The sequence below is a fragment of the Diabrotica virgifera genome, chromosome 4, assembly GCF_917563875.1.
Source record: "Diabrotica virgifera virgifera chromosome 4, PGI_DIABVI_V3a".
Taxonomy (NCBI): domain Eukaryota; kingdom Metazoa; phylum Arthropoda; class Insecta; order Coleoptera; family Chrysomelidae; genus Diabrotica; species Diabrotica virgifera.
The window spans coordinates 242,802,587-242,922,969 of NC_065446.1; the positions used below are offsets into that span (position 1 = coordinate 242,802,587).

At 32.5% G+C, this 120,383-nt stretch overlaps 3 protein-coding genes across 4 annotated transcripts; 2 read left to right on the plus strand and 1 right to left on the minus strand.

The window, feature by feature from the left end:
- Nucleotides 1–17,797: 17,797 nt before the first annotated feature.
- Nucleotides 17,798–49,307, plus strand: LOC114347151 (UDP-glycosyltransferase UGT5). The gene is made up of 5 exons (XM_028297891.2): nucleotides 17,798–17,979; nucleotides 32,724–32,904; nucleotides 37,401–38,222; nucleotides 45,901–46,120; nucleotides 48,989–49,307. Exons 1-5 carry the CDS (start codon nucleotides 17,902–17,904, stop codon nucleotides 49,278–49,280), a joined length of 1,593 nt encoding a protein of 530 aa, XP_028153692.2. The 5' UTR covers nucleotides 17,798–17,901; the 3' UTR covers nucleotides 49,281–49,307.
- Nucleotides 49,308–57,086: 7,779 nt separating this feature from the next.
- LOC126884112 (UDP-glycosyltransferase UGT5-like) lies at nucleotides 57,087–107,550 on the plus strand. Its single transcript, XM_050649917.1, has 6 exons — nucleotides 57,087–57,505; nucleotides 78,910–79,283; nucleotides 86,109–86,169; nucleotides 96,691–97,071; nucleotides 103,476–103,695; nucleotides 107,206–107,550. The coding sequence occupies exons 1-6, from the start codon at nucleotides 57,253–57,255 to the stop codon at nucleotides 107,510–107,512; spliced, it is 1,596 nt and encodes a 531-aa protein (XP_050505874.1). The 5' UTR covers nucleotides 57,087–57,252; the 3' UTR covers nucleotides 107,513–107,550.
- On the minus strand, nucleotides 86,185–96,675 carry LOC126884113 (uncharacterized). Of its 2 annotated transcripts, none has more exons than XR_007697859.1 (2): nucleotides 95,303–96,675; nucleotides 86,185–86,500 (listed from the first exon to the last, which is right to left on the minus strand). XR_007697859.1 is itself a non-coding variant. In XM_050649918.1 (2 exons), exon 2 carries the CDS (start codon nucleotides 93,565–93,567, stop codon nucleotides 92,035–92,037), a length of 1,533 nt encoding a protein of 510 aa, XP_050505875.1. In that variant the 5' UTR covers nucleotides 93,568–95,170; nucleotides 95,303–96,641; the 3' UTR covers nucleotides 91,687–92,034. The 2 variants fall into 2 exon arrangements, 1 of the variants encoding a protein (XP_050505875.1); XM_050649918.1 differs by lacking the exon at nucleotides 86,185–86,500 and adding an exon at nucleotides 91,687–95,170 and having other exon boundaries at nucleotides 95,303–96,641.
- Nucleotides 107,551–120,383: the final 12,833 nt, after the last annotated feature.

The window sequence follows — 120,383 nt, forward strand, 5'->3', positions numbered from 1 at the left end:
GCAGCATTCTTCTCCAGCACCACATCTCAAAGGCATCAATTTTTTGGCGCTCGCATGCACTAAGAGTCCAAGTCTCTGCTCCGTATAGAAATATTGAGAATACAAGGGCATTCACCAGTCTCATCTTGATATTTTAGTCTCTCCCTCTTATAATCTAGCTCAAAAGCTAGATAAGAATGAGCTTACAAGTAACATCAAACCGGTCAATTGTGATTATATTATGTAGTAGATTGTTGTGTTGCCTATCCACCAAAAATCCACGATCATGAGTTCTGTATTTAATGGACTTCCTAAGTCTTGACGTCACAAAATTGGGATGAGCTTATATTTGGCTCCAAACAATTTTGTTTATAATGTTAAACACTCATAAGGAATTTTTAATTTATTGTTTACGTGGTTTGTGTGACAAAATAAGACTTTTCATTTAGGTAGTTAGTTAAAGAAACGTGCCAATTAAGAGATTTTTATTCGTTTTTGCCCAGGTGAGTTAATTTAATGCAATGATTAGAACGTAAACAGTTTTGAGGTTATATTTATTTTCAATCACTAAGGAATAAAAACCACCTGAGCAAAAACGAATAAAAATCTCTTAATTAACACGTTTCTTTAACGAAAGACCTAAATGAAGTCTTATTTTGCCACACAAAGCACATAAATGAAAAATTCCTTATGACCATTTAACCTTACAAACAAAATTGTTTGGAGCTTGGAGCCAATATAAGCTCCTCCCAATTTTGTGACATTTGTGACGTCAGACAGGCAGTCCATTCCAGACCTTAGCCTTAGAGTAGGGAGAATTTTACACATCCCGGAAAAGGTAACGCGCTATCTATCCTTCAAGCAAAAGTGAAGCCGATTCCGATTTTGACCAGTCCGCCATTCGTTTGGCGCTCATCTGAGGTTTAACACTAGCAATTTTTTTAACTTTCTAAAATGGTGATGTGTTCGACTTACGGTTGTAAAAACAACAACAGAAGGAATAAAGTGGGAGTTACATTTCACAGGTAAATAAATAGTTCTGTTATGTGTGCGTAGATGAAAATTCAATAAATACTCCTTTATTCTTAGATATTGCCTCTTAAACGGTTAATAATCTGAAAATCAACATTTCAATGGACCTTATTACATAATTAAAATTACATGTTTAAGTTATACGCCAGTCAATGGGAACAAGAATAGGATATTACCTCCGAATTCTATCCCACTGAATGGATTTTAATGAAATTTTGGGCCTAGCCTCTTCTTATCTTCTAATTCAAAGTCTACCCTATGCTTATGTGTGCTTTTATCTTGGGGGTGGTTCCCACCCCTTCTTAGGGGTGGAAAATTTTTTGGTTAAAATTACCACGGAATTCGCTAGAGAACCTAATTCTAAGCAAAAACTGCTCTATAATTTTTTTTTTGAAAACTCGATACTTTTTGAGATATTGATGGTTGAAAATTGGCCATTTTTATTGAAACATAATACCTTTCCGAATGGTTTTATGCGAATACCTTAAAAACTATGCTCCAGGGAGCAAGGGTCGGAGCGAGGATACAATCCATTGCTTTCCGTAGTGAGCAAACCCTAAGGGTTGAAACGAATAGAATGGGTGATTTTGAATCCAAGGCAGTCCATAAATAAATCAAAAACAAAGATTATGACTGATGAATTAATAATTTTACTTTAATTTTTAAAAAATCTTTTATTTAAAAATTAATTTCCAAATTAAACAGACACAGTTTTCCCATTAGGTCTAAAATAGTTCTACTACATTGTCATGTTTTGACGTTTATTTTTGTCACGCGAAATTAATTGTCAATTTTGAGGTTAATGCCCCTTAATGCTAACAACTATATTATCATTGAGAGAGCGAAGTTGCCACAATTATCTTAATATAATATAATGTATGTATTTATGTATCTAAATTTATACAATGTCTGAACGATTTACGCACTGTATACAGTTGAGTCCGCGAATCTTTACCCGTGCGTCATCATTTAAAGCATACGAAATAAGTCGATTTTATTTTACTCTCATTTTCAACGCCGCATGAGATTAATCAGCTCTTCTTGGCTGTCGGTAAAGCGTAGATTGTTTATTTTTCTGTCATTTATTGAGATGCTTTTTACCATTCATCAAGCGCTCTCCTTATAATATGTGCTCCATAGATATTAAACAGTTGTAGAGATAGTTTACATCCTTGCCTGACACGTTATTCTGGCTGTTATAAGCAGAACACCAGCACAGTTATAAGGAAAATCGCGTGATTTGGCATGCTCACTTCTTTAAATATCAGCCATAAATCCATGACATATGACTTCAGCCTGCTTGTTTTAAACAGAAGTATAACTGGATAATAATTATCTTGACTTCTCGATTCATCATCATCATCAAGGCTTTCCATTCCGGGTGGAATGTTTGCCGCTCTTACTTAAAGCTCTCTGATTCGCTCATTGCGGTGAATCACTCCGCATTCCTCTTATGTTTTGTTAAAGATTGTTGTATGACTTGGCATAAGTTACAATTTTCTTCCACTCATTTCGATATGTGCATAGTCCCCTTCAGTTTCTCACTTTCAGCATTTTGATATCTCTCATGACCTGGTCATGCGCCAACTGCTGACAAAAATGAAGAAGAAATAGAAAAATTTAGCTATAGGTATTTATCAAACGAGGAAATAGTGAAGATGAAATACAACACAGAATCAATAAAGGTAGAAGCATCACTAGATTCCTCAATTCAATTTTATGGGACAAGGATATCAGGAAGGAAACAAAGAGAAGAATATATGAAAGTATAATGAAGACCGCTACAATCTACGGTGCAGAAGTTTGGGACATAAGTGCAAGAAATTAAAAGAAGCTACTTAGTACAGAAATGGACTTTTTGAGGAGAAGTTGTCAAGTCTCAAGATTAGAACATGTACAGTTGAGTCCGCGAGTCTTTACCCGTGCGTCATTAATACCTGGTGAGATAAAACACATACTTTTTATTTAGCATCATTCTCTTTCACGCATGAAATTAATGACAAACCAGCTGCCGCCTGTCATTTAAGTAAAAACACATGTTATTTTTATGAACGATTTAGACTCAGTGTATTGAAAAGAGATAGCTACAAAGAAAGACGATTCTGGAAATGAAACAATTAGAGAACATATGAAGGTGGAAAAAACTATAATAGACGATATTGAAAGGAGACAGCTGACATGGTTCGGTCACGTTAAAAGAATGAATGAGAATCGCTGGCCGAGAAAAATATTAGAGTGGGTCCCACCGGAGAGAAGAAAAAGAGGACGACCACGGAGAAGCTGGAGGGACAATATTCAGGAGGCAATGGATTCGAGGCAATTATATGAAGATATGTGTTACGATAAAAAAGTTGGAAGCTGGGTATGGAGAGGCGGCGACAGCCGTCTATGTGTCCCAGTAATCTCAGTCTCTTCGCTTTAATAAATCTAACTATATTTGAACAGCGGATATATATTTATAACGGGCCAAGTGACAAAAATCAATATTTCTGTTTTTTCCATTATAATGGTCTATGCAGCAATGCCGTTAACCTGTATTATGGGCCAAGTGACAGTTGCATTGGAAACAGCTCTAAATAAATTCAACAGATAGCGTCTGCCGTATAGTGCTCCGTTTCCTGATAAAAACTCATTTATCTCGATTGTGTATTTTTGTCACTTGGCACGTTATATATCTCCACTCTCTATTTTCTCCCTTCATTATGTCTCTTAGTTTATGGTTCATTCTTCTTCTCATTTCTCCGTTGTTCATTCTTATCGGACCCATAATCCGTCTGAGGATTTTCCTTTCGGATATTCTTAATTTTTCTTCATCTGTTTCTGTGAGGCACATTGTCTCAGCTACAGGGCCGTAACTACCATTGGCGCAACCGGGGCAGTGCCCCGGGGCCCCCGTTTGGTTGGCCGTGCATAGATTGTAACGAGGTCAAATAAACTTTTTAAAGTGCTTTCTTTTAGTCTAAAGTCTTTTAGATGGCTTCTTAAAATTTCTTTACAGTTTTCAAAGTTCTGCATATGTTGGAATTTGTTTTTTAAGATTTTAATGAAAGGTACCGGAAGTCGTTTTCTAATATCCCCGCCAAATTGGATTCTGCTCGCATTACAGTTGTAAACAATTACTTCCCGATGGTCTCCTCCTTTTTGACATTTTCCTATCTCCTTCAATTTTTCTTCCACTTTTTCCATATCGAATTTTAACGCATTCTCGAATTTTTCTTTTCAATTTTCTGTATCTTCTCAGCAATCTGGTTTACCTCTTCCTGCATTTTCTTAAATAAACCTTTATATTTTCATATTTTTCCAACTCCCAAGGAACAGTATCGTTCGATGGGAGGCACTGAAGTCCTCATACCAATCTCAAAGATATTCCTCAAAAGTGACTCTAAAACCTCTCCATCCAGCACGCTGGGCTGGAAGATTTGATGCAGTCAATACATTGAAATACAGATTTCGCGATGTTTTGAAGTACCTTTCAAGTCTAGTTCTGACAAGCAACAAAAGAAATGAAAGAGACGAAGCACAACTGAAAAAAAGATACAAGAATCATTCAAATTTGTTTTGTTACTAGTTGTGCAAAATGAAGTCCTTGAATCCCTTAACATAGTCTCGAAAACACTACAGTCAAAATCTTTGGACCTTTTAACAGTTTACAGTTTACTTGAAGAGAGCCGCTTAAAACTAACTGAAATGAGAGGACAATCTGAAACCTTATTTGAAGTGGCTTCAAATAAGTGTCAACGTTGGGGAATACCAGTAGGGTTTGCTCCAAAAAGAATGCAGAAGACCAAAAAACATTTCGATGAACTGTGCGAAGATGAAAGACTTCAAGATCCCAAGTCATGATTTAGAGTAACTCAATGATCGACTCATTATGCCATCAGCTAGCTACTCGCTTTCAAGGAATGAAAGCAGCGTTAGGTTCGTACCGAATTGTTCAACGTGATTTTATTTTGAATGCAAACGAACAAGACCTTCAAAACGAAGCAATCAACTTCGTAAAACGTTTTCCAGATGAGAAATGGTGGGTTTATCCTCCCCTTCCTCTGGGGAGTAAACCACCCGAGAGCCAACGGTAGGGGGCCCCCAGATCACGTTTGCCCCGGGGCCCCCAACATCGTACTTACTGCCCTGCTCAGCTACGTATGTAACTACTGGTCTGATTGCAACTCTTAATATTTTCAGTTTTGTATTTCTGGGTAAGTTCTTGTCCTTCATTAGCATATGGTATATCTAGTATGTTTTGTTGCCTGCTAGTATTCGCTCCGTTACTTCTTCACTTCACTCTTATTTTTACCATTCACAATTATCTCAAATATTTAAATTGTTGAACTCTTTCAAAAGTGTAGTTTTCTATCTTGATTTCTCTCGTCCTGATATCTTCTTTTCTAGAGCAGGGTTAATATCTTATGTTCCTTTCCTTTGATTTCTAGACCTCTTTTCCATGCTTACTTTGCCAGGATTGTTACTGCTTCTTTTAATCTTTCCGATAATTCATAAATTCTTCTTCTGCTATTCCCTTATTTTCCAGTGTAACGATTTCCCGTTCGATGTTTATTCTTCTTGAAACTTTAGTAATGTCTATTAGCGTTTTCGCTGCCTCAAAAAGGTCTTCCATTGGTTTTCTGATGGATGTAAATTTCTCATCAACGCTTGGAATACCTATTTTTTTTCCTGTAATAATAATAACCATTTCCCTGAAACTTTCATCTTCATGTGTACCTAGTTCTTTATTCATTTGTTAAATATTTGTCTTCCACGTTGGTCCTACGAGTTGGGAAGTTCTTATGTCCGGCTAGGTAGTACTCTTTTACCTAGCTAAGGCTATTCTCTCTCCGTGAGTTCGACTTATTCACAAGAGCATCATTCATGATTACTGCCGCGTAGCCATTCATCCTTTGGTTACGGTGGCTCAAGAACTGATCTGCCACGGTTTTCTCCGGTAGCAGTGACAGTAACGCTCATACTGTCATACACTGCCTGGCGTAACTGCTTACCCTACACTATTGGGAGATGAGAGATAGAAAGAATTAAGCATGGGTAAAGAGTGGTTTCTGATTGTACTTGGGGTTCAGGTCTGATGTATGCTCGTTGACCATTTGGTGACTGTGAGTTACGCTTCAAACTTAGAAGTTAGTAGTAGGGGCTTCAGGATCTTCCAGTATGGTCATGGATTGGTATAATCAGATGATTTTTATTTTGTTTTTTGTTTTTAATCTAAATTTTATTATTGTTGTTACAACTGGCTCACTCTAAAGGAACGCATAATATTACCCATTAGGCGAGGAACGAAACATTACACCTAGGAATTTTGTGCAGTAAGATGAATCGTCATGCAACTTTTTGTATTCGATTCAGGAGAGTGTCATGAAAGTTTGTGAACTAAATTGATTTCCGGCAGATGAAAATTTCCATAAAAAAGAATGCATTCAAAATGCATCTCGAAGAGATGGAAAATGAAAATTTTAAGACTCGGGAAATACTGACGGAAATGAGTTCAATTTTTAAACTCGGGGTTTTGGAGGTCGTTGAACCCGAATTTCATCTCTGCGATGGTCTCCGAGGTACCTGGTGCCCAGGGTGGAACTCGTCGCCTGGGGTTTTAGGTTATAATAAGCATTCAAAATCAGTCAATAACTATTACTCAGGGGTTTTAGATGTCGTTGAAAACGAATTTCATCTGGGCAATAGACTCCAAGGTACCTGGTGCCCAGAGTGGAATTCGTCGCATGGAGATTTATGTTATAATTAAATTCAGTCAAAAGTCATTACTCGGGCGTTTTGGTGGTCGCTGAGCACGAATTCCATGACGGCGATTGTCTACGAGGTACCTAGTGCCCATAGTGGAACTAATCGCTTGGAATTTTATGTTATAATAATTAAAAATTAGTCAATAATCTTCATGTACCTCAAAGGTTCAATATTTTTGACTATAATATTGCATGTAACTTTTTTGGTATTGTAATATAATTCAAATCCTTCTCACCACTTAAAGTCCTATGTTTTGTCTATCTGTGGGCAAATTTTCAGCCAAATCGATTATGATGTATTTTGGGAATGGAGAAAAATATAAAAAACGGTATTTTAACGTTTTCTACACTATAAAATTTGATCAAAAGCTTGTTTTGAGTCAAAGTAACTTGTTATAATGCCATATAATGACATTTTTGAGTCCCTTCTATTTATAAAAAATATAAAAAACGGTATTTTAACGTTTTCTACACTATAAAATTTGATCAAAAGCTTGTTTTGAGTCAAAGTAACTTGTTATAATGCCATATAATGACATTTTTGAGTCCCTTCTATTAAAATATTATGTTTTCCATTGATACTTTACGATAGAAAATGCAAATTTGTATAAATAAACACCAAATCACTGTAAAATCGCATAAAATAACATTTTGAGAAAAAAAGATGAAGAAAATTTTTGACCTTAAATATCTTATTTTTACGTCCCGTAGAAGCTATATACCAATTTTCAGACAAATCGGAGGTCCAAAATTTTTTTTTCCAAAATTGAGTGATTTGAGATGGAATGGCCCAAAGTTAAAGTTAAAATAATAAAAGTTAAAATAATAAAACAATACAACATTGATACATATATGAAACTGACAGGTACAAAATCATTAGTTACACGTTATTACAATATTGCTACACCATCACATTGAAAAATTTATACATATCACAATTTGCTTTAACAGCTTTCATTAGAAAAATGCAAACTATCAGCATAACAGTTGTTAGCCATTCGTGACACTCTAGGTATATAAGAACTAAGGCCAACATTGGTTCTCCTAAATGGCTGATGAAATACGTTAACTGATCTGGTGTTTCTAATTAAAACTGCTAACAACATTGTGAAAATCAGTGAAGGACAGTCAATCATGCTATTAATGAGTTTAAAAAATATTTTGAGATCTGCCTGATCCCTCTCCACTCTCAAAGTAGGCAGGGAAAATGTATCTTGTAATAATGCAAAATCATATGAAAACTCATTTACACGAGGTATATTGGATTTATGTGCTAGGTACCTAAGGAACTTCCTCTGCACCTGCTCAATTCTGTGAATGTGTGAAGTATAATGGGGGCTCCAAACTGAAGAACAATATTCCAACAAAGGCCTGACAAGACTACAGTACAGCAATCTAATAGCATTAATACTCCTAAAGTCATGTGTGCTTCTCTTAATGAATTCAAACACCCTAAGTGCTCTAGGAACTATGATGTCAATGTGATTGACAAAAGAGAGTGTGGAGTCCATTGTGACTCCAAGGTCCCTAATAGATGAGACTTGGGACAATGGTGTCCCTTTAATACTGTATTCAAAATTGATTTTATTAAGTTTTTTTAGTAAAAGTTATGGAGTTGCACTTAGTGATGTTTATATCCATGGCGTTGATCTCACACCACTCATCAAGCCTGGCCAGATCTGATAGAAGTTAAAGACAGTCCTCTGGGAAGGAAATTTTAAGGTAGCATTTCAGGTCATCTGCAAAACACAAGAATTCAGCAAATCTAAAACAGTCCGAAATATCATTGACAAATAATACAAATAATAAGGGTCCCAAGTGGGACTGTTGCGGTACTCCAGAGGGGTTGTGAATATTTTTGGGAATGGTTATATTGACTGATTTTAAATAATTATAATATAAAACTCTAGGTGACGAGTTCCATCCTGGGCATCAGGTAACTTGAAGACCATCACCGATATGAAATTCGTGCTCAGCGACCCCAAAACCCCCCGAGTAATGGATATTGACTGATTTTGAATGATTATAATATAAAACTCCAGGCGACGACTTCCACGCTGGGCATCAGGTACCTCGGAGACCATCGCCGTCATGGAATTCGTGCTCAGCGACCACCAAAACCCCCGGAGTAATGATTATTGACTGATTTTGAATGATTATAACAAGAAACTCTCGGCGACGAGTTCCACCATGGGAGACTATCGCCGTCATGAAATTCGTGCTCAGTGACCACCAAAACCCCCCGAATAATGGCTTTTGACTGATTTTGAATATAACATAAAACTTCAGGCGACGAGTTTGTAACGGTTCACGTTACGAAATTAGCTCTTTAATTATTTTTATAATTATTTTCCCTTTATCTCATTTAAATTCTCTAATTTTCTCGTAAAGGACTACTTACGTGACGTCCTACTTCGGTGATGGAACATACTATATACGCCACCTATCGAGCAATAGTCTTTCGTGTTCTGAGGTCGTCCTTGTGACAGACGAAAAGAACCTCAGCTTTGACTTTTGGTTGAAGATTCGGAGTGAGTGGCATGGGAAAAATTTAAGTCCAGTTTCGAGGTTAACGGTACCTCGTGGCAGTTAAAAATGTGAATTCCGAAATATGGATCACCAAACCCATTGAGGATTATTTGGGAGAAATAATTCTTCCAATGAGGTTTTCTGCATAAAATCATCGAGTCTCATGCAACTCACGGGAAAACTTAAAAATATCTCACAACACCGAGAGCCAACCATAAGTCACTGGAAGTATGTCATTGGGAACAAGCTTTTGAAGTGTTCCAGCTCCATTTTCATCTGGACACTTGGGCCTACAGGAGGCATCATTTGGCACCATCCTAGTGCTCATTTCCGAGGATGCAGCAGCAACCTCTTTAGGAGTCGTTTGGGTTTGTTTGGGAACAATCAGTGTGCTTTGAATAACGATTGGTTTTACATTTCAGACATTTGGTTTAATGCACTACGTTATTAATTTTTTTTTCAGATTTAGTTTAGCTTTGTTTTTTATATGACATATTTGTATATTAATATTTGGTTCCCAAACTATAGTATCTATGGTAAGTTACTTGTGTGCAGCAGGTAATCAGGCCTAGAGAATTAGGGTTTTATACTTTACTATTGGTTTGATATTTATTTTGTAATATTACTTGCTTGTTTCCCAAATATTTTATTGTTATTCACTTTATTCCATTTGTTCGGTTAATTTAGGTCATCGTTTCGGTATTTATCTTAATTCATTTCTATAACTTTTAGTCATTAATTTTGCTTAATTCATCATTGTATTTTCTCTTCAGCAGGCTTGTGCCTATTTATTTATATTAGTCATATTTTTCGGGTTTTAATTTAGTTGTACGTAGCAAGCGTACTATAACCATTTGGTAGAAATCTCATGTGAGTTGTACCCTATATGTAAGTAAGAGGTATGTAATTTTGTAACAGGTTACCTTATTGTAGTTATCTCAAATATAACTTTTGTATAACTTCTGTCATTTTAGAGTCACATGATATGCACTTTGTGTAACTCAGAGATTGTCAAAAATCTAGTAGTTATTTTTTTAATAAATTTTTATTTATTTTGCATATCATTTCTTATTTATTCCTTACATATTCCTTATATTTACATTTACTTACATATTTAATATATTTAATATTTGACAGCAGTGTAAGATACCTGGGAGAGTGATCGAAGATCATTTTCTTGGCGCCCATGATTTGTTAGTTTTATTTAATTGGTTCTTCTTTAGCAATTATTCATCTTCATTCATTTTCAGTACATTATTCTTATTTTATTATTTTACCTTTTAGTCATCATTACTATCTACTTAGAGCTACTCTTCTTCGACAGGCATGCAAACGAGCCGTATCCATCTTTGAGTGTCAAGTTGTTCTCTTGCATCTCTTGCTAGCCAACTCTATTTAGTTTGCTTCTGTTTCTTCATACTTCTACTTCTATCCCTTTTAATTCCCCTTTCCTTAACTTCATTATCATTATCATTATTCCTCCCATACAAGTACTACCACTGAAAAGTAGTATTTTCTATCTATCCTTAGTATTTTAGTTACTTCGGCTTCTCCAATGAGAAGCTTTTTCTATTCCCTTCATTTTTGTTCCAATAGGTCCCATCTAGTTAGTATCTTTTCCTTACTTCTGTTGGAGTTTATCACTCTCTTTACTTACACTCCAACAGAAGTTCTTCTATTTGTTACATTGGTCCACCCTGTGCACCAGGTACGTTGGAGTCCATTACCGAAATAAAATTCGTGTTCAACGGCCTCCAAAACCCTCGAGTATAAAAGTTGAACTCATTTCCGTCAGTATTTCCTGAGTTATAAATTTTTCATTTTTCATCTTTTCGAGATGCACTTTGAATGCATTTTTCTTATGGAAATTTTCATCTGCCGGAGGTCAATTTAGTTAACAAACTTTCCTGACACTATCCCGAATCCAATGCAAAAAGTTACACGACGATTCATCTTACTGCACAAAATTCCTATGTTTTGGGCTTTTTAGTGCTTCGTTGAATCGCCTATGTATATTAAAATATACGGAAAGCTATGAAAATGTCAACCGATATTATTTTGATTTTCTTGTAATTTAGTTTCTTGTGTTGGTAATTCATGTGTTGTACGCTAGGAGCGCTATATTGAAATGTACCTACTCTACTGTATCAACAGTCATCATTTCAGCTCCAAATGAAAAACGTTTTTGAAAATTTTGTTTTTTGGCCTATAATACATAGTAAAATTTGGCCTCATATTACATATGTATTACATATAGTAAAAATGAGTGTACTTATAATATATCTGTTACTACACCAGTTAATAGGGAAAAAAATCATCGATTTCACGTAAAAATGTTAAGCAGGGTTTTGAAGGTTTTAAGCGATAGATGAGGTATAAATGATGATAATTCCGTGAAGACGTACAGCTAATTTTTCTTCTTCTTTTTTTAAAACAGTTATGGAGAATGAAAAACTAAGTTTTTTTACTATAAAACGTTTCTTATCCATTTTAGAGAAAAATGTTTCAAATAAATATTGTAGACCTTAAAAAGTTCTTCAATTTGGTGTGACACATATTGCAATATATAAACAATTGAGCGAGATAATTGTAAAAAACTCTCATTTTTGCACTAATTGTTAAATATTAATAACTGTATTTTTTGCACAACGATATTTAATTTAACTACTTTAAATTATGCCAATTAATGGGTTATTTTAGTGAGCTAAATTTCAACCAGATCGACCAAATAGTTTATAAGTTATTCAATTTGTTTATCCCAGACAGCAATTGTTTAAACAACTGTTCTTGCCCTAACAGTGACTCTAGAGATATTTTACAAATCGCAATCGATTATTTGAGACTGTAGTTTTAAGATTTATTGAAAATGTTTTAAGATTTTATCAAAATTGTTGTTAAAAAAACCGCCTAAAAAAGACCCTACTTTTTAGGTTATAAACAATTAGAATAACTTTGACAATTTTTACGTTACACGCTCGTATGTAGGCTCACTGAAAAGCTGGTGAAAATATACACATTAAAATAATAAAGTGGATTTTATATGACTAATAGAAATCGAGTTAGAATTTTTTTTTTCAATAAATCATATTTCCATTTTTTATAAACATTAAGAGCTGAAAATTGAATAAGTTGTTTAAGAAAGTCTATATTTTACGATCCAGTTTATAGATTGCATATGAAGTAAAAAAAATAAAAAGTCATGACTCATTAAACTGATGGTACTCGTGAAACACCGCCAACAAATGTGAAGGTGAGAATAGCTTCGTTTTATTTTTTAGAATGGAATCCCAATTTGAAACATGTTGAAAAAATTTGCAGTTTAATTGCTATTACTTGCTTTAATTTTACAATAATTTCTCGTAAGGATTACTTATATTTTACTAATTAAAGAATATTATTTATATAAATATACAATAATAATTAGCTCAGGCCCAGAACATAAATTTGTTGAAAACACGATCTTATCCATAAAACAAAAAATATTTTTAGCAGTTAGTAAAAATAAAAAGCAATTGATTCAACTTTTATGTGCAGAGCTCAACAAATCTGGGTACCGAACTAAAGTAGCAGATGAAGATGCAGACGTATTAATAGTGCAGACAGCTCTTCACGAACATACATATGAAACTAACAAGACCATTGTAATAATTGGTAATGATACTGATATACTCATAATATTGACGCAACTCTCTGCTCCGGACAATAACATATATTTTGAAAAAAAAGGCGCAAAAGGAAAATCTATCTATTATAGTTGTAATAGTTTTAAACATTTTCATCTAAGAAAATACGTTCGGTTCTTATATATTTTTACTGAGTGTGATACAACTTCCTCTTTTTTAATCAAGGAAGATTCAAATTATTAACTGCATCGTCAGAAATTGTAGATCTGATAAATATTTTTTATGACGAGAATGCTAACAAGGAGGACATCATGAAAAACGGATGTGATATCATTGTTGCTTTGTATTCTGCTGCAATTGATGTTACATATAAAAAAATAATAACATATTGGCATTAAATTAGTTACGTTTTTTACAATTTATAAGAAATACAGGGAAAAAATCTTTTAAATTGGAAAATTTGCCCCCAACAGAAGGTGCAGGTTATCAGCATGTACTTCGCGTTTAACACTGGTTAGGTAAAAAACTGGATGCTACCCAGTATGGATGGAAAAAAACTGATACGGGTTTTGAACCTATTTACACCTTAGATTGTTTGATACCTAAAGAGATATTAAAACAAATTACATGTAAATGTTCAACGGGTTGCAAAAGTACAAGATGTGGCTGTAAAAAATATGGTATAAATTGTACGGATCTTTTTACAAACTGTGCAGTGGAAGAAGAGGAGAAAAAATGTTGTAATCGCGCTGCAGTGGTTCTTGACGATGTCGAGTCAGACTTTGTAGAGGATAAACTGTATCTTGCCGAGAAGCGATTTAGAAGTTATAGACGTTCACTACAATAATCAAATTAAAATTCATAAACAATGTTTTACTTTTTTATTTTTATAATTAATTATATGAATTTATTAAAATATATATATTACTATCAAAACAAATATACGAATTTTATTCTAATTATTGAACTTAACATACATCATTAAATAATAGTGCAAACATATTACATATTTATACTTATTAGATGCCTATCTAAACAAATATTAATATTCAATTCAAAAACAAAATAAAACAAAAATTAGTTTTTTAAAAACTATTAAGGACTTTTAAATACTTTTTAATTATTTCAAATAAAAAAAAATAAATAATGTATTGTACTAATTTATAATTATTTTATATTTATATAAAAAATATACTTTAATTAATAATTTAAATAATTTTTAAGGAACACTTGTAGAGTTCAATAACTTTTATAATAAAATTCAATTAATTGATTTTCACGGGATTTTCCAATTGTGCAAGGTGAAATTTACACAATTTTTAGTATTTTCTTGAGCTACTCCAGTTAAAAAAGAAGGTTGTGCATGCTATGGAAGGTGATAATATATTGCAGTTTTTTCCCAAAAAAGGAAGCGAAGCTTGAACAATTCCCACCTTCACTTTCGTTGGAGGTGTTTCACGAGTACCATCAGTTTAACAGGTCATAAGTTTTTATTATTTCACTGCATATGCAATCTATAAACTGGATCGTAAAATACAGATGTTTATAAACAATGCAAAATTTGATTTATAAAAAAAATACTGACTTGATTCCTATTTGTCATATAAAATTATTTTTTCTTTTTTAATATGTATTTTTTCACCAGCTTTTCAGTGAGCCTACATGCAAGCGTGTGACATAAAAACTGTCAAAGTTATTCAAATTGTTTATAACCTAGAAAGTAGGGTCTTTTTCAAACGAGTTTTTTAATAACAATTTTAATAAAATGTTAATTTTTTCTTAATGCATCTTAAAAGTAGACTCTCGGATAATTGATTGCGATTTGCTAAATATCTCTAGATTCACTGTTAGGGCAAGAACAGTTGTATAAACAATTGCTCTCTGGGATAAACAAATTGAATAACTTATAAACTATTTGGTCAATCTGGTTGAAATTTAGTGCACTTAAAGAAACCATTAAATGGCATAATTTAAAGTAGTTAAATTATATATCATTATGTAAAAAGTAAAGTTATTAATATTTAAAAATTAGTGCAAAAATGAGAGTTGTTTGCAATTATCTAGGTCAATTGTTTATGTATATTAATATGAGTACTATCAAATTCAAGAACTTTTTAAGATCTACAACACTTATTTAAAACATTTTTCTCTAAAATTTACAAGAAACGCTTTATAGTCAAAAAACTGAGATTGTCATTATTTGTACCTGTTTAAAAAAAAGAAGAAGAAAAATTAGCTGTACGTCTTCACGGAATTATCATCATTTATCTCTTATGTACCGTTTAGCACCTTCAAAACCCTGCTTAACATTTTTTCATGTTTTTTTCCCTATTAACTGGGGTATACGGTAAGTATCATTAATTGGAAATTATTAATTACCGGTTACTATTAATACAAACCGAATAGCTAGGTGAAAGTAATAAATATGCCAGAATTAATCACATCGTCCGGTCATTATTAATAAATCCCGGATTAAAACGGTAAATGTGATAAATTGCAATACAGTTAAGTGCGTAGAAGCTTGCGGAGTGTAGGGAGGTTTATTAGTCACTGTAACATACCCAAGTTAAATACTTCGCATAGCGCATACCACAGTGTTAGCCGTTAGCCAATCTGTAGTCGGAAAGCGGTCACTGTGTAATACACTATTTAATGTATTAAATACGGAAGGCTAAAGTAGGATTAAAGACATCCTTACCTCCTGGTAATTTATCCGAAATCAGAAGAACACAATAGCAGATCAATCTGATGACGCTGATGATGGAGCAAAGCACCCTGGTGATATGGAACTCAACAGTTCAACCGAGGATTCCCAGATATGCGAATATTGAAGATACAGGTAACACTAACAGTCTAATCGAACGTAATGCGTGTGTGATAATTGCTGTCAATGAGGAAGACAATGCCACTATTGGCGTTAAAGAAAATGAGGGAAACGAAGAACATAGCACTGCAATTGACAAAACTTCAAAAGAAAATTCAGAAGACTCGGCATCTTGCTAAACAATCACTTTTAAAAGAATCTGACAGAATGTTAAAGCATTCTAATAATAGTTGATAGAGCTAAAGCCGATAGCCGAAACATTATTGCCAATATTATTTCTGTTATAGATGAAAAGCTATACAAGCTAGGCAATAAGAATGGTATTTTAAACCAACTTCATGCAAGAAACTAATTTACCACCTGCAAGGAAACACTCATTTCAGTCAATGAAGCGCCTGATACTAGGGAGTTTTTGTGCACACAAATACGTAAACGTAACGCATCTTTTTGACATATACGCTTGCGCATTAATGGTTGAACTCCCGTATCGCGATACGTATTACCTAAGGTTACGGGCTGGTACGTTAGGTTCATACGCATCCCTATCGAGCCGAAAGTCACCGAATGCACACGAGGATCTTGCCCGATTACCTACCAAATGAACATTTCATCAGCGTACTATCCGTTTATAAACATTTTAAGGTTATATTGGTTATTTAGTCTATTTGAGTAAAATTATTATGTTTGTAATTGGAAATTGGAACTTCATAATAGATTTAAAATTTTATTGTTTTTAAGTTGTCTATTAATAAAGCAAAACAAACAAATCTTGTATTAATTTAAGAAATACAGTGATCACCACAATTAATAACTAGATAAACAAATGACCTAGTTTCAGTAAAATTTTCAAATAAATATTACCACACTATTTACATTATACCTACTGGAATTCTGATGTAGGTATACAATAATTTACAACTAAAAAGTAGGTATAAACAAAAATAAAAAAATTTTAACCTAAGGAAAAATAATATTTTTATATTTAAATAGAAGCAATTAAAACCATACAATTTCATTATTCATTTATCTTTTTTTACATTTGTATATTAATTGTATATTGTGTGAACATTGTTTTATTTTTTTGAATGTCAACGGAATTTAGAAGTGACTTTACGATTTGCTTTACGTTACGTTAAGGCAGTTACAAAAACTACCTATTTTAATATTCATCCTCTACGACACGTTAGTTGCTTTACGTATACGGAGATGCGTACGTTACGTAGCAACAAAAACTCCCTACTGTCTCATTGGATGCGTTCGTAGAGATTCGAATTTAGGCAGTCAAGGATTCCGCCACTGCAATTAGTGGTCAATGCAATTAAAAATGCTGCAAACGCAAAAAATTAAGCGTTTTTTGTAATTCTAAGGGCCACAACAGCCTTAAATATAAAAACAAGTAATTATAGTATAGTATCTTTAAGTGTAATGCGTGTGTATGAGTTTGTTTTTACTTATAAGGTGTCTAGTTGAGTTTTTTTTATTGATAAATTCTGTTTAAGTGTTTAACCTTATTATTAAATTTCATAAATAAACAATAGTCAACGCTCAAAATGCGTTTTTATTACATTAACCATTAACCAGAATTGTTAGGAAAGTCTTAATAATAACCGGTAAATCTAATTATAAAGGCATTATTAATCACATTAACCAGCTGCTACGGTTATTATTAATATTTACCGGTAATTATTAATACAGACCGGATTTATCACATCAACCGTAACATATCTACTATAATTATAGTTTGGTAACCTTGTCTTGAGGGGTTTTCAACCCACAGGTCGAAAAATATCGCTGTAAGGACCACATATCGGCGGTAAATTTAATTTTCGAACATGACCTACATTTAAATTGTCTTTAAATGCAAAAATTAAAATTTTAAGTAAAAAAGTGTATCAGGGTTTTGACTTAATATATTTTGATTAATAACAATAACATATTTTTTTAACCTTTATTATATTGGAAATATTATATTGTGATAATATTGACTGATAATATTATAATATATAATATATTTGGAAATTTCTTGGTCAACCATGGATGCGACGACAAATTTAACCTTGAGGTATAATCATCAAGCTTCGCACTCTTTATTTCGTATTATAACGGTATTATAAAGCAGACGATACTCATGTGCAGTTAGTTTTCAAGACAGTTAAAATTTTTAAAAATGCTTGTGCACAAACTAAGATTGATAACAGTGATTTTTGGTTTTCTAACAGTTACTAAGGATGCTGATGCATACAAGGTTGGTATATATTGGTATTTATTTCATTGAGAATTTCAATGTTAATTCAGGGTCAATAACATCTGATTGTTAGATATAGGAGTTATTAATATCAGAGCCGTGCGGTACATCTTTTCAATATGATGCAAGTCTTCGAAATGCCGCCCTTTAAGTGTTATTGAAATTTAACTTTTATTTTTATTAAAAATGAAACGACACAAACAAAATGAACGAAAACTTTTATTAAACAAAAATACCTTAAATTAAATGAAATATGTATTAACATTAAATAACATTTACAAAAATTACAATTTTGCCCGTCAGACTTTAATTTTGGCAAACTGTCAATCCGATTGGTGTAGTCTAAAGTAGCAGCTAGAGCTAGTGAGGACTCTTGAAATGAATGCTAATTTTTTTAGTTTTGTTTGTCTTATGGAGCTTCGTAAAGAGTATTTAATAATTTTTAATTTTAAAAAACTTCTTTCCCCACCAGCTACCGAGACAGGCAGTGTTAATAAAAATTTTTTATTGAATTAATATTTTTATTAACTTTTCTAAATAAAAATTAATATTTTTCTAGTGTTTTATCATATATTTCCCTCCATTTAAAAATATGTAAAAATTTATAGAAGCGAAAATCGGCCAATCAAAGAATTAATGGCAATTGGCAATGTCTAAAATATAGATGAAACCATTTATTTTAAATTTATCTTCCTCTGTTAAGAACTCATCTACAGATTTTTCGTAATCAAATTGGAGCATTTTTCTCGTGGCTCGAATTTCATTTTCAGCTGGAAATTCGAAGTTATATCAAGATTTTCTGCAATTTCATTAGCAGTCAATTTTCATTTGGTCATAGCCAGATTGTCTGTAACTTTTCATTTTTTCTCTAGTTGCTGACAGCAATTTTACACAATCTGACAAATTTATACACCGAGAGAACAGTTTCTTTTCTCCTAAAACACTGATTTCTTTGAGCTATCTTTCTTAAAAGTTACCATATCATATTAACTTAAACATACCGCTTCACATATAAAGAAACGAGTTTTTTAAACACATCTCAATAATTTCTTACAGATAATTTCTTCAATAGGTACTAAGTAATGCATTAAAAGTTACATTTTAATTTTCTTATTCCTAAAGTTTCTGTTTCTTAAATTGAAAACTACACATATTTTGCAGTATAAGAAATATATGTTAAGTTAATCCATATTTATATTTGTGAACAAGAAATTTTCTTGCAATCAAATAAATATTTTAGACCACAAGAAATAATTCTTCAGAAATACCCTCTGTAGTAACTGTGGTTATTAAATAAAAACTTTATCATTAATGCTGAAATGCTACTTGCAAAGAGATTTTCTTCCACAAAAGAATTGCGCAGTAACCATTATTCAGTATTTGTGATTTAATCTCAGTGTTTGGCAAGATAAGATGGCGTGCATGGCATTAGTTCATTTTCATACATGGATTTTGAATTTGTTATTTGTTGGTTTTCTTTAAACTCTAAGGGATAGTTTGAAGGTACGTACATAGGTATATAAACGTAAATTGATTAATTTAAGATGTAATAATAATATTGTTGCATATCTGAATATGTAGTTCTAAAAGAAACATAATAGTATATTTTTATGCATTTTAGATATCTATAATGATGGACAACTCTGAAATAAAGGATCTTATTCTAACTGGGAAATAAGCCACAATTTAACTTAAAAAATGATTTCATTGACGTCTCGACTTCCACCTCGGAGAGAATAATATAATATAAAGCTTCAGAACAATATTGAAAGGAGCTATTAACCAACTAGGGGCTTCCATATATGGTAGAACTGTATACAGGTAAGTTCTTTTATAAAGATGTGTATACTTATGTATAAACTATAATATGTTTCTTGAATGTATCGTCTTCTATGTACAATCCTACAATTCAAGGTTATATCAAACATGGCGTGTGCTTTATTTGTCATAAAGAAATATTAGTTAGTCTAAAAGAAACATCTTAACGGTTAAGCACTTTTATTGCCGAAAACCGTGAATTAGTTATTATGTATTAAATGACTTAAGATATAACCTAATAATACTTTCCCGTAATAAAATTTCTTAATGATTAGGTTTGCTGTATCTTTTGGATTATATAAATAAATAAAATTACAATATATGTCTGCTTCAATGTTTTACATTGGTTGTATTTTTCTTCTTGTTTTAGCTAAACAATGTCTATTGTGTGTTGTGTGACTTAATATTATACAGATAAATAATTAGTATTTCATATACAAAAAGAAAAAAATTAACAAAGATGTTAGGATAAATAAAGCCATGTTTGAACTAAATATGATCGATTATTATTTATTGAAATGCCAAGAAATGGTTTTGGATTGTAGACTGTTTTAATGATACCTACCGTTCTTATACCAAAAATTAATAATTTTTATATGGGTCCGTGTATTTTTTTGGATTTCCTTTTGTCAAAATAAGTATGTATTTATATCCTTATAAATTTTTTTTATTAAAATAAGTTTACTCTTTCTACATAACGGTTTTTTTAGGTAATTACTGATATACAAAGTGCTATTAACCAAAAGAAGGAAAAATTAAGGAAGTTGGATTTGCATCACCATCCTTTTATTATTGTATAGAAGGCAGTGGCTTAAGAGTGGATAAATTATTTGTATGTATTAATATCTAACGTTTTATATACTGTTTTTATTATCTAATAAAGAATAATTTTACCTTAACATAATGATTTATTTCGCCGTATGTAATATCACTTTATTTTTAAGAAATGTAACTTAATTCTAAATATACAATTATATCTGCGAAATATATTTCTTAACATTAAATACATTAATTAATAATGGTAAGATAACAATATTCCTTACTAAGAAATATTATTGCTCAGAAATAAGAGTTTTGTAATCCCAAGAAAATATATTCTTATGACAAGTATAATTTCTTTCTGACAAATGGTTTGCCGTTTGCAAGAAAGTGATAGTTCAATCATGTTTAAGATATATTTCTTTGGGTATATTAAAATTTATTGGAAATATTTTAGAAAATTATATCTTACATACAAAGATATATTTCTTAGGCAATATGTTAAGTCGATCTTTCTTGAATATTAATATAGTTTCTTTATGTCAAGAATTTTTTTCTCTCGGTGTAGTTACATGTTGCAACATCTTTATACTACATCGCTTTTCCATGACTTTTCTTCCAAATTTGCCAAAATAAATCCTGTTAAACCTTAACCGGTTGAATTACTAGCTTCCAATAAAAAACAGTAAAAAATTCCTCGATCATTTATTCTTACTAGAATTAAAAGCGACAACTCTTATCGTCAATGAGAGCTGTTTAATATGACTTACGTCTGGGGTACAATCGGCGATTATCGAAAAATATTTAGCGATGTTTGCTATTTCGACAATTTTGTTTATAATAACATTACCCAATATCAATTCATCTTGCCTACTGTTGCTTAAATAAGTCACAAACCACTTATCAGACTGTCGTTAAACTCTACTGATATGTTCTAACTTTAAAAAGTTTCCATTATTAGGTTGACACAAATGATCAGTTTTTTGTTCCACGAAAAGCTAAATATTGTGAGGCCAAAAGTCTAATTATTTTCACAACTTCTTTCCAATCTTGAATTATCCATTATTAAATTAAATTTTACTGATTATGCCGCCCCCTTGTGATGCCGCCTGATGCGACTGCCTCACCGGCACCGCATCATAACCCGGCACGGCCCTGATTAATATCTTTTCGAGTTGTTAGGTCAGTGTATAGAATTGAAATAATTGTAACATACCAAACAACAATTTTTTTTCAAAATTGCGAATAATCGTGTCGGCTATGATTAGGGGTGCCCTCGACGGAACGGGTGTTTAAATAATAACGGTTATTTTATAAATTTAGGATGTACTAAAAATTTAGATAATTTATAACGCTCATTACACTACTAGGACAGATTTTATTTTAAACAATACTTTTATACAATGTGGCACAGCCTACTAACAACTAGGTATATTTAAGTAGGTATATACTATATACCTCAGTCAAGGAAGAACAACTACAGTAAAACCTCGATATAACGGACTAATTAGGGGGACGGAGTGTCGGTTAAAGCTGAAAGTCAGTTATATAAAAATAATTTTAAAACAAATCAAAAATCTTTTTTTTTAATATGTACCTACACTATATTGATATAAATAAAAAATACAAAACAAAAATGTCTTCTACGCTAGACTTCACTTCCATTCATCTTTATTTTTAGGTTCAGTCATTAATGATATACCCAGCGTCACATTTATCATTGGAAAACATCTTCCTTAGCTACTTTTTCTTCGATATTATAATATGTATTGTCCTATAGAAATCAGGAACTTCCAATCTTTTTAAATCCATGTTTGCTCTTGCCCATCAAACAAATTCTTCCAACCATTTTTTAATGCTCGAGCCGTTTGTAGTAGCTGTGCAGTGTTTTGTGGATTTATCCTGGTGAGCTCTGGTTCTTCGTTTAAGCAATTCTCACAAATGCTCTATAGCAGCGTTTCCAAACCGGTGGGTCGCGACCCACTAGTGGGTCGCGACCCACTAGTGGGTCGCGGACAGATTTCAGGTGGGTCGGGGCGTGGCTCTTACAGTAGCTGAGTGACGTACAGAGTACAGAATAACGTATCATCATGGGTGAGGGATGGGTCGCGAATATGAAAAACATCAGAAGGTGGGTCGCCAGACATAAAAGGTTGGGAACCACTGCTCTATAGGGTTAAGGTCGGCTGAGCAAGCAGGCCACCCAAAACTAATGATATATTCTGTTTAACGAAGTCTCTAGGCACTCTGCTGGTATGTAAAGGTTCATTACCACGTTCCTCTGTTTGAGACATTCCTTGCTCCAGAGCAATAATATTTCCTCTTGTCAAGTCTGTTAACCCTACATAATAAATGTGTATTTTGTTTTTTAAATCAAACGTTATTTTATTTATTTTCGTTTAATTTACAAATAAAGTAAATAATATATAACGGATCTAGCTGTGTTATCTGATTGTTTTATGGGCTTGTTTATTTTGAATAAAAATCTTTATTCTCTGCAACAATAACAAGTTTTTCCAAAAGAAATAAATATTGGTTTTAAATACAAGGTAATTGCGTATAAGTTTCGTTTTGTGCATACAGTATACAGATTGACTGAAGTGACGTTGCGAAGTATAGCTTCACAAGAGGAGAATCAAACATCATCATCATTCAGCCTTATGCATCCAAAGTTGAACATAGCCCTCCTCTAATTTCTTCCAGTTATGTCGATCTTTGGCTTCCTGCAATTAATTCCCAGCAATCTTTTTGACGTCGTCTGTCCATCTTGTGGGTGGTCTACCTCTACTACTTCTGTCTGCTCTTGGTCTCCACAGTGTAATTTTTTGGGTCCACCTTCCGTCTTTCATTCTTGCTACTTGCTACATGGCTCGCCCAATTCCACTTCAGCCATGCTACTCGCTCTATGACATCTGTACCAAACATCCCCTTTAAAACATAAAATATAAATGTTATCGATATGTTTTTTAGAAGGGCTCATCCACTTCTGGAAGTTTTCAAACCGGATGATATCGGTGATACACCGATATTTTGATAGAAATTCTTTTTTTTTTCAGTTAAGCCGGACTCAAACTACTCGTGTACTTGGCGAATAATAATCGTTACTTAACTTGCCATATTATGTGAGTGAGTTACTAGTACAATTATTGCACTGATTTTCAAATACTAATAATAATAATAGTACATACTAGCAACAAAAAATTACCTGAAATATTTATATCGTCAAAGACCGTCAGGTCCAAAACGACAAATGCCGATATGGATGTCAAACCCAAGGAACCATTCAACAGCTTACCGCACTGTGCTCACAGACCAAACAGTGGCACATAAGAGACCAAATCTCGTATTAGTTAATAAATTAACGAGACAAACAACACTCATTGATCTGGTGCTACGTAACAACAATAACCTGCATTCTAAATACACTGGAAATATCGCCAAGTACAGAGATCTGGAAAGTCAAATACGAAGACAATGGAGAATGCAAAGTATCCAGACAATACCTGATATTAATGTAGTATCTACTACTCTGGAGTCATTCCGAAGTACCTCCTAGAAAACATTACAAAGCTGGGCCTGAATGAATATATCTATAAGACCATGAAAAAAGCTGCACTACCCTCGACAGCCAGATGTGTACGAAAATTTTTGGGAGATAGTCCTGCATGCCAGGTCACCTGCAGGACTCGATATCACGGAAAGACTCCCACCAGAGCTCAATCCTTTTGATACCGCTGGTAGGTATCTAGGATGAGTGAATTTTCCCCTTATAAGGAATGAGGGCCATATGCCGTATGACTAAATCTGTATAATACTACTAATTAACAAATAATTTTTGTACTTTGTACTAGTATTTTTTTTAACCACTCAAACTTCATGGCAAGTAACGATTATTTGCCAAGTACACGACACGTTTGAGTCCGGCTTATTAGATATATCTGGACAAAATATTATTGAATTGTTTTCTGTATTTGACCTTTCAATCGTCTGTTTATTTATTTATGACTAGGATTTTTTGTTATTTGCTCTTTTTTTTATTTGTTTGCTCATAATAAGATCCTGGAAGTTGTGGTCTAAATTAAAAACAATAAATAAACAAACTGACGACAATCTATAAAACACAAACCAACAGGCAAACAACCCATGGATGACTTATGAAATATTAGAAATTTAAGGTATTAGACATAATTCTAGAATTTGAAAGAAGATAACAAAAAAATACAGATACCAGTAATATAAAGAAATTCACAAACACATAAGAAGAAAGATAGTGGATGCAAAAAATCCAGCCATAGTGAAGGCAAAGGATTTCTAAATAAATGTGACAAAAAACTTTTATTGCAGCTCATTTTAAAGGTTTATATCGGACTAACCGATTCTTTTTTCAGATTTTTGATAAAATATAATGGTTTTATTATAACTAAATTTTTCACTAATTTTTACATAAAAATATACGAAAAAAATTTTGGTATGAATGTGCATAACTCTTGTTATTATACCCATATTATTATATTGTCCTTTTCATGAGCATTTTTCAGTGCATAACAAATGATAGGAAAAAGGGTAAGTCCGTGATAATACACATTTATGACATTTATTCTAACATGACATTTTAGTTAAATCTGACAGTTGTCACATTTTATTTTCAATTTGGAATAAAAACAAATCAAGTGTGTTTCTTGCATTTATAAAATGGTATTTTCTTTGATTTGTATAGTCTTGTAAATTATACAGATTATATTTGTAATATTATAATCAAATTAAAAAAAATATTTTTTTTATTATGGCGCCATCTATCGACAACTAGAATAACTAGAATAAATGTTATAAATGTCACCGACGAAATGTAATCACCGACGTGCCTTTTTTTCTGTCACATACAATTTAATGCGTTAGAAAGAAATCGAAAAACTGTGACGCACTGAAAGATGTTCATGAGAAAAAGAATACCCATATAATAATATCTTTAATACATAGTTATTTATGAAACAGTTCGTGAAGTATGCTTTTTGCGCACACACGCGATGTTTAGAGCACGAGCGTAGCGAGTGCTATAAATCGCGTAAGTGCGCAAAAAGTACTTCACGCACAGTTTCATACAATATTTTATCTACGATAAACAAATAAAAAAACTGTAACTCTTCATCACTTTAATACATTTTACTATTCTACAATTTTTAGAAGTTTGACATTTAAAAATTCAAACTGCTTTCAAACCGTAAAACTGTCAAAACTTTTGTTGTAATTTATTGCTCACATGTTATCACCATGACAACACGAAAGTTAAGGATACCTATTTGATTATATGAAAGTATGCCAAAAAACACTGCGAAAAAGTAAATCCCATTTAATAGTTATTTATGACATAACTGTTAAAAGTACAATTTTAAGGCACGCATGTGAAGGTTTGCAGAATGAGCGAAGCGAATTCTGCAATTCACATGAGTGCCTTAAAAATGTACTTTTAACACGTATATCATACAATATTTTTTTCTAGAAACGTGTTAAAAATGCAATAATACAGTTTAAATTAAATTTTAAAAAACCTTTAATGCTTTGAAAGGAGATTTTAGAGTTTTAAATTACATCGTATATTACGGACCTTAGCAACCATTGTTGACTTAATTGTTTACGGAAGTTTTAAAGCATCTGTCAGACGTCTGTTAGTTTTTTAAAACGCGGTTGTGGATTTTTCGTTAAAATGTAAGAAAATATCGTAGAAAAAGATCAATTTCAAGAGATAGAGGTAGCGGTCAGTCGAGCTATCCTGGATTTGTTGCCGAGGAAATCCAGAATGCAATATGATATCGCTTATAATAAGTTTGAGAAATGGTGTGAAGCGAAAGGCGTTTCTGGGAAATATACTGAAAATGTATTTCTGGCGTATTTTGAGGAGAAAGCAAAGGTGTGGAAGGCATCATTTTGTGGTCAAATTATTCGATGATCAAATCTATGCTACGTATAAATAAAAAATAAAATTTGACATTTCACTTTTAACTGCAGTGCCTTAAAATTTTTAAAGCACTCAGTGCTTTAAAGTGACATTTGTAAGGCTCCTATGTAGTGCTAAAAATTGCATTTTTTACACACTGTAGAAAAAATACATTGTTACTTCACGCACACTTTAAACCCTACACGCACTGCTATCTATAATGACAGTTTTCATAAACTAAAAACTTATACATAATATGAGATAGAGTAGATAAAAAAATTTTTAGATAGTTGTTACAGCGACTGTTTTGATAAATTCTCGTTTACCTGGTTTACTTAACCTTAACCACAGTATAAAGAGGGACAGTAGAACCACTCTCCGAAAAATTGGAAGTAAAATTTGTAGTCGCGCATGGCGACCGCGCAATGTTGGCAGTCGCTTTTGCCGCACTCTCGCATTGCTATTCGCATAGAAACGTACTGATTTTAACAGGGAAAACCCGCATCCACCACTGGTGAATTACCAATTGCGTACTGCCGGTATTACTTCCTGAGATCAAAGCGCCGACAGAAGAGTGATTTTACTGTGGAACCTCTATAAACCTTAACCTTCCCTTAACCCCCCTTATGCCTTAACCTTCGGATGACCAAGGGGGGTAAATTTTGACCCCAATGTATATTTTTGTTTAATAAATTCAGAAATATTTTCAATTTTAAACTCATTATTTTTTTATTTGACTTTAATATCATTCAAGGTACCCTCATATTTTGTAATAAAAAAAATTTCCTATATTTTACGAAAAAGAAAAATATTTTCTGACTTTTGGGGTCAAAGACGAACTCCCTTGGCCTTCCATGTTCCAATTTTATATTAAGTAAATACCGTCTATTATGTGGAATGGTTTGTAAGAAACATTCCAATATTGAAAAAGAATGTTTGTTAAACTTGTGGCGACGCGACGTAAATTAGTGTATATTTTAAAATTTCTTTAGTTTTATGTTCAGAATGATGATTTCTGTGTTTGTTAAGTTGTAATGAAGATATGATTTACTAATGTTTCTTTATCATTTATTGATACAATACTAACATTAAAATTACGAATACATTATTTTATTGCTTAAAACAACTTAATTTTTTTGTCAATTGTCATTTTTGACTTAGGGCCATTTTTGACCCTCGTTGGTCATCCGTGTAACAAAAAAAGGTTGGTCATCGGAAGGTTAATAGAATATGAACTATTTCAGTGGTATTTTCCTTGTGGTTACTTCCTATTTAAATGGGAAAGATAAAATAACCTCTAGGAAAAGCCACTGAAACCTATCAATAACAGTTTAATGTAGCAGGCTAATAATTATCTAATCCAGCGGTTCTCAATCTGTGGTACATGTATCTACCACTGGTGTTACATATTATTATTTGCGGTGGTACATAAAACGCAAAAACAGCCAAAATCAGCACCACTATTATAGTTAATTAGATTATCCTGCTAGATTACCTGTTAGGTGGTACCAAAAAAAATAAAAATATTTTGTGGTACATGACTCAAAAAGGTTGAGAACCACTGATCTAATCAACTCTTAAGAACAAAAATTGCATTGATTGTAATAATAGCAGTACAAGATTATCTGTAACTACCATTTAACATGAAAATAATATTTAACTGAAATGAAACGTATTTTATTTCGTGTTACTTTATTTTGTAAAACAAATAGCACTGGTGATGTTGTCGCTCACCATCTTCACTTTAATATTCATAAACTTAACACAATCTTGACGTATTTCCAACTGCTCTGAATGACAGCTTGGCATCGACGATTAATACTCGAAATAAGGTATCTTTAAGTATTCTCAACTAGTTCATTCCAAATTTGGATAAGACGTTCTTCCAGTTCCTGCAGAGTGTTTGGTTGATTAGCAGAATTTCGTAAGCGTCTACCAAGGAAGTCCCAAACATTCCTTATAGGATTGAGATCTGTACTATGCGCTGGCCATCCCATAACGTCGAATCCAACTTCCTCAATTTTGCTATATGCTGAAACCGCTGAAACTATATTGGCAACGTGCAGTCGTACATTATCCTGCATTACAACAAAAAATTCGCCAATATAAGGGGAAATCCCGTCAATATAAGGGGCAATCCAATCATTCATATATTTCGTCTCTGTAGATTTTATTTTCTTATATTTTTAACAAATATTTTTATAAGATGAAGTTTTCGATCCTAATAGCATTATTAATAATATTTAGAAAATATTAAAATATTACTAAAAGATTTTTAAATTGAAAACTTATTGGTCCATTTCCTTGGTAACACCTCCAAGGCTTCTAAAATTTGCAAGCCAAATGGATGCTGAAGCGAAGAAGACAAGAGGGAATTCAAAAATCTTACAATTCACGACCCCGTCTGTTCAGCTGGTAAATTCCAACAGAAAATGGACCTAGTTACTCGAAGGAGTAAAGACCAATATAAAAATAAAATAAAAATTTTTTATTTTTAATTCAGTTGCAATGCGAAGGCAAAACAATCTTACTTTTCAATTAGAATACGGAGCGCAGTCCAGTCCTCTAAAGTCCTACGTTCTCTCCGATGAGGCTCCAATAAGAGCCGAAAATCGCGATCCAGAGGACTGGACTGCGCTCCGTATTCTAATTGAAAAGTAAACACGGGTCTCCACCAAAGGAAAATTGGCAACTTTCGTGTTGTCAACATGCGTTGGTGACAAAAGTTTCCGAAATATGTTCATGTTGCCAACAAAAATTGCAAACAAATGTTGAGAACCTTGTTTCTCTTTTTGGCGGTAACATCAAAGGAATGCGCGTGTTGTCGACATTTTAACGGCTTTGTGGGACGGTCGCTCAGTTGGAAACATAAGTTGTAAACAGAAACATGTCTGTAGTAATAACGTGGACAAATGAACTTATTGATACCTTAATTGATTTATATCACACCCAAAGTGTACTATGGAATCCAAAAGACGTAAATTATAAAAATAAAAATAAGAAAAAGGATGCCTGGAAAACCATCAGTGATGTGATGGGGCTACACGAACTTGAAATACAAAGGAAAATAAAAAATTTGACGGTACAGTTTTTCAGAGAGAAGAAGAAATTAAAAGAAGAAAATAAATCGGGTTCAGCTACTTCTGATACCACAAAGTGGTTTGCGTACCAACGACTTCTATTTTTATCAGACAAAAATGAACCTAAGTTATGCCTTGAAAAGGGATTAAATGAAAAACATGTAAGTATGCAACAATATTGTATTTATTTTACGATTTATAAGCTATGAATAACTAAGATTGAAAGAGGATCATAACGTATCATATTCTAGTAATTTAGCAGTTAGTAGAAAGTTAGTTAACTTCTAACTTAAAAAAAATAAAATAACTTCATAAAATTAATATTATTAATGCATTAATTAATTTTCTTGCTGTTTGTTTCGTTACTTTATATAATTTGTTAATAGTCATTTTGCCAAGGAATGTTCCCTTGTTCGGTCATAAAAAACTCTGCAAATTCTTGTCTCACATCTTTCGCAGCACTACTTGATTTCCGAGCTCTCTTATCGAAACTATGGAATGGCATATTGTTTTGCATCTCGTTCCTCCAAGCTCCAGAAATAATATTACCACTGTCTTTGTCTTCAGAATCGAAAGTTCCAGGTGGAGTGTAGGTGGTCCTTGATTTTTTTTTCTTAAATAATTATGTAAACAAATACAAGCAGTCACAATTGTCTCCGCTTTAGTTGGTTCAAGTAACATTATTTTTCTGAAAATTCGAAATCGTGCAGATAATATTCCGAACACATTCTCTGATACCCTTCGCGCTCTTGATAGTCTATAATTAAATATTCTTCCCTGTGATCCTTTTTCTTGGGTACCTGGATAAGGTTTCATCAAATTTGGTGACAATGGAAAAGCATCGTCACCCAGAAAAACATAAGGAACAGCCATGGCTCTACCAGGAAGCTTTTCATTATTAGGTAGATTAAGTTTACATTCGGACAACATTCTTTTGAACTGGGTATTTTCGTAAACACCACCATCCGATATGCGTCCCTGGCAGCCAACATTCATATACAACACTTCGTAATTTGCATTAGCAACAATAAAAAGCACAATGCTAAAAAACGATTTGTAATTAAAGTAATCGCTTCCACTGTGTTCTGGTGATTGAATCATAATATGTTTTCCGTCCATAACTCCTGTACATTGTGGAAAATTCCATAGATTATTAAACTGTGTTGCCACTACTTTCCACTCTTCAACAGTTCCAGGCATCTATAAAAAAAATATATTTTTAGGATTCTGGGTCGGAAGAAGTTGAGGCAGAAATCTCCCAAAATCAAAATCTGTTACCAAATGAGGGAAATACAAGTAATACAATAGTCCCACCATCATCGGATTCAGAACCACCGAATTCACAACCAGGTCCGTCGACAGCGCCTTGTATTGGGAAAAACCTAAATGTTCAAAAAGGAAGGTTTCAACTGGTGACCAAAGGCAAGAGGAAGCTTACAACGTATTGAAAGAACTTCAAGCTAAGAAAAATCACCATAAATACAGTGCCTTTGGGGAGCATGTTGCAATGAAAATGGACGCTTTAAAATCAAGTTATGCTCAAAATGTGGTGGAGCATGAAATATCAAATATTTTGTTTCAAGCAAGTATCGGAAAATATGACTATCCTGCTACTGGACATTCTGGACAAATGACTCCAATTTCAACACATTCATCAAGTTCCAGTTTTCCCATACATCCACCTCTTTCATCACCAGATGACACATCATCACTCACATCACACTACAATCAACTACTATCACCACAATATGTATCATCCCCTTCACCACAATACATACCACAAGTGACAGAATCTCAAACAGTACCTGAACTACGCTCGCCACAATATGCATTACCATCTTCATCACAATACATCCCACAACAAACACAGGATATACCACTCACAGATTCACAAACAGAACAGGAAACAAGTTTGGCTGCATCTAGTATTCTGCTGGAAGCTATAAATACTGCTAATATATTAGACTAATAATGTGTACCCCATGATGTTTCATATGATTTGCATTAAAATAGTTTCTTAAATAAAAACTTTCTAAATGCGTTTTCAGTTATTTTTGGAAACGAATCGAACCTGACCCCAGGGAACAAAAATTGAATATTTTACCAAACTTGCTCTGCTAAAGAAACCGTCAAAAATATTTATAATAATAGAATACACTTACTTTTATTTGATCGCCAAGAACTTCACATATTGCTATACATACTTCTGGTACAATTTTTGAAATCGCTTGCTTTGAAATCCTAAATAAATGCATTAATGAAGTGTAGGAATCTCCGGTAGCCAAAAATCTTAAAGTAATTAGTAGGCGTTCGGTAGGTGTGATGGCTTTTCTAAAATTAGTGTCATTTTTTGTAATTTTTGGTCCAACAAGATTGAGCAACCACTCAAAATCGGAATCAGTCATACGGAGAAAGTTTCTTATTTGTCCGTCTTCAATACGTCCTGATTAATTATTTATATGGGAAATAAGCCACAATTAAAATGAAAAAAATAATTTTATTAACGTTTCGACGCCCAAATCGGGTGCCGTTGTCAAAATACAAAATATTGGACAACGGCACCCGATTTGGGCGTCGAAACGTTAATAAAATTATTTTTTTCATTTTAATTGTGGCTTATTTCCCATATAAATAATTAATCATAAAAATGCCACAAGGAAATAGCTTCAGAACAACATCAATACGTCCTGCTAACAAATGATCTTTTCTCAAAGCATTTATTAACTCAATTCCTCCATGTGTGTTTCTTCCTATGAGGCTTGGTCGTACCCAATATTTATGTTTTCGTTTCTTTTTTTTTACTCAAAATAATAAATGATGCAGCTGCTAAGATAATATCGTCATCAATCGACCCCATTTTGTCAACACAATAGTCTTGATGGAGACTGCCAGTTGCCAACTAACATGTTTCCTAAATTATTGTTGACAACTTTATGTTTAGATGTGGACAACGATAAAAAACAAAAGTTGGTGACTTCGGAAGAGTTGCAAACACAAAAGTTGCCAACTTTTCAGTGGATACGCGCCTTAAGATTGTTTTGCCTTCGCATTGCAACTGAATTAAAAATAAAATTTTTATTTTATTTAAATATTTTTATTTCTAACCTATTTAATTATTGTTTTACTTATAAATAATTTTACTGTGTAAATTCTAGATTTTAGGTGTATTTCCTTTGGCTGCCCCCAGTCACTACTTCCTAGGAAGTCAACTAATGAAGGGGTTGGCCGAAGCAGGACATGATGTTACCATGCTAACAGTTTTTGAAGAGAAAAATCCACCCAAGAATGGAAAATATAATCAAATTGTAATGAAAGATCTATACGAAGAACAACAAGGCAAGTAAAATGTTATCATTTTGTCTATTTATGTAAAACGTTATAGCTTTTTTAAATCATTCTATATTGGTTAAGTTTTGGTAAGCTTAAAAAGAACTGTAAAAATGAGCAGTCCATGATGTGCCAAAGAGAAAGAGTTTAAAAATGATTTGCATCCTCGATTTTACTATTTCAAAAACTGAATTCATACACTCAAAAAAATTTAGTTCGTAATATTGATTAACAGTGATTACTGAATAGTATTTCGTTGTCACAACAATTTAATTTGCTGTTTCAACGAACTTTTAGACATTGACGAATGTATTTGGTTATTGTCACAATTATTGAATAATAATTGTGAGAATAACTAGAGTACATTAATCAATAACACTCAATTTATTCAGCCAATAACTTAGTTTCGTATATTTAATAAATACTGTTAATTGTGGCAGCAACTCACGTTCTTGATTTCGTAGATGACAAGCAATTACCTTAATTTATCGTGACAACGTACAGATTTCATTAAAACAATGTACAAATGTTGTTAATATAGAGTAATATATGATTATTGAATAGATGTAAATTGATTGTTGTGACAACGAATGTATTAATCAATCTACTACTGCATTTAATTCCCACAACCAATGCGTTCATTGTGACAATAATCGTAGTTGTTGAGACAATAAATGTTTTGCTTGACCATTTGAAAGTTTTTTTTTCTTATCGTGATACCCCTAGCTTCTCTGTGTTACCGAAGTGCCGAATAATAATTGCATTTCGTTTTCAAGTGTAGTCCGTAGTAGAAGGAAGTTTTTGTGTGTCTTATCGTGAAATTTCGGTCGAATTCTTTTTAAATGTATTCATTGTTTTTCTAATCCTAAGAAAACTAATTATTATTTTTGAAAATTTAAATGCAAAATAAAATATTACAGTATTATAGAGGGTCTGATGTCCCTGAGAACCTCTATAATGATTATTTTAATAAGTCACAGGGGTGAAAAAGAGAAAATTTAGTATGATCTTTAATTTCAAATAGGCATACCATTCAACAGAAACTTTTTGTTTATTCTAAGGGACTTTCTGCCCTCGGTAATAATGTAATATTTTATTCTGCGTTTAAATTTTTCAAAAATACTTATTAGTTTTCTCAGAATTCCAAAAAAAATGAATGCGCTTAAAAAGAATTCGATCGAAATTTTGCACCTGCGCTCTCAACAAGGATTAAAGTGTTATACATTTTTGGAATTATTTCAAACGCTTTTAAATAAGCTGTCACATGACGTACTTCCCCATAAAAAAAATCAAAGTTACGCCGCGCCTGTCACCTGAAGAGGGATCGTGTAAAGTTCGAAACATTGATGTTATAATATAATATATTGATGATGTTCGAAACATTGAAAACAAAAGTACTTTGATTATTTTAAAAATCGACCTGTCCGAGCGTTATGCTTATGTGCTAAAAATAAATAAGTTAATAAGGGGGTGGGGGAGTGTAACAGTGTAACACTTATTCCAGTACACTGTATAAGTGAAATCATATGAAAAATCACACAGTGTAAAGTCCTTTAGGTTAAGGACAAAAAAGGGGATTCAAAAAATTATTATTAATCAATTAGTATCATATATTGGGCTATTGCATTCAGTAATTATTAATATAAAATACGTTCATAGTAGGAATGAACGGAATTAATTGTAACAATAAACGGAAATAATTGTAGAAATAAACGAAATACGTTAGGAGAAATAACACTGATATTGACACAACGAATAGTCTTCGTTGGTCAATTAACGACGTTGTTGTTTCAATAAATAGTGTTCGTTGACTCAGTGAACAGAGTTCGTAATATCAATAAATAGTGTTCGTTGACTCAATGAACAGAGTTCGTAATACCAATAAAGTGATATTATGGTATACATAATGAATGTTCATCCATTCAATAAACGTAATACATTGGCTCAACGGACGAAAATAATGAATTGATGAACATCGTTTTGTTGTCCCAATAAAACCAAGAATTGGACAAATTTTAAGTATTGCGTTTGTTGTCTGAATTAACATTTTTATTGATATTACGTACCTTTTTCGTTGAGTGTAACTTCAAATTTATAAAAGTCTCAATATCTTCGGTTTTAACAACTAAATATTTATTTTTTATTTTATTTTTTATTTTTTAATCAACATTTTTTAATTTTCCAATAAAAATAAATAAGGAAAACCATAGAGCGGAGGTAAAAAGAAGGGTAAGATTAGCCTGGGCAGGATTTGGAAACTTAAAATGGGCCTTAAAGAATAAAACAATACAACAACACTTAAAAACAAGAGTGTTTGACCAGTGCATACTCCCAATTCTCACATAAACATGCCAAAAATAGACCTTGATCAAAACAAACATGGATAAAACAATGAAAACGCAAAGAACCATGAAGAGAGCCATGTTAGGAGGATAACATATAGCCAGGCTAAAATAAAGTTTCGCAGGTCATAACGCCAGACAAACGGACAATAGGTGGAATACCACGATACAACAATGGAGACCATGGACAGGAACGAGAGCAAGAGGATGACCGCAGATGAGATGGGGAGATAACATTAGACAGACAGGAGGAACATACTGGAAACAGAAAGCACAAAACAGAAGCGAATGGAGAAAAGTGGGGGGAGCCTATGTACAAAATTTCACGAATTAAAGCGCAAAAGAATTGATTTTTTTTATATGGGACACCTCCTTGCATACATCATAAAAATGCAATTAGTTAATTTGTGAATTGTTTATAAAACTCAGTAATGTATTTGTAATGCAGTAATGCCATCAATCAACTCAAAACAAATAAGAGCCTAGGTCAAGATGGAATATACCCAGAAACTTTAAAATTAACCAGCGAAAAAACATCGAAATATTTGTCCTTTTACCCAGGTCATAACGCCAGACAAACGGACAATAGGTGGAATACCACGATACAACAATGGAGACCATGGACAGGAACGAGAGCAAGAGGATGACCGCAGATGAGATTGGGAGATAACATTAGACAGACAGGAGGAACATACTGCAAACAGCAAGCACAAAACAGAAGCGAATGGAGAAAAGTGGGGGGAGCCTATGTACAAAATTTCACGAATTAAAGCGCAAAAGAAGAATTGATTTTTTTTATATGGGGCACCTCCTTGCATACATCATAAAAATGCAATTAGTTAATTTGTGAATTGTTTATAAAACTCAGTAATGTATTTGTAATGCAGTAATGCCATTAATCAACTCAAAATAAATAAGAGCCTAGGTCAAGATGGAATATACCCAGAAACTTTAAAATTAACCAGCGAAAAAACATCGAAATATTTGTCCTTTTACTCTTGTACTGATAAAATAAGGTTTGAACTTGAATTTAGGCACTTTGTAATTTCAAAAATAAATTTTACGTATGTTTTTGAGCCTTAAAAATCGTAATTTTGCGTTTTTTTTTTCAGTTTTAAATTGTTTTTTAATTCGAAAACTACCAACTTTAGAGAAAAGACCTTTTTTGTTGCGAATGATAGAAAAAACCTAAAATAATATTTGTCCGGGCCGAAAAATTGATTTTTATAATTTGTTTAAAAAAACGTTTTAAATAAATATAGCAACTCTAAAGTTATGACATTTAGGTGCAGAAACATTGTGTGAAAAATAATCAGTATTTGTTAAAGACTTAGCAAAACGCAAAAAAATTTACAGGGTGTTCCATTTGACATGACAAAGTTCATTACATTTCCAGAAAAAGGGAAGATCTGACACCAATGTACATACCACCTTAGACTCACTAAAACCTATAAAAATCGTGCAAGTCATTTCCGAGACAATTGAGGCGTTTCATATATAAAACTCACTCTGTATACATCAGCGCTGTAAGCGGAGTTGATCTTTAAGAGGCTACATCATCGTGTCATCAATATTAATTCGAGAGATAGTAGCCACACCGTTTTTCGAAAGTTCTGCGAACTTTTGGCAACAGTGCGTCGGCAGTACGTGACACTATCAAAGACGAAAGCACAATATTGTGATAAATACAGTCAGTTAAGTTCGATTTCTTGTTATAGATAATTGATTTTAGTAGTTCCAATGTGACATAAAATCTAGGCATGGGATAAAAACGTTTATTTGAAGAAAGTGTATATTTTTGTTCTTAGTGACTTTATGTTGTTCTGAAGCTATTTCCTTGTGGCATTTTTATAATTACGTATTTTTTATGGGAAATAAGCCACAAAAAAATAAATTCATTTTTTAGTAAAATTGTGGCTTATTTCCCATAAAAAATACGTAACTTAGTGACTTTCTTTTGTAATATTTCATATTTCTCAAATTGGGCTCTGTACCGCCATTCTTTAGTATATTACGAATATGTGTGCCAAATATCTTTACAAAATATTCAAAATTACAGTTGCAATCTTGGAACGTGTTTTTGGTCTTGATGACGCGTTGTTGTAGCCTCTTAATACATAGACAAAACATTACAATACATCTCATAAATTTTTTCTCTTTCAGTTATTTTTAGAGCTGTGGCTGATTTTAAAAACAAGAAAGATCATGGCATATTCGAGAATCCCGTGGCAATGCTCCTGACTTTCAACCAGTTCGGTTCTACAATAGCGGAGAAGACTCTCAACAATACCAAAGTCCAAGATCTCTTAAAGTCAAAAAAAGAATTCGATGTCGTCATTGTTCCACAATTTATCCTTGATTCTTTGAAAGGTTTTGCTGCTTACTATGACGCTCACTTGGTTCTTTTCAATCCTATTGCTCCTAGCTCTTGGATGAACCACTTTGTAGGAAATCCTAGTCTTCCGTCAATAAATCCCGAATTTGCTTTGCATTATGTTTCACCTATGAACTTTAAACAGAGGCTGTTTAACACCCTCTTTTCTATATTTACCTATTTAAACCACAATCTGCTTCAATACCCAAGTCAGGAAGCACTGATTCATAAATACATATCCAAAGACATAGATTTGGAGAAGGTTGCTTATAATGTATCATTGGTATTGAGCAATTCCCATCCTAGCTTAAACCCAGCTGCAGGTGCAGTACCGTGTATGAAAGAGATAGCAGGATTCCACGTCAAGCCACCTAAGCCTCTTCCTGAAGACCTCAAAAAGTATTTAGATGAGGCAAAACACGGAGTTATTTATTTCAGTATGGGTTCAAACTTGAAGAGTGCAGACTTACCTATCGTAACAAGGGAAGCCTTGATGAAGGCTTTTTCCAGAAGGAAAGAGCATGTTCTGTGGAAATTTGAAGATGAAAACTTGCCAGGAAAACCAGATAATGTTAGAATTGAAAAATGGTTACCCCAATCTGATTTATTAGGTAAGTAAAATCCACAAGGAAATTCACAAAAAATTACAAAAATCCTTTTATGCAAGGTATATTTTTGTTAAAATCCCTTAAAGCGTTACATCCCTTTAGTTGCTATAGTTACTGTCCGTAATGTGAGGATCCAACCCACGGACAAAGCAACCCACGTTTTGTGGAGTGTCCTGTGGTGCCAAATCCAGGAAAATTTTAAACAGCATTTTAATTGTAACACAATAATCTAAACATTTTATACAGGGTGAGTCATGAGGAACTGTACATACTCCTACCTCGTATAGAGGCCCCTATGGGGAATAACAAATGACCATTAAAAAGTGTCTGCTCCCATTGTTTAATAATAATTTGGGGAGTTTCGCATTTTGACAGAAATTTTTATTCGTCATAATTTTTGAACGGTCAGATCGATGTGTCTCTTATTTTGGTCAATCGTTACACTATTTCCACCTAATCAACTGATTTATTCAAACTAGAAAAAAATCAGGTCCGGCTTTAAAAAAATTAGTTCGTTTTGGTCTTAGAAAAAATTTCACCCTGTATAAGCTTTTTGAAAACTCTAATATGAATTTTACAAATTAGACAAATAGGCAATTAAAATAACATATTTATTTTTTTCCGCACACGATTGCTTAATTTTTTATAAAAAAATCAAATTTGATTATGAATTAAAAGTTTGGTAAAGTGAACAATATATTTAACAAAATTAACTTTTATTACCAAAATTAATTTTTTTTGAACAAATATTTAATTTATGTTACCACCAATCAACTGATTTATTCAAACAAGAAACAAATCAGGCCCGGATTTAAAAAAAAAGTTTGTTTTGGTCTTAGAAAAAATTTCACCCTGTATAAGCTTTTTGAAAACTCTAATATGATTTTTACAAATTAGACAAATAGGCAATTAAAATGGCATATTTATTGTTTTCCCTGCACGATTACTTAATTTTTTATAAAAAAAAATCAAATTTGACTATGAATAATTAAAAGTTTGGTAAAGTGAACCATAGATTAAAATAAAAATAACTTTTATTACAAAAATGAATTTTTTTTGAACAAATATTTAATTTATGTTATCATCCAATCAACTGATTTATTCAAACTAGAAAAAAATCAGGCCCGGATTTAAAAAATTAGTTTGTTTGGGTCTTAGGAAAAATTTCACCTTGTATATGTTTTTTGAAAACTCTAATATGAATTTTACAAATAAGACAAATAGGCAATTAAAATGACGTATTTATTTTTTCCCCACACGATTACTTATTTTTTTATTAAAAAATCAAATTTGACTATGCATAAAAAGTCTGGCAAAGTTTTTGCATAGATTTAAAAAAATTAACTTTTTTTACAAAAATTAATTTACAAAAACAACGTTTTTCTTAAAATTAAAAGTTTTACCATTTTTTTTTTTCTATAACACATCTACATCTAAAACTTCCCATAACACTTCTTTTGGACTCTATAGTTTAACATAGACGTGATCAAATTGATAAATTTTAAATTTGTCCACCTAATTTTTGCGATTTACAAGTTTGCAACTTTTACAAGAAGAAGACTGAAAGTCTACAACAATTTTCATAGTCTTCACAATGGTAAGAGGTATGTGCTGTAAAAATTTCAGAAAAAAAATATTAAAATGGAACAGAGTTGTAGCGAGTTAAACCGTGAGGTCATTTTTTTTTCATTTTTAGGTTAAAATTCCGATTTTGACAAATTTGATTTTTTAATAAAAAATTAAGTAATCGTGTGGGGAAAAAAATAAATATGCCATTTTAATTGCCTATTTGTCTTATTTGTAAAATTCATATTAGAGTTTTCAAAAAGCGTATACAGGGTGAAATTTTTTTTAAGACCAAAACGAACTAATTTTTTAAATCCGAACCTGATTTTTCTCTAGCTTGAATAAATCAGTTGATTGGATGGTAACATAAATTACTTATTTGTACAAAAAAAATTAATTTTTGTAATAAAAGTTATTTTTTTTAAATACATGGTTCACTTTACCAAACTTTTAATTCATAGTGAAATTTGATTTTTTTATAAAAAATTAAGTAATCGTGTGCGGAAAAAAATAAATATGCCATTTTAATTGCCTATTTGTCTAATTTGTAAAATTCATATTAGAGTTTTCAAAAAGCACATACAGGGTGAAATTTTTTCTAAGACACAAACGAACTAATTTTTTTAAAGCCGGGCCTAATTTTTTTCTAGTTTGAATAAATTAGTTGATAAGGTGGTAATAGTGTAACGATTGGCCAAAATAAGAGACACATCGATCTGACCGTTCAAAAATTATGACGAATACAAATTTCTGTCAAAATGCGAAACTCGCCCTGTATATTATTAAACAATGGGAGCAGACACTTTTTAATGGTCATTTCTTATTCCCCATAGGAGCCTCTATACAAGGTAGGAGTATGTACAGTTCCTCATGACTCACCCTGTATAGTTGTTCCATTTTATCTTTGCCCAAACGTCATGATTCATTTTCAAACAAGTTAAATCAAAACATTAATTGAAACGTACGTCGATGTGTAATATCATTGATACGTACTCTCAATGTAATAATTAGGAAATTGCTATTATCGGTGGATGTATTTTATAAATAAATAGAAAAAGGCTGTATGACTTATACATACTTTTATATAAATCAAAACGGCAATGGGGCGATTTTAAATATTGTAATGTGTTGGTCAACAATTACTTTTCTTTTGGGGTATTTATACCTATGAGACGTAAGTTTTTTACACCTTTGTATTTTTTATGAATAAGTCACTTAACTTAGTATTTTTATAGGAAAGCTCTGATGATGGCATTTTGATATGCTGAAAGTACTTAGCTGATTTTTAATAAAGTTTTTACACACTATCAGTTTTTTGAAAACATACACCTGTTGCCGTTTTGATTTGATGTATTTTATAAAGTTCTATTCTACATTTATATTTTGCTATGTTATAATTATAATAAATATATTTAACACAATATAACTTTATAACATAAACACAATATGAGTTATAAATTCCAATATAGAAAACAAATGCGCTCATTTCACTATCATTGAAAATGATAAACGTCAAAATTCATAGTAAACAAAATATCAAAGACATGTTGTTTATCCTTGTTTAACTTATTGTGGTTTCTATGGAAAAATCGGTTTAATTTTGCGATACTAGTTTCTGTGAGTAAAAAATAGACCTAGTATAAAAAGTAATTCGTGAATAATAGTCCAGAGAAATAAGGTTTTTCTCGTGACACATCCCCCTCCAGGCCGAAACCAAATTTTTTGAGTAGTATGGACATCTATATTATTAACCTATATGTTTCCTGCAACCGATTTTGATGATATACATAGTTATAAACAAATGAATATCGAAAAACGGTAAATTATCGCTTTTTTCGTCTATTACCAAAAAGTTAAGCACTTTAAACAAATTTGAGAGTAAGAAACTCATAAATCGTATAAAAAACTTCCATATGGCATTCGCTGAATATGTCCAACCTTATTGGTTGCTTAGAAAATTGCAAAATAAATCATAAATATTGAGTTTTTATAAATATTCGTAACTTAGGTAAAAATTAACTTAGAATCTTATTATTACGCGGAATGCCGAGACTTCTTGTACTTAAATTATATTTTAAATTTCAAAGCAATTGGTCAAATAGTTTAAAAGTTATTTAATTTATTTTTCCCAAATTCATTTTTTTTGCAACACTATAAGTCAGAAAATTATGAGGTTGCAATAATACTTCGGACAGTTTATGAAAGAAGAACATTTATACTATTACCTTAATTAAAAATAAATGACAAAAAATAACTTTAAACAGTGAAAAATTATTTTGCAAAAACATGTCCATTTTTTGCTTACTTATAAACAATTAGAATAACTTTTTAACCGTTACCCGTAGAAAAATTATTTTTTCATATTTAGAAAGACTGAATTTTTATACACATTTAGAAAGAAAAACAACTGTTCTAGGACATTTAGGGACAAAGTTAGCCCCCCCATTTTTTTAATTCACATGTTTTTGCAAAATTATTTTGCAATATCTATAATTATTTTTTGTCATTTTTTTTAAATTAAATTAATACTGTAAATTTTCTTCTTTCATAAACTATCCAAAATATTACTGTAACTTCATCATTTTCTGACTTACAGTGTTGCAAAAAAAATTAATTTTGGATAAACAAATTAAATAACTTTTAAACTATTTGACCAATTACTTTGGAATTTAGGGTGTAATTAAAGCACCATAAGTCTCAGCATTCCGTGTAATAAGAAGGTTCAAGTTAATTTTTACATAAGTTATGAATATTTATAAAAACTCAAAATTTATGATTTATTTGGCAATTTTCTAAGTAACCAATAAGGATAGACATATTCAGCGAACGCCATATTGAAGTTTTTTATACGGTTTATGAGTTTATTACTCTCAAATTTGTTTAAAATGCCCAATTTTTTAGTAAGAGACGAAAAAAGCGAAAATTTACCGTTTTTTGATCTTCATGTGTTTATAACTATGTATATCATCAAAATCGGCTGCAGGAAACATATAGGTTATTATTATAGATGACCATATTACTCGAAAAATTTGGTTTCAGCCTGGAGGGGGAAGTGTCACCAACACGATATTTTTTTTCCTTATTTCTCTGAACTATAATTTCGTGCAAGGGAAAAGATCGAAGAATTATAACTACCTATTTTATGATATTTAAAGGGTTTTCACCCACATATCTTGGTGGCTCAAACATGTCTTTAACCTGTAAAAAGCACTGATGGTTGAATTGCTATTCTAAAAACGTTGTGATGTAGCTATTTAAGAGGATGGGTACGTATTTTCGGCTGCAATGCTATTCAAATGGGGATTCATCTTTTTCGAATCCTGAGAAAACTAATAAGTATTTTTGAAAAATTTAGCCGCAGATTGAAAGATTACGTTATTGGCGAGGGCCGAAAGTCCCTGAGAACTTCTATAATGTTTATTTTAATAAGTTACAGGGGGTGAAAAACTAAGAGAAAATGTAGCGTGATTTTGAGTTTCAAATATCTCATTCAAAAGAAACTTTTTATTTATTCTAAGGGAATTTCGGCCCTCGGTAATAATATAGTCTTTCATTCTGCGATTAATTTTTTTCAAGAAGATTTATTGGTTTTTTCAGGATTCGAAAAAAATAAACACAATGTCCGTGGTAATATTTCCAAATCTATCTTTGTCATACAACGCACTCAGTCGAATAGAATATTGTCAGCATACTGTCAGTCAGACAGTGACAATCAGTGACAATTTTAAATATTTGACATCGTATCGGGAATATTTTGAGTTGTTGATTAAATAATATTGATATAATATAGTGTATTTGATAAATAATTGATTTAAGACGTGAACTTAATAAAAAGTTATTTATTGTGTATTATTTGTCGAAGGTCCAAGCAGAGAATACATCAGGATAATATATTCTGTGATCCAAGTATTTTGTTGTTGAAGATGTTCAAAATTGTAAGTGTTCCATAGTAACAATATATTATTATAAAAATTATAAACACACTTAAACACTTTTCCTTTTTTCTCGATTGAGTATTAGTTTTTGTTGTACACATAAATTATTACAATCACTGAATACATAGTTAGTGAAAAAATTATCACATTTATTAACTGAATTAATAATTTGCAATTATAAAAATAACAGTTATCCAAGAACATTCAAAAGCAATCTCTTTAAATTAATGATGACATTTTCAAGTAGAATGATATTCTAGTAATGTTTACATATCCACACCAGTGTGAATTTTACTACACGTAATTTGCCGTGTAAAGACAGAAAAAGTAGGGATACCCATAAAATATTTGCGAAATATGTACCGACGACCTTAAGAGATTTTAATAAAAATATACCTTTTACACTTGAGTCCAAGATACTTTACCCGTGCGTCATTAATACCTGGCAAGATAAAACACATACTTTTTCTCTTAGCATCATTTTCTTCCACTCATGAAACTAAAGACAAACCAGCTACCGCCTGTTATTAAGTAAAAACACATGTTATTTTATGAATGCTTTGGACTCAGTTCATCGAAAAGAGATATGTACAAAAAAGACGCTAGGGAATGTTTTCAGATTTTAAGTAGAATTTTGTGACATTTCTGGTTTGTTTACTTTTGTGGATGTCAGTCTATTGAATTTTTTGCTGTTTTTTGTCGAATTTTTGCATTTTGAAGTTTTTTATATTACACAAACCGCAGTGGCGGCTGGTGGGGTAAAATTTTGGGTAGGCCAAGCCAGCAAATTACGTATAAGTACATAATATGTGCAATACATAATATGCAAATATAAATTTATTTTTATGTATAAAAATACTTAGAAGGTAACAGATTTAGTAAAGCCTCAGAAAAACTCATTTTTATGTATCAATTATAAAACTATCGCACTATTCCAAGAAAAATTTTAAACAATCAACCGATATCGGCCAAACCACTAGTAATAACAGTGAAAATCGAACAAATTTTTTTTGAATTTTACGAATTTTTTTGAACTCATTTTCGCAAACGTGCACTTGTTTACAATTGTGTTGTTTGTCTAAAAATATGTTACAATAATAGATTACGTTACATATTTTTTTATCAAAATTTAAAAGAAAATTTATATTAGAATTCGATAATTATGTTTAAAGTGGCAACGAGGCTGGGCGAAGGCCAGTTCGATTCGGGCCTATACACCAAGCATAACACTACAAATAAAAGCATTATTGTCCGATAAGCTGCTTAACTTCAAACGCTTTTTGTACGGAGATCTTATGTGAGCTAGTCGGCCTGGTGCGAGAGGGCCTATTAATGATATTTTAAATGCCTGAATACGATTCGATGCTTTATGTGATAATATAATAACAAAGTTGTCTTAACGGACGCTGATGTATTGAGTGATTTAGTACATTTAAAAGTTATTTACATGTTTTAACATAATTTTTGAATATATCTTTTTCAATTTTAAAGCTCTTAAAATTATTGGGTAGACCCGGCCTATCCTGCCTATCCCCAAAAGCCGTCACTGACAAACAGTTGTTTTCACAACTAATTTTATATTGGCGTTTGAAATTTTATGGCGATGTATTTTATTTTACGATTAATTTTTAGAACATACAAAGCTAACCTCATTCACACAGTAAAGGAATGGTTGCGTTTAAGTTTCCGTCAAAGTGAATAAAATGACAAAAGGCAATATTTTATTGAATTTTTATAAATTGTTTATTTATTTATTAATCACTAATGATATTAAAAGAATTTATTAAGCTACTTCAAATGTAGCTGTAATTCTGCACCAAAATTTTAAAGCAAAACTTACATTTGACATTCTGTTTATTTGATAACGTCAAATTTTATAATATAACCCGTGATCGGAGTAGGGCCAGTCAGTAGCCACTTTCTGTCACTGTGGAGTAAATTTCCGACTTATTTCGTATGCTTTATATGATGATGCACGGTAAATAACCCTGGACTTAACTGTATAAAGTAAAATGGCTTGTAAAGAATAACTTGACAGGTTAAAATGAAACTTTACATACGTTCATATGAAATGTGTACCAATATAACAAAAAAATTTAGGCTAGTAGCAACGCCCTCTGTTATCGAACAGCAAAACTTATTGAACAGAGTATTAAATAAAAAAAACTATTACTTTTTAGCGCATCCAAATATAAAATTGTTTATTACTCATGGAGGATTTTTAAGTACGGTAGAAACTGTTTATAACGCTGTACCAACTGTGGCAATTCCAATTCTTGGTGATCAAATGTTGAATGCCAAAATGGCAGAAAGACATGGCTTTACAAAAGTGGTTGAGTTTGCTAAGCTAAGCGATGAAACAATATCAGATGCTATAGAAGAAGTGCTGACAAATAAAAAGTAAGTAACAATGACAATGATATGATTTAGAATTTTTTTAAACTAGGACAGAAATAATTGCATTCCACTATTTATTATTGTTCTGAAGCTATTTCCTTGTAGCATTTTTATAATGAACTATTTTAAATGGGAAATAAGACACAATTTTACCAAAAAAAAAATAATTTATTAACGTTTCGACCCCCAAGTCGGGTGTCGTTGTCAAAAAAAAATAAAACTAAATAAACAAAAATGTTGTTGTTTAGTAAAAAATTCTTCTAATAATTTATTTAATCTGACTCATTTATATCGGCAATTAAGGCATGTATTATACATTTTAAAGTAGAAGACTTTAAAATGATATTGCCAATATTTTGAAAAAAAAATTTTTCAAATGTAAAATGTAAAACATTTTTTTTGGTAAAATTGTGGCTTATTTCTCATTTAAAATAGTTCACTATTTATTATATTATAATAATTTTATTTTATTATTTATTTTATATTATATACCAATTTTAATTTTTGAATGGCAATCAATATTGCTATATATTATGATGGATATAACATCATCAGAGTTCATCTACGATGTTTTTAAATACAAACTGAAGTCACGGGAAACCCCATTTAAAAATTCTCCTAATCGGCTTTTCAACGATATTTTTGAGTCAACCATATTTAATTCTACAGGTTTAACCAAAACTACGTACTTGGTTAAGTATAATGCAAAAGTATGGAATAAATTCAGTATTTCTGAAACAGAAGAGTTTTAAAAAAATCTTAAAAATACATAAATTGTAATGTTTGAATGGCCATAAATTGTTATATTTTTTTAAATACAAAGCAAGTTGAAGATATGCCTCATTTTGAAGGTTTCCTAATCAACTCTGCAATGATGCAATAATTTGAATATTTATTTCTACATAGTATATAGATATTTCTACTAAGTAAAACAAAACTATATTTCTGATTTTTTTCCAGATTTTTCTGTAAGGTGCACCACCTGCAAAAACCAGAAAAATTTCTTTTTTTTAAGAGTTTTTGTGGATTTTTCCCATTTTAGACTTCAAAATAGATAAAGTCAAGAATTTTTGTATAGGTTGTATATAACTTAAACTAACCGAGTCCTTTAGATTTAGCACATTCAAAACGTGGGCAAAACACGTTTAAACCACCAAAAAATTTTCCCAAAACAACCACAATGTTTTTGGAGCGGCGCCGGCGTTTGAACCTGTTTCTCCTATTTTTAAATATCCTACATAGTCCAGAGAAATGAGATTTTTCACGTGACACGTCCCCCTCCAGGCCGAAAACAAATTTTTTGAGTAGTATGGACATCTATAATAAAAACCTATATGTTTCCTGCAGCCAATTCTGATGTTCTGTCCGACAAAATACATGGGACGTTTTCGTAATCTGACGTTCCAAATTTTTAAACTGTTCCACAATTAAAACTTCCCTGTTCCAGTGTTCCCGTACTTCAAAGATTGTTCGACTAGACACCGTTAAGCTATTAACAAATTTTCAGATTGCTATTAATCAACTTTTTTTGGTATGCGGGATCCAGGCCTATTATTTGTTGCTTAGAAAATTGCAAAATAAGCCATACATTTTGAGTTTTTATAAATGTTCATAACTTATTTAAAATTTAAGTTAGAACCTTTTTAATCATATTACCCGTATGCGCGCAAATGGTGAATATTAAATTTTTAATTATATGTCAAAAATGTGCAATAACTACGTCTTAAAATCCACCAAATTTCATTTGGATATCTCAACCGGTTTTAAAGCAATAAATAAATCGTCAGTTTGTAAGAAAAAATTCAACATCCCGTATCTCGGAAACGAAGCATTTGCCGACATACGTTTATAAAGCAAACTGTCATTATTTTTTATGCAGAATTACCCCTTAAAGTTTGTTGCACTTATTTAGAAACACCCTGTATTAATGAAGAACTTGTCTAGTTGTTAAAGTGCCTAACTTTTTTATTATTCAACGTAAGCGAATGAATAAAAAAACAGAGTGTTAAGAAAACCCGAGGCTATAGTTGGGTTTTAATTTCAGTATTTTATAAATGCTAGAATATTTCACAGGGTGATGCGAACTTTGAGACAAAAACACAGTTTGATTGGTACACCCGGTACACAATGAAAATTTACCTGTTTAGCAATACAGCGGTATTGCTAAAGAATCAGGCTATAACATATTAAAAAAATCACTTAAATCGGCCAACAGGTTTAGGAAATAAGAGACATAAAAAATGACCAAATTTTTAAGTGGGCGGATTTCTATGCACGCAAGTTTAGAACCTATAAAAACCTTGATTTGATCTACTTTGAAGTCTATAAAATGGATAAAACCCCAAAAACCTCTAAAAACAGATACTCGTATTTTTTAAGGTGGCACCCCGTACGAAAAACCTAGTTTTTAATAAAATAGACCAAATTAGACTAAAAAAAAATAGACATGCAGCCATCTCAAAAGAAAAGAGGTAAAAAAAGTATATTTTGAGGTTATGTACACTCAACCTATGGCTCTACAAAAATAGACATATTTTGTAAAATCCTCAACTACGCATGTGAATTTCTTGAAATTATTAAATTGATTGCATCCCGCCTAAAAAAACAAAAAAAAATACGTTTTTCGTGGTAGGAAGAGGGGAGAGGTGACGGTTTAAAATTACAGTTAGTCTTATCACATAGAATCACATAGAATTTTTTTAAATGAAAAAAATTGAATTCTGGGAGTGAGGGTATTTCCCTATCCTCCTCCTACCCTTTGTTTCATCCAATTTTAGCGTGTTAATAAACTATGTTATCCTTTAGTCACGTTTAGAGTGCTTCATAAGTTCCCCATAGATTTATTCATTTTAGCTATTAATCTATTTTCAGATATCTTGAGAACGTTAGAAGTCGATCCAAGATCTTTCACGATAGACCCGTCCCAGCTCTACAGGAGGCAATCTACTGGATAGAGTACGTAGTAAAGCACAAAGGTGCCCAGCATCTCCGAGTTGGTTACCTCGACTTGGCATGGTACCAGTGGTACATGCTGGATGTATTTGGATTAATTTTTGCAGTTCTCTTTGTGACTCTTTTCATTACTAAAAAAATAATCTCATGGATGTTATGTAAAATATGTTCAAATAATAAGAAAACATCTAAAAAGGTGAAAAAACAGTAAATTGATGTAAATAAATTTTTTATCGTATATTTTTGTTTTTATTAATAGATCTACAGTCCTTAATGAGCCTTTGTCATCATCACCATCATAATAGCGAACTTACATAAACTTTAAATATTAAAAGAATATTAAAAAACATAAGGTAACATGATCTTAAAACGCTTGCATGTAAAAAAAACAATTATTTTTAACCCATACGCTAATTATGAGGCTTTGAAAATGCTATAAAATTCAAATTTCCTACCGCTTGAACGTCCTTCTATTGGTCTGACGTCACGGACCACAACCGGGCTACGAGTCGAGCCCGGTTAAACGCGGTTAGAGTATTACGGGAATTGTATATAACATTTTAATCGTATTTAATTGGAAATTACCAGATATTATTTGTATTCTTGCATAGTTTTACAATCAGCTTATTTAGTTTCAAAGTGAAATTTATAAATCTTTAGAAATTGGTACCCTTTAAAGTGCTTAAAACGCATAAGTACATAGATACTATTACTCACGACGGTTTTTCAAAAGAAGGCGATTAGGCTATTCTGGGGATTGTATAGTACATTTTAATCGTCTTTAATTGAAATGCTAAAGGTAAGTTTAATTTAATTGGACCAACTTGGGGATTAAAAATACAAGATCTTAAATATTTACTAATTAATGTAACAGATTGCAATAATTGCAAACAGGTGTTATTATGGTCTATCAAAGTACTTATCTAACAAACGTCTGTCTCAAAAAACTCATATAAGGCTGTATAGAACATTGATAGTTCCCGTTCTCACATATGGTTCAGAGGCATGGACGCTAACTAAAACAGATGAATCCGCTCTATTAATTTTTGAAAGAAAGGTACTACGCAAGATATTCGGAGCGGTTTGTGAGAACGGAATATGGAGGCGTAGATATAACTTTGAACTGCAGCATATCTACAAGCAAACGGTTGATGGAAAAGATATTATCACTATAATTAAGCGAAATCGCCTGCAGTGGGCAGGACATGTAGCTCGAGCCCCTGAATCGAACATGATAAAAAGGATTCTAACAGCTCAACCCGTGGGAATGAGAAGACGGGGTAGACCAAAGTTGAGATGGATGGACGGGGTAAGACAAGATGCCGAGAAGATCGGAGTCGTGAACTGGAAAGTGCAGGCAAGGGACAGAACAGAATGGCGTAGAACGCTTGAGAAGGTCGAGGCCCTCTAAGGGCTGTAGCACCATGATGATGATGAAGATACTATTACTCACGACGGTTTTTCAAAAGAAGGCGATTATAGGCTATTCTGGGGATCGTATAGTACATTTTAATCGTCTTTAATTGAAATGCTAAGGGTACGTTTAATTTAACTGGACCAACTTGGGGAATAAAAATAGAAGATCTTAAATATTTACTAATTAATGTAACAGATTTTGCAAATATTCTCGAAGCATTGCTTTTGCTTATGACGAAATCATCTCCAAGAGACATAAATATGTGTCCTGTTTTTTTAGAGTGAAAAATAGATGCATTTTTTGTGTTTTACAATATATTTCTATTAATTGAAACGTATACAATCTAGGTCTGTATTGTAACTTCATCACTGTACACTTCAGAGACAACATTTTAAATTATTTTGCTTCCTCTTCTTTCGCATCTTCATCACAAGAAGAATCATTTTCATTTTACCAATAGTTATCACTATACCATTTTGTTCACTATTATCTTCAAATACAGAACGTCCTGATTCACTTTTTGTACCTTCAAATTATGTTTTCAAGTCTTTTATATGTGAAGTTCATGCATCCTAATTATGTATTTTCAATGGCGACAACCCGACTGTAATACTCCTTTGAAATTTACACTGAATACCTTGACTTCTGCTTTTCATGTGAATCTGTGTTTATGCATTATTCAGTTTTTGAGGTAAAGCTGGTTGGTTTAATTCAGGTTCTGGTTGAACTAAGTTTGTGAAACTAGGATCACACTGTCTCTTATCATCATTGCCCTCTAGAACAGAGTTAGATGTGGAAGCGGCATCTTCAAGAAGCTGATGTTTAACCCTTTTAAGGGCTGCTTCCCTCACGGGCTCAGAAAAAGTTCGTTTTCTGTCTGGTTACCAATCAAATATGTGCGGGACAACACCTGACTTAATCATTTTGGGACCACTCATAATCTTGCATTTATTCATGTTATTCATGTCTTGTTCCTTCTTCTTCTTCTTCTTCTTCTTCTTCTTCTTCTTCTTCTTCTTCTTCTTCTTCTTCTTCTTGTTTTTATATAGACATTACTCTGTCTGTTTTTCAATGTGCCTCCAGTAAGTTGTCATTCCATCTTTTTCGTGGCCTTCCCCCTGATCGTCTTCCTATTGGGGAACCGTCTCTCGCCGTCCTTACTACTCTTTTTGTTGTCATTCGGCTTATGTGGTCATTCCATTCTACTCTTCTGCTTTTCACCCAGTTATTAATGTTGTCCACCTTGCATCTCCTTCGTATATCTGCACTTCTAGCCCTATCCCACAGCGTCTTACCATCGATTTTTCGCAATGTTTTCATCTCTGCTGTTTCTAGCATTATTTTTGTCCTTTTTGTATCAGGTCGTGTTTCTGCCGCGTATGTCATTATTGGTCTGATGACTGTTTTGTAAATTCTGCCTTTCACTTCTTTTCCGATGTTTTTATTTCTCCATATTGTTTCATTCAGGCAACCTGCGGCTCTGTTTGCTTTATTCACCTGATCTTCCACTTCTGTTTCGAGCTTTCCGTAGCTGCATAGTGTGATGCCTAGATATTTAAACTCCATGACTTGTTCTATTATTTTACCCTCCAGCTCTAATTTACACCTTATTAGATCTGCTGTTATAACCATGCATTTAGTCTTTTTTGGGGAAATTAACATGTTAAATTTTCTAGCGGTTATATTAAATTCGTGCAGCATACGTTGTAAATCATCTTCACTTTGAGAGATTAGTATTGCGTCGTCTGCATAGCAGATTATTTTAAGTTGTTTTTCTCCCATTTGGTATCCTTTTTTTGTTCTTACTTTTTTTATTATTTCTTGTATATTATGTCTGTATGTATGTCTTGTTTATTTCTATTATGTCTTGTTCCAACTGCAACAAATAAACAAGTTTAAGTAGGCACATTTCATGAAACGACAACTACCTAATATTTTTTCTTGACATAGAAAATGTGTTATGGGCTATTCCACGAACATACGCCTGTTTTGGATTACTTCGACAACGAATATTTTACTGTGCAACATAAGAAGTACAAAAGTAAATGGCGCTAATAATTATTGTAATAAACAACAATGTAATTTGCAATTTACTTTCGTTCTTCTTATTTTGCACAGTAAAATATTCGTTGTCGAAGTAATCCAACACAGGCGTATGTTCGTGGAATACGGTATATTAGTTATAGGTACTTAATTAGATATATACTCACATCGAAATGATTCTCACAGACATAAAGACTTTTGCTACTTTGTGAAATATCCTTTTTATCTCGCCTGAAGTTTTTGATCGTGGGGGCAGGGGGAAGGAGGTGGTGGGTTAAAATTACGCCGAATCTTATGTGTTAATCACATAGCACTTAAAAAAATAGAAAAAATTTAATTCTGTTAGTAAGGGAGGGTAACTTTTAATTTATTTATCCCGTCCATAAGTGGAAAGTTTGATGCGCCACTGTCGACGCATGTGCCACTGAAAAGTGACGGCACAGTGTTTAAACGTTTTATTTTAGGTTCTACTATTTAAGTTATAGGGTCCCATCGTGCCTAAAATGATTAAGAAATTTCACCTATAGCGGCTCTTAGTCTATAGCTGTGTAGCTGACAGTGACCGTGTTCCTTATTTTTTTTCTATCATCATGGGTGAGGAATGGGTCGCGAATATGAAAAAACACCAGAAGGTGGGTCGCCAGACATAAAAGGTTGGGAACCACTGGATTAGATGATAGATTTAGATCATTTTATTTTGTAAGTATGTAGTTTGATGAATCCAAATAATCCAAATAAAATATGAGCGGAATCTTGTTATTTGCTTAAAAAGTAATTACTTGCACCTGTTTATTTACGACAAATAATATACACTGCTCAACAATTTAGGCTTCTTTTTCTAATAAAATAGGATTGTAAAATTTCGATATGGATCATTATTGTGTAATAAAACGTTTAATTGTTATGGCGGACTAAATAATATTTAAAAAGAGAGATAAATCTCAGTGTGAAAGGTAAAGAGGTATCGCTTTGCTTGATGTACTTGACATATAAAGTCCTTCACAAGATTATAAGAGAAAAATTAGACAGATATGTTAGTGTGCAGGTAGGGGAATATCAAGGTAGTTTTAAGAAAGGAAGATCTACCATCGATCAGATTTTAGTACTAAAGATGTTACAGAGTGGTACCTACGAACAACAGCTAAACATGAAGCTCCTGTTTATAGACTTCAAGCAGGCATATGATACAGTTGTAAGGAAACATCTTTATCACTTCGGTTAACTGGGATACCGGAGAAATTGGTCAAACTAAATTGCGTATTAGAGGCAATATTCAGGGTAAGCGGAATCAGAATGCAAAATACGATTCATGATAGAAGAACCCAGGTACTTGCATATGCAGACGACATAGTATTGATAACAAGACCAAAAAGAGAACTGCTAAGATTATTGAACCGTTTTGAAAGAAAAGCTAAGCAGTAGGTAGCGTCTGACGATTAACGAACACAAAACAAAATTTATGGAATTTAGAGATACACCAAATGAGGAACAGGTTTTGAAAATTAGAATAGATAGCGATGGAAAAGAATATTGTTTCGAGAAAGTGAAAGAATTTGAATACCTAGGGGTGACTGTAACGGAGAAAGTAGATAAAGTTTCAGAATTTCAAAAAGGAATTGCGAAGCCTTTGCCCTTAAAGCCTTCAAGCTTAATACTTCTACTTTCTTTAAATTGGGGACCAAAACATATTTTCCTAATAAGCATCAAAATACTCTTACTCTTTCCGGGTGCAATTTAGCGTTTCGTGGACATGTTGGTATTTTAGATGAAAGTGAATCCCACAAAGGTAATTTTTTGTCGGTGGTTCTTTTACTAGCTAAATATGATCCTGTTTTAGCTAAATTAATCGATGAAAACAGTAACTTAAAAACAAATTACTTAAGCCCCCAAATACAAAACGAAGTAATAAATTTGCTGGCTCAAGAAACTGAAATTTGATTAATTTAATTAAAAAAAGTTCTTTTTATTCAATAATCCTTGATAAAATACCACTCAACATATGTATTTCAAAACAGGATCAGCTCAGTTTTATTTTCCGTTATGTAAAAGTAACTAGCGATGAAATTAATTTAAATTCCAATGCAGAAGTTGTTGAAAGTTTTTTGGGATTTATTCGCATATTAGACCAAAGAGCAGAAGGTCTTTTAAATGAAATTTTAAAATGTATACAATCAGAGCACATTTCCTTACACAACTGCAGAGGAAAGGGGTATGATGGGGCAAACGTTATGAGTGGTGTATATTCAGGCGTACAAAGGCGCATAACTGACATTGAAAAAACAGATTCCTATGTTGATTGTGCATCTCATAATATGAACCTAATATTGTTGAATGATGCCGTTGCTGGTGTACAGGAGTTGGTTTTTTACGATATAAATTAATTAAGAGCCTATATGGTTTTTTAATGCAAGTATTAAAAGATGGGATGTCTACTATGTACTACTTATTATGGCTATGGATTCATCGCGTTTGCCTTAAAAGGATTCATCGCGTTTGCCTTATACTTAAAAGGTTATGTGAAACCAGGTGGTCATCCAGACATGATGTTGTTATGGCTTTGCGTCGAGCTTTCCGACAAGTAATGAAATCTTTAACGAAAATTTCATTGCTATCTAAAAAAAACGATGAAAAATTAGAAGCTAATGCGTTATTAGAGCATATTATTATGAATAATTTTGAATTTGCCGTTATTACTATTCAATCTAAAATACTTAACCTAATTATTAATCTAACATCAAAACTTTTGCAATCTGAAACGGCAGAGTTAACGGTCGGCCTTCAACTTTTTGAAAAAACTCGTGATAATCTTCGAGAAATGAGAAATTCGTTTTCCTAAACTTTAGCAGAAGTAGTTGGGTCTTATAGCGAAATCTAAAAATAAACGGATAAAACGTATAAAAAAATTTTACGATGAGCTCAGCTGCAACGAAAAAATAACTTGTTGCAAAACCCTTTAGTAACCAAAACTAAAAGTTAATGTTTTCAACGTAATTTAGATATATTGAACCAAATTACTAATAGGTTAGTCGGATTAAGAGACATATGTGTAAGAGGTTTTCATGTCTATTCCCAAAAAAGCTATTATAAACACTATCTGATGAAGACTTATTAAATAAAGTCCAAATATTGTCATTTACACATATTTTAGTAATTATACTGATATTAGTTGTTGTTATGTTTATAATACGGGGGCCCACAGAAATTGTCGCGGGGGGCCCTCAATCTTCAGCTACGCTTCTGAACACATATTATATTGGAATAGATCTTGAAGAAAGATGTGTGATGTGAAACAAAAGATAGACGGAAGAAAAGGTAATACAGAACACCAACAGTTCCAATTACAAATCACAAACAAAATAGGTACCCTACAGATAACTGTTGGTGTTATTAATTCATTTTTCTTCCGTCTATCTTTTGTTTCACATCACACATCTACCTTCAAGATCTATTCCAATATACTATGTGTTAACCTACGAAGCATGTCCGCCTACCCAGTCCTACACCTAGTTATCCTACTAGCATAATCTGCACGTGAAAACATGTTACCGATGAACTTTCAAATCATCCCTTGCAACGGCATGTAAGTACAGTACCTGGCCAAATTATTAGGCAAAGAAAAATTTACTATATGAAGTTATTTCTCTCATGATTATGAGTATTTGAAAAAATACTGTTTTGTTCCTTTTTTTGAATATGTATTAACTTTAAGGTGCGTATCCATTAGGTTTGCTACTCCGCGCTCCCTGCAACTGCTCTAATCGATACGGCATGCGCTCTTCTACAAATAAACCGCCACCGATTGTCGAGCAGTTGCAGGAGTGCGAAGCGGCGAACCTCATGGATACGCACCTTTATATGTAAAGGAGCGCATACCGTATCGATGGAACAGATGCAACGAGCGTGGAGCAGCGAACCTAATGGATACGCACCTTAAGAGTTAATATTCACAAAAAAGAAATAAAACAATATTTTTTCAAATATATTCATAATCATGAGAGAAATAACTTCATATAGTAAATTTTTCCTTGCTTGGCCTAATAATTTGGCCAGGTACTGTAGATCAAAAAATTTTAGTCAAAAATAGTCATATACCTCATGGATCTGCGTGCGTGTGCGGGCTTATGAGTACTTGATTGCTCATGGTTGTGCATACGTACGTATGTGTTTATTGTTCTTAAATGTTAACATTTACATAATTTTCAAAATTTTGGCTTTCTATTAGCCTTTTAGTACAACCAGACACTGTTCTAACTCTGGCTTTCTTTAATTGTAGCATTTAATTCACTTGTAACGCTGACCTGAAGATGACGTGTATATTCTAGAGATCGAAACCGGTGGTTGGTGGTCGTAGTGAAATTAAAAGATTATCAGTACGTCTGTCTTTCTTTACTTCATTTATAAAGAAATGTTTTCTATGTCCAGCAATTTTTAGAGCAGTGTAGCAAAGATAATAAGCATTCTGTATCAGAATTTAACATAATTATTTTTGAAGGTTACAACACGTCGCATCAAAATCCTTGAATGATTTATTATGTAGGTAATGTTATTGGGGCACTTTGTAACTATGCATAGTACCTATCACTTAAAAATTCCAATCCCATCTACGGTCTAGTATATGATATCTTTCTTATCGTATCGGTAATAAGTGCCATATTTTCGTGATAGCAAAAATCAGTTAAATTATGTTTTGTACTCACAACAAAAACACTATTTATCTATAAACATGTCGAAACTAACGTTAATATTAAGTTTAGTGCTAATATTTTCAAGTGTTGATTATGTGACTCCCTATAAAATTTTGGGAGTGTTTCCGTTTGGAGCTCCCAGTCATTACTTTTTAGGAAATGAGCTGATAAAGGGTTTAGCTTCCGCAGGTCATGATGTTACCATGATAACGGTTTTCGAAGAGAAAAATCCACCGAAAAATGGATCATATCGACAGGTGATCTTGGACGGTGTTCTGGAAGAGCAACAAGGTAAACTATATTTTATATTATACAGGGTGTTCAGAAACTCTACCGACAAACGGGAGCTAGAGCTATTTGAATATGGCGTCTGGTAATTAGTTTTTCTTAAATACCTCCGGAACGCTTCTATTTAGAAAAACAAAAATTGGTATGCATATTTATCTTCCAGAGATAAATCGATTCCATCCATTGCAAATTTCTAGTGCCGGTCATAGGCGTCCGTTTTGGGTAGGGCAACGGTTACTGTATCGCATAACTTTTTTGTCTTTAAAAGCATTTTTGAATCTGGATTATTAAATTGTGAGGTTAGGTATTCTTGTACTAAAAGGTACTCTTGTTTTAAGTCGATAGAATACACCGTTTTCTAGAAAAATTAATTTGAAAATTTTTCGTTTTTTAAATTTCAAAAAAAAATTTTCAAAAAAAACTATTTAGAAAAACGAAAACTTGTACGTTCAATTATTAGGCTATTGATTATATTCAAAATAAGATAGCTAAAAGGAACTACAACGTTAACGGGGTTTTATTATTTCATATGGTCAATGGACATCTATATATGAAAAAACCAGCGGTGTGCTACCATTTAAAGGGGTGCGTTTTTGAGAAATGGGTGAATTAGTCCCTGGGCACAGGTTACATTAGGGTGAGTTCTGTGCTCTTTTGGTACAAACATATCTACATAAAAGTTGTTCCTGGTTAAATTTCCTATCTAAATATTACTTTTTAAAGTCAACGATACTTTTTTTTCCAAAAATATATTCAAAAGAAAAAGCACAAAGAAACCCAAAACAAAGAAATTTTGTTTTTTGTCCCATAACTTTTGTCCACGAGGATATAGGTATAGACATTGCTTTACAGAAAAGAAACCTACATATTTCTTCTTCAAAATGTTGTTTAGTAGAGGTAATTAGGATTTATAGTTTTCGAAATATGATTTTTCAAATTTCGCCACTCACAGAAATTTTGGGCAATTTTCCTTGTTATTTCGCCAATATTGTTCTGTAACTTTTTTCTACGTAACTTTAGGTATATGCAATGATACACGTAATAGAAATAGAAGTCAATGACCTTTAAAATGGTCTACTGTATAACGTTGTACGACTTTTTTTAAAGAGATTATGGCTTTTCAAGGTGTTATACTTTTAATGATTTTTTATAATATAATATAAAAATAAAATAATATTATTATATAATATATTATATATTATATAATATTATATTGTATATTATATAATGCCTAATATAAAAAAATATTATTTTTTATATTTTTTACGATTATTTTTGAATAAGATGTATGTAATAATTTGATATTTTTCAAAATGTAATAAGTACTTGCAACGATTTTTGATTTTAGGATTATTTTTTAATTTTCTCAATATAACTGTTTTTGTCTTGTAGATGAATATACTATATATTGCTCAATAAAGGGGGCTTACTTTCTGTTCTTTAAAATGATGTATCATCTATATTTAAATAATGGAAACCGAGTGATTCTTTGATATTTTTTTACCTGTATTATTTAAAATGATTTCTTTTACAAAAATTACATAAACATTAGTCTTAGAAAACATCACTAAAGTTAAAATTATTTAAACGTTGACATTAGAAAAATTTTCAAAATCAAAGTCCATCTCGTCGTTAGCATTAGCTTCAATATCTTCCTCTGACACTTCAGTCATGTTAGAGTTCCCACAATTAGTACCCATGCACATGCACCCTTTGCAGAATATTGATGAACTAATCAATCTATCTTCCTATAACCGCAGTTTTTTGTACATCCTTTGGTACATTTACATGCTATTTTTTCAAGCAAAACTTGTGGTGCAGGAGATTTGACAATAAATATTGAAATTAATCCATATTTTGAAGTTTGCCCGGCCGAGTCAAGTGGATCCAAAGTAAAGTATTACCTATAAAAAATAAGATTCAATCATAACACACAATCACATAAAAAAGTTATAATGAGAAATTTAAAAAATAATCCTAAAATCAAAAATCGTTGCAAGTACTTATTACATTTTGAAAAAGCATATCTTATTCAAAAATAATCCTAGAATTTTTTATAATACACCATTTTAAAGTAAACAGAATAAGCTTTCTTTTTTATTATATGATATATACCTAAATGTAGAAAAAAATGTTATAATGGGAAATTTAAAAAATAATCGTAAAAAATATAAAAACTCGCTAAAAGTATAAAATCTTGAAAAAGATAACCTCCTTAAAAGAAGTCGTACAACATTATACAGTAGAACATTTTAAAGGTAATTGATTCCTATTCCTCTTACGTCTTACATGTACCATTGCATATGCCTAAAGTTGCGTAGAAAAAAGTTACAGAACAATATTGGCGAAATAACAAGGAAAATTGCCCAAAATTTCTGTGAGTGGCGAAGTTTGAAAAATCATATTTCGAAAACTATAAATCCTAATTACCTCTACTAAACACCATTTTAAAGAAGAAATGTATAGGTTTCTTTTCTGTAAAGCAATGTCTATACCTATATCCTCGTGGACAAGAGTTATGGGACAAAAAACAAAATTTCTTTCTTTTGGGTTTCTTTGTGCTTTTTCTTTTGAATATATTTTTGGAAAAAAAGTATCGTTGACTTTAAAAAGTGATATTTAGATAGGAAATTTAACGAGGAACAACTTTTATGTAGATATGTTTGTACCAAAAGAGCACAGAACTCACCCTAATGTAACCTGTGCCCAGGGACTAATTCACCCATTTCTCAAAAACGCACACCTTTAAATGGTAGCACTCCGCGGTTTTTTCATATATAGAGATTCATTGACCATATGAAATAATAAAACCCCGTTAACGTTGTAGTTCCTTTCTATAGTACGTAATCAATAGCCTATATATTCCAGAGATAAATCGATTTCATTAATTGCGAATTTCTAGCATCGGCCATATGCGTCGGTTTTGAGGTCCATGTCACCAGCCCCCCCTTTTTCGATTTGAGGGTCAAAAAAAAGCTCATTCGTTTGTATTGCGTTAGTACTGGATTGTATCACCCTTCATTCGTTTGTACTGCCCCCACCCTTTTAAATCTGCCTGGAGGGGCTGGTGACATGCCATCCCCCCCTTTTTCGATTTGAGGGTCAAAAAAAGGTTCATTCGTTTGTATTGCGTTAGTACTGGATTGTATCACCCTTCATTCGTTTGTACTGCCCCCACCCTTTTAAATCTGCCTGGAGGGGCTGGTGACATGCTATCCCCCCCTTTTTCGATCTGGGGGTCCGGGATGGGTATGTTCGTTTGTACTGCGTTAGTATCGGATTATATCGCCCTTATTTTGTTTGTACTGCCCCCACCCGTCTAGATTGGCCTGGGGGGGCCAGTGACATGCTACCCTGTACTCTGCACTTTTTGCCTTCTAAATGTCGAAAATAGGCTATTTCGTTTGTACTGCGTTAGTACTGGATTGTATCACCCTTCATTCGTTTGTACTGCCTCCACCCTTTTAAATCTGCCTGGAGGGGCTGGTGACATGCCATCCCCCCTTTTTCGATGTGGGGGTCCGGGATGGGTATGTTCGTTTGTACTACGTTAGTATCGGATTGTATCGCCCTTATTTTGTTTGTACCGCCCCCACCCGTCTAGATTGGCCTGGGGGGCCAGTGACATGCTACCCCTCTACTATGCATTCTTTGCCATATGAATGTCAAAAATAGGCTATTTCGTTTGTACTGCGTTAGTACTGGATTGTACCGCCCTTATTTTGTTTGTACTACCCCTACCCTTCTACATTTAAAACAGAGAAGGATTAGTGCTAGGAGTAAGGACACAAAATCAGCCAAACATTGCACATAGTAACACCGTGGGTGTAAAATTTGGTAAATTCGTCAAAAATGAAACGAATTAAATTTTGAAACTGAAAAACAGGCTTACAAGCCACTCTCCACTCTCCATGGGGAATGGAAATTTACCCCCTCAGATGGATCTCGGAGTAGTAGCGATTTGAAAAATGCTACATGTATTTGTTGGAGATATTTTGAACACCATTTTCAATCAGAAATCAGAGCAGCGACCTTGTCTTTTCCTACTAGGAAGAAATTTATCTATCCCCTCAATAAATTTTACAGTTTCAGACGCTATCGATATGATTATCAAAGATATTATGCGGCGTATTCCGAAATGCACTCTTCGTTGTACAATTTCAACCTCTCTGGATAACTGATTAACTGAAACATACATACGGCAGAATTCATTGGAATCGAAAATTATTAAAAGTATGTATTTGGAACATTAAATGAAAAGTTCCCACAATCAATATCTTTCTTACCATCTAATGTCAGAGACCAGATAACAATAATTGCAGCTGCTATGTTCTGGCAATTTGTTTTCTAGAAAGGTTTGTATTGTTCATTTATGACTGCAATAAGATTCAGAATTTCCGTAGGTATTTCATTATTTGTAAAATAAATATAGTGTCAAAAACTTGCTTATACATTTGACGCACTGTCCGTCAACGTGTTAATTGACTCTACAGATTCAGTGCCAAAACGAGACATTTTTATAGAAAAATATTTGCAAGTATATTAAATGCCAAACTGACCTATTAAATAAACAATGACATTGCAATTTTCGATTTCTACTATGGAATTATCGCTGTATAGACCGACGGATCTGTTTTGAGGTGGATGTGAGAGGTGGCATTCCGATTTTTGCAGATAAAATTAGGTAACAACTTCAGTAATTAAAATTGACTTACGCTCCTTCTCAAATATGTTTGGAACATTATTAAAAAAATTTACATATTTAAAAATTTCGAAAAACATCGATTTTTTTCAACTTTCATTGCTTGTAACTTAAAAACGATTCATTTTGGAACAAAGTCATAGGGAAATAAAATAAAGATAATTGAATTTTGTATGATATACGACACGACTGCTATAAAATATCTTAAATGATTATCCTTTCTGCAAAATAGCAATAAATACAAAATAAGAGGGCAAAATAAGCCTCTTTTTATTCAATGTTTTTCAACCACTTTGGTTGCACTTAGAACCTTCGTATTTTACTTAGAAAGTTCTTACAACATACTCAATCCGTCCACCAAATTTTATTAAAATCGACATAATAGATTTTGCATAATAATTTTGCAATCTAAATTTTTTTAGAAAAGTTCAAATTTTTTAAAAACTTTCTGAACAAAAAGTAGACCTGTTAGAAGTTTGCTAATTTTTTTACATATCGAGAGGTACCTTACCAATCCAGTACACTTTACAAAATTAAAATCGGATTATTTAAGCGGCCTCAGCACTGTTTTAAGGATATAAACAATTTTTTTACTTATAAACAAATATAGTGAGCACGTTTGAGTTGGAATAAATTCATTTTCTCGAGAATGGGCAACTCTGGAGATAAATCCCTAAACAGGTCGATTTTTATATTTAAATTATAATTTTTGGGATATCTATCATACTACTAACGTCAATCTGGGTGTGATGACGTAATCTATGATTTTTTTAAACGAAAATGTGGGTCGTGTGCTAGCTTATTTGAAACATTATTCAATTCTCTATTTATTACATAATTATTTATACAGGGTGCCCAAATTTTTTTTTAATTAATTGAGACAAACAGAAGAAAGTATTTAATTTAGTTAATTCGAGATACATTTTACTGTTGTCCTAAAACAGAAAAAAATGTTTATTTGATAAATAACAGAAAAATGAATTTATTCGTATTTATTAACTCAAACGTCCTCACTGTATTTGTTTATAAGCCAAAAAATTGTGTATAACTTTAAAACATTACTGAGGCCGATTAAATAAACCAACTTAAGTTCTGTAAAGTGTATTAGATAGGTAGGGCGTATCTTTATATGCAAAAAAATGAGCAAACTTCTAAATAATGGTCTACTTTTTGTTCAGAAAGTTTATAAAAAATTTTAACTTTTTTAAAAAAAATTAGATTGCAAAATTATTATGCAAAACCTATTAAGTGTATTTTATAGTCGTATATCATAAAAAATTCAATTATCTTTATTTTATTTCCCTACGACTTTATTCCAAAATGAATGGTTTTAAAAACGATTGAAAAGTTTTCAACAGAGAGGTTGAAATTGTACAACGAAGAGTGCATTTCGGAATGCGCCGCATGAGATCTTTCATTTTCATATCGATAGCGTGTAAAACTGTAAAATTTATTGAAAGGATGGATAAATTTCTTCCTAGGAGGAAAAGGCAAGGTCGCTCCTCTGATTTCTGATCGAAAATGGTGTTCAAAATATCTCCAACAAATACATGTACCATTTTTCAAATCGGTAGCGTAGAACTACTCCGAGATCCATCTGAGGATGTAATTTTCCATTCTTCATGGAGAGTGGCTTGCAAGCCTGTTTTTCAGTTTCAAAATGTAATTCGTTACATTTTTGACGAATTTACCAAATTTTACACCCGCAGTGTTACTATAATAGTTTTGGCTAATTTTGTGTCCTTACTCCTAGCATTAATCCTCCCCTGTTTTAAATGTAGAAGGGTAGCATGTCACTGGCCCCCCAGGCCAATCTAGACGGGTGGGGGCGGTACAAACAAAATAAGGGCGATACAATCCGATACTAACGCAGTACAAACGAACATACCAATCCCGGACCACCATATCGAAAAAGGGGGGATGACATGTCACCAACCCCTCCAGACAGATTTAAAAGGGTGGAGGCAGTACAAACGAATGAAGAGTGATACAATCCAGTACTAACGCAGTACAAACGAAATAGCCTACTTTCGACGTCAGATGGCAAAAAGTGCAGATTAGAGGGGTAGCATGTCACTGCCCCCCCAGGCCAATCTAGACGGGTGGGGGCAGTACAAACAAAATAAGGGCGATACAATCCGATACTAACGTAGTACAAACAAACATACCCATTCCGGACCCCCATATCAAAAAAGGTGGGGATGGCATGTCACCAGCCCCTCCAGGCAGATTTAAAAGGGTGGAGGCAGTACAAAAGAATGAAGGATGATACAATCCAGTACTAACGCAGTACAAACGAAATAGCCTATTTTCGACTTTCAGAAGGCAAAAAGTGCAGAGTAGAGGGTAGCATGTCACTGGCCCCCCCAGGCCAATCTAGACGGGTGGGGGCAGTACAAACAAAATAAGGACGATACAATCCGATACTAACGCAGTACAAACGAACATACCCATCCCGGACCTTCAGATCGAAAAAGGGGGGGATGGCATGTCACCCACCAGCCCCTCCAGGCAGATTTAAAAGGGTGGGGGCAGTACAAACGAATGAAGGGTGATACAATCCAGTACTAACGCAATACAAACGAATGAACCTTTTTTTGACCCTCAAATCGAAAAAGGGGGGGATGGCATGTCACCAGCCCCTCCAGGCAGATTTAAAAGGGTGGGGGCAGTACAAACGAATGAAGGGTGATACAATCCAGTACTAACGCAGTACAAACGAAATAGCCTATTTTCGACTTTCAGAAGGCAAAAAGTGCAGAGTAGAGGGTAGCATGTCACTGCCCCCCCCAGGCCAATCTAGACGGGTGGGGGCAGTACAAACAAAATAAGGACGATACAATCCGATACTAACGCAGTACAAACGAACATACCCATCCCGGACCTTCAGATCGAAAAAGGGGGGATGGCAAGTCACCAGCCCCTCCAGGCAGATTTAAAAGGGTGGGGGCAGTACAAACGAATGAAGGGTGATACAATCCAGTACTAACGCAATACAAACGAATGAACCTTTTTTTGACCCTCAAATCGAAAAAGGGGGGGATGGCATGTCACCAGCCCCTCCAGGCAGATTTAAAAGGGTGGGGGCAGTACAAACGAATGAAGGGTGATACAATCCAGTACTAACGCAATACAAACGAATGAGCTTTTTTTTGACCCTCAAATTGAAAAAGGGGGGGCTGGTGACATGGACCTTCGGTTTTGGGTAGGTCAAGGGTTATTTTATCGCATAACTTTTTTATCTTTAATTTTTAAGCATTTTTGACACTAGATTATTAAATTATGAGGTATTCTAGTAGTAAAAGTTCCTCTTGCTTCAAGTTGGTAAAATACACCGTTTTTTTTTTTTTCATTTTTTTCATTTTTTTCAATTTTTTTTTCAAATTCAAGAGACGGAAAATTTTCAAATCCATTTTTCTAGAAAACGGTGTGTCCTACCGACTTAAATCAAGAGTACCTTTTAGTACTAGCATACCTCACAATTTAATAATCCAAAGTGAAAGATGCTTAAAATGTAAAGGTAAAAAAGTTATGCGATAAAATAACCGTTACCTTACCCAAAACGGACTCCTATGACCGGTACTATAAATTCGCAATGGATGGAATCGATTTATCTCTGGAAGATAAATGTGTGTACAAATTTTTGTTTTTCTAACTAGAATCGTTCTGGAGGTATTTAAGAAAAACTAGTTACAAGACGCCATTTTCAAAGAGCTCTAGCTCCCTTAGGAAGTATTTTCGGACTGGATGAATTTGGTTAAATTGTCTTAAAATTACCTGAGGAATCTCCTGTCTTCGTTTGTCGATAGAGTTGCTGGACACCCTGTATAATAAGGATTTCCACAGCTTTCAATATATTCCTTCACTCACCTATTTTCTCCAGTTCTTCCTCTTCTGCCAGTCCCCTTTCTGAGGATTTCTTCCTTCCATTGCTTCGTCTACTTCTTCTCTGAAAGATCTTCGGGGGCTGCCTCTCCTCCATGTTCCTATTGGGCTCCACTGTGTTATTCTGTTTATCCAAACGTTTCTGGTCTGTTATTCAGACATGTCCGTACCAGGTTAATTTCTTCTGTTCTATCTAGTCTATTATATCAGAGTACATTCCCATTATTTTCTTAATCCCTATGTTATTTATTCTATCTCTTCTTGTTAGTCTGCAGCTTCTCCTTAGGAGTTCCATCTCTATTGCTCTTATTTTATTTTTGGTTTCCTTATTTATTGTTCAATTTTCATACCTAGTCAAGATACTTCTTGTCATGGTGTTACAGTATGTCCCTGTAAGTTGTATCCACATGGAAAACTTTTTTATTAATTTTACGAAAAAAATTTATTCTTTATAAAAAGTTCTGCATGGTCCAAAACCCAAGATTAAACCATCAGGTATCAAATTTTATGAATATTATACAAGGAGTGTCAAAAAATATGAATTTCGCTTAAGAGTAAAATAGCTTTATTTTTCACAATATTGAAAATTGCTATTATGAAAAGTTGTTTGGAATTAAAAAACTATATTCTAATATACAGGGTGTAACGAAAATACAGGTCATAAATTAAATCACATATTCTGAGACCAAAAATAGTTCGAATGAACCTAACTTACCTTAGTACAATTATGCACATAAAAAAAGTTACAGCCCTTTGAAGTTACAAAATGAAAATTGATTTTTTCAAATATATCGAAAACTATTAGAGATTCTTTACTGAAAATGGGCATGTGGCATTCCTATGGCAGGAACATCTTAAAAAAGAATTATAGTGAAATTCGTGCACCCCATAAAAATTTTATGGGGGTTTTGTTCCGTTAAACCCCCCCCCCAAACTTTTGTGTACGTTCCAATTAAATTATTATTGTGGTACCATTAGTTAATTTCAATATTTCTAAAACTTTTTGCCTCTTAGTATTTTTTCGATAAGGCAGTTTTTATCGAGATGCGGCTTCTTTTTTAATATGTTAAAATTTTTATGGGGGTTTTGTTCCTTTAGACCCCCCAAATGTTTGTGTATGTTCCAATTAAACTATTACTGCGGTACCATTAGTTAAACACAGTGTTTTTAAAACTTTTTTACCCCCTTGTATTTTTTCGATAAGGCGCCTTTTATCGAGATGTGGTTTCTTTTTTAATATGGTTCAAAATGTACCTAAAAATGTAAATCATAAATAAATTTTCATATTATTACCAAGTCTCCATAATCGTATGTACTTAGCCATATACAAATATGTGGTGGATTTGACAAAAATTCAAAATATCTCAATAAAAACTGACTTTTCGAAAAAGTACTAAGAGGCAAAAAAGTTTTTAAAATATTGTCTTTAACTAATGGTACTACAATAATAATTAAATTGGAACGTACACAAAAGTTTGGGGGGTTTAAAGGAACAAAAACCCCATAAAATTCTTATGGGGTGTCCAAATTTCACTATAATTTTTTCTTGAGATACTACTACCATAAGAATGCCACATGTCTATTTTCAATAAAATATCTCTAATAGTTTTTGATATATTGGAAAAAATCGATTTTCATTTTGTAACTTCAAAGGGCTGTAACTTTTTTATGTGCATATTTGTACTAAGGTAAGTTAGGTTCAGTCGAACTATTTTTGGTCCAAGAATGTGTGATTAAATTTATGACCTGTATTTTTGTTGCACCCTGTATAGGTATGTCAAAAAAGATGAATTTAGATCAAAAGTAAAGTACCTCTATAGTTCAGAATATTTCAATAAGAACGATGTAATTACATACTGAAACATAGTCTTTAATTCTAAATAACTTTTCATAATAAGAGTTTTCGATATTGTGAACAATAAACGTATTTTACTCTTGAGCGAAATTTATATTTTTTGACATACCTCGTATAAAATTGATAAAATTTGACAAAAGATGGTTGTATTTTAGGTTTAGGACCATGCAGAACTTTTTATTAAGAATCACTTTTTTTCGTAAAATTAATAATAAACGAGTTATCTGAATTTAACTGAAAATAATGTTGGTTATCCATAATTTTTCAAAAAAAATCAATTAGAAGGATGCAATTGCATACTTGAATATAGTTCTTAATTCCAAACCACTTTTCATAATAGCAATTTTCAATATTGTGAAAAATAAAGCTACTTTACTCTTGAGTGAAACTCAAACTTTTTGACATACCTCGTATAATGTTCAAAAATATGATATTTGATGGTTAAATGTTAGGTTTTGGACCATGCAGAGCTTTTTATGAAAAATAACTTTTTTTCGTAAAATTAATAATAAAAAAGTTTAACATATGGATACAACTTATACGCTCTGAGCTTCGCTCGTGTCGCTCCTAGCGGACTACTAATGCAACTTTCACCGGTAATTTTTTAATTTATTATTTAATTGTTATCGCTTAATATTTACAACGCAAAAAAGTAATTAAATTGTAATCGATTTTTTTAAGATTTTGCTAATCATTTTGACGTTCTATTGATGAAATATTAATTTCTTACTTCGGATACTTTCACAATTATCGTGTAGATGGCGCTAAGATTAATAAATTAATTTATAATTACATATTACGGAACATTAAAAAAACTTAAATTCAGTATTTAATACGTAAGTATATTTAAGGTAAAAATATATACCACAGCTTTGACCAACTAATATTTTTTATAATTAATGCTTTTATTTTTAATTTTAAATTAATCACTTTGACATTTATGTCAAATTTCCAGTAAACGTTTACAGACTTGTCACTACTGGCGCCCGCGAATTTTTAAATGTCCCCTCTACGTACGAGCTCACAGCGTATAGGTACATACTGTATATATTCTTCTTTTTGTTTATATACTGATGTTCTTATCCCATAGTACCGGGTTTAATTTTTTATATCTTCTTCAGTTGTTCCTTTGTTTGATATTATAAACCCACATACTTGTACCCAAATACCCAAATACATGTTACATACATTTTTGTATGAAACATTGTTTCCAGCCAGTTTGCAGTTTTATTTTTGTATTATCCGTTGTTAGGTATTCAGTTTTCTTTTTCCGGATGGAAACAAGTTTGAGAAACAAATTGGAGCTTATTTTCTTATTTATTCTTACTATCGTTGATATTCGACAGATTATTTTGTAATACTTCAAAGTAGATATTTGTAAATAAACATTCAGTGACATTTTTATCACAATTAATGTCAAACACATTTTTCAACTTGTCAAAGTGAACAGCACAGTTTAGCAAATATTTAAACGAAAATATGATTCATTCCACCAACATACGTCTGTTTTGGATTATCGCGACAACGAATATTTCAGTGTGTAAATGGCTCTAATATTTATTCCAATAAACAGCAATGTAATTTGCAATTTATTTTCGTTCTTCATATTTTGCACAATAAAATATTCGTTGTCGAAATAATCCAAAACAGACGTATATTCGTGGAATAACGTATATCAATAAAATATTAGTTAAAATTATTTATAAATACAGTTTTATTCACGAAATATTCTTACCGAAGTACACTCGAGCGCTTAAAATTGCCGATTTTTATTCCCCTCATAACAATTTGACATTACAGTACGTTCTTTAACGGTAAAATATTGCAAAACTTCTAAATTTTAAAGAACCGATTGAATTGACATGAAATTTGGCATACATAGCTAATAAGCCAAAGAAAAAAAGTGATATTGTGCCGATGTGTGCTTTTGCCCTAAGGGTGACTTTCACCCCTTCTCGGGGATGAAAAAATATATGTCCAAAATAAGTTCGGAATTCGATAAATTGACTAATTCTAAGCGACTTTTGTTCTATAGAGTTTCTTCACCAAGTCAACACTTTTCGAGTTATTTACGAGTAAATATGTTCATTTTTCAACAAAATAACCACGTTTTTAGACGGTTTTTCGCAAATAACTCAAAAAGCAAGTATTTTGTCGAAAAAAATATTCTTAATATTTTTAATAAAATATAATAAAATATAAATCAAGAAGTGAAAAAAATGGTGCATATAAGAAGTCTGTAGACCTAGTAAAAGCAAAGTTGTTGCTAATGAAAAGTAGGTTCTTATTCGTCAAATTCCAAATCGAATATTTCATCGAGAAATAACCAAAAAATGGAACACTTTTCGGGGAACACTCTATAGAAATTTTTTAAAGTGGTTAAAAAAAGGTTTACTTTTGCTTTTTAAAAAAACATAACATTAAAAGTAAGTGAGTTACGATCAAAATATTGTTGATCCCTTTTATTTTTTGATAAAAAGAATCACGAAAAGCATAATTAGCATCCCAAATAAAATTAATCGTTACTGCTTCACAAGTTACTTTTTTTATTTATTATTTATACGATCTGTAAGTTTCATCGGTTCAAAGTGCTTATTTTTGAAACGGCTGTAGTTAAAATGGCTTGAAAGAGTCACTAATCCCGAGTGTATGCAAACTTTGAACAGCCATAGCATAATCAAATTTTGTATAACAGGAAAACAATAAATCCAAAATATCTAGAACAGCAAAACGTACATTTTAATACTCCTTTAGATTTTTGGTATTGCTAATAATTTTTAAGATATTTTGAAAAAAAAAACATTTTTTTCAAAATTTAAAATTTAAAAATGTTATTTTAAAACCAATTTTTTTCAAAAATAAGCATGTTGAATCGATGACACTTACAGATCATATAAACACAACATAAATAAAGCAACTTGTAAAGCGGTAACGATTAATTTTATTTAAGTTGTTAATTAGGGGGTGATTTTCCCGATTTTTTTGCCAAATCAAAAGGGACCAACAGTATCTTGAGCTTACATTTGATACTAGAATCTTTTTTTATAAAAATAAAAATAAAATTTTTAAACTCGAATTACATTTATTTGAAATTTGGCGAATATGAACCTATTTTTCTTTAGCTATAACTTTGCTTCTACTAGGTCTAGACTAGATACTTCATGTGTATACCATTTTTTTTACTTTTTCACAGGCTATATTTTTGCTAAGAATAGTTTTTTCGATGAAATACTTACTATTTGAATTATTTGCGAAAAATTGTATAAAAACGTGTTTTCTTTGTTGAAAAATGAACATAATTCACTCGCAAATAACTCGAAAATATTAGCTTAGTGAAAAAGCTGTATAAATTAAAAGTTGCTTAGAATTAGTCAGTTTATTGAATTCCGGACTTATTTTGAACGCATGTTTTTCACCCCTGAAAAGGGGTGAAAGTCACTCTCAGGGCAAAAGCACACATCGACCCAATATCACTTTTTTTTCTTTGACATATTTGCTATCCGTATGCCAAATTTCATGTCGATCCAAACGGTTCTTTAAAATTTACAGCAAAAACCGTCAAATAATGTACTAAAAGTTTATTATAGTTCATTTTCTTAAATGTGACAGTTCAGTCAAAACTAGGAAACTCATTTTAATTAAACAGAAACAGTCTATCTAAAAATTTGGACAGAATTTAACACGTGATGAAAAATCTTACTACACGACCGGAAATTAAAATCATTTAAAAAACGCCGAAAGTTTAATTTTTGTAGGTTTATATTGGTCAAAATCTCTATGAATGAAATAATCGTTTAAATTTGGTCAGGGTAGCCTTGATGATTTCCAATCTCCGATAGGAGTAGCACAAGAAGAAGAAGAAGAAATTTGACTTAAATATTATTTAAAAAAAAATGTCGAAACAAAATGTCGAAAACAAAATGTCGAAACCCAAAAGACTCCATTTTCAAACAAATAAATGTTTAAAAATAATAAAATCTTTGGATTTCTTAATTCGGAAACAGATTCTCTCTTATACCTATTCCCATCCTTCTAAAAATTGCAAGAAATAAAGGGTGATGAATGTATAGACATGGGGAGTCTACATAGTTGCACTCCACAACATATCAATTCACCGAGGTAAAGATTAACAAATCTGCTTCCTAGTACTCGATACGTGAGTAAAAACGGTAGGTAGATAAAAGGCATTATATTTAATTTCGATTCAGAGATCATAACCATCTTTCTATGGACCATTTCGAACTCTTTTGTTCTCATCAGGAAAACAACTGTAATGATGCTATGAATCGAAAAATAAAACACCTTTGCCATTCATGCCAATTACAAAATATAATTAACATTAAGACGCTATAGCGTCTTCCGTAGGCGTAAATCCAAAGATTTTATTATTTTTAAACATTTATTTGTTTGAAAATGGAGTCTTTTGGGTTTCGACATTTTGTTAATAGAGGTCGCTATAGCGTCTTAATGTTAATTATATTTTGTAATTGGCATGAATGGCAGGGTCTAGTACTATTCGGCGCCGCCGGTTCGGCGCGGGCGGTTCGGCGGGCCGGTTCGGCGCGGCCGGTTCGGCGCCGCCGATTCGGCTTCGGCCGGTTCGGCGCCGGCCGATTCGGCGTCGGCTGTTTTGGCGCCAGATTATACCTACGTTACTTTTTTAGAAATTTAAGAGGCTCTTGATTTATATCTATACCACACTAAAAAAATATATTAAATGTTATTTTTTCCAACTTTATGGATTTCTTTATGGATTTAAGGTTTAAAAAAAACAATTTTTCAAGTTTATTGAGACTCTTTATTCAAAAAAATATATCTATATACAATATGTACAAGTTTTAAAAACTACTTAATTTTGCCGCATTTCAAAATTATAGGCGATACCCCTCAAAAAATCATTTAGGTTTCTATTTTCGTAGTCTAACACTAGACTTTCAATTCGTTGGTCTGCCTGAATATATTTCTTTAACTTGCTTGGAGGTTCGTTTCCAGCAATCAGCCGTTCAAGGAAAACATCCCGTCCGGCTTGAATTTTCTTTAGGGCATCAATGAACTTCCATCAGGGCCGCGTTTAGGTCAATTGCCGCCCTAGGCAATTCTCTAGTAGCCGCCCTTCAAAAATGTATCATTTTTGCGAAAAAAAAATGAAAGCAGAATTTTTTATTTAGGGAGCGTTCAAGTATTACGTAACGCGATTTTTGAAGATTTTTGACCCCCCTCCCCCTACGTAATGCAATTTTCAAAGATTTTTGACCCCCCCCCCCCCCCAACCTGCGTTACGTAATACTTGAACTGTCCCTTAAATAAGAAATGTATTGTTTGGAAATGTATTAAAAATATTATTTTCCGCAAATCGCCAGGAAATTTTGACATTCCTGTCAAAATTTCTTGAAGAAAAAGTCAGGACTTCCTTACTGTAAGGAAATGTCATTTCCTTACTGTAAGGAAATGATATTTCCGTACAGTTGTTAGTGTTCTACATAAATGATAGAAAACACATTGCTATTAAAACCTTGTAAATTACCTTAATCATTAAATTTTCTTTATTTGGAGCTTCCTGGATAAATTTTTCAATTTCTTCCTTCGTTAAAATCTTAGATTTCTTTGCCCTATAACCTTGAGCTTGCCGTTTCAATAAAGAACGAAGTTTTGAGTATGTAGATATATCTACATTGTGTTTAAGTGCAAGGGTTGACTTCAGCATTGAATAATTGGCCCATAATGTTGAAGTATTTATCTTTAAACAAAGGTCTAGGAAGTATGCCATTACAACATTTTCTGAGAAAGAACTCGTATTTTTACTCATGCGATAATCCATAAAACGTCTGTATGCATTTTCGTACTTTTCTCTTGATTTCTTTGGCAATAATTCTAATGAAGCAGTATTCACTGCCTCAACCAGCTCTGGAGGAGTCCCAGGAATGGAAATTTCATCATCACTTATCATTTTACTTTCGAGAACACCAGCAATTAAATTTATAAGCGTCAAGTTTGACAATTCAACCTCAATACGTTTCCATAGTAACCCAAGTAATTTTATTAGGAATTTCAAAGCACCATTTATTTGGGAATAAAATTATCGCGTTTTTTTTAAATCAATCAATATCTGTCGAATTTTAAACGATTTGCGGAAAAATAGTATGTTTACCTCGTAGGAAAAGCCACATTCCTGGACTCTGTGTTGCTAAGTCTCGGCTTGCGCCTCGACTTAGCAATCTTCACAGTCGTCCAGGAATGTTAAGCTTTTCCTACCCGGTAAACAATGTACTATTATTTTACATCAAGCGTAATGTTACATATTACTATTATAAAAAGACGCCATGCATTTATTTTGACAATATTACTATATGACATGACAGTTCTTACAAAGGGCAGAAACTTGTCACTCACTGCTGCCAACACAACATTTCAAAGGTTTGTTCCCACAGTTCAGTGTACTCTAACACCCTTCCTCAAACCTGTAAAATGCTTGGTGGTGAAATAAAAATCTCAAACTAAATTTAACATTTTCACAAATTTACAAAATTTTTCATTAATTAATGCTTTAGTAAACACATCTGCCAGCTGACTCTCTGTAGGAATATATTCCAATTTTAACATGTTACTATTTACTAAGTCACAAACACAAAATGCAATTTAACACCTATAGGTTTGCATCTTTTGTTATCCTCAAAATTGTGAAGTAATTTAATAGTGCCTTTGTTGTCATCAAACAAACAAACTGGCAATTGTATATTAATTTATAAATCTGATAACAAATTTCTAACATATAAAAATTCACATGATGCAGTGCAAACTGCTGCAAACTCTGACTCTGTGCTTGAGAAAGTCACAAATTTTGTTTTTTGGAACTCCAAGAAATTAAATTACCAAATATTTTAAATCAGTGAAATACCTCAATTTTATGTTTAATTACATACAGAGAGGTCCTAAATTATGGAATAAATTCATTTTCTCTTAAATGGATGACTTTAGAGAAAAATTCCGAAACAGATCGATTTTTATTTATAAATTACAATTTTTTGGCATATATTTGATACTAGTGACGTCATCCATCTGAGATTGATTACATAATCGATGGTTTTTATAAATGGGAATAGGGGTAGTGTGGCACCTCATTTGAAAGGGCGTTCAATTCTATAAACGTTATAAAATCTTTAAAATAATAAAATCTTTGGATTTACGCCTACGGAAGACGCTATAGCGTCTTAATGTTAATTATATTTTGTAATTGGCATGCATGGCAAAGGTGTTTTATTTTTCGATTCGGAGCATCATTACAGTTGCTTTCCTGATGAGAACAAAAGAGTTCGAAATGGTCCATAGAAAGATGGTAATTATCTCTGAATCGAAATTAAATATAATGCCTTTTATCTACCTACCGTTTTTACTCACGTATCGAGTACTAGGAAGCAGATTTGTTGATCTTTGCCTCGGTGAATTGATATGTTGTGGAGTGCAACTATGTAGACTCCCCATGTCTATACATTCATCACCCTTTATTCCTTGCAATGTTTAGAAGGATGGGAATAGGTATAAGAGAGAATCTGTTTCCGAATTAAGAAATCCAAAGATTTTATTATTTTTAAACATTTATTTGTTTGAAAATGGAGTCTTTTGGGTTTCGACATTTTGTTAATAGAGGTCGCTATAGCGTCTTAAGGCCGGCCGTTGCATGAAAGAGAGGTCCCCTACTTTCGGTGCAACAGAGAGAAAAGATTATTTCCCGAGAGATGCTGCCTCTATCGGAAAAATAATGCAATAGATATCTAAGTGAGGCCGCATAGCCGGCCGATATATATTTTAGTTTGGTTCTTAATCAGTACAGAGAGGTATGCGGGTGCGGCCTCGCTAAGACGACTCGAAATCGTTTTATATATCAGGTGCGAACTTTTAATTTTCTAGGTGGTCTCGCTGAAAATTTTACTCGGATAAATACTGTGCTCGTATCTCGTGGTAAAATCTAAACCAAAAGTATTGGAGAAATCTATTTCGCATATTGGTTCATCATAGTTTGTTACCTACTTCTCATGTCCCAATATTATAAAATTATACCAGGGAAGAACAATTATATCACTCAAATATGTCTAATTGTCTATTTTAGAATGAAAATGTCTATGTATTTTAATGAAAGCTTATAACCAAGGATGGTACTAAAGATGAGAAATTTGACCAAGGCTGTCTGTCCATCTGTCCGTCCGACCGCGAATGTAACTACTCCGTCATTATGCCAGGGAAAATGACAAATGAGGTTTCGAATCAACGATTATAATCCAACGATGGTACTAAAGATCAGCAATTTGGTCCGTCGGTCTGCCTGACCGCGAATATAACTCCTCCGTCACTGTACCAGGTAGAATGACCAATAAGGTGTCGAATGAAAGCTTATAACCAAGGATGGTAGTAAAGATGAGATATTTGACCAAGGCTGTCTGTCCATCTATTCGTCCGACCGCGAATGTAACTACTCCGTCATTATGCCAGGTAAAATGACAAATGAGGTGTGGAATGAACGGTTATAATCCAACGATGGTACTAAAGATGAGCAATGTTATGTCAAAATAATTTTATTTTATCGAATTATCGCGCTACATGAGCACAATAAGCTAATTTGAAATAAATTAGTAAATAATATCTAAATATTAGTTTATTGCATGTATTATAATATATTATAATGCCATATGACAAGGTATTTTACTTTCCCGCACGCCGTGCGTGAAAGTGCAACTTTCGGAAACGAAATGCGTGCGTGAATCTTTAGTACCATCATTGGATTATAACCGTTCACTGTACACTCGTCACCTCATCTGTCATTCTGCCTGGCATAATGACGGAGTAGTTACATTCGCGGTCGGACGGACCGATGGACAGACAGCCTTGGTCTAATTTATCATCGTTAGTACCATCCTTGGATTATAAGCTTTCATTCGACACTTCATTTGTCATTCTACCTGGTACAGTGACGGAGGAGTTATATTCGCGGTCAGGCAGACCGAAGGACCAAATTGCTCATTTTTAGTACCATCGTTGGATTATTACCGTTCATTCGACACCTCATTTGCATTCTACCTGGCATATTGACGGAGTAGTTACATTCGCGTTCGGACGGACAGATAGATAGGCAGCCTTGGTTAAATTTCTCATCTTTAGTACCATCCCGAGTTATAAGCTTTCATTCGACACCTTATTTCTCATTCTACCTGGTACAGTGACGGAGGAGTTATATTCGAGGTCAAGCAGACCGACGTACCAAATTGCTCATCTTCAGTACCATCGTTGGATTATAACCGTTCATTCGACACCCCATTTGTCATTCTACCTTGCATAATGACGGAGTAGTTACATTCACGGTCGGACGGACCGATGGACAGATAGCCTTCGTCTAATTTCTCATCTTTAGTACCATCCTTCGATTATAAGCTTTCATTCGACACCTCATTTGTCATTCTACCTGGTACAGTGACGGAGGAGTTATATTCGCGGTTAGGCAGACCGACGGACCAAATTGCTCATCTTTAGTACCATCGTTGGATTATAACCGTTCATTCGACACCTCATTTGTCATTCTACCTGGCATAATGACGGAGTGGTTACATTCGCGGTCGGACGGCCAGATGAACAGACAGCATTGGTCAAATTTCTCATCTTTAGTACCATCCTTGGTTATAAGCTTTCATTCGACACCTTATTGGTCATTCTACCTGGTACAGTGACGGAGGAGTTATATTCGCGGTCAGGCAGACCGACGTACCAAATTGCTTATCTTTAGTACCATCCTTGGATTACAAGCTTTCATTCGACACCTCATTTGTCATTCTATCTGGTACAGTGACGGAGGAGTTATATTCGCGGTCAGGCAGACCGACGGACCAAATTGCTCATCTTTAGTACCATCGTTGGATTATAACCGTTCATTCGACACCTCATTTGTCATTCTACCTGGCATAATGACGAGTAGTTATATGCGCGGTCGGACGTACCGACGGCCAGACAGTATAAATTTCTCATCTTTAGTAGCATTCTTGGATTATAAGCATTCATTTGACAACTTTATTCGGCAAAAATATTTCTTGGGGATTTTTGTCCGGGGATTTTTGTCCAAAAATTGTGGGGATTAGTGTCCGGGATTTTTTGTGGGGATTATTTGTCCGGGGATTATTTGTGGGGATTTTTTGTCCGGGATTATTTGTCCGGACCCCTAGTAAACTCATATTCGTCAAATACCTAAATTTCCAAAGGAAAGTTTCAAACGGGCCATTACGCTCCTGAATTTTTTAGGTTTTTATAATTTTTTTCGTAGCGCCATCTTATACATAATGGCTACATTAACAGAGTTTAGATTCTTACAGATTCCTATACTCTTTTCGTATTATATGTCCAAGATTTACGTTTCACATGCCAATTTCTATTAATTGAAGAAATTTATTTTAAAAGTACACCACGCAAAAAGTACTTTATTACTTCACATTTTTTTAACGTTACTTCCTTCCATTACATATATATTAGTGCTAGACTAAATTTTATCATGAAATTCATTTAAATACTTGAGTAATTTAGATATAAACGCTCTTATATTTATTGAGAAAAAAGCAAAACTTTCACATTTTTTTATAAACAGTACACAACAGGTAGGATAGCAAAAATATGGCTGTAATTAGCGAGATATATTGTTAGTAGTTTAAGCATTTTTCGGTATACATATATGCTCTAGATTATGAGTGGTGTACTTTATAAAGGTGATGGGATCGCCTATACTTATAACATTACCAATGGCCGGCCTTTGTTAATTATATTTTGTAATTGGCATGCATGGCAAAGGTGTTTTATTTTTCGATTCGGAGCATCATTACAGTTGCTTTCCTGATGAGAACAAAAGAGTTCGAAATGGTCCATAGAAAGATGGTAATTATCTCTGAATCGAAATTAAATATAATGCCTTTTATCTAAATATTATTTGTTTTTTAGTTATATTTAAAGACGTTACGAACCTTTCGAAGAAGCAGTCAGCATTCACTAACCCCCTACATATGCTAACTATGTTCAATACAATTGGATATAAAGTTTCTGAAATGGTGCTCTCCCATTCAAAAATGCAGACGTTAATGAAGTCCGATGAAAAATTTGACATAGTAATAACTACGCAATTCGCAATCGAAGCTGTCAAAGCTCTAGCTCCTCATTTCAATGCACATTTAGTGCTGTTCAATAACCATGCTGCAAACAATTGGATGAACCACTTCGTTGGCAACCCAACTCTTCCGTCTTTGAACCCGAATATTGTACTAGGATATCCAGAACTTATGAGTTTCCAGCAACGCTTAGTCAACACATTATTATCGGTATGTATTATTACTTGAAATTTTCACAGAAAGTAGGGAATAGTCCAAGGATCATTTTCTATATCATGCCGCTGTACGCTACAATCTTGGGAATGTTGCCACCCCATCTCGGGGGTGGGAATTTTATATTACATTTTGACCATGTAAATTGATGTAAAAAGTAATTCTAAGACAAAATTTTTTGTACATTTTCTTCGTAAAACATTTTATTTTTTTATTCATTCGCGGTTGAAAGTAACAGTTTTTCGACGAAAAAATCCACCTTTATTGAGGGTTTTTTGAGAATAACTCGAAAAATATGCATTTAATTAAAAAAACTGTAGATATCAAAATTGCATCTTTTAGTAACACAAACCAAATTTTCTATATTTTTCTATAATAAAGAGATACGGCATGTTAAAAGTTAGCTTTTTTCGTCAAGTGCATAATTTGAAATATTCAAAGTCAAATAACGGGAAAACTTTACAGTTTTCGAGGAAAACATCGATAATCTTTTTTCAATCATACAATTAAGCCTTTTAAAAACAAATAATAAAGTTTCTAGCGTAAAAATTGAGCGACTTATGATAAAAAAATCGGTACCTGCTTTTATCTACAAAAAAATCAGTGAAAACAACCCCCTCACTACCCTCTTAATTAAAAATTGGTCTTCACCTTTCCGTAATTCCATTTATATTTGCATTATAAATACACCCAAGAAGTTTGACCTATTTAAAAGGCCTAATTTTAGAAGCATTGGAGTTTAAAAAAAATAGATTTTTTGCAATTTCGTATTTTTCACCTTTTTCTTCAAAATATCTCCGAAAATACTGGAGATACGAAAAAAATGATAAATTACTAAATTGTAGCTCCTTTAATAACTTAAATTTTTTTGGACATATATTTTCATTTTAGTGAATACTTAGCAAGATCTAGCTATTTAAAACCTCTATTTACGAGCAAACACCCCATTATTCGAGCCCTTTAAACCCACCCCAATTAAAAACTAAGAAATCTTATAGAATTTAATTTACACAGTCTTATAGCTCTTCAAAAATCCTACAAAATTATTTTTAAAAAAATTTTTAATCGCCAAAAATAAAGGAGCTATGTTTATAAAACGAATTTTTGTTTTCGAAAAATTTGAATAGTGCGCTTTTCAATGCATATAATGCCACAGAACCGGTTCGTAGGATGACTGGAAGATGACTAAAAAACTATTTGTATTTGTACATATTTGTAAATTCGTATTTTTGTGTAAATAAATGTTTTTTTAATTCTTTACTTCTACTTTTTTTCTGTATAGATCTAATAAATTATCTATTTATAAAAATTGCAATGTTATTAAGGATGGTTTTTAAGGGTTGAAATATTATGATATTATATCCTTTAGCATAAAACAATCATTATTTAGCCAATCAAAACCAAATTTTACCCATATTAAAGTTTACAATGTTTTTATATAATTTTTGACAATAAGGGGTAGTTTACACCCCTAAAAATAATCAACGACCTTGAGCATGATATAGAATATGAAGTACAGGGTGAGATGATCCTAATCCCAAATTTTTATGTAAATCGATGCAAGCCGAAATTATTCTTTTAGGGTAAGTCAATTTTTTATACAGTCGGAAAAATGAAAGAATACCCATGAACGAACATATAAAACACGCTGTATTTTCTTTTCACAAAGAAAATTGCCCAGCGCAAGTACATGTAATAATAATTATTACATGTACTTGCGCTGGCCAATTTTTTGTATGATACGGTGACAGGAAAATACAGCGTGTTTTATATGTTAGTTCATGGGTATTCTTTCATTTTTCCTACTGTATATAGCTCCAACAAGGGTGGTTGTAAGGGTTGAAATATTATGATATATCTTAAAACGTAAAACAATCATCATGTAGCTAATAAGAACCAATTGTTGACAATATTAAAGTTTAAAATGTTATTTTATAATTTTTTACAATTAGGGGTAGTTTTCACCCTTAAAAACCAAAAGCGTACAACGGCTCAATATAGAAAATAAACTAGAGGGTGAAATGAGCCTAATCCCAAATTTTTGTACAAATCGATGCTGGACGAAAAAGTTGCGAGGTTTTTTCATTTTTTCAGTTTCATTTCCTCGACTATATAGGTTATTTGCCTTAATCATTGAACAGAAAATCCTATAAAATAAAACGATATTAACAAGCGAAAGCTTCACATTAATAATATTAAAAGTAATATTAAATAAAACTTGTATTGGAACCAAGTTTCTAGTAACACCTTCGTGGCTTCTAAAATTTGCAAGCCAAACGAATGCCGGAGCAAAGAAGACCGAGGGAGATATAGAAATTGCATCTCACATCTAGCCTGTCCAGCGTGGCAAAATTCCAGCAAAATCATGCCCTGCATACTCAGATATGAGTAAAACTAAATAGAAATAAATAATTATTTGGTTGTAAAATGATACAAAAGCCAGCTTTCGACCTTTGTTAAGCTCTCATCAGAGAATGCATATGTCGTGGCGACATCTGCTAAAAACAAGCGAAAGCTTTAATATTATTAAAGTGGAACTTTCGCTTGTTTTTAGCAGATGTCGCCACGACATCTGTATCACGTCGTTTTGTTGTAATTCGTTACTAGCAGCCCGATTTGCTTGAGTTTGTTAAGAGATAGTCATATATGCACTCTCTGATGAGAGCTTAACAAAACTCGAAACCGGCTATAGTGCTTATGGCACTATCGATTTTATTCGAATCATTGGAAGTTGTTAGAGTATGTGGAAGTTCAATAAAAGATCACAATGTGGGTGACAGAGGTGTAAAATTGTCTCATAATCTGGAAGGGATATATAAGGCAAGCTCAGAATCATGCGACTAATTCCCAAGGGCCCTGCAGGCTACTCAGAACTCTAAGGATTCGACAAAACAAACCGTCATATGATATAGGTAACCATAGGGGAGAGGGTGGAATGTAAGAGGTTTATGAAATTATAATGAACCTGAAAATTATTCATAAACCTCTTACATTCCACCCTCTCTCCTATGGTTAACTATATCATATGACGGTTTGTTTTTAGAATCCTTAGAGTTCTGAGTAGCCTTCAGGGCCCTTGGGAATTAGTCGCATGAATCTGAGCTTGCCTTATATATCCCTTCCAGATTATGAGACAATTTTACACCTCTTTCACCCCCATTGTGATCTTTTATTGAACCTCCACATACTCTAACAACCTCCAATCATTCGAATAAAATCGATAACTTAAAATCAACATAAAATTGCGTTTCTAAACCCTATAGATGTTCACATAAGAGGGCTTAATAACGTTTATCAAGTTTTCGATCTAATATGTAATGTGCTTTGCCTATCTCTTTCATTGCAAACATTCTAACTATTACATCAAGTTTATTTTCATTTTAACAGATTATTTACCACAGTGGGAGCGACTGTTTTTATTGTTCGTAATTTAACAAACTTTACAATAAATTTTCAATAACTAACAGGGAAAACTGTCATTTCTGTCATGTATCATTTAGAATTTCCGCCATCAGAGCCACTTGCTACCATAGTTCTTTTTGTCGATTGTCATTTGTTTCGAGCTTCAGTCACATGTTCTATAATCTGTGTATAATATTAATATACACGGATTATACGACATATGACAGAAGCTCGAAACAAATGACTGTGAATGAAAAGCCCTATACAGTCATGATGTGAACAAGTCAAATTCGAGCTCAATGGTACCTAGAGCATGAAACATAGGATAATTTATACATCCATGTTTAAATTCACATCTTATTTCTGTGTTCCTATGACGGATTAATTGTAAAGGGTTTTACCCAAATATTTTTTACTTTGGTGGTTAGCATGTTAGGTTCAAGTGAGTATAACCTATAACTTTTAAAATCGTAGTCAAAATTTTAAACACTTTGCATTATTTTATCAGGTTATAAACATTTTAGGCAAACACTGATGATGATCGGTCAACCGATTGAAAACTAGTTCTGTTCTATGATGTAGCCCTGTATAGGGATTTTAACAAATATACCTTTCATAAAGGATTTTATGGTTTTTCGTTATAAATGGTATACAGCCAACTACAGGAAAATTTTTTCCTCGTGAATTATTTAAAACAATATTAGTTTATAGTTCATGCCAAATGTTTAATATTTGATTGAACTTGAACCCAGCCTTGTGCTGTCATTCAAATAAGTACTTTAAATAGCTCTGACAATAACAAAAGACAAATCAGTATTGTTATAGTAATTTGATCTTTTTCTTCAAGTGTCCTGTCCGTTGCGAACGTTGGCGTTGACTATTACCATGGCAATTCTGACCTTGCTTAAGTCACTTCCGAATAGTTCGACCGATGTAAACCCGAACTACTGAATTTGAAGCCACTGAGTGTCTTCTTCTGGCACTCGCTTACTGCTTATTTTCCCCTGGATAATCAATTACAGTAGACGGTACTTATTGTGTCTCAATAGGGCTTTTCATCGTTTGTCATTTGTTTCCAGCTTCTGTCATATGTTGTATAATCTGTGTATAATATTAATGTACACGGATTATACGACATATGACAGAAGCTTGAAACAAATGACTGTGAATGAAAAGCCCTATATGTGGCCTCGGTGGCACCCAAAATCCCGACAGCCAAAATCCCGACACGCCAGAATCCCGACACGTCAGAATCCCGAGAAGCCAAAATCCCAATATGCCACAATCCTCGCATAAGTAAAAATCCCGACCACTACATTTTAAATATTTATTGTTTACTTTTCAAATGCAGTACCAAATCATATTTTAGAGTGTTGAAAAATTAATTACTTACTTACTAATAAGTACGGGTACTACCTAATTATTATGTATTTTAAAAGAGAAAATTATTAAACACTTAATTTTATAATACCGGGTGTCCACTTATATTTTCCCCCATTTTAACTGCCTATAACTTCTAAACGGTTCAAGATAGAAATATGCGGCTTTCGCTGAAATGTTTTATTTTAGTAAAAGTTTTGTCTGTATGAATTGATTTTTTTATATCGCTTTCAAATACGAAATAAAAAATGGCGGATTTTTGAAAAAAACTTTGTTGACTTTTTTTTAATGGAACACCCAGTATATTTTTTTGTAAATTGAAAGAAAGGTCATTCACCTATCCAGCGATATAAAGTTTTTCAAAATCGGTTGTCAAATCACTGAGTAATTAATTTTTAAAATGAGGGGTGCAACGTGGATATCACATACCTAAATAACATAACTGAGCAAAATGATATTATGTTATGTGATTTCCACTTTGCATCTCTCATTTTAAAAATTAATTGCTCAGTCATTTGGCAACCGATTTTAAAAGTTTTTATATCGCTGGATAGGTAAATGACCGTTTTTTCAAGACACAAAAATATACTGGGTGTTTTAATAAAAAAAGTCAACAACGTTTTTTTTTCAAAAATCCGCCATTTTTTATTTAAAAGCGATATAAAAAATGGTCATTTACCTAAAAACTTGAAAAAACGGTCATTTATCTATCCAGCGATATAAAAATTTTTAAAATCGGTTGTCAAATGATTGAGCAATTAATTTTTAAAATGAGAGATGCAATGTGGAAATCACATAACTTGCTTATTTATGTTATTTAGGTATGTGATATCCACGTTGCACCTCTCATTTTAAAAATTAATTACTCAGTGATTTGACAACCGATTTTGAAAAACTTTATATCGCTAGATAGGTGAATAACCTTTCTTTCAATTTACAAAAGAATATACTGGGTGTTCCATTAAAAAAAGTCAACAAAGTTCTTTTCAAAAATCCGCCATTTTTTATTTCGTATTTGAAAGCGATATAAAACATTCTATCCATTCAGACAAAACTTTTACTAAAATAAAACATTTCAGTGAAAACCGCATATTTCTATCTTGAGCCGTTTAGAAGTTATAGGCAGTTAAAATGGGGGAAAATATAAGTGGACACCCGGTATACTTAATGAAATGGACGGTTGTAAGTGATTTGATAAATCTATTATATGAAAATAAACTTGAATTGAGGATTTGATTATAATATTGAACTATATATTGGCAAAAAAAAGAAGAATACCTAATTTAATTCATGTAGGTACCTATATAATAATGAAATTATCAAACCTTGACCAAAACACAGTATTTTTTATTGGATTAAAACTTTTGTCGGAATTCTGGCATGTCGGGATTTTGGCGTGTCGGGATTCTGGCGTGTCGGGATTTTGGCCGTCGAGATTTTGGCTGTCGAGATTTTGGCTGTCGGGATTTTGACCCATGCGGCCTAGATATTCAAGGTATTTGGTGGCATGTTCGGTCCAGGATATATAAAGAATGCTTCGGTAGACCCACATTTCGATTGCTTCTAGTTTTTTTATAAGCTTCTCTGTCAGCGTCCAGTCCTCCACACCATATAGTAAGATCGGAAAAATGTAGCATTTAACTAGACGCAGTTTTAGGGGAAGAGACAAATCCTTGCTTATGAGTAGCTTTTTGATATTGTTCAATGCAACTCTAGCTCATTCTAGTCTCTCCTTAATTTCTGTGACCTGTTCCCATTTTGCATTACGTTGGTGCTAAGTTATACATAAGATTTTTCATGATCCACCAGTATGTTGTTTATCCGTAACTGTCGATCGAGGAATTCCTCACTAACTAAATTAGTAATTTGATGGTACGTTTTATATGTTAATGAATCATTGTTATTGTTTACACTTGTTGTCCGTCATAGCGTTGGATATTATATATAATATAGTGAAACTATATACAGTTTATTATGAATTCAATTAAGTAAGGACCAAAAGGCACATTATCCTAACAACCAACCTATTTAATATTACAGGCAGCTACATACATGAACTACAATATTCTGCAATATCCCGAGCAAAATGAGCTCGTCCACAAATACTGTAGGGCTTAGAAATAAGGGGGAAGATAAAAGCTTGGAAAATTTAGATACTGCTTAAATACAAAAGGGTCGAGAAAACTAGGGGATATTTCTAAAAACTACTTTGCTACGGCGGCTCGTGTTTTGGTTGGAGAGCTAAGGTTGTGAGTTCGTTAAGAAGAAGTTAGGGATTAGGGAATATTTACTACTATCAAAAATTTAAACAAGGGTACTTACAGATATCCTGGGGTGTTAAATATAAATCCTGGCTATATTTTGTTAGGGCGCCTTACCAGGAGTTTTACTTTCTATGATCATCCAACATCTTAAAATTTGACTCTAAAAAGCTTTTAAAGTTTGTGGTTAAAATTTTGCCAATAGGTTAGCGGTAAATAAACAGGACAAAATACACAGTTATGGCATTTATTGAAAAATTATTCCTTGACATAACAAAACTTTCAGATTACATAAAAGATTACCTGTAAAAAAAAAATACATCTACTTTTCTGAACATAGGTTATGGTGCACCAAAAGATAAACAATAATATTATTGCATTGAGGATTTGATATCTGACTTAATTATGACTTGTATAACTGACTGACTGACCTAATTATGACATATATTATAGCATTTGCATTAAAACAAAAATTTATATTCATTCAGGGAACAATGTTTACATTAAAGAATTACTGACTACTCCTCGTAGTACTTAATTATTGAAAATAACAACAACTATGTCACCTGTCAAATATCATTCCGTAAATCTTTTATTTTTAACTATTTCAAAAGGTTTCAAAAAGGATTTTAACATTAACTTACAATTATGTCTTTACAATAATATTTTAATGATGGAAGCAAAATTATTCTTTGTTCTGTTCAACAATTTACTTTTTCATCTTTGTATTTTAAGTTCCAAAAAGATTTATTTTTTTTATGTTGAAAGAAATTAACGTTATTAGTTTGAGAATTTTATAATTATTAAAAGTCACTATACCTTAAAATTCAAAACTTCACCATTGTGAAACTTGACATGACACTTGACAGCACGTACGTAGTTCATACGTCACTCGAAGGGGAAAATGTCAATGGAAAATTACTGATTGCACCATATACCATTATACCATGAAAATACCATAAAACAAAAGAAATTTGCTTATTTACCTCGGGAAATAGGTTTTCTAATCCAGGAGACGGGAGGCTTGGGTTTAATTCATCACTACGATATTAGTACTATGCCGGCTTTCATAAATACATACGCAGTATTTTTACAAAGCGTATATTACACTTTTACCATCAAAAAAGGAACTGCTACACCATCAAACTGATGGTACACCTACTTAACAACAACACAGAAGAACTTTGATAGATCCCATTTACTTGGAAATTCTTTTTGCGTCACAAAAAAGCCGGTAACTCACTATCGATGTTTACTGATTCACTACCATTGTAAGAATGCCTGCTTTCTTCTCCGTCTCCTGCCAAAATTCCTTGATCCTGTCACTACGCAATTTCCGGCTTCCGTTCTTCAGAGCCAATTACGAGCTTCGATCTTTGTACCAAATTCAAACAAACCAATCAAATTGATTTTCAACATTTATTCTAGAAAGTTCATCAACGCATTAGAACTGTACTTTTGTCAAAACTTCTTACAAATTCTGTTTTTGCGTCTCAAATAAACAGGAATCTTGTAACACATTGAAATGTTGCGGAATACTTCGTAGATGTATACAGGTGCGGTTTTAGAAAATTCCTTGCAATCTGAATTTAAGTAAAAAACTGAATAAAAAAATTTGGACTTCTTAGAGAGGGATTGTAAAATCTATACAAATCTAAAGATCATATTTTCACTGGTTTTTTAAACGCTACACAGCCTCCTCCGAAAAGAGAAAGCTCGGATAGCTATCCAGTTTTCGATAAACCAGACAAAAATCAACCATGACTCCTTGAGTGAGGCTAAACAATCACATCAAAATTTTTTTTAGATGATGGCTAGTGGGGATTAAATTAAACAAACAAACGTTAGGGATTGGGCTAGCGTACCATCAATCGCCAGACTCTTTAAAGTCGAGTAGACTGAAATGTGTAATGACTCTAAAATGAACTGTAGGTGACAAGAGTTTCTGTGCCTTGGGGAAGAAGCTAACATTGTGCCCTGTGTGGACCTCGCTGACATCCACAACAGTAACACAAGTGAAATATCAGGGCAGGCACAGCCTTGTCACCTCGTTGCCTAACCGCGAGCGGTTCTCAAAAACTAAACAAATCATTTGAGCTCTAGGCTCGGCAGATAGACATCTGCCTAAACTCCACTAAACGCCTAGCGAGTTTCAGGGAATTTTGTTGGCAACGGTTCAGCAAAAATGAGGATTTAGAATCTCCATTCTAAATACCTCAATGAGACAACGTAATCTTAACATTTGTCTCAAGTCGAGATCGGTAACTTTATGTTAAACGTCTCACAGGGAATATACTCACTTCAACAACTAGACTAAAATAAAAGAAGACTAACAAAGGGGATACAACAACAACAAGGGCCAAATCACAACAAATTCATACAAGGGGGTATACGACAACAACAGGGACCAAAAGACGACATACCAAAATCAAAGAGAATATCAACTTCTTATCAAGACTAAGGGAACTGAAGAACAATACAGGGGGAACATGGAATAGGGGATCAGGACTAAGGGGATGACATATTATCTCCATCAGATACAAAAGGTTTTAAGTCTTTAACATGCCATTTACCAAGATCAGAACCATTTAAATCAGAGAGACGATACACCACTGGTGACAACTTTTCACGGACTGTAGCTTCAATGTACCTCGGTGCTAGTTTAGACATAAACTTGTTAGCAGCATTAGACAGGACTTTATTCCTTTTCCATACTCTATCTCCTACTTGGAATTGGACTTCTCTTCTTCGTAAGTTGTAACTTCTAGCGTTACGTTCATATCCTTTTCGAAGATTAGCCCTGACCTTTTCGAAGACTTGACTTAATCCTTTTACTTCTGAAGCATACATATCACGGTTACCAGGAATAATTTCTAGATCTTGCTTCCGTTGATCGTTTTGATCAACACCATAGTAGTTTCCACTCAGGGGAACATGACGGCCATAATTAAGGAAAGCTGGGGTGTATCCAGTTACTTCGTGCTTTGCGGTATTAATAGCTTGTCTGATCTTTGCTAAATTCTTGTCCCAGTCTACGTGGTCTTTTATATACATACGGATTGCTGTTCCAATGGTTTTATTATTTCTCTCCACAAAATTACATTGTGGTGCATACACGGGGCTAAACCATACTTTCTGAACATTATACCTACTACAGAGATTAATTAGAAGAGGGTTGTTCAGATTTGAGGCATTATCACAAATCACATACTGGGGAACACCAAACATCAGGAAGACATTATCTTCCAAAAATTCAGTAATACTCTTAGCCGTAGCCTTCCTCAAAGGATGGACTAAGGTATATTTACTAAACCAATCAGCAACCACTAATAACCATGTATAACCTTTTTTAGAACGAACAAAGGGACCTATCAGATCAATGGCAACTATTTGCCAGGGGAATTGGGCTTCTCTCTGCTTACCCATTTTACCTAAAGGAGCATGATTTGGTGTTTTCTGAGCACCACAAACTTTACATGATCTGACAAACTTAAGCACATCACAACGCATTTTGGGCCAATAGTACCTTTCTTGAATACGGGACAAAGTTTTATAGAATCCAAAGTGAGCACACGTAGGTGGCTCATGACAAGATTGCATTACTTCTAATCTTTGGGGTTTGGGAACTAAAATTTTCCATTCAATATCATTAGTCTTGAAAGAATTGGGGGATGGGGCATACTTGTAAATGAAATCATTTTCCACTTTCCATTGTGGAAAATCACCAGGGGAACGGAGTATCTTTGATCTTAAATCATCGAACCAAGGGTCTATTCTGTCAAGATCTATTTCTAGATAATCAACTTTTTGGGCATCTTTGGGTGTATCATTGGTATGAGCTCGAGATAAAGCATCAGGGACTAAATGGGATGTTCCTTTTCTATGAATCAAATCGAAAGTATGTTGTCTTAGGCGCATAGCCCACCTGGCTAATTTGCCTGTAGGATTGGACAGTTTATTCAACCAGAGAAGTGAATGGTGGTCAGTAATGACCGAAAACTTAACTCCTTCAATATAACCTCGAAATTTCTCGATAGCGAAGATCACTGCGAGACATTCTCGCTCTGTAACTGAATAATTTCTTTCAGCTCGGGAAAGGGACCTACTTGCATAAGCTATAACTTTTTCTTCACCATCAATAGTTTGAGTCAAGACACCACCAAGACCAGTGTCAGATGCATCACATTGCACAACAAAGGGAAGTTCGAAATTGGGTTGGGCTAAGATAGGGGCAGAAATTAGGAGTTCTTTAATTTTCAAAAAAGCTTTTTCAGCTTCACTAGTCCAAACTACTGGTTGTTTTTTCTTTCTATGACCTTTAAGGAGGTCATTAATAGGGGAGGCTAAACTGGAAAAATCTCTAATGAAACGACGATACCAGGAACACATACCTATAAATCTTTTAATTTCAGTAGAATTAGATGGCCTGGGATAATTAACCATAGCTAAGATTTTTTCAGGATCTGCTTTAAGGGAATTGTTACCAACTACATAACCAAGATACTTCAATTCAGATTTAAAAAAATCACACTTATCGATGTTAATGGTCAAGTTTGCTTCTTTCAGTTTATCTCTTATAATTTTCAACAATCGGATATGTTCTTCAAAAGATGGGGTACACACTATGATGTCATCTAAATAACAGAATATATAGGGTTCAAATTCAGGGCCAAAGATAGCATCAACTAATCTTTGTTGAATCTGTGCACTATTACACAAACCAAAAGGAACAGAAGTGAATTGAAAGGAACCTCTACCAGAAACATTAAAGGCTGTCTTTTTCCTAGAGTCAGGATGCAGCGGGATTTGCCAAAAAGCTTTTCTTAAGTCAATGGAACTAATGCATTTAGCTCCTCTAAGTAACGAAAGAATTCTGTCTATTTGGGTCAAAGGATATGTATCATGAACAGTGACTTCATTTAATGAACGACCATCAAAACAGAACCTATATTCACCTGACTTTTTCTTGACTAATAATACAGGACTTGACCATGGGGATTGGGCTGGTTCGATTACTCCTAATCGTAACATATCGTCTAACTCTTCATGTAGTATTTTATTCATGTATGGGGATAAAGGATATTGTCTTTTCTTAAATGGCTTTGCATCACCAGTGTCAATAACCATTTCAATTTTATTGGTTCTTCCAATGTAGTTGGAACTAGAAATTTCCTCAAAAGAAGCGACTGTGGAATCTACTAAATTTTTTTCAGTGGGGGAAAATGAGTCTACAGAATACAAAGTTTCTGTTTTCTCTTCCTTTTGGGAAGAATGCCATGTTCCATCTCTAAAATTCAAGAACACTGAAAATTTATGCATAAAGTTACTTCCCAAAATAAAACTATGGGGAACGGAGGGTACGACAAGAAATTTCACTACTTGGGAAACACCATCAGCCTCAATTGGAAGATCAATAGTACCAACAACTGATTTTTGAGAACCATCTGCTAAGCAGACGTGTTTACAGGGGGTAGAATTATATTTAATTCCTTGGGAATCCAAAAATTTAACTCCAGCGGCACCTACTACCGATGTGGTGCAACCACTGTCTAAGAGGGCGACAAAGTTTTTAGAAAAGATAGAAATACTAACATGAGGACGACTGTCACAACCTTTCTTTTCAAAAAGAGGGTTAAGTATGTTTTGGGGGAATTTGTCGGGCTTAACTCTATATGGAGTGCAACTGCCGACTGGCTGCACACTACCTAGTTTTTTTGACACATACAGGAGGACGTTCTCACTCCTTTATTACCACAACGAGAACAAGACATTTCTCTGTTTGTACAATTGCGAGAAATGTGGTTGGGCTTACCACAAGTAAAACAAAAAATAATTTTTCTAGGGTTGTCATGTGTTTGGTAGGGTTGTGGAGGGGGTTGCATTGAATGAGGTTGATAGGAAGAAGACTGATTTCCATACGGTCGATAGGGAGGGGATTGCATCAACGGAGGTGGATAAGAAGACTGATTTCTGTGGGGTGGATAAGAAGAAGAAGACTGATGTCTTTCTGGTGGATAAGAAGAAGAAGACTGATGTCTTTCATCAGTATCTACTGGAGGATTGGGTCTCTCATTTCTCTGCGTAGACTTGGATTTCTTAAAGGGACGATCTTGCTTTTCTCGTTTGTCTCCTTTGGGGTTATCAGGCTTGTCTTGTTTATCAAGTACCTGAAGCTTCTCTTGGGGTTTTTCTGAATCCTCTAATGAAATACCAGCAAGACCTTTTGTAGTTTGAAGCAGGGGCAAAACATTTTGCTCCAAACGTTTAACAGTTATGACTAACATTTCGACAGTGGGAAAATCTTGAAGGGCTACGAGTGGAATATAATCCACCAAAATATTTTTTCTTAAAATCTTTACTCGTTGGGCTTCAGACGGGTACTCTTCTAAACGTTTAAAGAGATTCTCCATGATTGCGGAATAAATAGTGATTGACTCAGACTTTTTTTGTTTTCGACCTTTAATTTCATCAAGGAGATTATCATTATAATCTGGGGGTAGGAAAGCAGTTTTGAGAAGGGTTACCAACTCATTCCAACTGTTAACTGTATTTCCAACACTCCTATACCAAATAGCAGCGTTTCCGTCGAATAACTCAAAAGCTGATCTAAACAGGACATCATCAGAAATATTTCTGGATCTAGCAGAATCTCTTACTTTTTCTAAAAATGTGGGAAGGGCTTTACTCTCACCATTAAATTTGATATTTAAATCAGAAACTCTAACAGGAGTTGAAATTTGTATAATAGGGGCTGAAACTGAACTAATAGGGGCAACGGGGACTGAAGTTGTACCACTAGTCGATGGGACGGACACATTGTCAGATGTCTCTTCCTTTTCTAAGACATCTCCAGTCAACATCAATAAATCCATCTTATAGTTGTCAATAACTTCTTTTATAGCTTCTTCTACATTATCAGGGAAATTTTCCAATCTGAAATCCAGATGACTGGACCTTGTTTTGAAACGAGCAAAGTCAGCCTTTGATGACTGTGCACTCATTGCCCGCGCAATACTTTGCAAATCTGCTAATATTGACTGGATTGTAGGCAACTCTTGATCAGGATCGACTACATTTTTAGTCAAATCAATGGAAGATGAGATGGTCTCTTTACTTAACTGACCTCTCAACAACTTACGTTTTTCTTCAACAGTCTTATTTTGGACATTAAAACCTCTTATGAAAAGTTCATAAGATAACTCATCGGTTTTCAGATCATTAACTTGGGTAGACTTCATTTTTAAAACTGGGGTGAAAACAACACACAGGGGAAAGACCAAAGGGAATAGTAGAAAGTATGACTTTCGGACAAAAAACCGTTTCTATTTATCAAACGAACACAAACCTCACTTGCACTCTCACGCAGCCAGATCCTAACCTCACTGACTTTGTTGCAACTTCTGCTCTTGGTCTGCAATCACTCAATAAACAAAAGAGGGGTCAATAAACTATTCGTCAAAAAATTCACACTCCACCACTGATACGGACTAACAGGGAATAACACAAGGGTACACAAAACAAACAGGAAACAACAGACTTAAATATTTTCAGACAAAACAGGGATAGACAAACACAAATAATATTGAAACTTGCTTCTCGAATGAGCTTACACGGGATAACACCAACAACGGTTCTTGTTCCGATAACTAATGGGAGTGTTCCTAGACAACTAAGCACACTTCCTTTATCACGAGTATTACACTTGTGATCTATTCTGGTACAAGAAGGGAAAGACAAATAGTAATTGGACTGACTAACTACTTTACTTCACGGATACACTCAAACTACTTCACAGGCAGACTCCAACTAACCTTTGGTATCTTTATGACACTGACAAAACTAGATTAGTTGAGAAAAAAAATAATGGGACAACTAGACAACATTGGGAGTAAAAACTCAAACGGAAACTACACAGACTATACACATATACTCAAATGACGAACAAAAAAAATCACAAAAACAAGTTATTCTGTAAAAAATTGTTAATCAATTATGAATAAATGCACAAATACAACTAAAATGTTATACTTTATCAATAGTTTCAATATTGGAATGTTCAACGCTACTTATATAGACTACTTGTCTATACAATCAATACTTTTTTAAAAAAAATTTAAATATTGCTTTCACCATGGGTACTGTATTAACATCTACTATAAGTACATACATAAAAACAATGTTAATACACTACTATGAGTACATATTTACACATCCTATTGAAAATTTTATACCACTTCGTAACGTTCTAAAAAAATGTAGGGGCTCTTGGGCTAAACTATGTTGCGATACTGGTTGTGATAGTAGAATCGGTCTCAAATCTGGGGCAAGGAGAGGAAATTAAGTTGAAAAACAGTTGGGACTAACTAAAAAAATGTAAACTGCTTGGGAACAACTTAACGATATGACTGGGGGGTGAAAAGAGACTGGCCTCACGTCTGAGGGTGCTATTTTGTAGCGCACAACTGGACACTGAAAGAGGCAGAAAAATGAATCGGCCCCACGTTGGGCGCCATTTTGTAGGGCTTAGAAATAAGGGGGAAGATAAAAGCTTGGAAAATTTAGATACTGCTTAAATACAAAAGGGTCGAGAAAACTAGGGGATATTTCTAAAAACTACTTTGCTACGGCGGCTCGTGTTTTGGTTGGAGAGCTAAGGTTGTGAGTTCGTTAAGAAGAAGTTAGGGATTAGGGAATATTTACTACTATCAAAAATTTAAACAAGGGTACTTACAGATATCCTGGGGTGTTAAATATAAATCCTGGCTATATTTTGTTAGGGCGCCTTACCAGGAGTTTTACTTTCTATGATCATCCAACATCTTAAAATTTGACTCTAAAAAGCTTTTAAAGTTTGTGGTTAAAATTTTGCCAATAGGTTAGCGGTAAATAAACAGGACAAAATACACAGTTATGGCATTTATTGAAAAATTATTCCTTGACATAACAAAACTTTCAGATTACATAAAAGATTACCTGTAAAAAAAAAATACATCTACTTTTCTGAACATAGGTTATGGTGCACCAAAAGATAAACAATAATATTATTGCATTGAGGATTTGATATCTGACTTAATTATGACTTGTATAACTGACTGACTGACCTAATTATGACATATATTATAGCATTTGCATTAAAACAAAAATTTATATTCATTCAGGGAACAATGTTTACATTAAAGAATTACTGACTACTCCTCGTAGTACTTAATTATTGAAAATAACAACAACTATGTCACCTGTCAAATATCATTCCGTAAATCTTTTATTTTTAACTATTTCAAAAGGTTTCAAAAAGGATTTTAACATTAACTTACAATTATGTCTTTACAATAATATTTTAATGATGGAAGCAAAATTATTCTTTGTTCTGTTCAACAATTTACTTTTTCATCTTTGTATTTTAAGTTCCAAAAAGATTTATTTTTTTTATGTTGAAAGAAATTAACGTTATTAGTTTGAGAATTTTATAATTATTAAAAGTCACTATACCTTAAAATTCAAAACTTCACCATTGTGAAACTTGACATGACACTTGACAGCACGTACGTAGTTCATACGTCACTCGAAGGGGAAAATGTCAATGGAAAATTACTGATTGCACCATATACCATTATACCATGAAAATACCATAAAACAAAAGAAATTTGCTTATTTACCTCGGGAAATAGGTTTTCTAATCCAGGAGACGGGAGGCTTGGGTTTAATTCATCACTACGATATTAGTACTATGCCGGCTTTCATAAATACATACGCAGTATTTTTACAAAGCGTATATTACACTTTTACCATCAAAAAAGGAACTGCTACACCATCAAACTGATGGTACACCTACTTAACAACAACACAGAAGAACTTTGATAGATCCCATTTACTTGGAAATTCTTTTTGCGTCACAAAAAAGCCGGTAACTCACTATCGATGTTTACTGATTCACTACCATTGTAAGAATGCCTGCTTTCTTCTCCGTCTCCTGCCAAAATTCCTTGATCCTGTCACTACGCAATTTCCGGCTTCCGTTCTTCAGAGCCAATTACGAGCTTCGATCTTTGTACCAAATTCAAACAAACCAATCAAATTGATTTTCAACATTTATTCTAGAAAGTTCATCAACGCATTAGAACTGTACTTTTGTCAAAACTTCTTACAAATTCTGTTTTTGCGTCTCAAATAAACAGGAATCTTGTAACACATTGAAATGTTGCGGAATACTTCGTAGATGTATACAGGTGCGGTTTTAGAAAATTCCTTGCAATCTGAATTTAAGTAAAAAACTGAATAAAAAAATTTGGACTTCTTAGAGAGGGATTGTAAAATCTATACAAATCTAAAGATCATATTTTCACTGGTTTTTTAAACGCTACAATACATATCGAAAGATTTAGAACTACCAGCGGTTCAGTACAACGTTTCTCTAGTGCTTTCAAATTCCCACAGCAGCTTGAACAAACCAGCTGCATCAGTTCCTTGTATGAAGGAAATAGCTGGATTCCACGTTAAGCCACCTAAACCTCTTCCTGCAGACCTCAAGAAGTATTTAGATGCAGCAAAACACGGAGTTATTTATTTTAGTATGGGATCTAACCTAAAAAGTGCTGAGATGACTCAGGAGACGAAAGATGCTCTGATGAAGGCGTTTTCTAAAAGGAAAGAGAGTGTTTTGTGGAAGTTTGAAGATGATAATTTGCCCGGAAAGCCCAAAAACGTCAGGATTGAAAAATGGCTGCCACAGTCTGATTTACTGGGTAAGTAAATTATGTATTAAATAACTCTTTAAACGACACAATTAAAAATAAACAGTTCTATATCCAAACCCATACATATAATAAGGGGTGTTCGACAGGGGTGTGTGCTTTCCCTTCTTTTATTTAACATTTATTCGGAAGCCATATTTCATGAGTCTTTGGAAGATGCAGAGATGGGAATCAAAGTGAATGGATTATTGATCAACAACATATGATATGCTGATGATGATGTTTTAATTTTTGACAACATAGTCGATATTCAACAACTTGTCGCTATAATCGGAGAATACAGTAAGCGAATGGGATTATAGATTAATACCAAAAAGGCCAAATTCATGAGCATCTCCAGAAACTTGGATGCACTTGAAATCTCCACCATTACACTGAATACCAAGTCCATTGAAAGAGTGGGCAAATTTAAATACCTGAGAACGTAGCTTTTTGAAGACTGGGCATCGGACGGGAAATGTCGCATTGAACAAACTCAAGAAGCCTTCGTAAAATTCAGGAAGGTATTAACCTGCTCAGAGTTTGATCTTAAACTGAAACTAAGATTTACTAATTGTAAACACGCGAAACGAAAAATACCAGTTCCTTCAACATATAATCGAGGGTAAAATTGAAAGCAAGAGAGGAATAGGACGCAAGAAAATGTGTTGCCTCCGAAACATAAGGCAATGGACAGGGATTAACGACATACAATCTCTGATACACTTTGCAATAAACAGAAAGTTAAGAAGAAGAAGAAAAAGTCTTCATTTTTTGGTGCCTATTCGGCTATAACTATTTTACTAACTGATGCTTTAAATAGATTAGTTATTGTTGTGAAGAACCATTTCCTCAGGTACTTTAACCATGATATTCTTCTTGTCCCAATTCCTTGTATTTATTGCCGTTTCTCATTATGTGTCCGAGATATCCTAGCTTCCTCTCCTTGTCCGTCCATGATCTCCTTTGGATTCGCCTTTATAGCTACATCTCTAAAGCTTCAAGTTTTTTCTCCATCGCCTCAGTCAGTGTCCAGGATTCAACTCCGTAGAATAATATTAATAAAGTTAATTGATAAAAAATATGTATTGTTAAATAATTTCTATGGGAAAAATTTAGAGAATTAATTTTGTGTCAAAGACCACAAGATCGTAAATTTTCATCGCCCTGTATATAGCCAAAAATTTGTAAAAAAAATAATTTAGCCGTAAGCAATGTTTCGTGGAAGAGTAAAAGTTTAGTGGTAAAGTTTCTACAAACGGATTAATACATTTCAAAACAATGAACTAGAAAACGGTAGTTTTAGGAAGTTAATGTGCCGCTTTAGAATGGACAATAGACAATGTTTCTAAATGGTTTCCTAGAAAGAAACGATGGTAAACAATTTTGTTTAGTTTAGAATAGAGGGTTTTTCTAGAATGTAAGTAAAATTAATTTTTAATATCTTCTGGAAATTGACAACACAGAAAATTTGTATACAACCCTAGTTGTTCTTAAGAAAAAAAGAGTAGGGATATGATGGGTGGAGAATGCTTGTGATTGGAGAGGAGACCGATGGAAGGGGAATAGAGTGGTGAGTCTCAGATTGAGGAGAGAAAAATAATTTACTGTGTAATTAACATCTGAAGCAACCCGTCCAGATTGAAAGTAGTATTTTTGTGTAAAGTGGTTAATTTGGTGGCCGTAGAAGCAGATTCGTGTTGAGACGAAATCGTGATTAAGTCGAGAAGTACAAACTCCTTGTGTCCGAATAGGTTTAAGTTTCTGTCTGGAACGAGTAGCCGATTTATATAAACTTTGCACGAGATACCGAGCTGAGAGAAGAAATCTTGGAATTATAAAGATTGATATTGTTTGTATCGAGTCAGAGATTTAATTGAGGAGAGAATTCGAGCGAGTGGTGTTTTTTGTTTGTAAAACAGTTTGAATGAGAAGAACAGTCGCAGCATCCGAGTAGCACGTTGTGGGAGATCCGAGGAAAACACAATCCACGAGAAGAAGTAAAGAAGATAGAAAAGGTTAGTCAGATTATTTGTGAAAAGGGAGAATTGTTTTATATTACATACCATATTTGTTTTTTGTTAACTTAACAGTTTTACAGCATAAGTCATTCATAAATTCATAGAAGATATAAGTCTTCTTCTTCTTGATGTGCCTATCCGTGACGAATGTTGGCGATCATCATGGCAATCTTCACTTTATCTGCAGAAACGCGGAAAAACTGCACAGATGTTGTGTTGAACCAGGTTCTGAGGTTCTTTAACCAGGATGTTCTTCTTCTTCCTGGACCTCGCTTTCCAAATATTTTTCCTTGCAGGATGTCTTGTAGGAGGGCATATCTGGATTCATTTCGCATAATGTGTCCAAAGTATTCCAACTTTCGAGATTTGATGGTGGTTAGTACTTCTCGGTTCTTCCCCATTCTTCTAAGAACCTCCTCATTTGTGACCCGATCAGTCCATGGGATTTTAAGAATTCTCCGATATAGCCACATCTCAAATGCTTCCAATTTTCGGCACATATCCTCGTTCAAGGTCCATGATTCAACACCATAAAAAACGGCTCTTGAAAAACGCACCCATACGATTGAACCTCTAGCTTGCATCTAGCTGATTCTGATTGATCTAGCTTTTCCGATGCGCGCTCTTATTTTTTGGTTGTTGGTCCATTCTTCATTTATTATGGTGCCGAGGTAGTTGTAGTGCCTCACTCTTTCTACAGGGGTTTGGTTGATATAGAGTTGACCTTCAGTTATCTTTTTCTTGCTGACGATCATAAGCTTTGTTTTCTTAACGTTTATATTGAGTCCAAATTGTTGACTGTAATACGTGATTTTGTCCATGAGAACTTGTAGGTTGTCCGCAAATACTATGGTATCATCTGCATACCTGATATTATTTAGCCGGTACCCGTTTAGTAGAATACCTTTTTCAGTTTCGTGCAAAGCTTCGATAAATATTCTTTCAGAGTAAAGATTGAAAATTAGGGGGGACAAAATGCAGCCTTGCCTCACTCCACGCATGATTTTGACATATTCGGTGAGTTCACCGTCAACTCTGAGGTTTGCAGTCTGATTCCAGTAAAGGTTTCTAATTATTTTCAGATCTTGGTTGTTAATTCCTGCTTTTTTATTATTTGCATTATCTTGGCATGTTCTACTCGATCAAACGCCTTCTCGTAATCAACCAGACATGCGTATACGTCGCAATTTACGTCTCTGCATCTCTGGAATAAGACTTGTATTGAAAACAAAGCCTCTCTCGTAACAACAGCATTTATGAACCCGAACTGGTTGGGCGAAATTTGACTTTCACATAGCTTGTAAATTCTCGTATGGATTACCTTTAGGAACAATTTTAGAAGATGACTCATCAGGCTTATCGGACGGTATTCTTCGCACTTTTTGGCTCCTGGTTTTTTTGGAAGTGCAATAAACTCAGACTTCAGCCAATCTGTTGGTATTTGCCCAGAGTTTTATATGTTGTTGAATATCTTTGTGATTATTGCTATTAATTCGTTGTCCATCAGTTTGAGTAGTTCTGCTTGTATATTATCGGGACCTGCTGGTTCGCCATCCTTTAGCTGTGTTATGGCAGAATAAACTTCCTGCTTCCAAGATATAAGTAATCTATCCAAGATATAAGTATCCATATAAGTAATCTATTTAAGAAGTGAAAATTAAATTTTGTTTTTTTTTATAATAATAAGAACAGTCTACCGAATAATTTAAATGAATTTTGTTTCAAAAAAGGAGGTAATAGAATTAAAGATTTTTTTTATTAACCCTGGAAGCTCACACTTGGGTGTAAGATACCCATCGCGACACTTAACTGCATGTAGCTTGCGCAGCTTCATTTCAATGGTAATGCTGCTTTATGTAAATTCAGTCTCTAGTCTGCCAAGGACGGGTATGTAGTTGCGGTCTCATTTGAGCAATATTTCCAATCACGAGAATTTATTGAATACAGGCTAGGGTATGTAGCACCCATGTGTGAGGTTTGCGATCAAGTGTGCGTTCAAGTTAATGACCTAACAACACAACATCCCACAAATTTAGTAAAGAAAACTAGGTGTTATTTCTGCAAATGCAAAGATGGAAAAGCAAAGCGTGCATGCTCGGCTTGCTATAAAGCATAATGCATGGAGCATAGAGCCACACTGTCTTATGAATGTAGTTACTAAAATGAGTGAAACCAAAATACCTGGCTAAGAATGAATATGAGTTCTATAATCAAAAGGTGTTATATTTTAGTTAAAAAGACCATTTTGTTGTTAAATTAAATTAAAATATTTTGAATTATGTTTCCGGTTTTTAGAAAATGTTTTTTAATTCTTTTTAGGTATTTTTAATATTTTGTTCTTTTGTGTTACTATAATTAATAGGGAGAAAATAAAATTATTGATTTAATTATTCGTATGTATTCATTAGTGATTAGAGAGTATCTGGAAATCATAAAATTTTTACTTTTTTTATTTCTTCACAAAAAATCATTGGGTATCTGACACCCATGTGTGCGGTTTATGTAAAAAAAAATAGGTGTGATCTTCCAGGGTTAAATAAGAAATTTTTACAACAGAATAAAGTTTAGCATACATTTTGAATCTTGTATTGATGGTATAGTATATAAATGAATAATAGTTGTAAAATTTATATGAATCTGACTATATTTATTTTAAATTGGAAAAGACTGCATATCTATATTTATTTTCCCTGTTTTGTCCTGGATGAAGTAAGCAACGAGAAATACTAGAAGCCACAAACTAAAGGTAATACATCCAATCAATTAGCCCTGAGAATATTTTTTATTGAAAAGTTTTATTAAATTTTGGTTTTGTTTTCATGAGTAGCAATTAAAATAATTAATTAATTAATTAGTGCAGTCACTGAGGGTTTTCACCTCCGATTTCGTTGAACCTCCATCGATTTTCATGAAAATTGGTGAGCAGTTAGAGGATACCTCAAGGAACAAAGGTGACATGATGCCAACTTGCGCTTTTACCCTGGGGATGGATGCCAACCCTTTTCTGGGGTGAAAATTATTTTATTAAAAATAATACCACAAATAGATAGAGGGACAAATTCTAAGCAAAATTTGTTATATTAAGTTATTAACATAAATCAATACTTTTTGAGATATTAAAGATCAAAGATTTTATTTTTTCGTAAAACAATGCATGTTTTAAAGCTGTTTTTGACGTATAACTTAAAAACTATTACCTTTTGCAAAAAAGTTATTCTTACCAAAATTGAAGACAATAAAAAATTTAATACACTATTCTCTCAAAGTACTAAACTAATGTTAATTCAAAGTGAGTTATAGGTAATTGAATGTATATTAATACGTAAAAAATAGTAAATAACCAAATTATAGTTTTTTCTATACCAAATATTGTACCATTTTTACCATTTCTGCTGCGAGACCCATGTAACCGTGGCCATTTAATCTTTGATTTTTAAAAAAGTAAGGGGTTTGAAAGATTAAATTTAACGCGTTTTAATAGCCTTTAGAACTACCTTTCAAACAGTTTTTAGGTGGACTTGATATCTTAAAAATTAACGGAGTTATTAAAAGAAAAGAATAACATTTTTTAGAAAAGATTTTTAAAAGAAAAAGTTTGAAGAATTTTTGGATCATAAATTTTAATGCTATTAACTTGTTCATTATCTCATTTGATAGATATTTCTAAGTACTTTCACAAATGCTTAATAAGTTTATGTTATAAAATGCATCATTTGTCCGTAATTTAAGCTTGAATAGTTAGATTTGGGTACTCGCCGAAAAAAAAATGCATTCAATTACCTATAACTCACTTTTAGTCAATATTATAATAATATAATAATATAATATTATAATATATAAATATTATTAGTCAATATTAAAAGGTTTTTTAGTAAGGAGTTGTTATTTTTTTATTAGCTTTAATTTTGGCAATAATAACTTTTTTGTAAAAACTTATAGTTTTTGAGTTATCTATAAAAAATCGGTTAAAAAGATGCATTTTTCTTACGAATAATTAAAAATTTTGATCTTCAATAACTCAAAAAGTTTTGATTTATTTTGATAACTTTATATAACAAATTTTGCTTAGAATTCGTCCCCCTACCTAATTATGGGGTTATTTTTAATAAAATAATTTTCACCCAGAGAAGGGGTGGCATCCACCCCCAGGGTAAAAGCTCAAGTTGGCACAATATCACCTTTGTTTCTTGAGATATCCTCTAACCACTCACCAATTTTCATGCAAATCGATGGAGGTTGAACGAAATCGGAGGTGATAGCTCATATCTACCTTCAGTGACTACACTAAATTGAATTAATTAGATGCTGATCAATCTCACAACAGAGAGAAAATACAGAGCATAATAGTATATTCCTTTATTGCGTACATTTTTGAACATTTTTGTTTTTTTACAGCCCACCCAAACATTAAACTCTTCATCACCCATGGAGGTTTTCTGAGCACCATAGAAAGTTTATATCATGCAGTACCGACTGTAGCAATTCCTATATTTGGTGATCAACAACAAAATGCCAAACAATCAGAATCATTCGGATACGCTAAAGTACTAGATTTCGATACAATGACTGAAGAAAGTATATCAGCGGCAATAGAAGAGGTGATATCAAATAAAAAGTAAGAAGTGTTTTCTGTTTTTTTATTCAATTTTCTTCTTATTCTAGTTTTATCTAGGCAAATTGTCCGTTTTTTCATTCTTCAACATTGCCTCTTATTCTATTGTAATATTTATTTCAGCTTTTCAGTCCATTTACCTGCTTTTTCTACAAAGTTACCTCTAATTCTATTGGAATATTCATTCATCGGTTTCATAGCGTAATAAGCTTTTCCGTTTTTAGTCGTCACTTCTTGCTATTTTGGCAGTCTTATTCCCTAAGATTTCTTTCAGATATCGCCTGAAGATAATCATCATCAATGTTGTTTAGTTCTTGTTGGTCCGTTTCTCTGTGAGGGTGCAGTCTAATATTTTTGGGGAATCTGTTTTCTTACATGCTTCTGTCGTATCCGTACCACACAAATTGTTGTTTTTCTCTGTCTTGTGGTACTATGTTCCTTTGTATTTCCAACATCGTCATTTATAATTTATTCTAGCTGAGATCTTCTTGTCGCTCTCATCCAAAAGTCCATTTTCACTGCTTAATAGATTCGAGTTAGGCCGATGCCACATTATGCGTTTTGACCGGATGCGGTGAAAACGCATCCGTTTCCAACGCAACCGGACCGACCTGTCACACTATGCGTTTACTCTGGTGCAGTTTGTAAGCGCGTACCGATGACTCAAAACGCATCCGTTTCCAACGCAACCGGACCGATCTGTCACACTATGCGTTTTCACCGGATGCGGCAAAAACGCATAATGTGGCATCGGCCTTAGGTATATTGTTTAGTTAATTGCTGTATGTACTTATTTCCCATAATATGTTGTTTTACTATTGTATTGTAAATTCGTCCCTTGCCAGTTTTTGCCATGAAACCGACTTCAGGTACCCTATCTCCTGTATTTCTTTTACTATGCGGTCTTTTAGATTTTCTTAGTTTCGTCCTATACTAGATAACTTAATTCCTATACTAAAATCACAATAAACATGCACTAGAAATACCCAACCAAGACACGTTGAATGTTATGAGGAGCACTCCCGAATCATAATTTACATTACAATGTAGGTATAACTTTTGTAAATCATGATTTGGGATTTGCAATGTATGTAATGTATCTTTATTGTGATTTTAGTATAGGTACATGTATTTCTTACAACTTTCAACTTTTCACTGGTTCAGCTCCAGTTTTTCCGTAGCTTCTAGTCTTCCTATTAGACAAGGGTAATAAGCTAGAAATAGACCATGTTCGGGACACTCAAAGATCCAAGTAGCTGACTACTTTTTTAGTTATTGTAGACCTATAGGAAGAAAACCTACCTGTTTCCTGCCTAGAGTTCGCGTCCGTTTTTAATTATTAACAATTTAGTGCAAAAATCGCGAAATTTTTCGATTTTTTGCACCCCATTCCAAAGCTAAATAGTTAACATAAAATTACAAAATTTAATTTTTTAGAATATTAAAAAACCTTCAAAATGCCGATTTTTTTAAAGTTAAAAAGTTAATTTGTCGCTACGCAAACTGCAAAATAAATGAAAATCGTTATTTGTTAATAACTTTTACTAAAAATACCTTAGAACTTTAGTGTTTCACTTAAAGTTGGGTATTGGGGTACTTAATAAACTCTCAAAATTTGAGACTGATCCATTAATTAGTTTAAGAGTTATTCTAATTGTTTATCCCAGAGACCTTTATTTTGCAATAACATAAGACAGAAAATAATGATGATATGGCAATTCTGACTATGCCAAATGAAAGTAGAAAACTGATACTATCAAAATGTACTTAAAAATGACAAAAAGATTATCTACTATAGTCAAAAATCCCAATGCCAAATTTGTGAAATTTTGTAGTTTAATAACATTTAGAATAACTTTAAAAATATTGTCTGTAGAAAAAGTCATTTTACGTATTAGAAAAGCTGATATTTTACACGAATTTTTAAAAATGTAGTTTAATTGGTGACTAGTCGTGTTAAGTGACAAAAACTATAAAAAGCAACTTAAAACTACTATCATTTTCTATACCTCGGGATCTACTGAATATATTTTGATCGTTCTTTGTTTAATTTATATGTAATTTTTCTGTACATTACAAATATGCAATTTTTCTAGACATTTATTAATTAATAAACAGTCTAATTTGTTTAAACAATTTTTGAAAAAATAATTTTTTCCCAAAAATCCATGATTTTAATCATACTATCCCTATTAATCATAGAAAAAGTGAAGGTATACTTTAATAAATAAATTATCTTCAATAAATAATTATCTAAAAAAATCATTTATTTATTAAAGTGTACTTTAAGTTTTTCTGTGATCATTAATGATACTATTATTAAAAAATAGATTTTTGTAAAAAAAATATTTTTTCAAGAATTGTTTAAGCAAATTAGACTGTTTATTAATTAATAAATTTATAAACAAATTGCATATTTGTAATGTACGTAAAAATTACATACCAATTAAAAAAAGAAAGATCAAAATCCGCATTGAGTTGATCCGGACATACAGCAAATTATATTCGTTTGAAATTGCTTTTTCGGTATTTTAACTCGCTGGATTTGTAGATTCCCCCTAGTAATCGTTTGCCCTACATTTTTGAAAAATTGTAGAGGGTGCTGTGAAGTTATAATATTTGTGCAAATTTTTTAGGAAAAAATACAAATCCCATTCTTTAAATGGCATTAATGAGATTCCTTAATTATTATAAACAAATTAGCTGTGAATTAAAAAACATATGGCTAACTTTGTCCCAAATGAGCCCAGGCTAAATTTTTTTATTTGAAAATTCGTATTAAAATACTATCTTTTCGAATATATAAAAAGATTTTTTCTACGGACAACATTTTTAAAGTTATTCTAAAAGTTTATAAACTACAAAATTTTCAAAATTTGGCATTAGGGTTTTTGACATGTTAATTATTTTTTTATCTTTTTTTAATACATTTTGATACTATCACTCTTCTACTTTCATTTGGCATACTCAGAATTGCACTATCTTCATTATTTTCTGTCTTATCATATTGCAAAGAAAGGTCTCTGGGATAAACAAATAGAATAACTCTTAAACTAATTAATGGATCGGTCTCAAATTTTGAGGGTTTGTTAAGTACCCCAGTCCAACTTTGGGTGAAACACTACATTTCTAAGGTAGTTTTAGTAAAAGTTATTAACAAATAACGATGTTCACTTATTTTGCAGTTTGCGTAGCAATAAATTAACTTTTTAACTTTCAAAAATCGGCATTTTGAAGGTTTTTCAATGTTCTAAAAAACTAAATTTTGTAATTTTATGTCAACTATTTATTTTTTGAATGGAGTGCAAAAAATCGAAAAAATCGCGATTTTTGCACTAAATTGTTAATAATTAAAAAACGGACGTGAACTCTAGGCAGGTTTTCTTCCTATAGGTCTACAATAACTAAAAAAGTAATCAGCTACCTGGATCTTTGAGTGTCCCGAGAAAATCCTTATTACCCTGGACTATATACAAAAAATATTCACAAATATCCATTTATATTTTGTTGCAGATACCGAGAGAATGTACAAGCGCGATCCAAAATGTTTCACGATAGACAAATGCATCCTCTACAGGAAGCCGTGTATTGGATAGAATACGTTGTGAAACACAACGGGGCTAAACATCTCAGAGTTGGCTACTTGGACCTAGCATGGTACCAATATTATATGCTCGATGTGTTTGGACTTATTTTTGGAACTATATTTCTCATCGGTTTTGTAATTAAAAAAGTATTGTCATGTTTATATAAGTTGGTAAAAGGTGATTGTGATGCTACAAATAAGTCGAAAAAGCAGAAGAAGGTAAAGAAACATTAAAACTTGTACAAAATAAATATTTATACATATTATAAAAATGTTTATACATTTTATTTATTTTTCCCCTTTGTATACATATACAGGGGTTACCCCATTAAGCGCCATTGATGCGAGGATTTTTTATATCAAAATATTTGTTTTTTTTTAGAAAATTCTGCATGTGTTTTAATTCTTAAAATATTTAACGATATTAAAATTTATTTTATAGAAAAAATATATGTATGTATTTAATAATTTATAATTTATAAGAGACTCATTTTAGCAATTTTCACAAGTGATATAGGTACTTCATATCGTAATTTTGACAGCTTACAAACAATCAAATTATTGTATAGTATTTACTTCCACATTTGGTATCATTATAGAATAAAATCATCTCTGGCGTATTTCTAATTTTGTCTATTTAGTCTTCTGTATCAATGTGATGAAATGATGAAACCAGTAATACATTTCTATTCTTTTTGGGTACATGCGATGTCAGTTTCGTAATGTGCTTCAAAACCAAAAATAAAGGATCCTACAGGGCGGCCTTTCACATTGGAAATAATTGGGGGCCAATTCGTTTCTTTGGGACTGAATCGTACCCAAAGTCGTACGAAAAAAATACAAAAATGAACGACGCCGACGGTGGTCTAACAGGACAATTATTATTATTATTTTTTAAATAATATTATTTGTATTTATTTATTATATATTATATTTAATATTTAAAAACAATATTTTTTGTAAAATATAATGTAAAATGTAAGTGTTGATTTTTATGAAACGTAGGTACTGAAAATCCGACAATATTGATTATTTTTTAAAAAATAACGTTTTACGTTATAGCCGTGGCCTGACAGGCTAAGCCTGTGTTTTTAATAATAGATTAATTTATAATTACATATTACGGAACATTAAAAAAACTTAAATTCAGTATTTAAAACTAAGTATATTTAAGGTAAAAATATATGCCACAGCTTTGACCAACTAATATTTTTTATAATTAATGTTTTTATTTTTAATTTTAAATTAATCACTTTGACATTTATGTCAAATTTCCAGTAAACGTTTACAGACTTGTCACTACTGGCGCTCGCGAATTTTTAAATATCTCCTCTACGTACGAGCTCACAGCGTATACGCTCTGAGCTTCGCTGGTGTCGCTCCTAGCGGATTAGTAATGCAACTGTCACCGGTAATTTTTAAATTTATTATTTAATTGTTATCGCTTAATATTTACAACGCAAAAAAGTAATTAAATTGTAATCGATCTTTTTAAGATTTTGCTAATCATTTTGACATTCTATTGATGAAATATTAATTTCTTACTTCGGATACTTTCACAATTATCGTATAGATGGCGCTAAGATTAATAGATTAATTTATAATTACATATTACGGAACATTAAAAAAACTTAAATTCAGTATTTAAAACGTAAGTATATTTAAAGTAAAAATGTATACCACAGCTTTGACCAACTAATATTTTTTATAATTAACGTTTTATTTTTAATTTTAAATTAATCACTTTGACATTTATGTCAAATTTCCAGTAAACGTTTACAGACTTGTCACTACTGACATCTACGTACATCTACGTACGAGCTCACAGCGTATAGGGCTTTTCATCGATTGTCATTTGTTTCGAGCTTCTGTCATGTGTCACATAATATTAATATATCTACACCATACGTCTTTGGTTTGTATCATCGGTATATAGCAATAACGTATGACGTAGATATATTAAAATTATGTGACACATGACAGAAGCTCGAAACAAATGACTGTAAATGAAAAGCCCTATACCCATGAACGATCACATTAATCACATATTTTTCAGATTATTAATAATCTATCTCTCTCGTTTGTTATTTATGGGAAAAAAACAGCAAATACAAAATATGTGATTGATGTGATCGTTCATGGGTATAGGGCTTTTCATCGATTGTCATTTGTTTCGAGCTTCTGTCAGATATTGTATAATCTGTCTATAATATTAATATACACAGATTATACTAAATATGACAAAAGTTCGAAACAAATGACTGTGAATGAAAAGACGTATTCTTTCATTTTTCCAACTGTAAGGTTTCTTAAGCCGCCGAATTTGGCGGCTTAAATTAAGTGAGGTTTAAATCGAGTTTGACATACGGTGCAACGAAAATATTTACTTTAAGCGGGCCTTAATCTTAAGCTAGTCTTAACAAAGTCGGTGCAAACGGCCCTTAAACTCACGCACTTAAAATTTGCGTGTATGTCACGGTCTCCAATCTCCAAGAAGAAGAATAGGATGCATTGTTATACCAATGACTCATGGGGTTATGTAATAAAACGTTAAATGATAAAAACGATGAATATTCATTGGTCCCCAAATTTAACAAAAAAAAACAATGTTTTGCCTGATTTAGATATCTAATGAATTCGAACTCCAATTTAATATGCTAAATAATGTTATGTTGTTAATCTAAAGAACTGTTAAACAAGATAAGTAAGTGCAGGTAAATGAATGCTATGTGTTATTAGCATAAATAATTAAATACTTGTAAATTATTTAATTTATTACAATAATACTCCATTATCAACGTGTAATTGTTATCTTGTTGTAGGTGTCATAAGGAGAAGGCGACAATGACACCTATGGAAATAAACGAAAGATAAATAAATATAATAAGGAATCAAGCAATTTTGTTGTTTTATATGTGTCTCGTTTTGTATTAACTTTTCTTCTCTAAAATGCAGAATCGCATATTTATATTATTCAAAGCCAAGGAGTTCACGAAAGCTGGCAAAAATTAAAGCAAACATCTTAGTCGATGGTATGTATCCAATAAACGCTTTACGCAGCCTACTGCGTCTATTGAAGACAGCCGGCTAAGTCGGTGGCCTCTTCAATTCACCCTGTAATTTGAATTTGTTTTAGAATTACTCTTTTTTTAAATAGAAGTAATTTGAAAGCTCGAATATATGGAATCTATAGTTTAAAAGGCAGGTTTCGAGCATCTAGTTTATTAAATCTGGCCCAAGTATACTTTCGCTAACTTAGCATCATCAGGGGCATCTGAAATAAGCCAAAAGACGCCATTGTAGCAAAAGAAATATGTGGAAAAAAACTTTGACAAAAATCGAAGTTGAAGTTAAACAAGAAATTACAATAGCGTAGACTTCGTCAAATTGGAAGATATCCCAGCAAAGTGCAACATTGGCAAGAAATTTTAGAAATTTTTTGAAACTGACAAATACATATAACACACGCTGGACAAAGGACAAACAGATCAAAATAAAAAAAAATGTACTACATCTTAGCAACTCTTAAAAAAGATATATACAAAAAATATATAAAAATAATAATAGAAAAAAATATATATAATAAAAAAAATATAATAAAAAAATATGTAGATAAAAATGAATGACGAACTTGGACAGTCCGTAGTAAAAAGCTTTCGAATTAAATGGAGGACTAAAGAAGAATGTTGCAGTTTTTGCTGTGGAACTCTGAGAACATCATTTAGAAAAAAAATATATAATAAAAAATTATTAAAAAAATAAATACAAAAATAATTATTTATTAGTAGAATTGTTTATTAGAGATTAATATTAGTATTAGTTTTAGGATAAGATACGAAAAAATGACTAATAAGATAAAAAATAGTAAAATTGGCGAATGGATTTAGTGTCCGCACTCATATAACCCAAATAAACAATAACAAAATCTTAGCAAGTCAAAATGAAAGAACAATGAATGACACTAATGACAGTTCCTTATTATGGCGGTAGTGTTTAAGTAAGTGACAAATGACAACTGATGTGACTTTGACAAATACTGTGTACAGTCACTACATGGTGGACTGCATATTACAATAATTTAGTGTAAATTGAACACTGAACCCAAGCACAACATATAATAAGCCAAAGAATGAAATTAGGTGTGATTAAAAAGAAAAAAAATATATAAATTTAATGATGGTTGGATTGTGTAATCCAGTTCACAAATTCAAACTTGTCAAAAAAATAAATTTAGTTGTTAATTGGTGACAAAAATTTAGTTGACATGGAATGGATGTGAGAACTGGATAGAAGACAAGTTATATGGTTGGTTGTGCAAATGTATTATATAAAGAAGAAGAAAATTAAACTACGGATTTGAGTTAAATAATACTTAAAAATTAAAATTAGAAATTACTGAAATATGAAATATTGTTGTACCACTGCTTAGTCAAACCTGAACTCAATGAGCAAAACAAATTAACAAGTTGTTTGTCAAAATTGTGAATAAATATATAACTATTGATGTATATAGACTCAGTGCAGGAAGACTACACAGCCGAGCTGGTCCCCTGCAAGGTGAAGCTGTGATAAAAATTTTGAAAATTGGTTTAAATTTGGTACAATTTAAATTAATCTGAATATTAAGACAATGAGAGTTTTCATTTGTTTTCCTTGTAATATCCAAATCCTCTAACAAGTCTAACTCCAAGTAGTTTTTCTTTCTACTGATATCGTGTAAAATGTAGGAGCCTGTATTGATGTAAGTGTTGACCGAAACTTGAAGAGTTTGGTCTTTTCAAATGTTCTGTAATTCTAGTAGGGAGCTTGCGAATGGTTCTACTTACATAGGAAGCATCACAATCATCACATCTTAATTTATATATACCACTCTTATCCAAGGTGTTCATCCTATCTTTGGTGTTAATTAGAAAGGAGCCTAAAGCATTGTGTGACTTGAAAGATATTTTGATGTTGTCAAGTTCTAAATTGAAATTGTCACTGGAAAGTGGAAATTTGAGAAGCCTATATAAACGAAACTATTAAAAGCAGCAATTTTATGTTGAGTAGGGTGGTAAGAAGTAGACTCTGGTTCGAGACTCGAGATATAACTTTGTTATATCTCGAACGTTATAACGTAGGTTATAACGTAGATATAACTTTGAACTGCAGAATATATACAAGCATACGTTTGGTGGAAAAGATATTATCACTATAATTAAGCGAAATCGCCTACAGTGGACATAGACCAGGGCGCATCTGTAAAAATATTAGTACATTTGGACGTTGAGAGGTGACTCAATTTTTTTTGCAGAATTTGCTTGAAAATAAATCAAATGATAATATTTGAGTTATCCTCCCTCTCAAAAAGGTCCGGAACATTGTTTAAATAATCAAAATGTCAAAAAAATTAAGGAAAAATTCGATTTTTTCTTAGTTTTTTGATTATAACTTTAAAAGTATTCATTTCCGAGAAAAGTTGTACTGACATAAAAGTTGCGTAATTAAATTTCCTACAATATAAAATTGGTTAAAAATTTAAAAAATAGTCACCCTAGTTGCAAAATAGCAATAATTGCGAAAAAAACATACAAAAACAAGTATTCGCATTTTACGTTTTTCAACCATTTATGCTACACTTAGGACCTCCTTCACATTTCACCCAGAAAAACTTTATGATACAGTAAAACAATATTGTAAATTTCGTTAAGATTGGTTTCATAGATTTTGCAAAATAAATTTTGCAATCCAGCTTTCGCAAAAAAAATTCATTTTTTAAAAATGTTACAGGACTGAAAATAAAGCAGATAGCAAGTTGAATTTTTTTCTGCGTATAGAAGTGTACTGTACCTTTCATTCTCAATTTTGCAAAATTTAAATCGATTAAGACCACGGCGTCAGGAATTTTTTTAAATAAACATTAAATATTGGCGCTACGCGCAGGACAGCAGATAGTTTGCTCTGATTGGGCATTCCAATGACCTTTGATAATAATTGATACATTTTAATTTTTATTACATTTCGATATAAATAAATAAATTTGTTTATTGCAAAAAAAACACATACTCTATCCTTTGAAATAACACTTTAATTAGCAAAAACTTTCTTTGTTCATATATTTTAGAATAAAAAGAGAAAATAAAGAGAATAAAAGTTTATTATTTTTAAACATAATAGGCAATTGTTTAAACAATATTTCACAAACAATAATAAAATTAGTTTGATTTTTGTGGAATTAAAATATTAAAATACAACAAAATATAGAGTAAGAAAATAATATATTAGATAAAGATTGGAAGAAATTTTGGTGGAAATCAACTTGTGTGAATCGAACACCGCTGTGCTGCGCGTAGCACCAAAAACTAATGTTTATTTAAGAAATTTCCTGACGCCGTGGTAATTAATCGGTTTTAATTTTGTAAATTGCAAATGAAAAGTACAGTACACTTCTATAAGCAAAAAAAATTTCAACTTGCCATCTGCTTTATTTTCAGTCCTGTAACATTTTGAAAAAATGATTTTTTTTGCGAAAGCTGGATTGCAAAATTTATTTTACAAAATGTATTGAACCGATCTTAATGAAATTTATAATATTGTTTTACTGTATCATAAAGTTTTTCTGAGTGAAACGTGAAGGTCCTAAGTCTAGCATAAATGGTTGAAAAACGTAAAATGCGAATACTTGTTTTTGTATGGTTTTTTCGCAATTATTGCTATTTTGCAACTAGGGTGACTATTTTTTAAATTGTTAATCAATTTTATATTGTAGGAAATTTAATTACGCAACTTTTATGTCAGTACAACTTTTCTCGTAAATGAATACTTTTGAAGTAATAATCAAGAAACTAAGACAAAAATCGAATTTTTCCTTCATTTTTTGATATTTTGATTATTTAAACAATGTTCCGGACCTTTTTGAGAGGGAGGATAACTCAAATATTATTATCTGATTTATTTTCAAGCAATTTCTGCAAAAAAATTTGAGTCACCTCTCAACGTCCAACTCAAAACAGATGCGCCCTGGACTAACAGGACATGTAGCCCGGGCCCCTGAATCGAACATGATAAAAAAGATTCTAACAGCTAACAGCGCAACCCGTGGGAATGAGAAGACGGGGTAGACCAAAGCTGAGGTGGACGGACGGGGTAACACAAGATGCCGAGAATATCGGAGTCGGCAACTGGAAAATGCAAGCAAGGGACAGAACAGAATGGCGTAGAAAGCTTGAGAAGGTCGAGGCCCTCTAAGGGCTGTAGCACCAAGATGATGATGATGATGATGATGATGAAAGAAGAACAACAAATCACGGAACCATAAACACCAGTAATTACTATAAACGAAGAAGTTCACGTAAGCAAGTAAAAATCAAAATAGATGCGGTAAAGATGGAATACCAAAGGAATTGTTAGAATGTGCTGAAGCGTTAATGATGGATCAACTGACACCATTAATTAACAAGATTATAAGACACAATAAAATACTAGCGGACTAGAGGACAAGCGAGTTAAAGGGCGATAAGAAACAATCAAAGGGCTTTTAAAAGGGCGATAAGAAACCACCAGATTACTACAGAGGTTTTATATATTAAACACTAATCTGAAACTTACAACTAATAGTCCAGAGTAATAAGGATTTTCTCGGGACACTCAAAGGTCCAGGTAGCTGACTACTTTTTTAGTTATTGTAGACCTATAGGAAGAAAACCTACCTGTTTCCTGCCTAAAGTTCGCGTCCGTTTTTTAATGATTAATAATTTAGTGCAAAAATCGCGATTTTTTCGATTTTTTGCACTCCATTCAAAAGCTAAATAGTTTACATAAAATTACAAAATTCAGCTTTTTAGAACATTGAAAAACCTTCAAAATGCCGATTTTTGAAAGTTAAAAAGTTAATTTGTTGCTACGAAAACTGCAAAATAAGGGAACATAGTTATTTGTTAATAACTTTTACTAAAACTACCTTAGAACTTTAGTGTTTCACCCAAAGTTGGACACTGGCGAACTTAACAAACTTTCAAAATCCATTAATTAGTTTAAGGGTTATTCTATTTGTTTATCCCAGAGACCTTTATTTTGCGATAAGATGAAACAGAAAATAATGAAGATATGGCAATTCTGAGTATGCCAAATGAAAGTAGAAGAGTGATAGTATCAAAATGTATTAAAAAAATATAAAAAAAAAGAATGTGTGTGTACTTTGTACGCACGTAAGAAGTTATACTTCTATTATATGATTTAAACGAAATTAATATACTTTTTATTTATATTTTGTTTAAATATTAAACTAATTTATACTTACTACTTCTCAAACATTTTTATTAGAACAGTGCCAAAAATTAAAATAATAAAAGAATAAAACACACACAAACACATTAAACAAGCCACAAATGATGTCTGAACATTAATTGTCGAAAATTTTTTTAACTAAATACGTATTTTCTGAAAATACAATTATATAATAAATATACTTACAATCATAAAATGTATTAAAAAAAAACAAAAAAGAAAGTTTCTATTGGGACTCGAACCAGCGCTGATAAGAGCGGTTGGTATTGGAATTCATTCGCCTTCTCCGCTTAGCCACGGACACTATGTGTCATTATTTACGAAGATCGACTAACTAAACGGATTAAACTTGTGATATTTTGATTATTTTGAAAATTGATCAAATTATTTTAATTTTGAATTGAAATGATTTAGAATTGAAAAAATACAACAAAACATAGAGTAAAAAAACAATATATTAGGTGAATATTGATAGAAATTTTGATGGTAATCAAATTATATAAATAAAAGTATTACATACTATGTATTTTGGCAGATCAAATAGGTAGGTTTATACCCATGATACATTAACAATTATTACGTACCTGTTGCTTTTAAAAACTATTTAAAAGTCACTACAATATTATAAACTTTTTTGTTTCTGTCCTCACAACAATAAAACTAATATATTATACATTTGTTTACCTTTACCTCCAAACCACAGCTGCCATATCGGATAATTTTTGACATGTCATTTGAACATCCAATCAGAACAAAGTTATAATGCGCATGCGCCGGGCTGATAGGTTTTAACATATAAAAAAATCACCCTCTATCGCCGGTAAAGAAGTATAACTTCAATAATTAATATAGTCAAAAATCCTAATGCCAAATTTTTGAAATTTTGTAGTTTATAAACATTTAGAATAACTTTAAAAATGTTGTCCGTAGAAACAATCTTTTTATATATTCGAAAAGATAGTATGTTACAAAAAGTTAGCTATGTATATGTTTTTTTTTTAATTCACAGCTAATTTGGTTATAATAATTAAGGAATCTCATTAATGCCATTTTAAAGAATGGGATTTGTATTTTTTCATAAAAAAAATTGCACAAACATTGTACCTTCACAGCACCCTCTACGATTTTTCAAAAATGTAGTTCAAACGATTACTAGGGGGAACCTACAAATCCACCGAGTTAAAATACCGAAAAAGCAATTTCAAACGAATATAAATTTCTGTATTTTCGGATCAACTCAATGGATTTTGATCTTCCTTTTTTTAATTTGTATGTAATTTCTGCGTACACTACGAATATGCAATTTCATTAAAAATTTCTTGAAAAATATTTTTTTACAAAAATCTATTTTTTTAATCAGTATCATTAATGATCATAGAAAAAGTTAAAGTTCACTTTAATAAATAAATGATTTATATTAGATAATTATTTATTAAAGATAATTTATTTATTAAAGTATACCTTAACTTTTTCTATGATTAATAACGATAGTATGATTAAAATCATGGATTTTTGGGAAACAATTATTTTTTCAAAAATTGTTTAAACAAATTAGACTGTTTATTAAATGTCTAGACAAATTGCATATTTGTAATGTACGGAAAAATTACATACGAATTAAAAAAGAACGATTGAAATATTAGTCTAGTAAAATAAAATTTCACTACATGTAAATCAAAATGTAAATTCGTACAGATTGAAACAAATTTTATATCAAAGTTTAGGTGGGTACAAAAGATATTTTCAAGAAAGTATCCAAATCATACAAGGGGATCATTGTTTAAATAATTAAAAAGGGGTCATTTTTGCATAAAAATTACTTTTTTAACTGCTGAGGTCATCCAATTACTAATGAAGGTCTATAGGATTGATTTATTTAAAGTTAAAGGGTGAATCTTTCATATAAGACTTACTAAATTAAATTTGGCCTCCTATTTATTTAAATAATTATAGATAAAACTTTAAAAACAAATTTACAAAAAAATATTTTTAGCGTTTTAAATAAGCACTATAAAATATCTTATTTTACAGGATAAGTTGGGCTATATTATCAGTATTAACAAAAAAAAAAACTGGTGAAAAAATATTTAATATTTTTTGAGATATTGAATTTGTTTATTAAATATTACTCTATTTTCAATTGCAAAAACGCGGTTGTTGCCAAAGAAATATTAACCTGTATTAAATCTTATTATTTTTATTTTTATGTATATTTTCGATAAATGTATTGATAAATTCAAATTTCAATTAAGCTTCCCCCTAAAATGGCATTTGAATATTATTCAAATTTGTTTTTAATTTATTTTTTTAATATCGTCGCGGGAATTAAATATTTTGAAATGACGTTTCGATAATTGGGTTTCTGGGAATTTTTCACTAATTAACAAATTTTTTGTCTTTTTTTCCTCTTCTTTTTTTTTTCTTGGAATTATATTACTACGGTCCCTTTTTGGGTTAAGTTTCATTAAGAATGTCGAATCTCTAAGTTGTAGATTCTAGACCTAAAAATATTAAGATTGGTCTAAAATCACTTAAATAAAATGTGACTACTTACTGAGCCACAGGGTGTTTTATTTAAAAATTTAAAAATTATTTTTACCAAGTACTTTCAAACTATTTGACGTATCCTTATCACACTTGACAGAAAGTGTGAGTACTATACAGTCTACTAAATTGTGATAAATAAAAGTTTCTAGCTACCACCAGAGGCGTACGACAGGGGACAGTTATGGGTTGACCCTTCCCAAATTCTACGCCACTGAGGAAATTACTATTTTAGCAAAATTTTTCGATTCTCCAATACTTTCTATGTAAATAATATACTCCTTAATGGTAACGATTAAGTCATTAGTTTTCGAGGTATTGGACGTTAAAGATGAAACGGCATAGTTATTTTGATTCATTCATTCATTCATTTTAAACTTCTAATATCTCTCAAACTGATGACTTTATCGATACCAATAAAGTTATTTACTTATCAAAGTATTGGAGAATCGAAAAATTTCGCTACAATAGTAATTCACTCAGTGGCGTAGAATTTGGAAAGGGTCAATCATTCACTATCCCCTGTCGTAGGCCTCTGGCACTAGCTAGAAACGTTTATTAATGATAATTTGGTAGGGTGTATAATTGCCACACATTCTGCCAAGTATGATAAGGATACGTCAAATAGTTTTAAAGTACTTGGTAACAATAATTTTTAAATTTTTAAATAAAACACCCTGTAACTCAGTAAGTAGCCACATTTTATTTAAGAGATTTTAGTTAAATCTTAATATTATTAGGTCTAGAATCTACAACTCAGAGATTCGACATTCTTAATAAAATTTAACCCTACAAGGGCCCGTAGTAATATAACTCCAAGAAAAAAAGAAGAAGAAAAAACGACAAAAAATTTTTGTTAATTAGTAAAAAATTCCCAGGAACCCAATTATCGAAACGACATTTCAAAATACTTAATCCTTGCGACGTTATTAAAAAAACAAATTATAAACAAATTTGAATAATTTTCAAATGCCATTTTAGGGGGGAGTTTAATTGAAATTCATTTATCAATACATTTATCAAAAACTTATATAAAAATAAAAATAATGAGATCTTAAGCAGGTGAATATTTCTTTGGCAACAACCGCGTTTTTGCCATTGAAAATATAGTAACATTTAAAAAACAAATTCAATATCTCAAAAAATATGAAATATTTTTTGACCAATTTTTTTTGCTTAATACTGGTAACATATCGCAACTTAGTCTGTAAAATAAGATATTTTATAGTGCTTATTTAAAACGCTAAAAATAATTTTTTGCAAATTTGTTTTCAAAGTTTTATATACAATTATTTAATTAAATAGGGGGTCAAATTTAATTAAGTAAGTCTTATGTGAAAAATTTACCCTTTAACTTTGCAGAAAAATATCCCGTAGACCTTCATTAATAAGTGAATTACCTCAGCAGTTAAAAAAGTATTTTTTTTTGCAAAAATGACCCCTTTTTAATTATTTAAACAATGATCCCCTTGTATGATTTAAATACTTTCTTGAAAATATCTTTTGTACCCACCTAAACTTTGATATAAAATTTGTTTTAACCTGTACGAATTTACATTTTGACTTTTTTTTATTTTATTAGGCTATATATTTAGTAGATCCCGAGATATAGAAAATGATAGTACATAGTTTTAAGTTGCCTTTTTTAGTTTTTGAACTCGTGCATTTGTCGGCTCCCAGCTCCCCCTTCACTTACCACGACTAGTCACCAATTGAACTACATTTTTAAAAATTCGTGTAAAATACCAGCTTTTCTATAATGTAAAATGGTTTTTTCTACGGACAATATTTTTAAAGTTATTCTAAATATTTTAAACTACAAAATTTTCCAAATTTGGCATTAGGATTTTTGACTATATTAGATAATTTTTTTATCTTTTTTTAGTACATTTTGATAGCATCAGTTTTCTACCTTTATTTGACATACGCAGAGTTGCCCTATCCTCAGTATTTTCTGTCTTATGTTATTGCAAAATAAAGGTCTCTGGGATAAACAATTAGAATATCTCCTAAACTAATTAATGGATCGGTGTCAAATTTTGAGGGTTTGTTAAGTGCCCCAATGTCCAACTTTGGGTGAAACACCAAAGTTCTAGGGTAGTTTTAGTAAAAGTTATTAGCAAATAACGATTTTCACTTATTTTGCAGTTTGCGTAGCAACAAATTAACTTTTTAACTTTCAAAAATCGGCATTTTGAAGGTTTTTAATATTCTAAAAAATTAAATTTTGTAATTTTATATCAACTATTTAGCTTTTGAATGGGGTGCAAAAAATCGAAAAAAATCGCGATTTTTG

Excerpts from the sequence above, each read along its gene's own strand:
- LOC114347151 (XM_028297891.2), top strand. The coding sequence starts at position 17,902 with ATGCTTGTGCACAAACTAAGATTGATAACAGTGATTTTTGGTTTTCTA. Across the intron at positions 17,980-32,723 it reads AGGATGCTGATGCATACAAG|ATTTTAGGTGTATTTCCTTT; the intron begins GTTGGTATATAT and ends TGTAAATTCTAG. Across the intron at positions 46,121-48,988 it reads GAAGTGCTGACAAATAAAAA|ATATCTTGAGAACGTTAGAA; the intron begins GTAAGTAACAAT and ends ATCTATTTTCAG.
- LOC126884112 (XM_050649917.1), top strand. The coding sequence starts at position 57,253 with ATGTCGAAACTAACGTTAATATTAAGTTTAGTGCTAATATTTTCAAGT. Across the intron at positions 86,170-96,690 it reads GCAAAATGAGCTCGTCCACA|AATACATATCGAAAGATTTA; the intron begins AATACTGTAGGG and ends TTTAAACGCTAC. Across the intron at positions 103,696-107,205 it reads GAGGTGATATCAAATAAAAA|ATACCGAGAGAATGTACAAG; the intron begins GTAAGAAGTGTT and ends ATTTTGTTGCAG.
- LOC126884113 (XM_050649918.1), bottom strand. The coding sequence starts at position 93,567 with ATGAAGTCTACCCAAGTTAATGATCTGAAAACCGATGAGTTATCTTAT.